This window comes from Corvus cornix, chromosome 1A, assembly GCF_000738735.6.
Source record: "Corvus cornix cornix isolate S_Up_H32 chromosome 1A, ASM73873v5, whole genome shotgun sequence".
Classification (NCBI taxonomy): Eukaryota; Metazoa; Chordata; class Aves; order Passeriformes; family Corvidae; genus Corvus; species Corvus cornix.
Window position 1 is genome coordinate 34,612,486 of NC_047057.1, and position 125,039 is coordinate 34,737,524.

The 125,039-nt window shown below is 40.0% G+C and overlaps 5 protein-coding genes across 10 annotated transcripts; 3 read left to right on the forward strand and 2 right to left on the reverse strand.

Moving 5' to 3' along the window:
* Positions 1 to 8,293: 8,293 nt before the first annotated feature.
* On the forward strand, positions 8,294 to 58,132 carry FRS2 (fibroblast growth factor receptor substrate 2). Of its 4 annotated transcripts, none has more exons than XM_039570760.1 (7): positions 8,294 to 8,408; positions 39,357 to 39,462; positions 41,804 to 41,895; positions 43,754 to 43,940; positions 46,963 to 47,121; positions 47,939 to 48,102; positions 50,446 to 58,132. In XM_039570760.1, exons 3-7 carry the CDS (start codon positions 41,830 to 41,832, stop codon positions 51,394 to 51,396), a joined length of 1,527 nt encoding a protein of 508 aa, XP_039426694.1. In that variant the 5' UTR covers positions 8,294 to 8,408; positions 39,357 to 39,462; positions 41,804 to 41,829; the 3' UTR covers positions 51,397 to 58,132. The 4 variants fall into 4 exon arrangements, with proteins under 4 accessions (XP_039426694.1, XP_010411973.2, XP_020440304.1 ...); XM_010413671.4 differs by lacking the exon at positions 8,294 to 8,408 and adding an exon at positions 20,934 to 21,005; XM_020584715.2 differs by lacking the exon at positions 8,294 to 8,408 and adding an exon at positions 28,152 to 28,217.
* Positions 58,133 to 59,777: 1,645 nt separating this feature from the next.
* CCT2 (chaperonin containing TCP1 subunit 2) lies at positions 59,778 to 70,473 on the forward strand. The gene is made up of 16 exons (XM_039571246.1): positions 59,778 to 59,887; positions 60,693 to 60,767; positions 61,233 to 61,298; positions 61,397 to 61,508; positions 62,336 to 62,412; positions 63,136 to 63,248; positions 63,790 to 63,992; positions 64,191 to 64,291; positions 64,372 to 64,499; positions 64,909 to 65,012; positions 66,537 to 66,656; positions 67,206 to 67,334; positions 67,420 to 67,523; positions 68,538 to 68,637; positions 69,352 to 69,493; positions 70,165 to 70,473. Exons 1-16 carry the CDS (start codon positions 59,885 to 59,887, stop codon positions 70,193 to 70,195), a joined length of 1,608 nt encoding a protein of 535 aa, XP_039427180.1. The 5' UTR covers positions 59,778 to 59,884; the 3' UTR covers positions 70,196 to 70,473.
* Positions 69,179 to 73,942, reverse strand: LRRC10 (leucine rich repeat containing 10). The gene has a single exon (XM_010413673.4). It carries the CDS (start codon positions 73,861 to 73,863, stop codon positions 73,027 to 73,029), a length of 837 nt encoding a protein of 278 aa, XP_010411975.1. The 5' UTR covers positions 73,864 to 73,942; the 3' UTR covers positions 69,179 to 73,026.
* Positions 73,943 to 77,616: 3,674 nt separating this feature from the next.
* Positions 77,617 to 87,537, forward strand: LOC104698380 (cathepsin E-like). Its single transcript, XM_010413674.4, has 9 exons — positions 77,617 to 78,519; positions 78,695 to 78,872; positions 80,886 to 81,003; positions 81,515 to 81,633; positions 82,138 to 82,337; positions 83,006 to 83,128; positions 84,044 to 84,188; positions 86,620 to 86,718; positions 86,811 to 87,537. The coding sequence occupies exons 1-9, from the start codon at positions 78,464 to 78,466 to the stop codon at positions 86,988 to 86,990; spliced, it is 1,218 nt and encodes a 405-aa protein (XP_010411976.1). The 5' UTR covers positions 77,617 to 78,463; the 3' UTR covers positions 86,991 to 87,537.
* A 1,866-nt stretch (positions 87,538 to 89,403) lies between these two features.
* BEST3 (bestrophin 3) lies at positions 89,404 to 114,572 on the reverse strand. 3 transcript variants are annotated; one of them, XM_010413675.4, is made up of 10 exons: positions 114,350 to 114,572; positions 110,469 to 110,638; positions 108,717 to 108,811; positions 107,921 to 108,154; positions 102,098 to 102,252; positions 101,330 to 101,407; positions 100,764 to 100,916; positions 97,413 to 97,493; positions 95,953 to 96,104; positions 89,404 to 93,597 (listed from the first exon to the last, which is right to left on the reverse strand). In XM_010413675.4, exons 2-10 carry the CDS (start codon positions 110,618 to 110,620, stop codon positions 92,691 to 92,693), a joined length of 2,007 nt encoding a protein of 668 aa, XP_010411977.1. In that variant the 5' UTR covers positions 110,621 to 110,638; positions 114,350 to 114,572; the 3' UTR covers positions 89,404 to 92,690. The 3 variants fall into 3 exon arrangements, with proteins under 3 accessions (XP_010411977.1, XP_019135320.1, XP_019135322.1); XM_019279775.3 differs by lacking the exon at positions 101,330 to 101,407; XM_019279777.3 differs by lacking the exon at positions 110,469 to 110,638 and having other exon boundaries at positions 114,350 to 114,415.
* Between the last annotated feature and the right edge of the window lie 10,467 nt (positions 114,573 to 125,039).

A 125,039-nucleotide genomic window follows, 5' to 3' on the forward strand; every position in this document is an offset into this window, starting at 1 on the left:
ATCAAGAAAGAGAAATAAATAAATCTCTGAATCTAAGCAGAACTTAGCAGGATGTGTCCATTCCCTCTCAGCTGCACGTCTCAGTGCACGTCTGAGAAGAATCTGGCACATTTTTCCATGTGGGCAACAGCAGTAAGATCTTCCTGTAGCTGTCTCCTTAAGGTTGAACAATATCAGTTCTCTCAGACTACTCCAATACACCATTTTCCCAGCCCCCGACCATCTTGGTGTCTCTGTCCTATACTAGCTGCCAAATGGCCATACTGCATCAGACTACACAAGTATCCCTAACTTGCTTCTGGACTTAATGACCAGAACTAAACCACCAAGGGTAGAAAGAACAGGTCAGGTACAGCACAATCCTTTTTGATATATATTCAGTTTTCTGTAAATCATTGGCTAGGTAAAACCAGAACCAAAGGCCACTGTCTTCCATTCAATTTACTAGCTGCTAATGCACTGCTTTGCTTTTATTTCCTTTATTGGTTTTGCCTGCATTACTTTACAGTTAGAGACTGAATTTCCACCTCTAGTCTAATACCCATGCTGTTCAGCAGAAGGAGATCCTTTTGAAACTCCTTGCTGTCAGCTTCATAGTGCACTACTGCACAGGATTTTGCATCAGCAGCAAACTGTGCTGCTGCTTTTACTCAAGTCTCTTTCCAAGACCACTTCTGAGTATGCTAACTAGTGCAGGTCCCAGCATGAATCCCTGTGGGAATCCAATCTAACCCTCCCACATTGTAAAAAATGACTATCTATTGCTACCTTGTTAACCCTCCTCTTTCAGCTAGTTACTAATTCACAAGAGAGGCTTCCTTCCTAACCTATGACAGCTGCTCCAACAGTGTTCTCTAGCAGCACTGCTGAAAGACTGTGCCAGAGGCTCTTTTGAAATCACTACTATGAATGTATCACCCTGGTTTATCAGTTTCTTGATTTTGTCAAAGAACTTCATAATGATGACAAAGCTTCTCTATCTACAAAAACCCATGTTGATTTTTCCACAGTCTGACGTATTTGTCTGTATGCTAAAGCCTCGCCCCACCACTCTGTCACTGGTTAGCTTGTGTGACCTGAGACAAGTCTTGGTGACTATTCCAATAAGAGGGCTCAGACACTGAAAATGAACATTTATATTCCTTAAATCCAAAATTACTGTCTTAAAAATTCTCATCCAGTTGTTTTCCAGCTGAGGAGGTGCTTACATTCCATAAATTCTTACTTCAGTGAGGTTCCCAAAACATCTCTGACCACTTTCACATGTACCTCCCAGCAAGATAGTTCTACTCCTAGAAGTCCAGCTCAGATGATCAATTAAACAATTCCAGCATATTGATTTCAGAGCTTAAGGAAGCGGTAATAACTGTATGATGGCTATAGCACACCCTGACTATGTGGAAAATATTAATTTATATCTTCACAGATTGAGGACAAAATGAAACCCACGTCCCCCACAAGTGAATGTCAGGCTTTCTAATCACTGAACTACAGGAAACGGACAGGATGGCTTCTCCTAGCCTTGAATATGCACATTCTGCATAAAAGGGCCCCCTTAGGTGTCTTGCAAAAAAAAGTTGACTGACATGAACTCCAAGTGGAGCAAGCAGCTCCTTCCAACTCTGTTATTTTGAGGATTCTGAGGGACACACTTTTAAGTTTTGCATCTGTACTTGTCTGCCTGTTCTGCCTCTGCAGTGAAACACTTCCCGCGTAGCTGTGTTGGTAAAACAGAGTATTTGTCAGTGTCCTGGTTCTGAACTCGCAGCGTGGACTTAACTGAACATTCCTGGATTAGCACTGTAGTGGCTGAGGCAAAGGTGCACATTCCGCCCGCAAGTTTTCCAATAGCAGTCATAATACTGACTCATGGGACACAACTGACACAAGCCCAGCATCTGTCAAGATTATTTAGCACTATTCCCCAGTCACTGTGACTTCAGTCACATAAATGTCATTTCACAGTGAAAAGTTTAGCCGGCATCTTTTCCAGAGTAGATCCCAGTGATCTTGTTGGTCCACTTGCTTCCACCACATACCATGTAGGAAACCTGGACAGAGAACTAGATGCAATTGAATTCACCCACCACCAAGGCAATGTTAACTGCCACAAATCCGAGCTGTGCAGTACCAAGACCTGCTGCAGACCTAACCCACACTTCTTTGTAAGCAAAATGAAATTATATTGCTTCTATTGCACAAGAAGCACAGAAATAATTCCACTAATGCTAATGAAGTACCAACTAACACAATGACAACTGCCCTAAGCATATCTAAGTATTTATTCACTAAATGAGTAAGGCAAAGGGCACTTGCTACATGCAGAGATTTAAAATAACCAGCTGTTTCCTCCTCTGAGAGGCCTCTATTCTGTCCCCCAAAGGCGCAAAATAGAAAAATGCTGTATGATAGGCAACGTAATTCCATCATACTTGGTGCCCACAAGGAAGTCAAAAACACAGCTGCACAAGTTGCCTAATTTTTAAAAGTCTGCCAGTGTGATGATGTTCTTTGGACACTGTTTTGTACACAGTACATAGTCAAGTGTACGCAGTTCTGAGGCCCTTAATTAGACATATCCCACTTCTTTATTACAGGCTTAATAACCTGGAAACAGACGTGTGTACATTCAACAAACTGGTGGTTCTCCAGGGAAACAATCACCAAGAAGTTACAGGAACTGCATATGACAGCCTTTTTAAGGAAATGAAACCAGTTCAATTTGGTTATACAGAACATTAACTTGTGAGAAGAACTGAAATAATATATATACTTGTGAGGCCCAAAAAGCAGCTTCATTTGCAATGATGTTTTTCAGGCTTTCAACATTCAAATGATAAAGAGGCAAACATCTAGCATGTCTAAGAATAAATGACATAGTACCTCAGCCAGCAAGCTCAGACTAAAATGAGATCAGAGGAAATACCTAAGTTTAAAAGTACCTTTTTGCAACTCATTGTATTATCTTTAAAAGTTTACCGACCAACTGTCACAATAAGTACCCTGTCCTTCACAGAGTATTACTTAGAACTCATGGATCCTTTAACCTTGTCAGTGGTTTATTTGTACAAGGACAAGACAATTTATACAACTGAGAAAAAACAAATTACAATATAAAGAGCCATCAGAAGAATTTCTGAATGACTAGGTCTGCTCCACTTTTTCCTGTAAGAGCAGAAAGTTTGTCATATTCCAGCAGTCATTTCAGGAAAAAAATCACTATGTGAATTAAAATGTCCAGCTGCAAGACACCTTTATTTACTATTGGATTTGAACTTTCTTTTTCACTTTTAAGTGAAATCACAGCTAATGACAATACTCAATGAAGCAACAAACTACTGGTTTAAACTAGCTCAATCTTGCACTTCCTTCTGAAAAACCAAATACTATGAACTGTACTGGGAGGGTGTGCTTTCATAAGAAGGGCAGGATCTGGCCATAAGTAGCTGCTGTATGGCCCCTACTATATGCAGGGGGTTTGTTTGGTTGTGAAAACAAAAACTTCCTGATGTGATATACAAAGGGTTATTCTATCAAACATGCCACACATGAGGGGATGCAGAATGTGACGTGACTGGCGTTATTCTTTTCAGCTAGTACATTAATTCCAGCTCTCTGTCTTTGTAAATCTGTTTTCCACCTCCTGAAATGTTGTCATAGTCTGAATGTGTGGGTTTTTATTTTTAAAAGGCAGGGTTTTTTAGTGTCAAATGAATTTTGGAAAATGTGGGTTAGAATACAATTACTCTAGGTAGCCTCCTATAGCAGAGAAAGCGCACAAGCTTCTGCACCGCATTTCAACCAGAAACATGCTTTCACTGCAGTCATAAACCAGAAAAGACAGTGTTTATAGTAGAGCCCTCACCTATAGCTGTGTTAGGTGGTGCCTACAGGAGTATCAAAGGCCTTCTGTATTACATAACAAAGTGACTGCAAAGTTCAGTGATTCGTCATGAGGCTGCTGCTATGATTCTATTTTTAAGCTAAACTGTTTACTCTCCTATGTTTTCTGCAAGAGTAGAAGTTATGGTTGAAACATTAAGGATCTGAGTCCATGTTCATCTCCAAAAACACATCCAGCCTTCATGCTGGTGTAGACATATCTCATACTGGTCAGAAAAGACTTCCCTGATGAGAAGACAAACTATACATGACATGTGAAAGGTTCCAAAATTCTTGAGAAAAAGAGATACAAGTCTTCACTTCATGCCCCTGAGAAGTTTGTTGCCATGAATCTCTGAACAGCATATGAAAGGAAACTGCAGACACACAATGCAGAATCTGGCATTCTACTCCCCAATAGTCCTGTCTTTGTCAGGTCCAGATATTAAGAAAGAATACAAAATAAATAAGAAAACACTGTTTTAATCAGATAAATCACAGACTCAATTAGGTTGGAAAAGACCTCTAAGATCATTGAGTCCAACCTGTGACCAATCACCACCTTCACTGGTGAGGCTGCCCCTTGAGTGCTGTGTCCAATTCTGGGCTCCTCAGTTCAGGAAGGATGTTGAGACGCTTGAACGTGTCCAGAGGAGGGCAACAAGGCTGGTGAGGGGCTTGGAACACAAGCCCTATGAGGAACGGCTGAGGGAGCTGGGGTTGTTTAGCCTGGAGAAAAGGAGACTCAGAGGTGACCTTATCACTCTCTACAACTACCTGAAAGGTGGTTGTAGTCAGGCGGGGGTTGGTCTCTTTTTCCAGGCAGCAACTGACAGAACAAGAGGACACCGTCTCAAGCTGTGCCAAGAGAAATTTAGGTTGGATGTTAGGAAGAGGTTTTTTTCTGAAAGAGAGATAAAGTTTTGGAATCGTCTGCCTGGGGAGGTGGTGGAGTCACCGTCTCTGGATGTGTTTAAAAAAAGACTGGATGTGGCACTCAGGGCCATGGTTTAGTTGAGGTGGTGTTAGGGCATAGGTTGGACTCAGTGATCTTGAAGGTCTCTTCCAGCCTGGTGATTCTGTGATTCTGTGATTCTTGTCAACTAGACCATAGTACAAAGTGCAGTCACTTCTTGAACACCTCCAGCAATGGTGACTCCACTATCATCCCCAGCCAGTCCATTCCAATGCTTAGCAACCCCTTCCATGAAGAAATTCTTCCTGATGTCCAACCTGAACCTCCCCTGGTGCAGCTTGAGGCCATTTCCTCTTGTCCTGTTGCTAGCTCCATGGGAAAAGAGGATGACCCCTACCTTACTCCAACCTCTTTTCAGATAGTTGTGGAGAGCTATAAAGTCTCCCCTGAGCCTCCTTTTTCCCAGGCTAAACAACCTCAGCTCCCTCAGCCCCTCCTCATATAACTTACCCTCTAGACCATTCCCCAGCTCTGTTGCCCTTCTCTGGACATGCTCCAGCACCTCAATGCCTTTCTTGTAGTGAAGGGCCCAGAAGTGACACAGGACTCGAGGTGTGGCCTCACCAGTGCTCTGTACAGGGGAAAAAATCTGCTGTTAAAATGTATGTGACTGCACTGCGCTCCTGCTTACAGAATTGAATGCTGCCTAAATCAACATAGGCCAAAGGCAAAAGCACTTGACCTGCAGAGTCCAAATTTCATTATAAAACCCACCAAAACATGTTGGTGTCATCTTGTAAGAATCCAGGAAGTGGAAAAGGAGTTCCTGGAATGAATCAACACGGGCAGTGCAATGAGAACTTCTGGAAATACAATCTACCACATATCTGATGCAGTTCAATTTTATTTCCTCCTAAAATACTGAGAATCTTTCCAAAATATCTATATGACCTCATTTTTAAATAAAAAGGTGTTAAACTCTGAAAATTTTCATTTGGAGTGAAAGTTTTTTAATAAAGGAAAAAATTTTAAATAGTACTAAAATTTAACACCTTTGAAATGACCATTTAATTGGGTAAACCATTTATGAATCAAGAGAATTATGAAATGTATGATTATGTCTGTTGCCTCAGAAAAGCCATGTATTTAGCACACCCAGCAGTGGTATAACACCACATAAAAATGCCAAAGCAAACAATTTGAAAAGTTTAGTTACTAAAATAATAATTTTACAAATTTTATCTATGAGTGAAACACTTAGGGAAAAGCTTTAAAGATGGTAGCAGCATCTAATTTTTAAAAAGAGAGAATGTGAGCTATAGTGAAATAACAGAGAAGGCTTTTGACTTCAAAGTTTACATAAAGAAAGTTTAGCAAGATCTAATAGAAATGAAGATGACATCAAAGGACTTAAAGCAATAGAAGTTCACAATTTACAAAAGTCTGTAGGCAGCTATGAAATCTTTGAAAGACTTGTAATTGATGCAGCATCTGGACAGAGCTGCAATAATCTCAGTTTGGGATGACAGAAATGATTGTAGATATGAGCAGCAACAAGTATGTCATGGATCCAAAACATCTATGAAGTGAGAAAGAGAAGGAACAACACAACAGAAATTCCCAGCAAGAATGCAACACAACAAGGTCTCAAGAAGCAAGAAAATCCCCCAGAGAAAGATCTATGATGGCCACAAAGTGCAGCAAAGTTCCATTATCTAAATACTGAATTGGTCTGTCAGTAAATCTGGGTGACCTGGATGAGGTAACACTCAGTTAGACAGTAAGGATGACCAATTTCACACATGAACAAAAACAGCACTTCACCTTTGATGAAGATGTTGAACTTGACTGTAAAAGAGATGCTCTGCTATCCTAATTTAATACAAATCCTGACATAATTTAAGTGCGACCGTTCACATGAACTGGTGAAGGCATGGTGAGAGCTAGAGGGAGGAGAAAATAAATAAATGACCCAGAAGAAGAGATACATCAAAACTTTGTTCCTTGCTCATCTAGACACTGCCAAAAAGACTAGGGAAAAATTGCAAGGCACAATACTTAGTTGAATGTGCACTCACAGATCGGGATCAACAACTGAACAGACTTTAAGGCCAGTCCTGTGACCTGAAGGTCACAAGGAATCCTGTAGATGTTTATCTTAAGAACAGCCTATTGCTTTGTAGCCCATTGGTATAGTATGTTTATGGCATATGAGCATATACTGTATGTTAGATGACAGCGTTTGCTACATGACTTCACCTATTACATGACTCAGATATAGGAGAATCCCATTTGCTCTGTGCATTAGTCCTCTGGTCTCACATGCACAGGAGCCAACAGCTGGGGTGGTGCAAATGCTAAACCACAGTTGTGCTCTCTCCATCCTTTTCCTTCTAGGTATTATCACCCTTCTAGCATGTCCATCTGAAGAAAATTTCTGCACGGACTTCAGCTTTTTCCGCTCTCACACAACATACAGATTAAATGAATGTTGGGATAGTGATCCATTACTTTTGACATTTCTGCTACAAAGCAGTAACTGTCCAGGGAAGGGAAGAAAGTGAGCAACTGTGAGAGCAAGATTTTCTATTCTCTTTATCATGAAGTAACTGAAACAGAGACAAAAGAGGAGTTGCACAACTCCTGAGAAAGTCACATAGACAGACCTGTTCTATGAAGCAACTTCGTGCAAGGCATTGTTTGGTGAAGCGTTCAGAAGTTAGATTATGGCCAAAGCAGGTGGATAACAAGAAGAGACAAAGCTGAATTTTATGCAGGCTGCTGGCTGCTCTGAGCAGTGTGTTTCTGTGTATGTTGGGACAAAACCTACACATTCAAGATTAATTGTAGATCACAATGTCTTCTGGCCCAAGACCTGTCACACGTATTGGTCTGTAAAGAGGGAACAGACACGGTGACGCGCAGGTAGCGAGAGCAGAACAAACGTGTGGGTTTTTTGCACTGGCTAACAGGAGTGTTAAGAGTTTCCACAAACGTGCACAGGTGTGGCACCTCCTCTGTTCTTGTTGTTTCCCACACTAATTGTGCTGTATCTTTGTTTACAACGTGCACAGCCCCTGCCTTTGCGTTCAGTCGCGTGTAATGCAACCTTACGAACGCAGCACAACTCCGACAGCCGTAGGTGAGAAGTCACCGCGGCAGCATCTAACGTAACACCGTGACATCGAGTGTTACAAAAGTTACAGCAAACCGAGCCAATCCTTCCCAGAGCTGTGCGCGCAATTACAGTTTTAATTTTTTTTTTTTTTTTTTAACCTGAGGAACCAGTAAGACACGCTTCGCGGCCGCCTCCCTCGCCGCCGGCCCCCGCACAGCTCCGGCGTCACCCCGCGGCCGCCCCGCCGCCCGGGCGGTGCCAGCGCCGGTGCCGGGTCCCCGCCGCCCCGCCCGCCCCGCTGCTCCCCGGGCGCTGCCCCGGAAGGCGATCGCGCCGCGCTCCGGAAGCGGAGCCGGGCAGGGTCCGTCCCAGAGCGCGGCCCTGTCGCTGCCGCGGTCGGAGGCGCAGCCGTGCCCCGGCCCGACGCGGGGCCGCCGTCTCGCCCGTCATAGGCGGCCCGGCCCGGCGGCCAGCGCGGGGCTCATGGCCCAGGTGGGTGCTGGTCCTCGCCCCCTCCCCCGGCTCTTTCCCGCGGGGTGCCTGGCCGGCTTCGCTGCCGCCCCCTCCCAGCGGAGCCTCCCGGGCCCCGGAGCAGCCCCCTTGTCTGGCCTCCTCCCGTGGGAGCCGGGCTGGGATGTGCCCCGCGATAGGACCTGCTTTTCCTTCCCCGTGGGTCCGGGCGCGGGAGCTCAGTGGCGGCTGCGCCCCCGCGGGCACGGGGGACTCCGGCCTGGGGCTGTTTCTGGACGGGGAAGGCCGGGGACGGAGAGGGGATCGCTGCCTTAGTCTAGGGCTGGGGCTGGGCCGGGAGCGGGGGTGGACGAGCGGAGTGCGAGTTTAAAAACAAAAGACGAGGCGATAAATTTGTCCGGGCTGTGGCTGTGCTGGAGGCAGGTCTGGCGCGGGGAGCGGTCCCGGCTGCCTTGACCGCCCGCCCGCCTCCTCGGTGCTCGGCGTGTCTGATGGTTGTGTCTCATCTCGTGTGGCCTGTCAAGCGCTTGCGCCTTCCTCCAGGTCAGCTGCGTCCGTCATATGCCTCCCAAGACAAGTGCGTTTGCTATTCCACGTCGCTGAGCAAACTCGGGGGGCTTTGAGGTGCGAGCCCTGAGACTAATTGGGAGCTCTGTCGGGTCAGTGGGTTGGGACCCGCAGACAGAGCCTGCCAGGGGAAGGGGGTCCTCCAGGCTCTTCAAAGGGGTGCTGTGTGTATGAATGAAAGCAGTCCCTAGCTCACTTCCTCCTCATTTTAAACTACTCTTCCTATGACATATCTCTAGACTTAAATGTCTTCTTAATGTGAAGACACACAGGCGTCAAAGGTTGTCTCAGTACTCATTTGGCTCGGGTGCTCATCTAAACTTGAAATCTTTTTGAAGAAGAATGCATGTTTTTGCATCTTCCTGGTCACTGCATCTTGTTCAAAGTCATTGCATAAGATGTCACAATCATGATTAGAAATCACTAGCAATGTTGTACTGTGAGTTGAAAGCAATACTGTTGTTGCACTGAAGACATAGTGCAGAAATCAGGATAGATTTTAGTAAGTATTGAAAAAGTTGCCAACTGTGGTTTGTTATCAATAATATTTTTAACAAGTGTTTTATTTGTGACTTTTAAATAGCCACTTTTAAATTTTTTTTTTTTTACTCTAAGGCCTAGTGACGAAGTGATATTTAGTGTAATGAGCAAAAAAGTTCTCTGAATAAGTCTTTAATGGTGTTAACGTTAGCAGTAATTCCATATAATGAACCTGTCGTTAAATCTGTTCTTCTAGTTCTACAGTATATTTGCATTTAGCAAAAAAACCCTAATTTTTAAAGATTTATTGCTCTGTTAAAAGTGGCTTGGTATTAAGATGTACAGGTTCAGATCCAATAAGCATCCTGATTTTTCTGTTGAGGTCAGCAGAACTGCCAGGGAAATCCATTGTCTGTTTTCCTTGGTTAGCAAGTGCATTTGAACAGCACACCTGTCTATGCCTGCTTGAAAAGAAACCTGTATCAGTATAAAGCACCAGTTCAGGTCCAAATACTGCTAACTCCACTCTAATAAAGGGAAAGAAATTAAGAACTTTATTCCTTGACTGAGATTCCCTGAGTTTATTTACTTCCATGTCAAGAATGCTTTGAAAATGCTTGTTGAAACAGTGTGCCAGCAGTTGTATGAATATATGGTTAAATGGCTTTTCAGGGTTTTGCTCACTTTCCAGTTCAGTGTTTTGTCTCAAGTGTTGATGGTGAATGTAGTCAAAATAAACTGTTCTCATTTCTGTGTAATTTTTACAGGCAGAGTACTTCGGAACACTTTTTTGTCATACAAGAAATTTCTGTTAAAGAGAAGATCAATTGTCTTAAAATGCTGCTGTAGGCAGGTGCTAGTCTGTGGAAGAATCTAGCTTTGTAAGAAAATGAGGGTTTCATTAACTGGAAAAATATAATACATGGCACTTGGGAAGACTGGTTTTCAGAAACGTGCATCTGATTCTGCACTTCAGTTCTTGAACTGTAATGTTGATACGTCTTACCTTTTGAATTGATATGATTATATTTCTTTTCTTTGTTAAGTGGATGAACATAAGCAGATACATTTACTTTGCGTGGAAATAGTTCTCTGCTAAATTTAGCAATCCAGTAATAAATCCCATTGTTTCTAAGTTAAAAAGATTATTGCTAACAGTCTGTACCTACTTACGAGAAAGTAGCTACATCCGCGTTTATTAGGCATCTGATTATGACCTCATTGAAATTAATTTTGTTCATTTCTGTGATCACTGGGATGCAGTTTAAGCAAAACAACTTTTTGAATAATGGATGAAATTCACTCCTGAGTAGAGAGGTTTGTTAGACGACTTTAATCACCAGAACCATTTAAATTCCTTGTAAGTACTAAACGATGGTTAAGATAATACTTAACATGGCTGCAATGGTTTTATTCCATGTATATTCTGCTTATGCAAATATCTGAGGTGATTTAATCAGTGATATTTAAAATAATTATCTGGTAAAACTATCATTGAGTTAGAGAAGCTAATGCTCTCTGTTATAGTGAATATGAAGGGTGAAAGTGGTTAATGTAGTGAACTGGCCTCACTTCTTGCTTCTTATGCCCAAGTAGACTATGGCTGCTTAGGTTCCTGCAAAGATTGGAATAAGGTTTAATCTTAGGAAAAAGTTGATTAAAATAGCTACTTTCAGCTGTGCAGGCAAGTTGAAATTTAAAATGTGGCAGTGTCTGAGTGTTTCCACAGCATCCCAAGCTGATCAAAATTGGACCTTCCACCTTCCCAGCATCCTTCCTTCTCTTCCTTCCTTGTGCTGGTATGGATTGCACTAGGAACTGGTTCAGGAACCTATACTGGCTGAAAATTAGCAACTTTTTTTTTTTTTTTTTTTCCTTGGTAGAAGTAGTTTTCAATTGACTCGGCACGCTGAACCAACTCACCTGGCAGTTGCATACCTGTCAGTAGTGTCTGTGTGAGCGAAGGGGTGGGATCCCAAAAAGGAAGGGTAAGAGTGGCACACCATAGGCCTGGATCTATGAGGTTGACGTTGCAGGACTCCAGCCTTCGACCTACTCTTGCTTTGCCTTGGCATACAGCTGGCATAGACCAGCTCCACCATTGAAAAACATGGTCCTGTTTGCTTCCACTCTGCTCTGCTGCTTCCTCCTTTGTGCAGGCAAATACTTGTATGGTTGTGTGGTGAGCCGGGCTGAGGACTGAACTAACCTGGGGGAGGGGCAGGCAGGGAAGGGTTCGCTTTGAGCTGGATCAGTTTGCTGCACAAACATTTGTGCTGGCTCAGAGATGGGGGTGGAAGCAAGCAGTAAGGGGAGCAGGGTGTGTCTGTTTCTTTTGGTGACAGTGACACATTATGCCAGCTTAGAGTATATTTGATACTGGCCTAATTCTGTGAAGGTAAGATGGTATGGCATTAAGGCTTTGAAAACATCGTTTGGTTATGGTTCATGGGGGTATTTACATCTAAGACCCCTCAAACCAGGGTGGTGTGTGTCTGATTTCATTCTGTGCTTTGAAGGGATTTTGAGGGAAGAATCTGGCCTTTCGTATAGTAACTAATAAAAAAAAATTATTTGGTACCTGTTGTTTCATACAACTGGTGTTCATCACATTACTGCAACAAATGAATTTGTTTGGCATGTATATTGAATTTTAAATTTAAATAAGGAAAGTTAGTGATCAGTGTGTCCACTAAGAAAATGGCAGGATATTTTGCAGTAATGAGTAGATAAAGAGACAGAACAAATCTATGAAAATTATGAGGCTGATGTAAGATACTATTATAACTTCAGACAGTTTCTGGGGAGGCAGTCTGTGACTTCTCTTCCTAAGTAACTGTAATGGTTAGTGGTTTTCAAAAATCTGTCTTACTCAGCCTATCACAGAGGTTGTAGGTAATGTCTCAGGATATGGATAGGCATTGATTTTTATCTTTTTTTTTCTCCCCTAAGATCTGTGAAAATTGTAGATACAGTGTCCCCCATCCATTTTTCTCTCCTCCTCTGCCATAGATTACCATGTGTAATAATCTTTTCCACCAGAGAAGCCGTATGCAGTGTTACATGCTTTAGACATAATCAGCCATTAAATGGACAGTATTAGCTCAGCCTACCTTTTCTGGTCAGTTACCTTGATTAATTTTTCCCATAGTGGCTTAGTGTGCTCTTACATGATTCACCCTGTTGCAAGTCTGTATGGGTGGTAGTCCCTCTTTGCTCGGTGGTGATGAGTAACTGGGCAGTAGCTACTGCTGGAAGAGATGACCTATCTGCAGCTCTTAAGTAACATTTTCTGTAAAAATGTAATGGGTTTTATTTTTGTCTGCTACTGTTTTTTTATCAGAACTGTTTGAGGAGCTGTTGGCTGAAAACTGTTGTCCAGAGATGTGTAATTTCGTGTAGGGCATGCAGATGGTATTTTTGTTGTGTATGAGTTGTAGAGCAGCAGTTCTAACAGACTTTCAGTTTTCTGCTCTTAAGGATCATCTTTTCTTGTTGGCCCTTCTGTGTAATCAGTGCTAGATGTGACGATTCTTTTTAAACTTGAGCTGGTGATAAACAGGTGTGTGGTGCTTTCTCATATAAGTATGTGTGCATACAAATGTCTGTGTATGTATGCCATGTATTCTCCAACTATAGTGTACTTTTCAAAGCTTCATCTTCACCGCATCTGGCAGGGTGGCAACAATCATGATGGCAAATTTAGTTCATTCTTTATTGAGTTCCCTCTTCCTGCAACCATGGGATTCTCCACAATTTCAGTTCTCCCCTCAAGCTTTAAATGACAACAGAAATAATTACCTCTTGGCTTAAATAAAAAGAACTAATAACTTATTTCTGATGTTTATACAATAAAAATTCATGCTTATTGCATGCTTGGGACTGACTGTATGCATTCTTTTCTAATTAGTGGAAATGGCATTGTGATTACTGACTGTTTCCTTCTCATGCCTTAGAGTACTTTAATTTCATGTTTTATTTTGTTCTTTTTCTAAAACGCTTTTACATCCATATGGGGGGTAGTGAGATGAGAAGCTCCTTGTCACAGGAGTGATATGTAATCTGTCACTGACTTCTCAGGCAGTCCAGGGTAATCCCTGACCTTTTTGCTTGAATCTCAGTCAACAAAGTAATACTAGTATCTGTATTAAGTGGTGTGTTCCTCTCAAATACTGCAAGTGTAAAATCATTGTGTTGCATGTCATTGCAATCATACCTGACCATGCTGGTTGAATTACTTACTTCAGTCTCTAGAATCAGCCAGTTACTAGACCTGCTGTTTCTTCTCACAGAACTGTTTTTATTTGTTTTATTATGTTGTTTGGTTTTGGTTTTGTTTTTGCAGCTGTTTGGGTTCTGTTTTGGCTGTTGATAGAAACACGTCTGTGTTGGTACATTTTTGGACCAGGATTTTAAAAAATACCCCAAATGTAGGTTTTAAGCTTATCCTTTTTCTTTTCCTTTATTTATGATAGATGTGTATCTTATGGAAAAGGCACTCAAGTATATCTTACTATTCAGCTTTTTCTTGTACATGTGTTTGTTACTTTTCTGTTGAGAAAAATCTAGTTCAGAAATACTGTATTAATTGTCTTGCTTGTAGCAAATATCAAGTACTGTAGGGCAGTTGGCATATTAGATAGTGATAGTTTTCCTGTATGTATGCCCAAGTCAGGATAGAGTGGAGACCTCATGTTTTAAGTCTGAAGAACTGACTCTTTTCCTTGGCTTTTCGTCATAGTGATTTTGGTCCTGGCAGGGTTGAGATGCCACTGCTGTCATCCACACAGTGGTGCTGGTTACTGTAAGCCCCTGATCCCTACTGGGTGCTGCTGACTCAATGATGAAAAGTTGCTTTAATTTCCTGCTTTTCCAAGGGTAAAAAAACTCTCTATCCCTTATGCCTGGATTCCCGTGTTTCTAATGCAAGATACAGATCTTTGATCTCTCATGAGAGAGGCAGTGTAAAATAGTGTGTTGATATTTTCACTGTTCTCCTGTCGCTGCTGCCAAAGAAGTTAATCTGCATAGTAGTTCTTATTTGCTGGGGTTGCACACCTTGATGCAGATGAAGCATTTGTCTTTCACAAAGATTTTCTTAAATGCTTTGCACAGGGATGTTACCTTGTGTTATAGTATGACACCTGGCACAATATGCAGGTGGGGGCATTTCATTCTTACTGTTATTTAGTGGGCAAACGTGATTGTAGTAATACTGCTTGCTGAATCATAAAATAACATGATTTGGAAGAGACACAATTGTGTGAACATTGGAAAGATATTCATCAGCACAGTACTAGGCGAATTTCTGAGATGAAATGTCTTTATTTCATTACTTGCAAGATGTTTGACAGGGGCAAGAGTTGACTGGTTTTGCCATGCTTTAGGACAGTGAGACATTTTTCCCTGATGGAGATGTTGAAGCAGTTAAAGAGGGAACTCTATTTCCTCTTTTTCTCCTGCAGAAATGCAAACTTTAGTTTAAATATAAACTTGCATTGAGAAATGAACGATCTAGTGCTGTGTTCGATCTTTGTAGCAATGTATCAATCTTATGCTGAGCTTTTCTGAACTGACAGCAGTAGCTTTTTGCTTAGCAGCACAGCAGAGCAAAACTGAGTTGACTATGCAGCCGTTATCCTTCAGACATGGCTAAATTTTTCAGTCTATTTATGAGCATCAACAAACACTTTGTGCATACTTTTGCCATGCGTTGAATGCTTCTATTTTCCTTTAATTTAGCTTAAAACTAGTAATGGAATTCCTGAGGTTTTGAAAGGAATAGCTCTTGGCAAGCCTACGGTTTTGAAACCAAAGGCAAATTAAGATACCAAGCAAACACAGGGAGGGCTACTTCTTCGGGGAAGTATGTTAAGATTCTTCTGACATCTTAGCATTTGTTGTAGGGCTTGTTCTTTTTTTTTAGTCTCTTTGAATAACTCCTTTAAAGCACAGTTGTTATTTTTCTTTTAGAAAAATCTTACTGAAACCCAAGGGGATTTTTCTTTCCCCTTGATGTCACTCAACAAGTTTAGCCTTTTCAGGCAGTCATTACAAGTAGAGGGTATTAGAATACTTTCTTTCTAGCTGTCTGTGTTTTTCAGTAACTCCACACTGATTGAATCATGTAGTTAGAATACAAATTTTAGTTTAAATAAAATATGCTCTTTTAAATTGCTGCAATAATTGTAATTGAAAGTATTTGCTGTTGTGCATCTGTCACAATACAATGGTGGTACAATAATACAATTAAAAATTATTTAAATTTTCAAAGTGTAGTTGGGCTTTTTATAAAACACATAACTAAACTGCTTTAGGTTTGTGGGAATGAGAGGATGTATGATGTAGGGAAACTTGCCTGGCTGTCACAGTCTTGACCCTCTCCTGCCTTTGTGGTACTACTTGCTGCAAGCATCTTCCCACTTCTGTACCCTCTTCCCGCTAATCCCAAGGTGTGCAACGTTCATAGAAATCTCTGCATGTCCTATATGTAGGTTGCCGTATTTCTTTGTAGAGTTTCATGGCTCTTTTTGTGCCTTTATTCAGTCTTGCAGTTCCTTTAATTTTTTTTTTATCATCAAAAACATTTGGAATGTTTCAGAGCACTTGGTCTTCTCTCTCAAACTTAACTCATTTGCTTGCCATTTGTAATGCTGCTGACAGTAGTATAATCCTCCCTCACCCAGGGAGGGCACTTGTTTGGGAGTAGCCCTTTCTTTTACTTCTTCTCCTTGAATCCACAGTCATGTTTTATTCATATACTCCTTCCTTGTCCAAATGACATTTTCAAGACCACTTTTTCTGGCTTTGCAAATGTAGTTTCTGTATCTGTCATCTGGAGTACTTCAAGTACCTTCTCCCTCTGCTGATATTCCTATCTCTGCAATCTGTTCAAAATACAGCTGCTACGATTTTTCAGTAGTCTGACTACTCTTTCCTCATCAAGTTAAAGCTCGCTTATTGTCTTTGAATTCAAAGACCGGTGTCTCATATTTCTGCATCATAGTCTGTTTTCCTTGCTACTTTTGGCACTTGAATTTGTCTTTTTTTCTCCCCCCCTTGTATGTCTTTACTTATGTTTCATGTCATATTCTTTACTTTGATTTACAAAACTTCTGAGAATAATTTTAGGTTATGTATGTTAATACTATTACAGGAGAAAATGACTGCACCTCTGACCTTTCTTCTTGGGTATTAGAGTATCCTGTTGTCTCTTTGCTTATACAGATAATTATGATTTAAACTACATAAGCAGACAGGGATACATGTTACCTTTGAATCTTTTCTTATAGGTACTTGTGAAATGTATGTTGCTGTATATCTTCGAAATCTGATTTATTTTTCCAGTGATTTACTTTGGAGTAAAGTGCGCCAATGGCATGCTTTAAAATCTGTTATGTGAATACAGTGTCATATTTTGCGGACTTTTAGTATCATATGTGATTTCAGTTAGTAAATACTGGTTTCTGCACTTGGCAGGTTTCTTTGGTGAGGCAGATGTAATCTGCAGCTTTTATTGAAATGATATAAGAATTGAATTAAACTAGCAATCAAAGTAGTATTAAGTGCTATGTCATAAAGTTGACTTATTGCAGAACTAATACTGATATTAACAGAGGTAATACTTTTTTTTTTGTTGTTATTAAGGAAAGCCAAGTGACTCTTAAATATTTTTTTTTTCATGTTTCATAAAGCTTTGGGTCCCAAGGTTTCTGTGGCTTGTGTTTTGCATTTTGTTTGTGATTTTTATGGGTTTTATTTTGGAGAAAGGTAAACTGCTGTGGTTACTTGTAATTTGAGTTTTTTTGGCTGGTAATATAATGAAAAAGTAAACTAGTTATAATAGATAAAATAATAGATTTTAACATATAGCTAGCTGTATGTGTCTTAGGCATGTTCTAGGATAGTATGGTTAAATCATTGTGAATCTCTTCTGTGTCATGGCAGCTGCCTTATGTTTTCTTCTCTTAAAATCTGCTGAGTAGACTTTCATAGCTTGAAATTGAGAATGCAGTGTTTGTGTTGCTCATCAATTTGTATTGCCATAAATGTAAAAGGACTAGAGCAGTGGTAGTTAGAGTATTAATTCTTGCAGTTGTACCAATGTTAATACTAAAGCAAGCTGGATGTTTCCTGTCAAATTATACAGTGTGCAGCTTATATATTTGTGCAGCTAGACTGGAGGTAGCCTTAAATTCTTAAATAATTGTCTCCTACTTTAGCGTTCCAAGAAGCATTTAATTGGCAAATATTCAGATCTCAGTGTGAGTGTGAATGCAAATGCTTGCCTTCTTTTCTCTCTGATAGCTATCTCTTTCTTCATTTGCTGTACAGGTTTTAGGTGATGGTATTCAGTTCCTGAAAGAGCTTCCTCTGCTCTTGCAAGTTTGGTAGGAAGCATACCATTATGTTAATCTTTGTTATTAAAAGGCATTTAGTTAAGACTTTTTAGATCTTAAAAAGTAATGAACAAGCTAATATTAAATCCAATCAAATCAATTGTTCTCTAAGCTTGAACTTTGTGGTATTTATTTAGTATTATATTAACAATATTATTGTCCGTATAGTTTGAGAAATTCTGAGTAATACCTGCCAGTTTATCAGTCCTGCTACTCCAGAGAGTGCTCCGTTCCTAAAAATTGCTGGAGTAGAAAAGAAGGTGTACTGGAAAGGAAAAAGGGAAGGTGCTACATAGACCTCAGACAAACTATTTTTTAAAATATTTTCTTCCCTCCTCCTTTTTTTTAGTAGAGTGGTGAACCTTTCTTATACAGTACTTATATCCTCCCTCCCTAAGTTCCAAAACTTTTCCTGATAACAGAGGTTGGGGAGAGTATTTCCAGCTTGTCCTGTGGCTCTTTAGTTCTAGAGAAACGTGTGTTGTCTCTCAGAGGTACAACATATACCAGAAACTTAGATAAGCTTGTAGTTTCTGTAGGACTCTTTGGGTTTAAGTGTACACTATGACTCTTATTTTAAGATACTTGTGGCCACTTAGGGTCTTGAAATATTTCTACCAGTAAAGTGCAACAAAGTGCTTTTTAAAATCTGAAGTTCAAGTTATTTGTCTTGGATTTTCTCTGCCTACAGTGTTATGTGAATCATCTGACTTTCACAAATGTGTTTTCTTTTATGATGATTTTAGTCCCTAAGTGTCAGTACATTTGCTTAATAAATATTTATTTCTTTCAGCTTCAGAGTTCCTTATTCTGTTAAGTCCCTATTAACTAGTCCTATAGAGCACAACTTCATTTATGTCTGCTAAATTTAAATTTACTTCTCTTGAAGAGTTTGTATTTCTTATGTCAGCTGTAATATAGAATTTTATTTGTTAAATGGGTGTAACTTACTAATTGTAAATGGTATGGTTTTAAAATAGTTTCATGTCAAAGTGAAAAGCAGTTTAACATTGTCAATAGTGTCAAATGAAAACTACTCTTCTGAAGTTTCGATTGTGCCGTTACCACATCACTTTAGCATTACTGGTTATAAGCTCTCCATAGCAAGGATGTTTTCTTTGAAGTTCAGAGTAGGATGATGTCCGAAGAGAAGAAACCTGTTCATGTGAGGCCTTGAGGACAGACTACAGTACTTAATGATAAGTGGTGTACTCTGGGGAAAGCTCTAAATAAATGATTAACTGTTGACTACCAGAAGATACTTTATGCTGGTAAGTAGAGATATTAATCAGTTGTTATGTGATATGTCAGAATGCTCTTGTATTGATTATGACTGGTTGCAGTGGTACTATTTCATTGATGCTGATGCTGACTTCTAAAGTGAGCAGTACATTAAGGAGGGTGCACTAGATTCTTATCAGTAGTGTCCTATCATACTGTATTGCTGAGCTTTTAAAGTAGTTACACTTTAGGTTTGTTCTGTATGAAATACTATTTCTTGAGTGTGCTGTACCAGGGAAATGTACCTTCTATAGTCTTGACTTCAAACCAAACAGGGAAGTATCACAGAAGAATACTTCTGCTGATGGAATAATAAAGTCTAGCAGTGGTGAACAGTAGAAATGTTTTACGTGGTACTTCGAACAGTAAGTAATTGTGGTCTGACAGTGGTTTGTGAGGGATCTTGGTTTACATTCATTGCAGAGGGTTTCTGTGAATTAATTCCAATACCAAACTCCCAGCGAAGTCATCAAAAGGTGTCATTGATTACGTTTCACTGTGAGTGAACTGTTTTGAAGTGGGAACTTGTAGGAAATTTTGTAACTACATAGGGACGTGTAAGAAGAATGTAAAACTAGAAAGAATAAGGGAGTGTTGTCTTTGAAGTACAAGTCTAGAGTTGTGACTAAAATGCAACTGAAATTGTCACCAAAAATTGTAACCAAAGTGTTCGATGTTAAATTTTGTATGTTAAAAGCTATTTGCCAAGTTACTGATAGGCTAATCCTAATAACAAGGATTTCTTTGGGCTTCAGATCTGTATTTGTGAATATATTATGCTTATGCTAGTGGTGAGAGTAAAACCATTATTAAATGGAAATTTGGCAAAAGTCTTAGAAATCTAGAAGCTGAATTTCCTTTTTTCTTTGCTAAATATTGTGTAATGTGGGACCAGGGACTTTTACTTTTTTAAAAAAAATATTTTTATAGAAACACTTTATTACCAACACTTGAAAGTTTTGTGCTGGTGCAGATGCACAGTGAGTAGATCATTCCCACTTCCTCTAACTTTATTTTTAGTATGTTTGAACAGCACAATTCGGCCCGGCTCCTGTACACTTGGGTGAAGTGTTAACAGTTAAACTGGATGTCAGTAGGTTTGGATTTTCTAAGTCAGAAATAGTGACGGCATATCTTGGGGCAGGTAGTGCACTTTTTTCTGTAGTTTGTTTTGCAATTGTCTTGTACATGCATAATTAAACTATCTGTGAATGGGTTTACAGTATGCCTTATGGTGTATTTTTGTTTGTTTGCTTCAAAAGGCCACGTACGATGCAGCAATTTAGCAGTTGATTTGTGAGTGGCTCAGTGTTTGTCCTCTGAATAAGGTGGAGATTTTTTTGGGGGCTGGCACCTAGTGAGTACATTGAATTTATCAGCTGGTTTCTTGGGGATGGTGGTTGCTGCTTCCCAGAATTTCGTTTTATTTCCAAGAAAACTGTAAATGCTTCTCTATGAAGTGTGTGCATTCACAGGCACACATTAGACCTGTGCCTGATGTACTGAATTGTACTAGTGGGTTTTGTGGTGCCTTGCAGCTTTTCATACAGATTTTAAGCATGATTTATAAATCTATTTTAGTACTTTTTTTAACAAAGCTACTAGATGTGCTTCAACTCAGATTAAACTTCACGACTGATGGCGTAAGTCTATAGTAGTGACTTGGCAGAGATTTTAAACACAAATGTCATGAGTCTTCTGAAAAGTGTCCACTTTAGAAGATTCCCTAGGGAAACTCTCAAATGTACGTGTCATGTACAGTACCACACAAGTAGCAGACTGAGTTCATAGGATTCTATGATTGCTTCTTGTTCCCTAGGCTATCTGATGACCATCAAGGAAGCCTAGGTGTGCTGGAGGTTAAAGAACTCAGCTCTTGCTTCAATACAGAGTAAGTTACAAAAATGGCCAAAATTAACATACCCATACAAATTAGTTCTATCCAGTTTGGTCATAGTTCAGTGAATATAATAGACAAAACGTATTGCCTCAGCTGTCAAGAATTAATGCAATTTAGGTTGAATAATATAAATACTACACCACTGGGGCTAATTGGTTCATGCTGCTGCTGTGTGGGGCTGTTGGAAAGGGCAAAGTTAACATGCTCATGGTCCTGTTCGAAGGTGTGATAGGGCTGCCTGTGAAAGTCTTTGCTGCAGTAGGAGAATTTGTATCAGCCTGCAGCACTGGCAGGTTTCAGAACTTGACAGCAGCCCTCCTTGCATCATACCACAGGCTTTTACTTGCTGGCACAGCAGAAGCAAGGTATGAATATAATCTTGCTGTGGTTCTATCATGTATTATTTAAAAGGTTTCTAACTGCTTGTTTTCCCTTCTGCACTACACTTTGCTTCCCTCTCACTTGAGATGTTAAAGGTGTATATAGGGTGACTGAAATAATGTTAAAAGTCCTCCTTGTTAAACAGTATTGACTTCCAATCAAACCCAGCAGTTTTCTCCTGCTGTAAAATTTAGGGGGTAACGTACAGAAATTGATCTGCATATTCAGATAGTCAACATAAATGGGTTGGAATTTATGAAGGAGTATAGGGATGTTAGTTTACTAATATTTTAAATGTTCAGAGTTAAATAATTTACTTGGAGTTGTACAACAGTATCAAAGCACGTGTTTACAAGCACACTAATAATTTGCTTATTTTAATGATCAGCTGTTAAAGAGAATTCGTCCAATTCAGATGTAGAACTGGACTTGTGAAAACTTGCAGTGTTTCACATAGTTGAGCAGCCTAAAGGTTGGTGGGTTAAAACAGAAGATGTAGGAGCTGGGCAAGATAAGGTAAGGCAGTGAATTAACACAGGGAATTGTATGGGAACTGATAAAGAAAGGGGACTTGGAATCAATTAGGAAGAAGCTTGATTTTGGGAATATTTTGAATTTTGTGTGCTTGACTGAATTTATCCTAATCTTGCGTATTACATATAGAGTTTGAATTATGGTGTTTTACTGTCTTAACATTAGCTAATTATCATGTTTCTTCGTTCTAAATTACTTTCAAAATATCTGCGATATTTTTAGGTAGGGATAAGTGGCTTCTGTGCTTTTGGGTGTCTTCAAGTATATACAAAGGGGTTGCAGTAAGTGGATAGTGTATCTGCGATTAAAGTGCCCTATAAGTAACATAATGATTATTTCACACTGCTTCTGTAACTGCATCTAAACTTTCGTCAGTTCCTTTCTAGTCCTGTTCTAGAAAATAATGTAACTTTTGCAGATTTTATTGTTGGGTTGCAGTTTCTGTAACATAGTCTTGTTGACTGATTTCATTATTTATTGATGGTAATATGTTGCTTTGACAGAAACTTTTGTTTGCTTGTGCAGTGTTAGACACACCATTTTCATTTGCTTTTGAATTTTTATATTAACTGAGAAGTACAGAGAGAAAGAATAGGAGTCATGGTTTATCTTGGATATCCAAACTTGCTTTGGGATATTACTGCCAAAGGCAATTACTCTTAGTGATTATTATGTTTATGAAGTTGTTGTATTTTCTCAAACCACAGTTCTTGTAAAAGAATAATTAAGTTAAAGCTTGGGCTATTCTTTGCAGATTCTGTGCCAGTGCCAAAATATTTTCAGACAATATGTACTTATCATTTCAAAGATATCCTTTTAACTTGAAAGTTAAAAGCTAAGTAGTGTAGTAAGTTTTTAAAATGGTATTCAGTAAACTAGGACAGTAAGTGTAAGGTGAAAGCAAGTAATTTATCTTGCACTGTCATTAGAAATCAGATGTGAAATGTGCTACTTAATGTGAAGGCTTAAAGTTTATGTTCTTGCTCTGAATTAATTTTTCTCCTATTTATCTTTTGCAGACGGGAGGACAAAAACCTTTCAGTTTGTAGCTGTACTTACTGAATACTTTAGTGATCGGGTTTAGCAAATGACAAACTTCCAAAAGTTTGATGCTGAGTGTTTATGTAAAGTATAATTTAAAACTGGGTTGGATAATGTTTGAGCTGGAGTTTGTAAGGATGCTTGGTATCTGTAGTTGACTTTTTGAAAAATGATGGGAATGACTTCTGTTAGTCAGCTGAAACAGCTTAACTGTCAGGAGCTTAATCTTACCTTGTACACTTAAATGAGGTTTTGTGTTCTTACTTTAAACAAAATGCAAAATTAAGTGCACTTCTGTAAGAAAACAAAATCTGTACCGGCTAAGTTGTCACTGATCCTGTTCCTAAATATTTAGGAATTTTTGAAGCTGTATTTGTGCAGAATTTTTAACACTGCAGTGGAAATGGAAGTTAGAAATAGCACTGTTGAAGTTGTAGAATGCCAAGAAGCTGCATGTATAAGTCTAGATTTAATAAGTCTTATCAATACAATTTTTGATGTTGCAACTTAAATACTGTACTTTGTATGTATAAAACTCTTCCCAACTTTTAAACAGATTTACACTTTGCACATAACTTCATCTTTATATTAACTTAGCTTTGCATAAAGTATGTTAAAAGAAAGCAGTTTCAGAGTCTACATATTGGTTTCTTTTCCATTAGATTTTCTATAGGGTTCTGTAGAAGTGATACACAGGTTAATTTATTTTAGCAAACTCCTGTAGTATCATCTTAGATATTAATGAAGCTTTATTTTCATGACAGCTTTAAGATCGTTGAAATGTGACCTGCTGTGAAAAAAGAAGGGTCTGATTTCTCCCAAGGCATCATGGTCCAGCTTTCCTTTTGTTGGCACTGATCATGGTGTGGTCATTTGATCTGCAAGACCAGTGCAGTAGTTGGGCTTGAAGCTTGTGTGGCTAATTAGAACATGGCCAGAGCAGGAAAGATCATGTCTTTCAGCTGCTGTCACCTTTAGATCAACTGAGGGGAACACAAAATAGCATTCTGAGAAAGAAAAGCAGTTAATTTAAAATATCCCACTTCACAATGACTCTTTAATTCACAAAAGGAAGGCTTCACACTACTTGATAAACATACAGCTGTTTTCTATACGTGTGAGGAAACAATACATCCTTGTTATATACTGATCTGGTATTATCTCAGAAACATAGGCTTGGTTTTGAAAGAGATGGCTTTTTTATTACCTCTTACCTCTTACTATGTCAGTTCTAGTAGACATAATTGCAGTAGAGAAAATGACAGTTTTTAAAAATAATTATTTTTGGCAATTTTGGGCTTCAATGTCAACATATAAAGAAGAACAAGTGGAGTAGGACATAGGTATGTACATATTAGTATTGAGTCATTTGGACTTCCCTGTGATTTCACAACAGTGGTAAGAAATTAGTTTCGGGTTTTTTTTCAGGCAAGCAAGCAGAGGTTGGAAGTGTAAAGATTTTTGGAGCAGCCCAACTTAATCTTTAGTGAGTTTTACATAACTGTTTTGATTACCAATATTCAATATTCTGTTTTGGCCTTTTTTTTTTTTTTTTTTTAAAGTTGTACAGTCATCTTAAGTTACTCCCTTTATGTAACTAAAATCAAACACTGTGGTTAAAGTACACAGGTACTTCTTATAAGGAAAATTATATTGAGTAGAATACAAGTGAATTTCTTCTGTTTATAGAATTTTTTTACATCCTTCTCCCTACCTCCCGTTCATTCCTGTATCACATGTACTTAAATATGCTTCTGGGACGCATTTAATGTCACATGGTTTTTTTAAAATTAGGAAAGAGAATATTTGAAAGAAACTCAAAGCTTTTAAAAGTTTAGCTTTAGTCTTGAGTATAAGGTCAAAAGAGCTTTCACAGTTTCAACTGTTTGAAAGCTGTCTGGCTATAATGTTCAAATCTCTGGCATAAAACATGGCCCTTACTAACATGAGCTTATGGGAGTAGAAAAGGCACCCATTTTCTTTTAACCTTTTTATTTCCTTTTCAGGTTAAATACTTGTTGCTGCCTACGAAAGAATTGAACTTTTGGGTACATTCTGCCTAGATTAGTGTTGTCCTAGGATGTGCAGAATATATTAAAATGCAAAATTATTTGGGATTTCTCCTCACTTTTAAATTCAGAATGATTGAAAGACTACTTCAAGAAAGTTAAATTTGTGTTCTGATAAGACACTACATCCCATTTATTGCAAGCTGTTAACTTTCTACCTAATTATGTATGCCAGAAAATTTTTTGACCTTGATCTTGGAGCTCTTCAAGACATCAAAGCTCCACCAGTGTTCTTGTAATGTTATTGCAGACATTAATTACCATGTATTTATTCTGTGTTTAATTATTTGGTAGTTTTTGTAATTAATGGATTTTCAAGGCTTTTTTCATTTTCAAACATTCTATCAACTTATCTCATCTTGAAGTGTAAACTTTTTTTTTCCATGCAGCCAATAATTTTTGTGTGTAAATATTTATTAACTGTAACTTCTAATCCTAGAACTTGTTTAGGATAAAACAGCTCAGGAATCTGGTAATATCCCATGTCTCTCATACACAAGAGAGCACCTCAAAAATAACTGCATTTCTTCACACAGTAAAACACATGGGTCTCAGCTGGCAGGGTGTTCAGCAGAAATTACTTCTAAATTACTATATTTTGTTATGGTAACTAGTAAAAGCCAGTCCTCTCTGTGGACAGTGGTAGTTCAGTTTAGCTCGTTTAGACTTTCTGTATATTGTTCCTTGGACTTTGCTGAACAGTTGAAATGTGCTATAGGGAGTGAGAAGATCCTGTAACTACTTTACGGGAGTTTGGTAAGAAGCAATTTCCCTTATTTCAAAAAAAGCTGGTAAAATATATAGTTCACTACAGGAATGCTAATAAGCTGGAGTAGAGAAATATAACAAGGGAAATCAGTACTTTATATATGTTACTGCTTTGAGTTTTCACCTAGAGAGTAAATCTAGAAGGGGCTTAGTAAGTCAGTTATCTGTTGGATTTGTTTTTTAACTTGAATTCCTCTGTACTTGAAGTCTAGTTTAAGATATTGAGTCATGTATAAATACTACATTTAAAATACAAATCTAGTTCTTAGAATTGAGCAAATTAGAACAGATTTTGTTTTCTTTCCACTCTTTTCTAAGTAAGTGCCAGCAAGCTTTATGGTCTTGTTATTTAAATGGGATTTGTGCCATATCATATTACATTTCATGTTTTTAAACAAGTGGTGCTGGTTTGCTAGAGACTGCAGAGTTTTTACCCACAAAGGGCTGTACTTCCAGCATTTGTAAATGACTGGGTTTTCTGTCCTTTTTGGGCAGACTTCTAATACTTTGAAGCAGCAAATTGGCTGATGGAACTATTTGACTAAACCTATCTGTACTCTTCTAGAAAATTGTTGTATTGGAGTGGTATCCATTTTGCTTGTTATAACTGCTTTAAAATTAAATCTAAAAAGTCCCATGGATGGGTCAGAATCATAAATTTCTTTTAATTGTTCTATTAGAAAGAACCTGCCTAAATCCAAATTCTTCTCTATTCTGTCCTTTCAGGTTTTCTGTGACTTTTCACTGAGAGTAAGATGTGACTGATAACTGGAACATGGAATAGAGTAACTACAAAGATGTATCTGTAGGCAGGGTTTCAAAGAGCATTTCTCTTTGTGGTGGTGTTGGTGTAAACAGTGCCAGCCCCTGGCTTGTGTTTGAGTGTTCATGTGGGGAACCTGATCAGGAAGCCGGTCTAGGTTAAAAAATAGCTGAGCAAGGAAAATAATGATTATTTTTAACCCAGAGCAAATATGAGTTACGAGTGACCTGCTGATGTTGGAAGTGATGGGTAACTGAAAAAATATTTCTAGAAAGGAAAACCTGAGATAGCTGAAATTCAGGTGTGTATGGGGTTTTATTATTATTTTTTGTTTGTATTTTGTTTCTCAGTAACAATAAATGCTATTTAAATACATTTAGGTAGAAATGCATTAGCTGGAAGAGGAACATAAGTCAGTTTATCCCCTTGCAATTCTCCATTGCCTTCTGCAGAGAGCTGTTTGAACAGCAGGGGAGAATAGGAAGGATGGGAAGATGAAATGAACCTTGAGCTTGCAGTCTTTGGTTTGAGGATTCCTGGTTTAGGACATGGTGGCTGACTTATGAATAGAGACTCTTCATAAAGGAGACAACTTGTCTGCTTCAGCCAATAATACCTCAGAATCAGCAGCTCACATGGGGGTCTGCAGGATTTTCAAAGCATCAGTATTCCATTTGTTTTGGTTTCTTCTTTGCAAGGCCTTTTTTAAGTTTAATAATAAAAAATTTAACAGAAGAGCTACTGTTTGGACCTTATAAGCTAATGGACTCTGCCAAGTGGTACTACTTCACTATCCACTGAATAGCACAGCTGGCACAGAGTAATGAGAGTGTGATCTGTTTGAGTAGTTATTTGTGAAAGAGAGTATCATATAAATATGAAGAATTAATGTAGTGTACTCTGTACTCTGCTGGCCTCCCTGGCTTCAATGTATATGTTTTCCACCGTGGAAGTTCAAACTGTGTATCTGCGGAGGGTAAATTTTGGAGACTTCAGTCCCAAGTAAACACAAGACCCTGTTGTGGAATTAATATCATTTTAAAAGAGTGCTATGGGTGCTGCCTTGAGGTAGTCATGGTTAGTAATGGTAGTAAAGTTTTGGCATCTTCAGCAGTTTCTAGAATTAATTCTTTATGAAAGAAAATGGGCATTCAATATAGCCATCAGATGCTAACAAAATGGATGGGCAAGGGTAAGCTTGCTCATGCTAGCTATAAATCACATCAGCTTATTTTCTATAGACAAAAGTATTTGGAGTTTGTGTGGTACTTTAAACTACGTTGTTGTAAGGTATTTTAACCTTGATAGTGTGCCCCAGTGAAATCATCTTTAGCTATTCTTATCAGAGCCCTCAGAGTGGGACCAGGCTGGAATTACCCTCACTGGCTTCACCTGGCCTTTCCACCTTCAGCTGCAGCACATCAGCCCCAAGAGGGTTTTTAAGCTCCAGTCTGAAGGCTCGACGGGAGAGGAGGGATAGATTTATATCTGCTTCCTGTTCTTTGCTGTCTTGTTGTTTGGATTTCCTGGACTAACTTGGCTGCTGATTGCTGGATGGGTTTTGTTGTTGTCATCATCTAGATTCTGCTTGCCTGGATCAGGAGTCCCACCTGTTAGAGCCCTCAGGAATTCATCAAGGACTGAAAGGTAAACTGTGCTAAATTGGAAAAGAATTGAGAAAGAAGAAGCTGAAAAACTAAATACCAAGACAGCAAGGAATAGATGAAAAGGACTGTGCTGCACTGGATTAAAACCAATTGTATTATCAGAAAAGTGCGTGCGGAGCTCATGGACAGAATAGAGAAATCAATCAAGCAGTGTGAAATCTCATGCACAGCAGTTGCAAAATGTATACATACTGTATTATGGATAAGTTGTAAAATGTGTAAGTAGAGTATCACGTAAAGGTTGTAAGATGTATAAGCAGGTAAAATGCATAAGTACTGTGTTATGCAGAAGTTGTAAAAAGTATAAGTAAGAAAGAAAATGTGTAAGTAGAGTGATATGTATATGTATAAGTAGTATAAGATAAGTAGGTAGAATGTATAACTAAGCAAAGTGTGTAAGTAGGGTATTACGTCAAAGTTGTGAGATGTGTGAGTAGAGGGTATTTTAAACAATAAGAAGCTTCTGCGAAATCATATTGATTCGTTGATCAGAAAGCATGAGTTCCTGCGCTACATCAACCTCTTTCTTATTATCTAGAAGTTAGAGAAGTTTGCAGCACAAAAGATTGAGTCACAAAATAATACAGAAACATGTAGCCAGTGTGAACTGATATGTAGAGATTACCACTGAATGCAGCTGTAGAGAAACAAAACATCTGTGTGGAGGCTTTGAGGGCTACAGCGTTTCAGGTGATATTTGACACTCTGCAGTGCTTGGAATTCCCCATGGCCAAGGAGAGGAGAAGGTGTGTGAGGTTTGTCTGAGGCTGGAACTTAAGGCTACTGTGCCTGCACCAGGAAAGTTCCAAATCTTGGATATGACTGCTTTGTGAGAGATTGTAGTGCACGTATTCAGGCATCATAGTTGTTGCTTAGAAAACATGCATCTGTTAGGAAAATGAAAATCTAGAAAGGTTGCTTTTTATCCTTAAATACCTGCCACTTATGACAATAGGAGATAATTTCAGTACAAGAAAGTGAATATGATTTTTTCTGTGTAGTTGAATGTACCAGTGCTTCTAAATGTCATGTGACACAGAAAGTTGACAGTTTAATCCTAAAAACCTCCCACAGGAATTATTTTCTAAATGACACCTATTCAGACTTGTTAACAGAAAGAATCTTATGGAAGGACTTGTTTAAACAGAAGTATACATATATCTATATACACACACACACACACACTTCTAATGTATTATTTTTTTTTCTGTCTGGTGAGGAAAGCTTAATTTCATTGTAAACTTCCTTTCTTCAAAAATGGGCACCTTCACTGTACAGACAGTCTTTCAATTTAAAAATTTGGGACAGTAAAGTGCCTGAAGATTAAGCTTCAGTAATGTATTGGGAAGAGTTAAATTTTACAAAAAGAAGGCAAAAATCAGATCTTCTTCCCCTTTTCCCACCATCTCAAATCTTGTTATCCCAGGCCATACTCTTCCAGGAAATAGAGTTGGAAATAGAGATTCAAAAAGGTGACTCAGGGAAAAAAAATTAATTTTGTAAATAGTAGCAAATAATGAGGTCCACAACTGATGGTATTGAGGAATTTTAAGTATTGGCTGGGTTTACAAGCCATATGTTCATTCTTACATTACAATTCATTATGTTGTAAAGTAGAAGAGAGCAAATGGTTACTCAGGCTAACTTTGTAATGAAAACAGTTGTTCTATGACAGTTCTTTTACAATAAGAATCAAAGATTTAGTTTTATTTCTGTCTTTTTAGGAAGAATGGTATAACAAAATTCAGTGCAAGATCCTATGGTAGGGCAAGGTGATATTTGTTTCTCTGATCTTCAAGTTACCCGAGATGCATTCTCTGACAGGTTTAATTTGCTTGCACTCTTGTGTCCACCTGCTCACCATGCAGCCGGACTTGTGGCCAAGTGGTTTAGCCAGGATCCCTTGTGAGTGACACAGGACAAGAAAAAAGGTGTAAAATCTTAATGACATATCTGGGATCCTTATTGACTGGTAATGTCAAAATGATTTTTGCATGATCTTTTAGGTGTTTTAATCATCATGAGATGATGTGATGCGTTTTTCTCAATCATCAGCTTCCATGAGTCATAGAAGGGGCATCTGTTAATTTTCTGCTTTATGTATTTATTTATTATGTCTTAAATGTGTGTCAGTAGTCTGTTTTGGGGATGCGGTAACAGGAAAAGGAACAATATACACACTAAGATGCAACTTTGTGTTAGGCTGCAGGCTGTTCTGCTGGCGAGTGTTCTGATCAGGCAGTACGGCTGGGAGCACTCCTGTGGGAATGGTGCTCTTCCTTATCAGGGCAAGCTAAGCTTTAATCTCTGTCCTGCTCCTTGTTCCGGTGTGTAGATATGGCACACACATGCACACACTGACATCCACATTTCTATTGATAGACATATAGTCTTCTAATAGTACTTTTATAGCTTTTTAAAATGCTAAAAGGAGAGTTATACAAAGCAGACAATATGGATTCTATAAAAAGGTATGTTTATTCTTTGCTAGAAGAAAATGGTGCCTGATGTTAACTTTGAACAGCAGTAGTCTAATGTGATGTAAATCATCCACAACAGAATAATGCTTTGTAAGGCTCTGTAGGCTTTGTAGGCTACTACAGACATTTCTGTACTGTTTCAGCAGTGATCAAGAAGGACACATTTTATAAGACCCTAAATGGAGCTTTTTTAAAACATGGGAGTATAAGGAAGTGGACCTTTTAGCTGCTTTAATTATAAAGGACTATGAATAAAGGATTTTTTGCTTAATGAAACTTTGCTCTCCATTGTACAGGTAGATCAAAGTAGTTTTTAGTAGCTTCCATCTGAAATTGGAAAATATTTTTTAGGGCATAGATCAACTAGACTAATGTGGAGGGTGTAAATCACTAGCAAAGTAGTACTCAAATCTAAAGAAGATGTAGTTTTTTAATTACATAAAGTTGACTGTAAGAGATTCAGCAATGAAAAGAAGAAAATAGTTGTTTGGATGCACAGATATGATTATAAATGGGTTTTACTTAAATCTGCTGCACACATCCTAATAATCAGAATTTTAATGAGCTGGTGTAGCCCAAAGCACAGACAGACATCTGTGCAGTCAGGTTACCACGATTTGGCAAATCAGACACATTAACTGAATGTTTTTATGCTCTTCTTCATTGTGAATACAAAGAAAATAATTTTAACCTAAACCTGCTTTTTGGCAGATGCAGTTCAGTAGTGACAAAAGATACCCTAAGACTGTGAATTTTACTTCAGTGACCAATCGGCATAGTTTTGATCTAGAGGTGTAACTAGCTATTGTTAATCTTTCCCTTTTATGTAGTGAATTGGGGCCACAGGGGTAGCTTAGTTTAAATGATTATTAGAGTTTCTCCTTGAAGTAGAAAGAAAAAAAGGTACAAGAAGCACATGAGGAGATACGTAAACAGGACCAAGAAAATTGTGACCCTTTCAAAAGTGGTAAAAAGAGTTTTGTGTGGAAAATGGAAAAATGGTAAATACAGAAGGCAAGCTATTTTTTAAAGAACACAGATTTAATGAGATCTTGGGAGGATTTGGTTTTCGGTTTCCAAGAAATAAAAACCATATATAAAAGCTTGATGTTCAGGTAAGGCCAGATTCCTTATATCAAAGTGCTAAGAACTTGCTGATAGTGGAACCAACGGATAGATGAAAAAGGGGACATATTGAGAATACATACTGAAATGATAGACATACTGTGTTTATTTATTTATTTTAATAAAACACAGTGGCATGGTCCCAGTTTTGATAATTTTTTACTCAATCCGCTTAACATTTCAGTAAGAAAGTCTTGTAGGCTTTCCAGAGTTGTTTCTATTAATGCATTAGAAGATTGTGTGTAAAATATGTCAAAAACATAAAAGCAGAACTTAACCCTTCCTGAAATGTTTGAACAGACAATATTACGAAGATTAAAATATTACAAAATATAAACTCAATGCCATTTACTTAATTACAAGATTTGGCACTTCACTGGCTTTGAAAACTTGGCAAGAGCTGCAGACCTCAAGTTTTAGGAGGCATTTGTGGTTAAATATTGGAGAACTGACTCACTATTCAAACAGTTTCAAGTCAAGCTTCCTTTTTAAGAATTAAGCTAGATACTTTTTTCTTCCTTGGCCCCATTACTTAATTATTGTAGCCTTCCACTTTATCTTCCCATCTCCTTGCCTTTCTCCTTTATCCTGAATCCAAAAAGCATTTCCATAGCACAGCTCTTAAAACTTCAGTCCCATTTCTGCTGTTTATTATTGTGTAAAAATGATGCTTGCAGTATATGCTATTCCTTATAGGATGTTTTAAAAGTGATTCAGATTGTCCAAGAATAAAACAATTTAGTAATGCTTGCTTGTTTAACCTAATGCCATGGTTTGGAGTTTGATGTTCTGGCTGTTTTCTTTTAAAAGGATGCAGTTAATCTGGCAGACATTCACAGAAAAGAATATGGTAGTGTGGATCTGGAGAAATTGTTTTACTAAGAAATTGAAAAATATTTGCATGTGTGTAAGTTGTTTTAAAAATGATACCAAGTAAAACATAAGTCTTGTTTCTCTGGAAGTTTAGAGTAAGAGGATCATTTTTTGGAGAGCGATTAAAGAGTAGAACAAGAAACAGCGTCCCACATCCTCAGAAGGATTAATGGGGATGGTGGAGCAAACAGCTTTTGTGCTTCTGTTCAAGATTCATGTTCATTAAAGATGTAGAGTTTTCAAAATGCACTGAGGTGAAAATTAGAAACTCTGTTTAATGCTGTATGTATGTGTGTGTATGTGCACTTGTTGAATAGAACAGTTGTACCAACCTACTACTTAAATGAAATGTGCCATTACTCTTTATATTGCATTGGGACAGGCCAAAGTATGGGGGTACCACATCTCAGGATAAGGGAATGCAGTTCTTATAATGTCATGCTAGAGCAAAGTGGAGAGGTGTAGGATTGGTGTTACATAAATTGGTCTCAAACATCCTGAAGTATTTAGTGTTGGCACAACATTGCTGCCTGCTGTAGTTCTCCCTCTGCTCATCTTAGCTCAGCTGTTTGACCTGGTCTTTAATCTTCAGTTCTACTGTAATTGTGGTGAATATAAGAGCTTTTCTGTCTGAATGAGCATGTTTTTTTAAGGAATTACTGTTGAACAGTGTTCCTGCAAATGTTTAACTATCTCGCCTAAATTTGAGCATTTTGTTGAAATGATCACTTTTAAGGAGAACAGTAGAGAATTAATTTAATAGTAGCATACCATTTCAAATTTTTGCATAATGACTCCTCAAGATCAGTTGCTAGTTCTGAATTTAAACAAACAACAAGGCTCCAAGTTTGCTTTTCCTCATGTTTCATTTTATTTCATTTTAATTTTATTAAATGGTATTGGCTATTTTTATATGGCACTAAAGTGGGATGAAATAAAAAGTTGCTGTTCATTTTGAATCCAAATATATGAAAACATATATAGCAAAACAGGTCGAGTTGTGAGGTGATCTGACTGTTAAAAAGCAGGAGTAAGAAAAAAAGAAAGCCTCCTGTGAGTTTGACGAGCAGACAGTTGGCAGCAGCAGAAGGTGCAGGCAAAGGAATGCTGCTGAGAGGGTGAGTTCTGGTGTGATCCTGCATCAGCCTCCTCCAGGCGTGTTCAAAGAGGCCTCTGAGGGCACTGCACTGAAATGGCAAGCTAGTGTGCTTTAGCTGGTAATGTGGTTGCAATAATTTTGTTTTCATTGGAGCCAGAAAGCTTTTACAGTTTAGCTTGGGTTTTGTCAGTTTTGTTGTTTTGTTTTTGTTTTTTTGCTTTGGAAAGGGCTAAAGAGAGAAAAGGAGTGTACATTTATTACTGCGTTTTAATCATAAGCCTGACAACATGCTCCTTTAATAAAAATCTTGAGGGAAAACTCCACCTGTTAGCATAAGCAAAGTCATTAACTAGATTCTGCAACTTCACCTCAACCATTCCTACTTTGTTTTCGCTAATGGCAGCCAGTGGCACCAAACTCTTTCTCAGCATGTTTAGTTTCTTTTTGGATCTCCTTTGTTGTAGTTTTTAACTCCATTATGGTATGTTAGTACTGCTTTTTTCATCCAAGGTACTTAGGCACCTTCAGTAGTAATTTTCTTAGTAAGTGTTGCCAAGTGGATGAAGGGCAAGGACTATGTCTGACCTTAGTTCAGTTTGCTTTACTATTAAAGTAAAGCAAACTTTCTTCCCAAAATGCATTTGCTTCTTGGGTGTGAATTGTTATGTTATTGTTTGTCAGACTGTGCAAGGCAAGATGCCTTCCAGGGCACCTGAAAGAAGATGAGTAGATTTGAGTGATGGCAGCAGGCGTGGGCAGGCAAGGAGAGCATTTTGTGCTTCTTTTGCTGTATTTTGCGTGGATTTCTTCCTGTTCTCTTGAACACTCATATCCCATTAAACCACTGTGTTTCCATGGGAGAACATTCCAGTTTTGGCACCTCTTTTGTCTGTTGTGTCTCCAAATGTTAAAGTCAGTCTTTGCTGATGTACAGATTTTTTTTTTTTCCTTTTGGTAATTATAAAGTGAAGAAGTCTTTTTTTTTGACCATTGGGGAAATAAGGTTCTTGGATTTTAAGGCCACACTCAATAATTACTAGCTTTATTTTGGTGCTTCGTCTCTTACGTGCATGTGAGGTCTGGTATGTGGGAGTCCCATGTACCAGAAACGTGAAGTTTTGTTTTCCAGTTGAAAAACTTGGCTTCATGGCAGTGAAGATACGCTAGCCAAAATAAACAGAAGGTCAAAGTATGGGTTATTTTTAAGTCCCAAGTAGGATACCAGGATTCTTAAATCATATAGAATTTGCCAGCATGGATTACATCATGACTCTAAAGACCTAGGATATACCACATTAGATACAGAGTTTATTTGTTTAATCCGTTGTATTAGCCAGTTGTGAGATGGGCAGTGTTTGGCTACCAGCAAAATTCAAAGGACTGACTGCAGTACCATTCAGCCTCCTTCGCCTATATTCTGAAATGAATAACATGCCAATAAAACAGGCCTTATATTACTCAATAATATTTTTCTTACATGGTAAATTGGCTTCTCTTATTTGTCTGTTTGCTGTCTTACGCTTTCATACAAAGTTTGTTTTGTTTGGAAAGCTGCTTTGCTGTAGTGACAGCTCTGGTTGGTGGGCAGAGGGTGTAATGAGTTACTTAGAAAATTTCTATGTATAACCTGAAATGTTCAGATTTATACTCATGTTTCAATTTAATCTCTGAGGTAACACTTTGCAGGTGAAATTATCCCCCTGCTGTAGAAGAACCATTGACATTAACAAGTGCTCTAAAACTGAGGTGAGAAAATTAGTTATAATGTATCTGTAGGGATTTGGCTGTGTTTTCCTCAAGTATGGCCAATTTGTGTGTGAGATTGCAGGATGTACTGGGCAGGTGTCCTGATGGTCATCGTAATACTAAATTGGGGATACTTCTCTGAATCCCTGTATATGTAAACATCCAAATTCTTGAGGGCCAGGGATTTTGGGAGGAAGTTATCCAAATTAGTTTTGTCTCCTTCAGTGTGTTCCGTTGTCTAGCACATTATCTGTGATACTTACTCCTAGTGTCTAGTTTAGATGCAGTTTAGACAACAACATTTGGACTCTGTTTCTTACACACTAAATGGAAAGACATAAGAGAGGACCTAGCACTGTGGCAGCTAGTGGTTTGGAAGGCCACTTTTTCATTTGAAAAGACTGTGCAAAAGATGGGTTTAGAGACATGACACTTTTGCTTCTCCCTACCTTTTCTGAGGTGTGCTATGGTTTGGGTTTTTTTCCTTTTCTGATTTTTAGGAGGTTTGTGAGAGGAATTTAGGTGTACAGAAAATATCTCCCAAAGTTAATGTTTGATTCTGTAACCAGAGCATGCAGAACTAAGTTAAAACCAGCTTTTAGATCAGCTTTGCAACCATGAGCTGACTTTAATGGGGTGACTACGAGCAAAATGAGGAGTACGATAGCAGTGTGTCCGTGTAGCCTTTCTTACAGAAGGGGAATGCACACCTCGTTCAGATCATTCCCCACCTGGGGAGACTGTAGAACTGCAAATGTTAGAATTTATACAAGCTTTTGACTGTGTTGTTCTTTTTAAAGTATCTGCTCTTGTTTACACTGATGCCTTGTGTTCCTTGACTTCTGAGAGATTAGCATAACTTGTTGGCCCTGCTTAGTCTGTGAGGGAAAGAGCTACGTTTTGCTTTACAAAGCCAAGTAATAAATCTTAGTGAAGTTACGGCAGTTCCTACCTTTCCCTCCCATTAACAAGGTTTAGATGAATGCTGGTCCTGGTTTGTCTTGCCTGGGATTTTTACCTTGCAATGCAGTAATGTTAGGGAGAAGCAGAAAATATTCTCCATCCCTTTCCCCCTCCTTGCATGACTGCACCCATCCACCACTGATGCTTTGTGAATGGGGAAATTACAGCTCCTAAATTTGACATTGTAGACATAACTTAGGGTTGTGACTGTGGAAATGTCTACTTCTTCTTGTATGTTTAAGTTTGGGTAAATATTTTGCAATCTGGGAAAATTTAAGAAAATCCCGAACTGAGTAAACAGCGAACTTGTAATTGGAAGCAACTGTTCGGAGAATTCTGTTATTGCTTTACATTTAAAAGAAGTTAGGTGCAGCAAGTTTGTATGCTTGCTTTAATCCATTATGAAACTGTTTAGATTGTTTAAGAATCATTCTTAGGTAACTGAAATAGGCTAGTCTGCTTTAGGTAGCCAAACCCTGTAAAAGCTTTAAAACTTTGCTAGAAAAATACCAAGGTAAAGACCAGTGCAAACATACCTGCATTAGGACAGCTTGCCTGTGAATATTTTTATTTTAATTATATTTCTAATGACTACCTCCTAAGTTTTCACCAGAGTGGGTGGGTCAGGTTTTCTGCTCCCTCTTTCCATTCTCCTGTTCTGAAAATTTTAGCAGGGAATTTGGTAAACTTCGATCCCAGTAGTTAGTGAGGTGGCTAGTTTTTCTGAAAACTGGGTAGAGGTAACTAAGGCTGTGATTCTGTCTGCAGCTGGCTCTGGCACTTGCTAGACTTTCTGCTGGCCGGTCTGGTATGCTAAGCCAGCAAAAATCTAACCTGACTGAAATCACAGTTTAATAATACCAACTAGATTGGGTAGGGCCATCACATAAACAAAGCTTGTGCTTGTTGCAGAGGGATAGGTCCTGCACACAACTATATGCAAAAGTACGTATCTGTCAAGCAGTTCAATAAGTTTACCTTTAGGTACCTTTGTGAAATCTAGGGTTTATTTTCAAGTTAAGTATAAGTTGTTAATTATTTCCTTTTTTTAATGTCTTACAGCAGAGCATTCACAAATTTATGCTGAGTAGATGTCGTCCATATACGTTAATTAGAATGGCTTTGTTGGGTCACACTTGAAGTATCAGTTTGTCCAGTATCCTGTTTCTTACAGTAAATAGTAAATTCTGACAGCCAGTAGTAAATATATAGGGAAGGGAATAGTAAGAAGGAACATTTTATGATCATTCCTTAAGACCCTTCTAAATATCTGCCCCGTAGGGGCTTTTTGAGCCAGATGTGACATCCTTGAGTTTAAAAGCTCTTCATGGAGCTTTCATTTGTCCAATTACTTTCTGAATCTTTAAATATTTGGAACTCATTCCCACAAGACATTGCAGATCACAAAGGTTAACTATGTACCATGTGCGAAAAAAGAACTTCTGTGTGTTTCTTTGAACCCCCTCTTAATAATGTCAACTGCTGTTCCCCAATGGTTGCGTTTGGAAAATAGTTGTGCTTTATTTATCTTCTCTTTGCCACCTGTAATTCTGTACTGATTTCTTCTGCTCTGTGTGCTCCCTTTTTTCAGGCTGAGCCATCTAAGTAGCATATTTCTGCTTTTAATCTGGTTTTTTTTGACAGGGAGGCCTGATGGCATGCATTACTAAATCTGTGGGTGCACTATGGATTCATACAATAGAAGAGTATTTTTGGTTTGGCACTTTTAGTTCTTTTCAAACAGTTTCGTTTCATTTGCTTTATGATATCTGTCCAGCTAGAGTTTCCATTGGACTGCATGACTATGTGACTGATCTTTCCTAACAGATAGAACTCCTTTGCTAGGTATGTTATTTTTGCATTTGCCAGTGTTGAATTTCTGGTGTTCTCTTGTACAATCCCTTCACAAGTGAGAGGGTTCTGCAACTGGTATAATGATGCCTAGGATGTGGGATGAAATTGGGACTACATTACTCTTGATACTATGCAAAAAAGCAGAGTGCTTTGGTTTCCCAAAATGATTTTAATCCAGGGGCAACACAGGGGACAGCTGATGAATACAAAGAATTGAAGCAAAAAATTTATGAGCAAAGCTGCAGTGGTCTCAAAGAAGTTTGCACAGACATCCTGAAAGACTGATAAGGAAGACTAATAATAAAGTATTATTTTGAGAAATTAGCCTTTCTGTTGAGTGTAGTAAGCAGCATCAAAGGAAACATCAAGTGCTTGTTTGGCAATTTTACAAGCAGAGAACAGAGACTGCCAGCTGTTAGTGTGATGGAAGCAGCAGTTAGTTTTCAGTGTTAAATGTGAGTGGATAGCTAGTGTGAGAATAGTCGGGGGGGTGGGGAAGTAAAAGCAAGCAATTTATGGTTAGTGTCATGGAGCAAGAATCATGAGGGAAGCAGAGAAAGGGTGATGTGTTAGCCATACAAGTCAGCATTTGTGTATGTGTTCAGTAGGATAAGCAAGAGGCAGTTCAGTAGAGTAAGTTATATGTGTTCTTCTGTTTGTCAGCTGTGGTTTGGTTTGGTATGCACTGAGGATAATGGGAGCTTCACATCTGTCATTTCCACACTGCACTGGGTACGCAGTGGAGAATGAATGGAGTCCCCAGTGTGACAGGCTACACTGCAGACAGGAATGCCAGATTATTTTCTTCCAAGGCACTGAAATGCCAGGGCAACTCAGAGATCAGTCTTATCTCAAACATTGTGAAGACCTTGCTTGACATAATACTCACAAAATATAAACAAAAGCATGTATTTTTGTTAGTTTACTAACTGGCATCTTAAAAAAAAGTCAATTTTTTTCTTGTTATTTACCCTTCTAGTTCTAGGTCCAATGATTAGTTCTGTGACAAGACAGCATGACACTTTGAGTATGACAGAAGCCCTGATGCTGCAGCAGAGGCTGGGAATATTAATGGCCAAATCTAGGTGAGTGATTTTTAATCCTGCCAGTTCCGTAGCTGTTTAATTTCTTCCTCATAGTCTTGGTTCACGTATCTCTTTTGAAGCAGCATTGCAGTTCTTGGTTTTCTGAAATATTAATATTAGAACATAATTGAGGCAAAATAACAAGCTTGTAAGATAATTGATTACATGCAGTTTCTTTGTTGTTCCTGAGATACAGAAGCTGTGTTTCAAACACATACTACAGCTTTCTTCTTGAAACTAGTGATTTTTTTTTTTTCCCCCCAAACTGCTTTGCATTTCAATTCTGGGGTTTTTAAAAAAGTTTGCAGGCAGCTGTCTTCAACAGACTTGGTCAGTTATTTCATGCTGAATGCATAGAAAGTATGATACTAACAGCATGCAGCTGTGTAGTTCTGTTTGCACTGCAAATCATTTGAGGAGGTCTAAGTCTAGGCTTTATTAAGTGCATGCATTGTCCCTGAAGGCAGCTAGAGGGAGATGCAACTGCATTGTATGGACCAGAGTATTCACTGTTAATCTGCATTGAGGCTGTTGTCACCTGTTGCCCTTCATAGCAGGGGATTCTCAGAGTGAATAGGGCACTGAGTAAGCTGACAAGAACAACATCTGAACATTACTGTACTGAGGCACTGTGGGGTGCCAGGGCAGGAAGCCAGGAACAGGGTGTTATTACCTGTATCTCCCTTGCTTAATGGAAGAGGAGGAACAACTACTACTACTACTACAAAAAAAAATTTAAAAACTTCACCATGCAAAAAAAAAAAAAAAAAAAAAAATTGTTGTGTGTAGCATAGCTTCTCTCTGCAGCAGTAGAAGCAAGCAAGCAACCCCCCAGTTTTATCTTGATTTGGGGAAAAAACTTTGTCAATATAATGCATGTTTTCATGTTATGGCCAGAAATGAATCCATGATTTTGATTATTTTGCCTCTTTATGACTGGATTAATTGGAGCCATGTCCCCTCTGCAGGGGATTCTTGGCTGATTTATACAGTCTCTAGAGCAGGAGTATCTCTTTTGAGTGGCTTTTCTGATCAAAAAGAGCAGAAGAGTTAGCTGTTCTTCATTGTATTCCTTGCACCTTATTCCTTAGCAGACTAAAGTGCTACATGGATACTACTGCTGCATGCTAATAGAAATGCCTGCCTAGAAAACAAGTCATAGTTTTCTCAAGATGATACTGGATTTTTTTTCCCCTCTAGTCAAGAAAACTTACCAACCCCTTCTGTCTTCTTTCTCCTTGATTTCTAATGTCATATCTCCTGTTGACCTAACAGCTCTCTTCCAGGATTTTGCCCCATTTTTCATTTGTGTAGTGGAAATTGTAGTTCTTATCCAATAAAAAGATGATGTAAATGGGTTAAGTATTTTCTTGTATTTAAGAAATACGAGACTTAACCCCCTCTTCATGGTGGTAGAGGGTGAAACAGCAAGCTGTGAGACTTCATTCTGTGAACATTTTATCATATTGTTTTGTGAAAGTTTTGCCATACACACAAAAATCTTTAAATGAAAATACCAAAAATACAAATTTTTTTTTTTGTTTCATTACTTTAGCCATGCTGTTCGGTGTTACTTGGGTATTCTGCTGTTTTATAACGAATGTGTAACACAATTTAATCCAAATGGAACTTAATAGAAATAAAAGAAACCCCAAGTTTTAAAATATTTGTGTTGAATGTGGGTTTTTTTCCTTCCCTTGACTTCAGTTACATAGTTTGATGCACACTGCAATATGGGAAGTATTCAAAATTGGAAGCACAGAGCCTCACTGCATGGCTGCCAGCACAGGGCTGCCTCCAGGCCTGGAATGCCTCCACTCTGGAGCTGCCAAAGCCGGGGCAGCCTTTCAGGATTGTCATACGGGCTCTGTGTTGCCTGTGCCTGGTAACCTGCTACAGCCCAGGGCTTCTAGGGGTGTCACTAGTGCTGTGCTCTGAGCCGGGAAGTGCTCAATCAGATGGAGCTGGAACCCAGATAGGAGCCTTGTGTAAAAGCCTGGTTTAGGAGATGAAAATCTCGCATGGTGTTTAGCTTTTGCTTTCCCCCAAGCTGCTACCATGGGAATTAAGGTGACAAATCAAATGAGTCTGTTTGGTAGTAACCTCGAGTTATTGGTAGGACTTTAACAGCTCAGTGTTGCCACTCTTTACTGTCAAATCTAAATTAACTATTATATTTCTAGTATCTATGTTGACTTTTTATTACATATGACTGGAAAATTCATTATGAAGAATTGTATGCCAGAGAGTAATTTGCATTGGGTTGTTTTGTTTATATTACTTTATTTTAACTTCAACTAAGTGATCATTTTGTTGCGTGGGGTTTTTTTTCCCACTTTAGAGATCAGATGGTCTTCTAAAGAAGTCATGGGTAGCTGTTGTAGCTGTCCAGATAAAGAAACTGTCCCAGATAACCACCGAAACAAGTTTAAGGTATGCAACTGGTGTGATGTGCTGTGAACTGTTTTGTTGCTTTCTTGCAGACTAGGCCTGTGATTTAAAAAAACCTTTTTTTAAAAAAAAATTTAAAAAAAATGAAAATAGAGTGCAAATTTCTGAACAGCTGACACATTGCAGAGTTGCAGGTCCCTGTGGCTACAGGTTTCTCTTGCACCTTTGTGAAACCCTCTCTTACCAGTGGTGACAGGAATTCCCTAGACAGGGTAGGCTTTTTAGGACAGTTCTGATCTTCAGGAAAGAGATGAAGCCCTGTGATTTTTATCAATCTCCATTTCAGTTGGTAGAGTCCAAGTAAGTGGTGTTGCCTCTGGAAGGCTATAGAAGGTCAAGTTAGGGAAGGAGTCGTTAGGATAAGGGAATAAATAGCTTTTGGAGAAGTGTGGTTATGAACCTGAATGTGGGATCAGAAATGGAAAATTTTAAGACCGCTGATTTTACTTGAAGGTCTCTACCGATTATACATTTTGAAAACTTTTGTCCTTTACATGGAGAAATTTTACTTCTAAGTGCCTTTTGTCCCATATATCTCTGGAATTTATAAGCATGTGAACACTCGTTCATGTGCTTAACCTGCTAAGCATAAAGCATCTGAAGTCAGTGACTGTAAGTAAACGTATCTTTGCATAGTCACACAAGTCAGATTTGCTTCTGTGCTCCAAACCGTATCTGTAAGTTGAGAAAGGAATGTAAGGCTTCCATAGTGAAAAATGATTCATGTATTGCTTGAAGGCAACAATGAAACGAGCTTTAAAGCCATGGGAATTTCTGGAAATGTTTAGTATTATAAGTTAAGAAAGCTGAAGGATAAAATATTTTTCTGTTTTCTTGCTCTTTATGTATCACTTTGTGTAACTAGTTCCTATTTTTCTCCATGTAGAAGTCTTCTGTTGTTTGTGTGGGTCACTGATTTAGCAGCAGGGGGAGAGAGATGAAAGATATAATTTGCAAAATGAGGAAAATGGGCATAAGCCTCAGGGGCAGATGAAACTATTCCTACTTCTTTTCAATTGACTAGATTTCAAGTTGAAAATGTTTCTTTAAAGAGTAACATTAATTCCATAGGGAATTTTTTTTGGCAGCTTTTTTGTTGATTAAGAAAGAATCCCACTAAAAGCAGCATTGTAAGGTAAAATAGGGAGGAAGTATATATTGTCCAAATTCTGTAAAGGATGCAGATGATCTCAAAACGGGCTTAAAAGCAAGAAGAACAAGAGTTTAGCTTTATATGCATCTTTTCACACAAGATAACTATAAGGTATTTGAATTATTTGTTGACTTTAAAAAGGCAGCAAAATATCTAAAACTGTCAGGTGATTCAGCACAGTGCAAGGCTGCACATGTATGTGAAGGAAACTTTATCTTGGAGCCACTTACTCTTTCTCATTCCTTTTCACAACTGTAAGTGGGGTTATATGACAAAGCAAATATTATTTTTTTTTTAGAAATGGGGTTTTGAAATATTCCATTATCTGAGGTATGCCTTATCCATGTGGGAATACTAGAATATGTACATAAAGCCAGTTTAAAAAAATACTTAGCTTACAAATCTCTTCTACTTTAAATTTCTCATCAGATTTTACGCTAATGTTAGGCAGTCTCATTTGTATTGTTTTTAAATAAGTATAACTTTAATTTTTTAAATTCTGGGTTAGGGTAGCAAAGAAACTAGTTTGTTGAGTTCTTTTTTTCTTTTTTTTAAATGTTGACTTCAAGGATTGTAACTAATATGACAGTGCAGATGGAGTCTACCAGTCAGGCATTAAGATTATTAAAAGTGGTGGTGTTTCTCAATAGAGTAATTACCTAATGCTTTTTAATTTCTTTTTTATAGGTTATTAATGTGGATGATGATGGTAATGAACTGGGTTCTGGCATAATGGAACTTACAGATACAGAACTAATTTTGTACACCCGTAAAAGGGACTCTGTAAAATGGCACTACCTCTGTCTCCGTCGCTATGGCTATGACTCAAATCTTTTCTCTTTTGAAAGTGGTCGAAGGTGTCAAACTGGACAAGGTATGTGCAAACGTTGTATATAAAGCTTTGTGGAAATTTATTTGATGTCGGAAGATATTTGCCAGTCCTTTGACAAGAGTTACAAAGGCTATAGTTCTATATGTGAATGTGGTTTCTGGAAAAAAATTACCTTATGAAGAATGGTCTTCTGAGGATTTGAGTTGCACATAGTTTTTGGCATTGTAGGTCTGGAGGACTTCAAGCTTCTATGTGAGTATTCTTTCGGTCAACTTAGGAGGTGGATTTGACAGGGAAATTCTCCGGCCTCAAAGGTTGACTTGACTTAGGGGGAGGCAGTAGAATCTAAAACTGTGGAGGAATCTCCTCAGAATTCAAAGAATCTCTATTTTTAAGATTTTAAAAGACAGGAGCATGAACTGGATATCCCCACCGTGTTATTGTCTCCAGTAATAAACTTCTGTGTCATCCTCTTCCTAAAGCAAATACTATTTTCATTAATATCAATGTCATAATTCTCAAATTTTGATATGTTTTTTTATGAAGTGTGTATACTTCAGTTATGCTCAGTTATTTTTTTGTATGGCTTTCACTGGAAAAAGATGGTTACCTTTCCAGTACCCAGACCATGCCTGCCTTGGCCAAGGTTGGCTCCACCTGAGAAGATTCAGGTGTTTCTCTCTTCCCTAGAGAAGTCCCCGAGGGAACAGCTGTTTCAGTTGAGCTCTCAGCCTGGTTTTGCATCTTCCTACCGTGAGATAGCCGTGTGTAGTTGGAATTCTTATGCATTCATATGTTGTGAAATTAAGTTCCAATGTTTTTCTGGATTTTTAGCATTTACTAGTGTTCTTATCAATAATTTTAGACACTGAGGAATTTCGGGTTTTGTTTTTTAATTTCACTGTTAAAAAATCAGAAAGATGGAAGAACTTGATCATAAATAAACCTAGTCAATATTCATTGTCCAAGCAGAGGTAAAGGAAGACAAGTTTTTTTTAATGAGAGTTTAAAAGGCATCAGTTCATCTCCTAATGAGAAATGTAGATATTTTCAAGCAATGAAGTATAGTCCATATTAAACGAAATCTTCATAACTCTTAAAGTAATAAACTTGGTTTTGAAGATAATCACTTTAATGGGTTTTGCAGGTTTAATTTACTGCTTCTTCTGAACATTGAAAACAGATACTAATAACATTTAATTGAAAATACTAATCTGAAGGTTCTTCTCTACAGTCTATTAGCAAGTCTGCAAAATCTTACACCAAGTCTAATTGACTTCTCTGCTTTCCTTCTAATTTTCTAATTTTTCTTTTTTTCTTTTTATAAACAAGATTAAGCAGGCTGTGTAAGCAGCAACCCTTTCTTCCCTCTTTTGTTTCTTGCCTTCCTTATGTAATACTAAAATACTGTGAATATTGAGAAAAAAGAAATGTGGCAGAAAATGTTCTCTCCTGCCCTTTTGCAATGGAACATTGTTCCTGAGACCTACAGTGGGTTTTGTGGGCACAGTTGCAAAACTTCACTTCATGGGATGACCAAGAAGTTTTTCATTTGAGAATTCCCTGAATACTGTCCAGCAACTTCTTACATTAGTCAGTATTCTTGTTTCTGTTTTTTTTCTTTAAAATTAAGTTATTTCTATTGATAAGTTGTGCGAAGCAATTATGGTGAAACATTGAGTTTGTGCTAGGCATTAAAGACCTTGAAGACATGTTTTGGGAGCACATCTAACAGATAATTCAGGATATGAAACCTGGAAAAGTTGGTATGTCACCAGTTGTGTGACAGATCACATTGTATTTAATATGAATGTATTTAAAGGTGGCTAAATTTCCCAGAAACCTACTGGGAACTTTTTAAAATTTGTGAACCTAGATTTTTTTAAAATTCTGGTTTTTGTCCGTTAAGATTTAAATATCCAGGCAAATGTTCAGAAATATACAAAATACTAAACATGGGCTATTGTACTTGGCTGGATTAGGGACATATAGTAGTAGAAGCACTGTAGCTGCAGTGTTGCAAACATGAAGTTTACTCAGTGCAGTAGCTGCATATTAATAGCTGAGCATCATTCCTCAAAGCCCATTCGGTGTATTCCCAGCTGGGGCTGTGTGAACTTCTGCCATGTGAAGCGTTTCTGGTCGTTCTGATCTATCACAGCTCTGCATCCCTAAATAAATACATGATGATAGTGAGTGCCAGCATATTCACGTGACTGCACTTACAGAAGCAGCTGTATAGGTAGGTAGTTTTCAGTAAAGAGTGTTTTTAGATTGTAATAGTCGCTTTAAAAAATGAGTACCTGCGCCCACGTTTAACAAGCGTGTCAACTTTAACTTCATGCTTTCAATGGAAGAATAATCCAAAGCTGCGACTTTGCTGGTGAGGGTAAGTTGGGACACTCCCTGCTGTTCAAAGGCAAAGTGGCACAATACACACACAAAATACATGGTATTGCTGCTAACTTTGTGTTCTGTGTCTATCCTTTAGCCTAAAACAATTAGTTTGTTACTGTCCGTTTCACACAGTTTGTCTTACTAGCTTTTCATTTTAGTCTTCTTAAAGAAACTAAACTTTTACCCAGTGTTTAAATCCTTTTCTGTTGTGCAGGTATCTTATTTTTATGGTAGTTTAATAGAAATCTGATTTAGGAAATATGACTTTGTAGCAGCACAATAGTTTCATTTAATGTTTTTTAAATACATATTTATTTAACAGGTATCGTTTTAATCAGCTTTAAAAAAAAAGAAAAAAAAAATCTTGCTGGTTTTTTCCCTCCTTATTTAGCACTCAAAACTTAGTTTTGCTCCTAACTGAATCAGTTTTCTGTTCTAATTTAACTTTTGGTGCATGGGAACCTTATTCTTCTATTAGATAACCACTCTAAAGGTTGTCACAGTAATTTTGTGTGTTTTGGTGCAACTAAAAATTTCATAACACTTTTGCTTCTTTAACAGGTATTCATTATGTGGATTCCAGTTCTATTTCTTGAAAGTTACATATATTGTAAGGCATATTTCTAAGTTCTAGGATTTTGATTTTTTTCTTTTGGTGTATTTATAGGAATCTTTGCCTTTAAGTGCGCCCGGGCAGAAGAGCTATTTAACATGTTACAAGAGATAATGCAGAATAATAGCATAAATGTGGTAGAAGAACCAGTAGTAGAAAGGAATAATCATCAAACTGAGTTGGAAGTACCAAGAACCCCTCGAACACCTACCAGTAAGTATAGTTCTACTGTCAGATGACATACCTGAATGTAATGTGGTACTTAGCTGAAAATAGCATTTGATTTGAATTTAATCTTTAAGTAGTTAAAAAGAAAGCTAATTTAAAGCTAAGAGGCTAATTACTAGTAATGCATTCTCTTGAGGTACTTGCTGAGGATTATCTTTAAGAAATAAGTTTTGGGACCTTATTTGTTGCATAAGAACACTTACGAATCCACCTATTGAATTGCACTATGATACATCAGCATGCTTTACCTGTAGTATTTCAGAGAAATGTTAATGTTGGGCAATGTTTCAAACTTTTTATTGGGGGGAAAAAAAGGTACTGCTAAAATCACACGTGCAGTGCCTTTGGAATCTTTCTTTTGCTCTGAGTAGATGGATGGGTGAGTGAAGTATTTAGCTAAAATCTTCTGGTATTTTTGAAATCTCAGATGGCTTGATATTTGAAAGTAGGAATTCCAGTTTATTGATGATTTCAGAGAAATGGAAGCTTACGTAAATGAGTCTCTGTTTGCTGGGGAGAGATGCTAATCGTAGAAGGAGAAGTTGCATAGGGAGTTTACTGGGTGTGTAATACACCTAGGTTTCAGTGGTTGCTTCAGAAATGTGTTCCAGTAAATACCGGGATGCTGTTCTGTTTTCCATTTCCTTCCTCCAAGCAAAATTGAGCTTTGTGAATATTTAATACTGTTTTACATATTTTACTTTCTCTTTTGAAACTTAAACTTAAGATATAAGGTGTCTTATTCATATACAGTAAAATGTTCTATTTTAATATGGTTTTGCTTGTTTTCTAATTGAATCAGCTCCTGGGTTCAATGCACAAAGTTTACCTAATGGCTATCCCAGATACCCATCTTTTGGAGATGCTTCATCACACCCTTCCAGCAGACATCCTTCTGTCGGCAGCGCACGCCTCCCCTCTGTCGGTGAAGAATCAACACATCCTTTACTTGTAGCAGAGGAGCAAGTGGGTGTTTTTTTCCCTTCATACAGCTTAGGTTCTACATTACTTCAGATTTTTCTAATGATTGTTCTGTAGGCTTTCACCTGTGTTTTTCAGTATCAGGTGTAATGTATTCCTACAATATTTTAACTACCTCGGAAAAGTGTTTGCCTTGCCTCTTTAAAATGATACTTTCTAGAATGGCTTGATGAGGAATTCATATTTATATACAAATAAAGATATAGAATGTGTGTGTTTGCATAATAATCTTTTCAAAAATTTCAGTAATTATTTTTAAACATGAGTAATTGTATGTTATAATGAGAGATCCTGGTCAAAAACCTTTTTTGTATGTAAGTCTTCTATTTGCCAAATAGAAATCATGGAATAATTTGGGTTAGAAGGGACCTCTAGTCCTCTAGATCAAAGTTCTAAATTAGAGAGTAGCACAGAGCCTTGTCCTGGTCATGTTTTGAATACTACAGTCAAGGAGATTCCACGATATCTGAGCCGTGTGTTCCAGTGTTTCACCGCCTTTGTTGTGAAATCATTTCTCCCTAATATGTAATCAGATTTTTGCCTGTTACAGCTGGTGTCAGCTGTCCCTTAGCCTTTTGCTGAACATCTCCACAAAGGGTCTGGCTCTGTCTTTGCTTTATCTGTTAGGTAGTAGTAAAACAGCTATTAGGTTGGATCCTCCTCCTTCTCTTAAAATGGAACAAGGATGGTGTCCTCAGCGTCTCCTTGTATGTCACATGCTCCAGCTCCTCTCTAGTCTTGGCCCTCCCCTGGACTTGCCTCAGTATGGTGATGTCTGTCTTGTACTGGGGAGCTCAGATTCAGGCTCATGAGAGCTGAAGTGATGATAACAGTAACTTTCCTTAATTTACTGGCTGTGCTATTGCTAACACAAACCAGTGCATGTTTGGTTTTCATTGCTGCAAGAGCACACTGCTCACTCATGTTCAACTTACCTGGACCCCTGAAGTTTTGCTGCAAAGCTGTTTTCAATCAGTTGGTGTCTAGCCTGTACTGTACATGCTGTTTCATACCAAGCACTGGACTTTGTATTTGCTGTGGCTGAACTTGGTAAGGTTTCTATGAGGTTGGTTCTCCAGGCCGCTGAGATCCCTCTCAGTGAAAACCCTACCAGTCTGGATAGACTGAAAGCTTTCAGGGTATGTTCTCTCATCATTCAGGTTGCTGATGAAAATGATAGTCAAGTTTAATAATGTAATGTGGTTTAAGAAGACTTTCATGTGTGACAAGAAACAGTGCTGGTAACCAGAGCAGACTGCAGTGAACTATCTTGTGGGAAAGGATTTGTTAGGAGCCCTCACAGAAGAGCTCAGGTGTTATTGTTGGAGTTACTGAATAGTAAATGAGTTTAAAAAAAAATCCGTGTAGGAGTCAAGTGATCTGGTAAATGACACTCCAGCTTGCAGAGCTTGACAGAGAGGTTGGCCAAGCTACATGACTGCTGCTGTAAAATACTACTTTTGCTGTTTGGGTATCCATACAGAGAATTAAAATTTAGAGAAGGAATACAGTCTTTCCTATTCAGCCTTGTATTGATCCACTGTGGAAATTGGAGGGATAACCTAGGAAAGTATTTCTGCCTTTCTTATATGGTGCCAAGGCCTGCTTCTTTTTAATTCTGAGTGCCACACTTCATATGGCATTGTATATTTTTCTACTTGAGTTCCTGTTTTTAGGAGTTCCTGTTGGCTCTTGAAGAAAGAATGGACAGTTCTTCCCATAGACCTAAACTCTCTTTTTGTTGCTGGAATAGTACACAAGGCAAGAGCCTGACGGTTGTCTTAGGTCTCTGTGGTTTTCTTTTTGGTTGAAGTTTTATTTTATTTCCCCTTTTATGAACAGTAGATTTCCTTTGCAGTGTGGAAGTTATGAACATAAACTTAGCCAAAGTAATTGCTGGTCACTGGTAAGGCACAGCAAAGTAGAGCTCTCACTGCTCTGCCCAGGTAAAGTAATGAGCTAAGTCGGAGAAGCCCAAGGTTGCCTTGATCAGAGCCAAGCTATAATAGACCCTGAAAAGCTAGAACTAGAGCACAACTGAGATAAAACATCAAATAAAAATAATTGTCAGTGTAAGATATAAATTCTGGTTTTTTGTTAGAGGAACATTAATGTGTAATAACAAAATTTCAGGAAAAAACCTAAAACTGACTACAGTTCAGCAAAATGCAAGAGGTGACTTTTGCTGTTAAACACCTGCCATCACAAGTTTTTCTTTTCAGGTATTTTGATTAGAAAAGTGGGGAGTTAAGAAGCTAATAAATATGGAAGGAGGGGAGGGAAGGACACAGCAGTGTTTGAATTTCCTCTTTTTTCTTTCCCTTTTAGGTGCACACTTACGTAAACACTACTGGAGTACAAGAGGAAAGAAAAAATCGATCAAGTGTGCATGTGCCACTGGAATCAAAGCTTTCAAACACTGAAACAACTAAAGTGAAAGAAGATCAGATGTGTACTGATGACAGAGATGCTCAGGTTCTCCTGGAGCCTGAAGGAGTGAAGTTTGTTTTAGGACCAACACCTGTTCAAAGGCAGTTAATGGAAAGAGAGAAACTGGAACAACTTGGGAGAGATCAAGTTAGCGGCAGCAGCACAAACAACACTGAATGGGACACTGGGTACGACAGTGATGAACGTAGAGAGACACCATCTGGTAACAAATTGGTGTATGAAAATATAAATAGGTTATCAATCCCTAGTGCCTCAGGGGTCAGGAGAGGTCGCTTGACATCAACCAGTACCTCAGACACCCAGAATATTAACAACTCTGCTCAGAGGAGAACTGCGCTGCTGAACTACGAGAACTTGCCATCCTTGCCTCCTGTTTGGGAAGCCCGCAAGCTGAGCAGAGATGAAGATGACAGTTTAGGACCAAAGACCCCGTCTCTGAATGGCTACCACAATAACCTAGATCTAATGCATAACTATGTCAATACAGAGAATGTAACAGTACCAGCAAGTGCTCATAAAGTAGAATTTCCACGACGTCGGGACTGTACCCCAACAGTCTTCAACTTTGACATTAGGCGTCCAAGTTTAGAACACAGGCAGCTCAATTATATACAGGTTGACTTGGAAGGTGGCAGTGACTCTGACAACCCTCAGACTCCAAAAACCCCCACCACTCCACTTCCGCAAACTCCAACCAGGCGCACAGAGCTGTATGCTGTGATAGACATTGAAAGAACTGCTGCTATGTCAAGCTTGCAAAAAGCACTGCCCCGAGATGATGGTACTTCTAGGAAAACTAGACATAACAGTACTGACCTGCCTATGTGAGCCTGGGGAGCATTGAATCATTTGCACCTTTTGTGAAGTTTCTAAAATTGAAGATGCGAGTACTTTGCATTTCTTAACACTAACGCCTTTTATAGACTAATAGAACTTTTTCTGCATACTTCATGTACTTGTCTAACTAAAGGGAATTAATGTAGAGCAAGTATTCATTTTAGGTAACACTATTTCATTCTACAGTAGAAGTAATTACTGCATAGCAGCATCACCACCTTTCACAGTGCCTCTTTAATTGATTAGAGTCTGAGTGACATGCCAGTTTTGAATTTATAAATATTCTGGTCTGGTGCCTATACTCATTAATGGCATTTATAACACTTTTTAAAGCCTCTTGATATGTGCATTATTAGCAGGTAAACCTAATCTTTCAATATACATATCTGACGTTCATTCCTCATTGAAGTGGTTCCTCCAGAATGAAATGTATGTAATGCGTTAATTCACTCAGTTTGACATACACAAGATGTATTGGTTCATCTCAAGGAATATAAACACCATACCTTTTTTGTCTGTGGGCAAGAAGGCCTCTAATTCCTGACAGTTTCCTTAACTTGTGTGATATTTGAGAGGTCACATTGTTGATCAGAGCTATAAACACATCAAAAACCAGCCGTAAGCTCCTTCCAATGGAATAGAATTCCAAGTGACCTATCAAATTCCCTCTGAAATCTGACAAAATTTTAATCTCATCAGAATTTTGGGGTTTTTGTGAAGGAATTCACAGGTGGGCTGTATGAATTAAGGCTCTCTTGTAATTTCTTAGTTCAGTGTGCCTTCCTTTCTTTGCATTTGTGTGTTTCCTTTTTATTTGTTCCATAATGTCTTGTTTAAAAGTCAAAATTTTGTACATAGCTTTAATTGTTCAGGGTCATCTATGTATTTGTCTTACTCTCTGCATTTGACAAAGAAAGACTCTTGAAGGTCAAATGGTTGTCTTTGTCCAGTGTTCTACTTTTTTATGCCTGACAGAAATATCCCAGCTCTCCAGCAGCATGCATTATTGCACAACTGGAAAGGTTTTTTATGCAGTTATTGTCTTCCTCTAAAGCATCAAACACAGGTTACACGGGAGGCAGGGTACTGGACTTGATAGTTCTTTATAGAAAGTTGTACGTTCTAGCAATGTGCATCCATAGGTGATAGTATACTTTAATTTAGAAAGATAGGTAGTAAATTATCTGAAGGTAGTATTATCTATGAGCATACTTGTTTTCCTTTTGCAGTTGGTGAATTTGGTTACAGTGATGGCTGCTCAGTGTAACAGGTACGTCCAGGTAGAATGTTGTTTATTGACTATGCCAGAGGCACCCTCAGAAGATTTTGTTCTGTTTTGTTTAATAATACTCTGAATAATCTTAGAATTCTGGCAGTATTGCAGGTGCACCTTGGTACTAGCAACAGAAGAGATTGCTCTTGAGCCTGTGATTGCAAAGGAACTGACACTTGTGTGAACTGGTATGATGTAAAATAAGCCTTGAACTGTGAGGAAAAACATACAAGAAAAGCCATTTGGAGATCTGAAAAAGCATTAAGGGTCTCTATGCAATATTTGAATTGAAGTTTTACAAAAGCCAAACTACAATTATTTTCTGTCTCTTGAATTGGTGTGTATTTCTGTTCCTCCAACTTTTTTCTTTGGTCTTCTCTCATTTAGTAGCGGCAGCAGTAGTAGCACCTGAAATATATGTCTCTTGCCATACCATTAGGTGGTATCAGGCAGCCTTTTCACTCTGGCTTTCATAATTCTTTACAGACTGGTACTGAAATACCAGATGGACAAAGAACATAATTCATACAAGTAAAAGATGGCAGTCATTGAGACCATTGTGAGGAACTTAAAAGAGATTTTTTTAAAAACCCCCTTATTAATAATTTCATGGTCAGCCTCTGCATACTCTTGTGATAGACTCGCTGACTTATGGGGAGACCTTGGTACTCAAGAAGGTAGAGACTACCTAGATGTAGGCATTTTAAAGGTCTGAAATCTCTACCTGACAGGAGGTTGTAGCCAGGTGGGGGTTGGTCTCTTCTCCCAGTCAACCAGTGACAGGACAAGAGGACATAGGCTTAAGCTGTGCCAGGTAGATGTTAGCAAGAAATTGCATTGGAATGGGCTGCCCAGGGAATTGGTAGTGTCACAAACTCCCTGGAAATGTTTAAGGAAAGACTGGTTGACAAGGTGATGTTCAGTCATAGGTTGAACTCAGTGATCTCAGAGGTCTCTTCCAAGCCTACTGATTCTGTAACTGCTCCCTCAGATCTCTGCCATTGCCTCACCTTATGCTTTGGACCTCCTGGTCTGTACTGAAGAGAAATTACCATGTATTGCAAAATACTTACTGGGTTAATAATATTGATGTGATTCTTCTTCTCAGCATATAGCTCACTTAAATTTGTGAGCTGAACTAATGCTTCAGCATGTGTTTTGAGGCAAATGTGTTTGATCTAGCTAGTTGCTTAGAAATATATGGTCCTCATCTGTATAGTTGGGACTAATTAACTGGACCCTTAAAACACATCTGTGAGGCAGGGATGTAATAATATTCTTAACTGCTAAATAGGGAAGCAGAGGCTTTGTGTAGATCATAAGTGACCTGGTGAAATTTCAGCAACCAGCCATATCCCTCCTTAGTTCCAGTGCACGTCCTATGCATTTATTCTGAATAGTCTCAGATAAAAAGAATGGTCTGAGCAATTTTTTTACATTGTTGCAAGTTTCACAGTGTTTTCTTAGCTCTGGTCCCCAAAGTTGAGAACATACTGAAATTTCAACTGTCTGTCGCCTTAATTATATTAACAAGTCTGACATATTTTCCAGGACTACTTTTTTAACCTGTTATGTTTTACAGGTGGGATAATGCTTTCTCGTTTTGTGTACGCTGCAAACATCCTGGATAGTCCCTGTCACTCACATGACTCATCTTTAGCATTCCTTATTTTCTGCCCCTTGAAGTAGATGCAGTTGCAATGCACTTTACCCTTTGAGACTTGGTAAATATTTTTTCAATTCAGTCTCTTTTAAAGGCTGTGATGTTAGATTTAGTGTCTGTAATCTGGGATTCAGTTTTCAGCTGAAATCTCTCCATGGTATTTAGATCATATTTATTTTGGGGCCACAGGTGTATAGACAGAGAAACTAGAAATATGTAACCATTTTCTTTAGTAAATGTGGCATGTTAAGTTTACATAAACTAGGTCCTGTAAAAATGGTAGCATCTCCATCAATTCTACTTTTCATCTGTACCGTGCAGTCAGTTGCTGCCCTTCAAACACATTTGACAAGGGGAAACCTTCAACTGTAGGTATTCCTTTAGTGCAATGATTTGGGAAAGACATACATTACCGTATTTTTTAAACAAGGAAACTGAGTTGTTAAAGGACACAAAAAAGTGACCAAAAGTACATAATAAAGATTGTGCTAGAATACAGGGAGTGAGAATTTATTCCATTGTTATATCAGGAAAAGAATCTTTTCCTCAAAATTATGTCAGAAGGAGGACCAATTGTTTTAAATTTTGTGGTGTTTTTTGCTGACTTCCTAAAACAATATTGATAAAGACCATTCTGAAAACCTTGATAGTCATTAGAACATGTTATTGTTTCCCCCAATAAGTATGTTTTGCATGTGACAGGGGTTGAATCTGGTGGTGTGCATTGAAGCACTATTCCTATTAAAGTCTTCAGAGTTCTTACAGAAAATATGTGTTGAAGTAGAAATTTCATATAAAGAATTGATAACATGTTCTCCCCCCTCCCTTCCCCTCTCAATGTTTGGATATTTTTGTGTGTTTGCACCCCTGACTAGGGCTTGGGTGTAAAAAGGATCATGGAAATGTGTAAACTGTAGAAAGTCCAAACCAATGTCAAAACAGGGCTGCTTTTTATAGGTGACAGACCAGCAGCTGATTTTGCTGGTTTTATAACACTGTGTATTGGCTCAAAATCTGGCTGTTCTTGTTTTTGTTTTATATTTAACCACTTCTCAATGAGAGAGATTCAGGAGAAAGCAGATTGTTCTTATTCGTTGTTGGTGAAGTAAAAATGGAAATTCTGATTAATGTCAGTTACTATTTTGAGCATATAATGATGTATCTGATTTGGACGTCTATTCCTAAGCAGTATTCCTCGCTTCATGTAAGGTGAGATCAATGGTGAAATTCCATTTCTGCACTGTACTAATTTATTTAATGGCTGCAAATAAGATGAAACTAATGGAATAGGAACTAGTAGTGGACTTAAAGCTGAAATTCTCCTATTTCCCCTAAAGGAGTTTGGTCCTTCATTGTGATAGATAGAGTTAGGTATTTTTGGAATTTAATGATATGATCTTTCCCATCTCTTCTTTGAGGTAGCAATTCAGGCATTTATATTTGACAGTATTTACTTAATATAAACCTAAGTTCATTTATTATATCTTTATTTTTAATTCATATACACTCCAAGAAAAAAAAAATCCAGAAGAAATTCCACCACAAAAAACTGCGTTAAGATGGAGTCAGGTTTGCTGATGTCCTTCTTACAAAGCATATGAAAAAGGAGGTCATATGGAGGTTCTTTCGCAATCTATAGGAATTACTTCCTCTTTTGGACAAGATAAGTGAATCAGAAGGAAAAAAGGAGCAACTTAGCATCTGCAACTCTGACCATGTCTACATTATTTCTTGTACTGTGCTGTAAGGTATGTGACTAAGTCTGTCAGATGTCTTATGAGGATATTTTCCTAACACGGTGTTTACTCCAGATTAACGCAGTATTTTGTTTGGAAGTATGTAGGTGTACAGATAGAAATAGAACATGAGAAATAAGGTTGATGAAACAAGTGTTGGACATTTCTATATTTTTATATATAATGAAGGGCATTTTTGAAATTTTTCTTGCAGTTTTAGTAATTCTTTAGTGTGGCGATATACATATATTGTGACAGTGTTTTCCACTATATCCATTTCTTCGGTGTAATGCTATTTTATGTTGCAAATATGTGTATATACAAAGGAAAAAATGTAAAAGCTACGATTAAAAAAATAGGCTCAAGCCCTTCAGAACAGGGACCGTCTTCCTCTGTGTCTGCAAAGTACTAAATGCCTTGAGGTCCCAGCCAGAGCTCCAGTCTGAGACCTGTAGTGACCGAATTGCCAAGTGAGGAGCGTGTGGGAAGCAGCTCCTCTGCTTTCCAAGAGAAGCCTTCGTATAAAAGGTGCCCTGAAGGTCACCCTGCCAATCCCTGGTGCTGGGGTTGTGCTGTGTACGGCTGTTCCCAACACCACCTGCTGAGCGACCCAGAGAGCCCAGAGTCCAGGTATCCTTTGCTCTGGTCCTTCCCTTTGGCAGTAGGAAAGGAAGTCTGACAAGGAGCTTTGATGTCATCAGGAAGTCTTCCTTGTTAGCAGGGTGACCCTTCCAGAGCTTGTTCGGTCTGCATGCAGTGTCCTTTGAAGCTGATCAAATGATTCATGTTGACTTCAAGGGCCACTGGATGAGCTCCTGCACGATAAGTTTTGCTGACGTAACAGCTCTGTTACACCAGAGGACCTGGTTGATCAAGTTCTTCAGGAATGGTCTAAAGAGATGTAAAAATATAAATATATTTAATTACATGTACTGAAAAATCCTATTTGTTGTGGTCAGAGTTCAGATAATTATGGGAATTTTGATTTCTTAGCCATACTTGCATATATATTGCTTTAACTATTGTGTATGAAAGAGGAAGTGATTCTAAAATGTGTGAAAGATCAGGATTACACCTGTTTTTTAATGGTCATGTTATTTAGGAATGGATGTCAGCGAATTTAACTCCATAATAATGCAGTTTTTTTGCATTGGAATATGTGTGTATATCATACACCCACATTTTATATATAATATATTATATATTTGGTACTAACGTTGTATTTTGAAACTTTGCCAAATTGCGAACACAGATGTTCTCACTTGTAAGACTTTGGTATTTAATAACTGAATGTATAAGAAATACTCTGGTATGAGAAGAAAGAGTGTTATATGGTGTCCCACAGTCCAGATGGCTCGACCAGCAGGCACGTTGCCTTTGTCACATCTCGCTTCATTGCAGCATCACCTTTGGTCTCCTGGAAGGCAGTGTGTGTCCAGCCAAACTGCAGGCCAGCTGCGCACCGCGCTAGTGTCAAAGCTGACTGGTAGTAGTGATAAAATAGTCACCAGTGTGCCACAAATGCATTTATTAAATGCAGAAATAGACATTTCTACAAAGGCCAAAATCTTATGTTGTATGTTCCTTTCTTGTCATTACATTGTATCATATTGTAAGATTATTGTATGTCCTAATTTGCATTATAAAATGTTTTTCCTACTTAAAGGCATAAATATAGCAACTTTGTATAAAGGTAGCTTTCTAGATTTTTATTTCTTTTATATAAAAAAAAGTCTAAACAGTTGGGAGTACCATTGCCAAATTGTTTATAAAATTTCAAGTAATTTTCCCTGTTCAGTGAATTTGTTTTTACAAACATTCCATATTTCTTATACTATGCAGAAAGAGTGTATTTTTATGCCATTCCACATTAATCTTAAAAAAATAATTTCACTTCTTTTAAGCTGTCATTATTGAGAAAGCTTACCAAATGTGCATTTAAAAAAAAAAATGTGTTATGTATTATGACAACATTTTTCCCCTTACCAGTGCCAACTTCATTTGGAAAAAAAAAAAAATGTAGCATGGCAATAAACTATTGATTTTACATTAAAAGTTGTCTGTGGATTACTTCAGTAGTTTGCAGTGTTAGTGTTGCTGTGTTGTGTTTTGTTCGTATAATCTTTTTTGCTTTCCTTTAACTCATTGCTCAACAGTAAAAAAACTCCCCCCAAACTGATCGTGGTGATCTGAAGTCTGTAAATTCATCTCCAAGATTTCGTTTCATTTCTGCTGGTTTTCTGTCACATCTTTGTCATGCATGTAGACTTGAGATTTTTTTTAAATGAGATTTTTTAAGTAAGGCACTTTTTCCCTTCACATACAGTGCAACAGAGGTGAGGGCACTGCACAGCTGAGAGAGGAGGGAGCCCAGAACCAGCCCTGCTTCTGCGTTCTTCCTACTCTGGTGTCACTACTTTTTACACATTATAAATCATAGCCTAGCAGTGGCCAAAAGCCCCTTAAACCAAATCGACTAATTTGCTGTAGTTTTGCTGTGGGCATTGGATCTTTCAAAGGCCATTAACTTGGATAAGTCTGAGGCACTTTAAAATCCTTTTTCTCCCAGCTCACCACAGTAGCAGCAAATGTGAATTAAAATGAATTATTACCTCAGTGCAAATCTTTATGAATGCTGTGATTCTGAAAGAGAAGCTGTTTATATTGTTTTAGTTGGATTATTTGCCCTAGACAAAACTTAGATAGTTTTCTGCATAACTATGAGGAAAACTAAAGATACTTAAATTAAATTAGTAGTCTAGTTTTTGGAACAGGGTTGTGGAAGGAAGTGTATCTAACTGTGAAGAAAATAGAACAAAAAGCCTAATGTACTCAAGAAATAATACACATAATTTTAAGTATTGAGATACTTAAAATTAGCAATACAGGTAGTTGGCAGAGTTTTAGTGATGTTCTTTTTTGCTGTCTCTATTGGAATGGATTTCTGTCTTTGGCCAGTTTAAATCTAGAACAAACAACTTTGCATATATCCCAAGAATTTAGTATCTGGCAGCAAGAAGAGGGATACCAGCTGGAATTAATTCTTGAGGATGAGTCATACAAAATAATACATGTTTTGGTTCTCTTTTCTTTATATATGACCAGGTAACAGGCTTTTTGTGTAGAGGAAAAGCTGTGACAGAGCAGGGTTTGGGTGTTGTCTCACACTGGCAAAGTTACCAGGGGCATAGTTACCAATTTTTCTGTATTGAAATGCAAAATGTACTGAGTAGTTTGTGCTCCTGTTCACTGCTTTTAACTGCAGACGTGGTCTATGACCAGCCATCGGGGATGGTCTGTCAAGCGCACTGGAGGCCAGAAGCAGTAACTAAAAATGCTTTTGACCTGTCTGAGAATTGACCTCCAGGCATATCACAGAACCGCAGAACCATAAAATAGTTTGAGTTGGAAGGGGCCTTAAAAATCACTTAGCTCCAAACCCCCTGCCATGGGCAGGGACACCTTCCACTAGACCGGGTTGCTCAGATCCCCATCCACGCTGGTCTTGGACACTGCCAGGAATGGGGCACCCACGCTTTCTTGGGGCAACCTGTTCCAGTGCTTCTGCACCGCCGTAAGGAATTTCTCCCCCGCAGGTCTCCAATTCACAGAACCCAGCCCGCAGCCGCGCAGCCGCTGAAGGCGCCGGGGGCGGGGGCCGGACTGCGGCTCCCAGAACGCCGGGGCGCCGCCGGAAGGGGCGGCCGCTCTGACGCCCGTTCCGGTGGAGCTCGTGGGGGCTGCGGCGCGGCGCTGTTTCTCTGCTGAAGGAGGCGGCGGACGGCGGGTCCCGGCGGTACCGGCACCATGGTGAGCGGCGGGGCGGTGGCGGCGGTGGCTTGGCGCAGGGCAGGGCCGGGGGTGCGGCGGGGCCGCGCTCCGCGCGGGCGCGCGTGCGAGGCGTGCAGGCCGCGCCCTTCCTTTCCCCGCGCTGTGCCGGGGGTGGGGGGGCGGCGCTCGCGACCCCGCGCGCGGGTGGCGGGGGGCCCCGAAGGTTCTGGAGCCGGGGCGGGGCCGGGCGCGCGCGGGGTGAGCCCTCCCAGCCCGCCTTGAGTGCCGGGAGCCGCGATACGGATGTTTGGCTATTTGATCCTTGTTCTTTAAGGCCTTGGATGCTTTGCAAATGTTGGTCCTTAAAGGCGTATATTGGTAACTGCTGTAATTAATTTGCCTTGATATGCAAAAAAAAAAAAAAAAAAAAAAAATCAGCATAGGTATTAAAATGCTAACGCTTCAGCATGGTCAGTAAATAGAGTTTTTTTAGTTCCTGCTGGTTGTGCCTGCCCTCGGGTCGCATGGAAGGCCGGTTCGTCGGGCAGAGCGGCAGTGCAGGCGCAGCCATGAGCGGTGTGCTGGTGGGGCCGGGGGCGTGTGCGCCGCCGTCTCTGCGCGCAGCTGCGCTCGGCCTCGTAACCCCTTCTCAGGACTATGAGACTGCCAGGCAGATTTTTAAGAACTGTGACTGTTTCTTAAATATATCTTTTATCACAACAAAATGGGGTATGGAAGTAATTTTATTAATAAAAACATTGTTGAGGTTGTTAGTGTCAGGGATTTTTAAAACACATAGTTTTATTGAAGCTAGAATAATATCCTTATGATATCTGTGTTTCAGGCATCCATTTCCCTTGCTCCTGTCAACATTTTCAAGGCAGGTGCAGATGAAGAGAAAGCAGAAACAGCTCGGTTGGTAAGTTTAATTCTCTAAGAAACTGGTAGTACCTGAGGTAATTAAACTTTTGTCTTTTCTACTACTAAAAATACTTTCACTTTATCATGATATGGAACTTCTGTCTCTAACTGGCTTTCCTTGTTGCACGTCTGCGAACAGAAGAGAGGAGGAGTGTTGTTCATACTGAAAATTAGAGAAACTCTTCATTGTCAAAATCGAAGTAACTACTGGCGCTCAGAAGATTGGTGTTTTATTGGGAGGCATTTTTTCTGGCTTTGAGACAGACTTAATGGTTTCTGTGAGAATTAAGTATATTTGTTCTGGTTATCAAAATATAGCAGTAAAGAAACTTGGACACGGCCTCCATTGAAAGAGGTGGAAGGGTTGGTTGAAATGTCCTCTTGAAAGCTACGTGATAGTGTATAATTCTTGTATTACAGTAGAAATAAACTGTTCCCTGAGGTATGTTTATTTTCATTTCAGTCGTCCTTTGTTGGTGCCATCGCCATTGGTGACCTAGTCAAGAGCACGCTGGGCCCTAAAGGCATGGTAAGACACCTGCAGGCTCTCAGTAGTCATACCTGTTAATGTGGCTTTAATAGTTACAGTGCGTTTTCAAGCAGTGTTTGAAATCTCACATCTTGTAGGACAAGATTCTTTTAAGTACTGGAAGAGACAGCTCTGTGACAGTTACCAACGATGGTGCAACCATCCTGAAAGCTATTGGAGTTGACAATCCAGCTGCCAAGGTCTTAGTTGGTGAGTTCTTAAAGGCTTGATATTTGTTAGTTTGTAACTCTGTTACAGAGTTTTTATTTGTTCTTAGAAAACTGTTCTTGAAATACTGTGAAAAATTGAAGGGGGGGAGCAGAAATCCTGAAGTAAGGAGGGCAGGGTACTGCAAGAGTTACGGAGTTTTGAAAAAGTAAAATTGAGGTGTATGCTGCTCTTCAGAACTGTTCTGATGTCTTCTTTCCCGCAACCATGGTTTGTCCCAGGAGTCAGAAGGGACAAAAGACAGCTGTGTGCCCCTCTTTTTTCAGTGGGAAAATTCAGAACAGAAATCTACGAGGCAACAGAGGTTCTCTGGTTCTCCCAGGTTTAAATCTCTGTCACTCAGTGAGCACTGTACTTCTGGACAGAGTTTACCTCTGTGATCAACTGTCTTACTGTTTCAGTGGTCCGGTTCTGGTGACAAGCAGGAGCCTGAAGAGTTGGGTGTCAGATTTCCTAATGATTTTATGTTTGCTGGGTCCCAGTTTATCAGCAGTTCATGCAGCAGACCTGGTTATTATAGTCTCTGATCCTGTATCTGTACCTTAGAGCTTCTATCCAGCTGTACTTCCTTTTGATAAGCATCTTTAGGACTGGGAACAGAGGGGAGCATCTTGACCATCACCAGGCTGAAACTGGTGTCTAGGTTGCAAATAAAGAGCAGGAATTTGAAGGATGCTGAATTTCATTTGCAGGTCGTGTTTTTCTGTGTTTGTTTTTTGGAGTTCCCTCTTTACGCAAAGAATAAGATCTGTTTCTCTCCTCCTAATGCATGAGAAAAATAGCATTAATACTATGTTTTCCTTCTTCAGATATGTCAAAGGTTCAAGATGATGAAGTTGGTGATGGAACTACGTCTGTCACAGTGTTGGCAGCTGAATTACTGAGGGTGATGTATTACATTTTTTCAGATGTTTGCTTGCCAGTGTAGTTGTCTGATACCACCAGTAGGAGGTGTGTTATCCTGCGCTTTTGAAAAGGGCTCCCATAGCATAGGAAGGAATAGCTTGCTCTTTTGCTGTTGAAATTGGTAGGGGGAAAAAACAACCCTTAGGTATTGCATCATCATTTTTTTGGTATTATTTTAGACTATTATTCCTTACATTATTTTTTATAAACTCTCAAGTATTTTAAGTTGACTCTAACAGGTCACTTCCTGGCTATTGCACTGGGCAGCATGCAGCACTGCTTAGTTGTGAGGCTAAGTCCTCTGAAATCCTTTTCCATAACATTAATGAGGAAATTACTGCTAAATTCTGTTCCTTGCTCAAGACCTGAATTCATGGTGTTCCTTTAAACTCTGTATGGGTTTTTTGTTTATGTAAAATTTTACATTGCCAAACTCTAAACCTGAAATTACTGTGAAAGGGACATGAGAAGTGAGTAATTCTTGCTAGCAGAGCTGTGTCAGAAAGTTTGATCATCTCAAGTCCAGGAACTGGGATCAAGAGCATCTTAAGGAATGATCCATCAGCTTGCCAGGTTCCCTCAGAAAAATGAAGATAGTCATTTTTCAAGTACACTTTAAGTTGCATTCATAAATGAACATGTCTTTTCTAGTTAGTGTAACTGTACGTTTGGGGGGGAAATAATATTGATTTCATTTGAATAGGAGGCAGAATTACTGATTGCGAGGAAGATTCATCCTCAGACCATCATTGCAGGCTGGAGGGCAGCCACAAAGGCTTCAAGAGAGGCACTTTTGAAAGCAGCTGTGGATCATGGGTTAGTAATGTCCATTTGCTCTTCACAAAAAACTACTCAAGATCAAAACATCAGTGCGAATTACAGTCCATTGGTAAAATCTTCGCTCGTATTAAAGTATAGTGAAGGCTGAGCTAATGATTTTTAACAGTTGAGAAAAAAATACTGGGGTTTATTTCAAGTGAATTACAGAAGCTTTTTGATACTCAGAATTACTTAGGATGTGCAGAAACGAAATACAAGCAGTAATTTGCTCCCTGGAACAAAAATTTGAAGTGTTATTTCAGATTTCACATTCACATTTAAAATGTAACAATTTCCCTTGCCTGGCACTTTGAGAGCACAAACTTTCTAAAGCTGAATGCGAAAATTCTCCTAACAAAACCTGTATTTCAAATAGAAGGTTGTGTTCCAGGACAGTGGAGGGATTCTGTGCAGCATTCCTCAAAACAGAATACGGTACATAAAGGCACAGGCTAGAGGAAGTGAACAAAGACTCATGGTGGTAGCTAGCGGTAGGGCTTTCAGACTTTCCACTTTAACTGAACTGTCTTTATTGTAGTAATGATGAAGTGAAGTTCCGTGAAGACTTGATGAACATTGCAGGAACAACTCTTTCATCAAAATTACTTACTCACCATAAGGATCACTTTGTCAAGCTAGCTGTAGAAGCTGTTCTTAGGTTGAAAGGTTCTGGTAACTTGGAGGCTATCCATGTCATTAAGAAACTTGGTGGAAGTTTGGCTGATTCCTACTTAGATGAAGGTAAGTCTTTTGAGTGTTGACCGTATATGCACTTGAGAAATAAAGCTTCTGAAAGTTACACATCTATGTAAATTTGTTATAGGAAACATTACTGTGTTATTATTAAATTGAATACTAAAGATGAGGGGATTTTGTTATAATTATGAATTGTACTCCTTTTTTAATTGGAAGTTTTACAAGACCTTTCTGTTACTATAGGCTTTTTACTTGACAAGAAGATTGGTGTAAATCAACCAAAAAGAATTGAAAATGCAAAGATTCTTATTGCAAATACTGGTATGGATACAGACAAGATTAAGGTATGTGGCAGAACTACTGTTGAGATACAGTGTTTCTGTAAATGGAGTGTTGAGAGTGATCTCTCTTTTCTTTCATTTAGATTTTTGGTTCTCGTGTTAGAGTGGACTCTACAGCAAAAGTGGCAGAAATAGAGCAGGCAGAAAAAGAAAAAATGAAGGAGAAAGTGGATCGTATTCTTAAACACGGAATTAATTGCTTTATTAACAGGTATGTATTTCTTGAGAAAAGGGGAGAGTTACGTTGCTTCCCATGTTGTTCTAGTTCACTCTGCTGGAATAGGCAGTTAAGTACCCAGCAGGCACTTAGGATCAAAGGACTTAAAGCATATGGCTGCCTGTGCTTAGTGTGATAGTGTTTCTTCAGAGGAAGGGTATTTCAAAAAGCATCATAGGTTGAATTGGTTTTTTTTCTTAGCATTTTATGTTTTCCTGTCACTGTGTTTGCTTCTGTGTTGTGTAACATTCCATGTGTGGCAGGTGCCTCATACATTGACTGCTTTAGTAGCTTTCAGAAATCTGTCCTGTGTCCATGCTACTGAGAATCTGGTGTCTTTTGTTACTCTGTTATTTTCAAAGGTTTGTTCTGTGTGTGATGGGGAGATGTGTTTTAATTTTAGGCAGCTGATCTACAACTACCCTGAACAGCTCTTTGGAGCTGCTGGTGTCATGGCTATTGAACATGCAGACTTTGCTGGTGTAGAACGTCTGGCTCTTGTCACAGGTGTGTAGAGTACCATCTTGTATGGAACTTGGAGGGGCACTTTATTTGTTTGATCGTTAGTAAACATTAAACTTACTTGAACATTGCTTCTTTTTCTCCAGCATCTTTGAATAAAGGATCATAATGGAAAACATGGGATATAATTTAGCAAGTTAGTGCCAGTTAGTAATTTTCTTCCATATTTTAAAAACATTTTTAGTTAAGTTCCCGACGGATAAGATTTTGAAATGTTTGTTTTCTAAGGAAAAGATGAAACTTAGCAATAAAAGAAGAACTCCACAAATTAATACTAATAGTTCTTGATTCTGTGATAATAACACTTTGTTCTACATGGCTGTTGTTCAGTTGTAATGATAGAAAAGACTAAAGAGCCATCCTTTGTTAAAAATGTGGGCTTGAGTTGTCGACTTGAGGTGGACCTCAAATGACATGAACAACCTGGATATTCTGATAGTGGTCAGCATAAATGTGATTCTAGTAACTAATGAAAATGAAATCTCTGGAATGCTACAGATAATTCTCGTTGCTGAAGTTAGAGATAGTTAACTGGAACATCATAGTTGATTCTGAAAGTGATCAGGAGGATGAAGTAGTTTTGCAGGAGAAAGGAAAAGACAATGACTTATTTATCTTAGCAAAACTGAAGTACCAATTGTATATAACTGTCAGTAGGCACACTGACAGAGGCAAATATGTGATTGAGAGGAGCATTGCTTTCTTTCTGAATTCAAAGCAAGCTTTCTAGGCAGAGCAAATGGGCCTTACCGGACCACACTGGCTTGAATAGTATAGCTGAAAAAAAGACAAGTTTTTAATATGCACAAACTCTCTGCTATGTATCTTGGTTTTCCTTATAGTGCTGCAACTACACAGTGCTGCAAGCTACTGTGGAATAACTGAGCATGCATTGGTAATGCAAAGAGTGTTCTAATAGGAAGAGGAAAGAACTAGAGCAGTGTTCTGTTCAAAGACATTTTGGTCTTTGTAGTACCTATTTTGTTGACAATATGGCAGTTTACAAATTGTGCACGGTATTGCTGCTACAGCATGGAATGAGACTTGTGATGCAGGAGAATGGTGGCCACTGGTTCTCAGCCATCATCAGGCAGGCAAAGTGAATACTGTCACAAGCTCAAGTTTTAAAGCATAAGAGACTTCATTTAGTATTTTCTAAATATTTAATTAGTAAATACTGTGAAAACTTGAAACATACTGACAATTTAATGCTAGCAAAGATGAATGTTTATTCTGCTATCAGACACAACTCGAAAGCATTGTAGTCCTTGTGATGTGAAACAAAACATAGGTGTTTTAGGGATTTATCAGCATTGGTTAAAGGTTTCTGGTGCCATATGCTGACATGAGAAAATCTTGGCTTATCAGTATTGTTAATTTAAATTTATTTTGGGGCAATTACAAAGATGATTTTTTTCACATCCCCTCCCTGTCCCCTCTTGGTAAGACATTGCCTGAAGGGATGCTTTCGTTGTGAGCTCTGATTGCTTTATGATCTTACACTTGTAGGTGGTGAAATTGCATCAACCTTTGATCACCCTGAGCTAGTAAAACTAGGAAGCTGCAAGCTTATTGAAGAAGTCATGATTGGAGAAGATAAACTCATTCATTTCTCTGGAGTAGCAATGGGTAAGTGTTTTGTCACTAATGGTGTATGGTAACGTTACTGTAACCCTCTGCTAATGCTGTTCAGTTTCCAGTGAGGCATAGGAATTTTGTAATGATTCATGTCACTGTTTTTATTAAAGTCTTGCTTTTCAGTAAAAATCCTGTGTATGTTTCATGTTGCATAAATGAACATGCAATCATTTTTAAAGATGGGAACCAAGACTTCTGCTTTGGGAGATTAAATTGACAAGAAAAGTAGCAATATATCATACATAAACAGCTTTGAGAGCTTGTTCTAGTAAATAGCAATACTCTCTTAAGTTTTCAAGGAGTTTTGAGGTGATATTAATTTTCTGTTAAATTAAATAAGGTGTTGTGGAACCAAAGCAATAGCACTGTGTACATAATTTCATCCTATCTTTGAAATGTCATCACGCTTGCTTTTGCTCCCAAAATTAAGTAATACAAAACTTGTCTGCAGTGATAGCAAAACCATTTAAAATGCTTTGTGATAGCCTATTTTTGTGTCCTGGATTCTCTTTTTAATCCTTTTGCATTTGTGCTTTCCAGGTGAAGCTTGCACCATAGTTTTGCGTGGAGCCACACAGCAGATTCTAGATGAAGCAGAGAGGTCTTTGCATGATGCTCTCTGTGTCCTGGCCCAGACTGTGAAGGACACAAGAACTGTGTATGGTGGAGGTGAATATCAGATTCTTTGTATATGACACACATTTTGTATTACTGTACATCAGATATATAACATCTGTGTGTCTTCAATGAATAGGTTGTTCAGAGATGCTGATGGCTAATGCTGTTGCAGAACTTGCTGTCAGAACACCTGGCAAAGAGTCTGTTGCAATGGAGTCCTTTGCTAAGGCTTTACGAATGGTAGGTATATTTAATCAGTTTGCTGGATTAAGAGACAAAGCTTCATGAAGTTTACTAACTTGTGACATCAGATAGTTGCTTCACTTTAAAAGTTTTGGTTTTCTGAAATAAAAAAGTGAAGTTTAGCAACACATCTTGGATAAACAAAGGGAGAATTTTGTTTTTTGTCTTAGGAAAAAGTACTGGTGTTTTAATAATTCTGCATGTTACAGAATTGTGCAGGTTTATATGCTAGCCCTCCTCTAATTGGTTCTTGTTCACCTTACCTGCTAGTTAAAAGTGCTGTAGAAATAGTACATAAAAATCTCATCTTACGTAGTTGATGACTGATTTAGAAAAGAGTGACCCTTCTGTTCCATTGATGCTCTAGAGCTCTTTGGGTGTATTCATACTCCAGTACTATCTACAAGTTTCTAGTCTTGGGTTGTAGATTGCATCTTAGTAGGAAGTAAGAGTGTTACAAGAAACATTAATAGAATTGTGCTAACAGGCTGTCAATTTGAGAAGAAATTTACTTTCTGCAATTTAAATTAGGCAAAACCTTTCTCCTAAGAAAATTAATTTCAAGAGCATAGTAACACGTGACCTCTTCAGTCAGCACATGCAAGTTTGCACTGCTGTCACGGAAACAGTGAACAGAATGATCAGGTGGTTAATGTGCTTACCAGCAGGCTTGTGCTGTTTAAATGGAAACATTTCTTTAGTTGTAGTCTGAAATGATAAACTACAAGATTCTTTTTTTTCTTCTGTCCATGTAAAATGAACTGATAAATCTGCTAACATACTTCTGTCCTCTTAGATACTTTCTTACACCAGGATCTTGAAATTCTTGGAAAAGTAGTTTGGATTTTTTACTTTTTCTATATCTTCTGAACACAGTAACAGATCATCTGCCATGTTTCTGAAGCATCTTTTTGAAATTCAGCTGTAAACTTAAAACATCGAAGTATGTTTCATGTTTACTAGGGATCAGTCCCTGTGTTAAGTAAAAACAACCTGTGTTTATCCCCTTAGATCCCAACAATAATAGCTGATAATGCTGGCTATGACAGTGCTGATTTGGTTGCTCAGCTCAGAGCTGCTCATAGTGAAGGGAAGACTACTTATGGACTGGGTAAGGGGTTCAGTTTTACTTCTGTGTTTGAATTTCTGTTTGGCAGGTCCATTAGGCTCATTAAAGTTGTTCACATATGTCTGTCACATATTATCAGCTGGGAGAACTGAGTATGTTGATTTGTTTGCTTTGCATAGAACTTGGGTGTACAGCACTATGTTCCTTTTCTGTTCAACCAGGCTTTTGACAGTGGAGTGAAAACCTTTATTTTTGAAGTGGATGGTTTACACCTCTAAAAACCACTTTCCTTACACTGAGTCTAGTTATAGGAAGCTTAAAAAGAAAACATTGTTTTAAAACCAGCAACCTGCTAAAAACCCAGCAGAACCGAACACGTCCTTCCCCTTGCTCCTTTCTTCCCCCTCCGCCCCCCGCCCCCAAAAAACAACCAAACAACAACCAGAGTTGTGGAGAAGAACCTTGAAGTTAATATATCTAAGCGAATAGTGTGGAGAGTCCTGTTGGGATCTTGTCTCCTTATCACAGTGTATAAAATTTTTATCATTAATTGTTTGTATGTAATTGCAACATTAGGCTTAAATCAGGAGTCTTGAGGTAAAAGACTTTATTTAATACTTCCCTTACTATCAGTGTAGTTCATCTGAGCATGTAAGTTACTATGCTCTCAGCTTCTTGTAATTTCCTTAAAAAAAAAGCCAAGTTAAAAAAAAACAAAACCGAAAAAAACACCTCTTAATGTATTTCTTCTTCCAGATATGAAAGAGGGTGTCATTGGAGACATGTCAGTTTTGGGAGTAACAGAAAGTTTCCAGGTCAAGAGACAAGTTTTGCTGAGTGCAGCTGAAGCAGCAGAAATGATTCTTCGTGTAGATGACATCATTAAAGCAGCACCAAGGTATGACCAGAGTATCTGCATGGTCGCTCACAGTGGTGTAGAGTAAACCTCCTGTGGAAGAGTAGTGGTGCAGAAAAGTCTTGTTCTAAAAATACTTCACTTGAAATGGAGCCTGACACCTGACATACTGATGTTCATATTAGATAATTTTACTGCATTAGCTAGCAGTATTGTCAGGCCTTTAGAGCCATGAGCAAACTTAAATTGCTGTGCCTGAGTAATGCCTAGTTAATCTTAGGTCACCAGCTGCTTGTGTTGTGTATAGCACTCAAGCATCTGCACAAGTGGCTGACCAAAATGTAAGGGATCATGCTTTCTTTTTTCTTTTGGCAAGAGTTGTAGTGAAATGTCCAGCTGCTTCTGAGATAGAGTCTGCAGCTGAAACAGGAACACGTTTGTTAAAAGGTTTGGGAAGATTTGCTACTGTTAGGCAGGTTATCCCATGGGTGCCTGCTACCAGGTAGTTTTCAGTGCTTTTTGAATCACAGGATTTTTTTTACCATGGTCATAGGTGGTGTGTTAGCTTTGAGGTGATACTGCTTTTTGTGCTGTGAGATAAAGATGTCACTGAATGCAAAATACCAACTAAAGATTAAAAATAAGGGTGGGTGGGGAGGGGCTGGTGGACATCAGCGTGGTGGGAATTTTCTGATTTTTCTTTTTCTCCCCAGAAAACGTGTACCAGACCATCGCCCCTGTTAAATTTTCTTCAGTTCCTGAGGATGTGTGGACCAGATCTCACCTAGTAAATTTTTTTAATGGTCTAGTTTTTGTGAGGTTATGGAACAGAAGCTTGAGATAAATGTCTCCATCAATGGCACTGTCTTCAGTTGGTTTTTACTTACTGGAGCTTTTATGTGTTGTGGGGAGGAATTCACTTTCAGGGGTGTATAAACCAGGGGTTTTATACAACCCTATTCATTCTGTTCCTTCCAGGTTCCACTTAAAATACACAGAAATAAAAAGCTAGAAATAAATAATTCAGATTCCCCAAAGTTGTATTTCTTTTCTGTACAACCAGGAAGGGCAGATCCATTAGGACTGCTGCGGTGCACATCCTCAGGCCTTGGATGCTTCAGGGAGTGACTAAGCCCTCGTTGCTCACTGGTTCATGTTGGCCTGCTGTGTTAGTGCAAGTGGTGTATTCCAGTCCTGGCTGCATAGGTTTTGAGTTGGGGTTTTAGAAATAGGCTCTGAAGTTAGATGATCTCTTTTTCTAGGGATACTGGAATATTACTCTTTTTTTTTTTTTTTTTTTTATGATGGAAGAGAGAGAGTGGAAGAGGAACCTCAGTCAATGCCCAGAACTACAACTAAGTGATTTTACAGCTTTTTACACCACAGATTCTACATTCTGCTGAGGGGAGTTGAGAGGAACATGGAGTTTGGGAGAGATAGCAACATTGTGGACCAAACAGTCTGAGTGTTGATCTCTAAAGTACTGCGCTGACTTTACGAACACTTACAGTAGAGGGCACTTAGCAGTAGCGGCCACTTAGCAGAAAACGTGCCAGGCTCCATAACATTGACTTCCTGCCCTTTCTGCCCTGCCCTTTTCATGTCGGTTGTAGCCTGTCTTTGTATTCACTTTCCCATTCTAGTAGTTACTGCAAAGGCAACATGTTTCTTAACTGGACTGGTTTCTTTGTGCTTAGGTTGTAAGGAAGCCTCTGATGCCTGCAGAAGTCTGCATGCAGATTTATGATGACTGTAAGCACAGACAAGCAGGGGCCCTGTCTGTGTGGGGGCCCAGAATGATGCCTGCAAGGCCTTGTGACCTTTCTGGCCCTTGCAAGTATAGTAAAGCACCTGGCAAACACCAGGGCAAGTCTGCCAAAGCAGAAAGATTAAATTGAAATAACCAAGTATATGTGCAAACATTTTTCTCCCTTAGATTTCATAAAATGAAGGGAATCTGCTTAGAGAATCCTCCCCTTAACTCTTGACAGAGACTCTTCAGCTCTCCAGAAGTGACAAGACTGGAGAGAGCTGAGTGCAACACAAACCACTGCTAAGCAAGTGGAAGTACACTCTTCCCCATCCCCTCAGCTGAAGACAGTACCAGCTCAGTTTTATGGGATATAAAACATTGACCTTGGATATTAAAAAAGCTTTGTTCTACTTTTCTTTTTGTAGGAAGAAATTGTTTGAACAAGACTAGATAAAGAATTTGCTGTTAATTCCAAAGAAGGATGGTTTAACTTGGCAAGATGCTAGTATACTTTAATTTGACTAGTAGCACACTACATGGGTGCCAGCCAGATCCAAATTTGGACTTCATTTAACAAGACAACACGTGCTAGCAGAGTCTATATATTCCCAGATAATTTTTCAAGCGTGTAGATGACTTTAAGCAGTCATGAACTGGCATGGAATCAAATCTTTTCTGGGAAGTCAACTGCTGCTTCTGCAGGCTGCACTGCTGAGACAGTTCTACTAGAAGAGCGTGCTGCCACGGCTCTCCACCCTTTTAAAACAGCTGTCTTTCATCTAATTCAACCATGCTATGGAGTCGTAAAGTTTAAAATGTCACTTTGAGACAGATTTCTGTTACTCAATTAAAGCAAAGCTTAAAAAAAAGGGCATTTTTAGGGGGATCTGGGCTGGTCCAAGCTGCAAGCTTGAGAAATACGCAGCTGAAATCAGTTGAGTAAAGTTTGCCTCACCTTCAGATTATGTGCAAGCCTGTAGTGACAGGCTTACAGCCCTGGATTTTATTCATGCAAGTTTACCTTTGCAATTCTTGTAGCTTTTCCTTTTCAGTTAGGCTTTCATTTTCTTCTTTGCTCCTGCATGAAAACTTGTCCTGTACAGCTGCCCTTAGAGGCAGTGTTGTCAGTAACAAAACCCAGCAGTAAAGCCTACAGCTCTCCTCACCATCGTTTGAAATGCTGTTTGGCAGTACTCAAACAGTACCAAGAACTATTGCAGGAAGAAGGCAGCAGCAAAGGAGGAGAGCCCCCTTTTCATACATGCTGTTTCCTTGGAAGTGCAGCCAGGACTCTGCTACCACTTCGCACGCGTCAGACAGGGGAACCTTCAAGGTGTTGCTGCATTTCAGATAAGTAATTTGAGACAAATGCTGTGGGTTGCTTTAGAGCTGTGGGTCTCAGCAGTGACCATCTTGAACAGTAGCTTCCAGCTGAGCTGGGACACCTCAGCAAGGTGGAAGGGAGAAGAGTGAGCCCACAGGTGAAGAGCAGCAAGTCCATATGTGCTCCATGCAATCTACCCATAGAAAACAGCTAGACTGAGTCTTCATCTCTGCTGTGAACTCTGAGTGGTCCCAGCATGGGGGGAGCGGGAAAGGGAAGAAGTCTGTTCTAGGAAGAGTGCTGGGTGGTGCACAAAGACAGGTACAAGATGGGTCTGTACAAGAGTTTTGCTGTCACATTATCTCCAAGCTGGTGCACATACTCCTGATGACTGCCAGGTGGTGTGGTGATCCCTGGACACCAGCAAGCAAGGGCGAGGTAGAGGTTGGGCAGTGGCGTGAGTGCACTGCCACCTTGGGCAAAAGGAGCAATTGAGCATCAGCAGGGCTCAGCTTCTGGCTCGGTCTTGGCGGCAGGAGGTAGCAATGGTTTCTCGTCGAGCGTGATTTCTATCACCGCCCCGGATCGCTTGCGGGGCTCAGGGGTCTCCTCTGACCATCTCCCCACCCTGCGCACCCCTTTGGCCACTTTGGGTGCGTTCCTGCAGGGGTTGTGATCGTAGATCACCAGCTTCAGGCCAGGGAGGTGAGCTAGGCTGGGGAAGAACCGGATGGAATTGCGATCCACGTCGATCACCTCCAGGAAGGGCATGTCCAGGAGCACGGGAGGGAACTCGGACAGCAGGTTTCCTGACAGCCAGATGGTGCGCAGCTCCTGCAGGCACTGCAGCTGGGGAGGGAGTGTGCGCAGGGCGTTGGAGCCGGCATGCAGGGTCTTGAGCAGTCTGAGCTCACACACCACTTCGGGCAGGTACTGCAGGCAGTTGGACTCGATCCAGAGGGTCTTGAGGTTCTGCAGGAGTCGGAGCTCGAGGGGCAGGCTGCAGAGCTTGTTGTTGCCCAGGTAGAGGATGCACAGCTGCTTCAGCGTGCACACAACTAGGGGCAGTGCTTTGAAGTTGTTGAAGTCCAGTGCCAAGATCTGCAGGTTTTGCAGCTGCTCCAGCTCCGGGGGCAGATGGTTAAGGTTGTTGTCACTCAGGTACAGCTTAACCAGTTCCCTAAAAGAGCAAATATGCACAGGCAGCTGCCTCATCTGCCTGCCACTCAGATCCACCATTTTATCCACTGGCATCTCTTCTAGGTCTTCTAGGAGGTACTTCTGGCACTTGTTAGAGGGCACAAAAGCAGCTATGGCTTTCAGACTGTTGCCCATCTCGGGATTTTGTTTTGGGATGGCCGGGACTGCGAGGGACGGAGAGGCCCGCCTTGTTCTTCTCCTGCTGCGCACTGGCCTGTTGGTAACTCATTCTTCCCAATATAAGGCTCTGTTTACATGGCAGCAGCCTTTAATCTCAAGGGCTCTGAAATGTTTCTGATAACTGAGTGTTTGGTGACGGGGATTATAGACAGGGCGACTCAGGGCCCAGGTCTCCCTCTCTCACTCATACTCCCACTTGCTCACCCCTCCCCAAAACATTCCTTCTTGCCTCTTTTTGCACACTGTAAATGTTCTCTGATTTTGCCCCAAACAAAATCAGGGTCACACCAGTGCCCCAGCCCCTCACCTCTTGCTTGCAGCCGCACTGTCTGTGTAGCCAATGCAGGCAGCAGGGATGGGCTTGGGAAACTAAACACTACAGCAGACCAAATTTTTAAGCTCAGATGTTTAACTTTCATGAAACTTTCAGCAGAAATGTCAGATATAATCAAATAGTGATTTAAAATAACTGTCAAGACTTGACTGACTTTCAAGATGAGTGGCACTTTCAGGATGTATTTTGAAAGGTGCCAAATACTTGGATTTCAGAGTGTAACTTGCCACCCAATACCTATTTTAAAGCTTTAACACAAATACTTGGCAAATTGCTATCTTGAGCCATTCTACTATTTATATTCCTAGTTTAATGGTATTTATTATAGCCTCTGGCACTCTTGACTGTGTAGGGCCTTTTTCATTACATTATGTTTTACTCCTTGTCTGAATCCCAATGTAATGTGCTATCACAAACTGCCAAGGCTGTTCTCCATTCACCTTCCAACTGTGCTACTGCAGTTCCCGTGTCTGTACCAAAACCTCTCAAGAAACTCCCATGGATTTAATTCCATCAAGATTCTCACTTGTTATGAGTGACATAAATCCAATGTTGCAAAGTTACGGCTATTTAGATGTGACAGTATAAACTGTTCTCCTCTCATCAAGACCCATTTTGCTATTCAGTTCTAATTTCCAGGAGCATTCCCATGTATAGGAACCTCTGCATAGTTTGACTTGTTGAGCTGCTGCTATTTCAAGCTTTCCTGGGGACTCATATGTATCCCTGCCCATGGCAGGGGGGTTGGAATTACATGATCTTTAGGATTCCTTCCAACCCAACCCATTCTCTGATTGTCCTGCCTGTGTGTTGGCCATGGCTCTACCATGAACTTTGGACGTTAAAGCTGGCAGAGTGTTTTAAGGTAAAAGAACCTTTTCATCACCTGGCTCTTTGCTTTGATATCTACAGCTCATTGCTGTCATTTTCCACACTCTACCATAATTTAGGGAGAATATTTTCTTCGAACAATCAGCAATTGGTTTAGGCGTATTAGGTTATATACTACCAAAATCCATGACTGCTGAGAGGCATATGCTCTTGAAAAACAAAAGGCTGAGCAAACAGAAGATTGAGGAAAAGGCACCACTTAAAGGGGCCTATAGATTTCTGGTCAAATCTGGTAATACAGAGCTCTCTACTATCACTAGCTATCAGTTTGGTATAGGATGTTTATGAGCCTTTTCCCCACAAGGTGAGTGGTTGTGCCATGCAGCAGTGATGCTATGAAATGTATGGAGGGCTTTCCTCTGGGAGGAGAACAACAGAGAGCACACCTGGGAACCAGTATTGCAGCAGGACGGAGAACGGTGAGTGCTGAGACCTGAGTGCCATAAAATAGGGTTTGGATGGAGAAGCTGGGCAGAGTATCAAGCCTGGAGAACAAAGATAATGTCACAGTCGTCTGTGGTGGTGCTGTGGAATAGAAGGCCTGAAAGTTTCCTCTCTGATGGCAGGATGTGCTGTGCATGGCACCCCAGCAGCAAGAGGCTGGTTTGCACTGCATGAGCATATCCCTCTAGACACTTCTTTCTGCTTTGACACTCTGTGTCCTGTCAGAGGACCACTGTGGGGAATGTGTCAGCAGGTTGTTGTATTTGTTTTTCATTTCTAAACAACCGTGGCACCTTCTGAAGGCAAGGGTCCCTCCCCTTAAGGCACTGTAGGCTACAGGTGTGGAAAACCAAATACATTTGACATGATCAATAATGAATGTACATCCACAGCAAAGCCTTGTCTTTTAGACAAATCTTTTCAGATAACCTACTAATCATAGCAACATAAGAGCATAGGTAAGAATATAGTAATGATTTAGTTTAGGCATATTTTTCCTCAATAATCCATATGTAGACAAATAACTTTGCAAAGTACCTTGTGTCTGCAGATACAGATATGGATATATTGTTTTTCTACTTGAATTATTTCTACTTAATGGAACTTTTAAGCTGCAGATAACTATTTCTTAGGGATGCTCTGCATTGTAGTTTAATCATTATTCCAGCTTATCAAAAAAAGTCACCATGACCTTTTGTTGCCGCATTTTGTACCTCTGTTAGCTAAATTAATGTCTGCTTGGAACATAGTGTGAGATCAGAGAATTTGGGAAAGAATAACCTTTGTGTGTGGATTAATAAAGGACTACACTTGCAATAAAATTAACAATCATGTTCTTTCTGAGAATCAGCCACTCAGTGGAGGCACCAAGGCAAAGGCAGTCCCCACAGTAGACCCAGGCAGTGTTTTGAAAGCCACTTCATGTCTTCAAAGTTATCGTGGTGCCCTCCAACACGAACATTAGCGACTTCCCAGAAACATTTGTAGCATTTGAGGAAAAGTTCAAGTGATAAAGGCACTCAGCACAGACATTGTCTTGTTCTTGTCAAAGTGACACTGCCTCACCCAAGGGCATGACATCTGCTCTGCTGTGCATCAGATGACAGGTGGAGGCTCCTTGAGAAATGCCTTTGCTTTCTAGAAGTTCGCATATGACCACATTTTGCTCACCATTCTCATTTCCAGCACCCAGCTCCTGCAGCTCAGTGGCTGGGATGACTCTGGGACAGAAAATGTGATCATTTGCTGATAACTTGTGTAAAATCTCTGAGTCCAGGAGAAATATGGAATATTACTCAGAGCTAGATAATTGAAAAAACTACTAATAATAAAATAGAAATCAATATAGAAGATGCATTTTGGAGATTGTATTATTTTTTGAAATAACATATTATAATAGAGATGCTGGTGCTTTTTCAGATCCAAAGCTCTGCCTGCAGCTGTGTGATGGCACCAGACTCAGTCTTTGCTGAGTTTTTTTAGCCCTTACAATTTTGGAGGTACGCTGGCAAAGCAAACTATGTATTTCAAAATCCCTGGAAACTAATAAATAGAGCTCAAACTTATTGATTTTAAGGCTCTCATGCCCCTCCTCAATCAGTTTGACATAGCAAGGGAAGTGACTGAAAGGAACAATTTTGGTTTGCTTTGCATTTATTTAAAGTCTGTGACAGGCGTTTAGACCCCTTCTTGGCTCACAAATGCTGTGTTTGGGTTTTTCAGCTGTTTTTTCTTGACCTTGCTACTAGGGCAGATGATGACAACTCCTGCCACCTCCATGTCCTTTGACATTCATTCCTTGCTGTGCTGTTGCACATCTGCTCTCTTTTGAGAGGATTACTTAGTTCCAGTTCACTTTTGCATAGTGAGCAGTTTATTTTAAACAAGTGGTGTGTTGCAAGGAAAGAAACGTGGTTGCTCTTTTCCCAGCATCCTACCATAGCCTTTTGAACAAAAATGGCTGATTATTCAAAGTTAGCTTTAATATATAGGCTGCAGTACGTGGTTGCTTCCTGCACTTTCTTGCGCAGAGGAAAGATTCAAAAAGTCTGGTAAGTAAATTGCAGGCTCAGTGCTCAGCTTCCTCCTAGGCAGCTGATGGTTTTGGGGTTGTGCTCTGCCAAATCAGCCTCTTTTTGACACCATTATTTCTCTGCAGACTTGACTTGAACCCAAGTGTTAGGCAGGGGTGGGAGCCACTAACCTCAGGAAATTTGCAGGAAAATAAATCCAAAAGAACTCTTCCAAATGTCTTGCTGAAATGTGTGCAAAATTATTGCTGTTTTTTACTGTGTGTTGCAGTATTGTACTGTTGTGTTTTTTACTTTGAAGATCCATTTTATGGGGTGGCAGTCACATTTATGTTCAGACTGGAGCTCTCCCATAAATAGGGAATTAAACTTCAGCTGTCAGGGGGTGACTTGTCACAAGCCCATCAAATGTCTGTCTGCTCAGCCCTGCTGAAATGTCTCCATGCAAAAGGGAAATGGTTATAATGTCCTCTTTCTCTGCGTTGAACACTTCTGAGCAACATCTCACTAAAGCAACTTGAAAAGCAGCAAGTCCTTGGACTGCTTCCTCTTCCTCATGCTAACAGGAGCCAAGCTCACCCCATGTATTGTATTTATGTAAAAGACATTTAGGATTGTTAGTGAAATGTCTGCTTGGTCTAGACTGTGCCCTGGTTATCTGTGCCTGAGTAGCTCCACCGGACACCACTATTTGCACAAACCAGCGGTTAGTCTGAGAGTAAATTAATCCCTTTTCTGCCAAAGCACTGACCTCCTGCGATTGATTGACCTGGCAAACGACCCTCAGCTGACAACGGGCCATAAAAAAGGGACTTCTGAGCAAAGGAGTGTCATTAGCTCTGAACCGCTTGGAGCCATGCGGGCGATACTGTTGGCTGTGGTTTACATCCCATTCATCGTGGCTGTGGAAAGGTAAGAAAACATGTCTGGCTTGGCTGGCACACATCTCAGCTGGCTTCATGGGGTGACCTGTGCTTGTTGCTACTCGAGGTCTCAAAAAAGAAGCCTTTTTAAAAAAAATTGAGTATATGACAGTTCTAGAAAGGACAGTCTGTTATTTTTTTGTGTGTTTATTTTATCTGCATAGAATCCCCTTGATTCGATTCAAATCTATCAAGAAACAGCTGAAGGAAAAGGGAGAATTAGAGGAATTTTGGAGGAATCACCACCCTGATGTTTTTGCCCGGAGGTATCTGCATTGTTTCCCTGCAGATATTGCTTTATCAGTAGGAACTGCTTCAGAAAGGCTGTATGATTACATGAATGTAAGTACAGTTTTGGTAATGCAATCATTAGGACTCATCGTTCTATTGAGGGCAGGTTTTTTTTCCCAGCACATTTCAAATCTATTCTGTCAATGAAATTATAGGGCTTGAGGTATCTCGTTGCTTTATGCTATAAATATTAGAGCATAAAAAACCAGGTTGAAATCTGCGAAATAGAGCATGTCTAGATCTAGGATAGCATGGGACCTGGGTAGAAAGCTGATGTAGAGTAGCAGTGGTAGTCCTGTGACAAGCTTTATTTTTATATAGGTCTGTGTTGGACTCCATTGGGTCCCCAAAGAAATATGGGAGTTTTGCCTGTATCAGTCTTGGGGAAGCATAGGGTTTTTCATAGCAGAATCTGATTACTTCATTTAGTCATATTCTATTTACCAGACACATGGATGCTTCTGTGTTATAAAAAAATCCTCCAAATCTCATTTATTTGATCAGGTGGAGCCATAAATCAGCGATAACAAAGACCTAAGTAGAGTTTTTTATTTTTCTGCTTTTATCTCTGGAGTTTTTTTATGTATTAAATATTGGAGACTGACCTGGGAGGATCTACCATCTAAACTGAAAAAGGAAAAATATTAATTTCACTGGATCTCAGACAGGCAAGTCAGCAGGTCTACCATTTTGTAAGGTGTCTTTCCTGGGTTTAGAATTTTGTCCATTTGGATGGTCTCTGATTTTTGTTTTATTTCGTTCTTCTGCTATGCTTATCTCAAGGAAAACTAAGCTGCAGAAATGTTGTGAAGTCTTCATCTGAACAGGGAACAGAATTGAAGGGAAGGCCAAATTCATTCAGCAAGAGCTTACTGACACTTGAGGGCCATGAAGAAATAAGTATGTGAAGAAGAACAAAGGACACTGAAGCATTTCAACCTGCTTTAAAGCTTATTTCAAAGAGGCATAAATCTCAGAACAACAAAGCAAAACCCACTTCCCCATCATATTCAGGTAGCACCAGGAATGGTTTCATTGCAGTGTCTGGAGGTTTTATTGCAGTGTGTATGTGGGTTTTCTGGTTGTATGTTTTTTGGAATTTTTTTTTTTTTAATGAACATCACTTAGGTTTATTTAATGCAGGAAGAAATACAATCCTACTGTACAATTGGATATTTTCTTAAATGGCATGCTTGCTTGCATTCTCAAGAGTATCTCAGACAGTAAATTCTGGGGTCAGAAATGTCAGTGTATTAATTAACAAGTATGCACTTGAAGGTACATATTCAAATACTTGTAGTGCTGAACAAAGTTTGGCACTAGCTATTGCTTCTTTATCTGTGGTTGAATTCCAGAAATGCCTCTTCCTAAAAATAGGCCTCTTAATGCTGAAGTGCTCTTCCAGGGCCAGATAGGAGCACTTAGACACTTGTATATGGGATGTGGATAAGCACTTCACTCCAGCATTCACGTGTTCACAGATTATCTCAGTATCCAGGGATGGTCAGTAGTTTCTTCATCTGCTGGATGAACTTTGTCCAGTACATCAGGAACAGTTTGTGCAACACAATACTTTTTGACTTGCTATAATACCTGATAATTACAAAGGAAAAAGGGCAGCCACATGTGACAGTGTTTGTGCCACTGGTTGGAACCCTCTGAAGCTGGCAGAGGCAGGTCATGCTGACTTTGCACTGATTTTTTATTGACATCAGTAAGGAACAGCCTGAAAGACTGTGTGGTCATGTGAGAGTTTCATCTTGGAGATGACCTTGCCACCTCTGAAGCCAGTGAAAGTGGGTTTGTTGACTCCATAGGGAGCCCAACTGAATGTTTGCTTAAAATGCTTTCAAAATGCCACACTGTTGTGCATTCAGCTGAAGTGAAACCTGCTGCCTGGAGCCACTGGAACCAGACACGCTTTGTGTGGTGTGCATTTACTTTTAAGTGGAATTGCACAGAACCCCCTGAGGAAGTGCTGTGTGATGCTCCCCAGCAGGCCTCTTCCTCAGGAATAGCTGGCTGGAGGCTGCCCCGGGGCTGAGCGGGTTGTTCCTCCCGCAGGCGCAGTACTACGGGGTTGTGAGCGTCGGGACACCGCCCCAGAGGTTCACCGTCGTGTTCGACACTGGCTCCTCCAACTTCTGGGTCCCTTCCGCTTATTGCATCAGCGAGGCCTGCAGTAAGAAATGTTATTCTCCCTGATGCTTCTCGTGTCTTGGGTCCAGAGACCTTGCCCACTTCTCCTTTCCCAAGAGGCTTGTCTGCAGCAGGGATCTGCAAGGCGAGGATTTGGAGCATCCCTTAGGGCCGCTCTCCTCTCCCCAGTTTGCTCCTCTGTCTCTGTCCCTCGTGTCACGCTGCAGCCAGGGCAGGCGCCGGCTGCAACTGCCCAGAGTCCCTCTGCACCATGAGGTAAAAGGCATGACAACAGACCTGGGAGACCTACCAACAGAGGTGGAAATTCCCATTTTTGTTCTAATTTTTCTTTAAAATGCAAAATTACCTCTCAGGTACAGAAAAACTGGTGTGCCTGCAGGGGAACTGAGGTACCTGCAGTACTTCTTCAACACTTTTCTCATGAGAGAAGCAAAAATCTGGCTCTCCTACATCTCATCTGGTTCCGCATTGAGGAGTGGGTGCAATGCCAGGACCTCCCCTCAGCGTAGAGATGTCATTTTTTTTTTGTGTAGGGGTGCATCAGAAATTTAAGTCCTTCAAGTCAGATTCATATGAGCACGGAGGGGAAGCCTTCTCCCTGCAGTACGGCTCAGGACAGCTTCTGGGCATTGCTGGCAAAGACACACTGCAGGTGAGTGCCCACCTAAAATGGGTGTCAGCCTCCACATCAGCTGTTTTCAGGGCAGTTCAGATACTGTCCTTGTCCTGGAAAACCTTGTTCATTTAGGCAAGGGCAGGGTGAGGTCCCGCCAAGCCAGGTTCTGAGAGGTGTGGGTGCTGCTCCAACACCCACACCTCTTTGGACTACCAACACAAATGCCTCAGATTTTATTTTTCATTTCTGCTTGTCTTCTTGGATCCTATCCTGGGTTTATGAACAAGCAGCCACGTAATTATGGCTACTAAATATAATTCTATAATAAATAATTTTAAGGAATCAGTGCAGCCTACCTGCCAAATGGGCACGTGCTATATTGATGCAAGTCGCACAAAGATACCGAGGCTTTTTAAACTGAATGAATCCATTGATATGGATCAGAAATATGGCTAATTTCTTGATATAGATGGTGTCATTACTTTCAGTTGTGGTTGTTCTTTGCTTGGTTGTTTTTTGCTTTGTTTTTTTACCAAACAGATAAGTAACATCTCCATCAAGGGACAGGACTTCGGCGAGTCAGTGTTTGAGCCAGGAGCAACTTTTATCCTTGCCCACTTTGATGGTATACTGGGCTTAGGCTACCCCTCCTTAGCAGTGGGCAATGCTCTGCCCGTGTTTGACAGCATCATGAACCAGAACCTGGTAGAGGAGCCGGTCTTCTCTTTCTATCTGAAAAGGTCTGTCTTTAAAATGACACTGCCAAAAAAGAAGTAAATCTCTTTCAACAGTTGATAGAAACAACTGTGCATCTCTATAAAGCTTCAACCCTAGAAAATGTCCCCCTTTTTAAAGATTCTTTGTGGTTTTTTTTTTTTTTTGTTTTCAATTTGACATTGAAGATTATGGCATGAAAAGAAAAAATGTTATGGGGAGGATCATGACTTTTCGGACAGAGATTTATTCTTTTTGGAGTTGGTCATAAAGAAAAGAAAAGTTCCCAGCTCAGACTCTCCATGTCTGTTGCCAGAGGTTTCCCTCTGGCCCATGGAGATGAACAGAAATGCTGTGTTACACCCAAATAGCCACAATTCAGAAAAATACTGTTCTCTAATCTGGACCTAGCTGCAACTCCACCTATTTCACTTGTGTTTATTCTTAGCTGAGAGTAGCAACTGTCTCAGCCTGCTCCTGATGCCCACCTTGGTGTCTACAGTAAGTCTTCTCAGAGGTTGTTTGGAGGGTCTGAGTTGGGGCATATACAGTTATAATTTAGAAACAATCCCTTTCAGCAACCCATATCTGAATTTAGAAAGGGCTGTGATTTGTCTTTTGCTTTTTAAGTGTAATCTCACTGGTGCCTGCTGGCACACTCCCATGCCTGTGTTAAACTGTTTTCTGCTTTCAGAGGAGACGACACCGAGAATGGTGGTGAGTTGATTCTGGGGGGAATAGACCATTCTCTCTACAAAGGTTCAATCCACTGGGTCCCAGTCACAGAGAAAAGCTACTGGCAAATACACATGAACAAGTATGTATGTATATATAAAAAACCTGGTGGAATTCACCTCCTTTGGTAAACTCCCAGAGACAGAAGCATCTGGTGACATGGGTGCAGGAGGACTCAGCTGCAGTGTTGTACCTCCATGCCTCTCAAAGAGGGGTTTCTCCAGGATGAGATTGGGGTTTGTTAGTTCTCTAAATCTGCTGTGATGTGGGTAGCTGGTTTCTGGGAGAGCACGTTAGTATGTTTTAATATGATGCACCAGTGGTCAAGTTGAGTCTTGGTGGGCTGTTCATTTAAGAGGTTAAGGCACCCAGGAATGGAATCCAGCTCTGGGTCCTGCTCTCATCGGTCCTGATAACTTTGGTCAAAGTAGCCAGTGTTCCTTTGTCCCACCTCTAGCACCCTGCCTAAATTCATGAGAACACATACCTGGGGATGAGGACAAATTCATAAGCAGGAAGCACATGATTAGAGCTGTAGGAGACCTGAGAGAGAACAGTGGGTCCACAGACATTCTTGTCTTAAGCAAAGCTTGGCAGCTAGTTTTAATCATAGAATTACAGAATCATTAGGGTTGGAAAAGATCTTTAAGATCATTGAGCACAACTGTAAACCCAGCACCACCACCAAGTACACCACTAAACCATGTCTTCAAGTGCCACATTCATACATCTTTTGGACCCTTCCAAAGATGGTGACCCTACCACTTTCCTGGGCAGCCTTTTCCAATGCTTTACAGCACTTTCTGTGAAGAAATTTTTCCTAATATCCAACCTAAATCTACCCTGGCGCAACTTGAGGCCATTTCCTCTTGTCCTGTCACTTGTTGTCTGGGTTTAACTTCGGTCAGTACTCTGGTACTTTAGCTAGCAATAATATGGTGTTTCAGTCACAGTGTATATGCTGTTTGCTTAAAGCTGCTTTTTTGTTTACTTACAGTATAAAGATCCAGGGCCGGGTGGCATTTTGCTCCCATGGCTGCGAAGCCATCGTTGACTCGGGCACTTCTCTTATCACCGGCCCCTCTTCACAAATCAGGCGATTGCAGGAATATATTGGGGCAAGTCCATCAAATACTGGAGAGGTAAAAACTGTGCAGCCAGAAAACAGCTAGAGAGGAAGAGAAACTGGTATTTGATGCAAAGAGTTGGAAAATAACCAAAATGATTGCTTAGACAGGTGCCAGTGAAAGCCTTGTTTCCAGGACAGCACTGAACTCTGAGCCAAGCTGCTTTTGACCTGTATGCCTCACCCCAGCTCTCCTCCCAAATGTTCACCTCCTCTTCTATACTGGTGTGTAAGGAAACAATGGGCACATCTGTTTGAGGAATCGATCTGTACTCTGCATGAGAGAGAATTTTCTTTTGGAAGCTCAGAGGATTTTCAAGACCCCCAGCTCTAGCTGTTGGCTCTCCCAGGCCAAGAGGGATTTGGTGCTGATGGCCAGCTATGTCAGCATCAAATGGAAAGGGAATGGTATTTTAATGATAACCCCACAGTGGCTTCACTGACAGGACCTCTCACTGTCAGCTTGCAGTGGAGCAGTTGGTGTCATGCCAGAGCTCCTGGGAGGGAGGCACATCAGTGTCACTCACAATTCTGTCTCCTTGCAGATGAGTCAGAGGGTACAGGACAAAGCTTGCTGTCTCTTACTCTTCCTCCTGAACCTTATTCCTCTGATCACTTGCTGGTTTTCCTTTCTTCCCTGCTGCTGTCTCCTGCATCTCCCTTGCAGACACTCCTCACCACTCTTTCCTGTCCCTGCCTCCAGGGAAAGAGCAGCTTATTTCTAGCATGCCTTATTGCTGGTCCTTGGCTGACTCCCACAGGTCACTAGCATGTTACACAGCTCCGGTGCCCAAGGAAAGCTGCTGTGTATGGCTTTTGTTAACTTTGCATTTCACAGAATATTCTGAATTGGAAGGGACCAACAAGGATCATCAAGTCCAGCTCTCAGGTGAATGGCTCGTACAGGGATCAAAACCACGACCTTGGTGTTATTAGCACCATATTCTAACTAATTCGTCTTTATCCTGACCCAAAACTGCTCTTGGAAGAAAATTAAGAGTATTACAAGTGCCCAGTGCACTGGACAAGGAGCAAAGACAAAAGTAGACTCTTGATCCACTTTCATTTGTAATGGGAGGGCTTGGAGTGACATCTGTAACTCCTTAGGCTCCTGATTCTTTCTCAATTAAACCTTTAATCTTGATTTTGTTCAAATTTTTAGATACATGCTGAAGAGTCTGCTTTGATAACAAGTTGATTTTATAACGGTTCATGCTAATGAATATAGATAAAATACGTATTTCCAATGTGCTTATACTAGCCTAATACAAACAAGGAATGGGTCATTGCTGTGTAAGTTCATATATGCTAGTGCTGACGGAAGAACACTCAGCTGGCATCTCAGATTCCGCAAGAAAGCAGCCTGAAAATAAGACTTTCTATGATTGATTTTTAGCAATCGAAGACAGACTGCACATATCAGCTCAAATTTATCCCAGTAAAAGTGACTGTATCCATCCAGGATTTTACCAGAATTTTCATCTCTTTTCAGCAAGGATTGATTTGTTCTGGATATACTATTCTGTAATAGCTATGTAAAAGAATTATATCTTGCTTCTTGTATCCTACAAATCCTTTTACTGGCTTTTTTTTACCCTTGTCCTCTGTATCCCATGGTTTGTTTTGTTCTAATGATATGACAGTTGGTAAGTGTACACAAGATGTAAGGTTATGTTTTCATAAAACAGATTGAAAAATAGCAAAAAGCAGATTCTTCCTTCTGGGAAGCCTCTACAACAATGGCTTTAAACACTACACAGTTTACAGCAGCTCTGGGACTTGGAGCATTCTGCAATGCCATTTCACACACCAGTTGTTTTATGAAATAACTAGAAAGGACAGGAAATTATCTTCTCTGTTACTGTAACTGAATGTATTATTTATGGAAATTAACGACCATGCCAGGGTTTAGTCCTTCTACTCTTTAAATCCCACTCCAAGGCAAAGTATAAGCATAAAGTGCTGTATTCCTCACTAGCTGTTTTTCCCCTAACGTGATGGTATTATGGGAGGACCTGGGGTGAACTGCAGCCATCGGGTGCTCCCTCTGTGGCTGGAGCAGCTCCCTCTACCCTGTCAAGGTCGGAGCACTGGAGGACTTTTGCTCAGCAGACCTTGCTGATGTAGGCTCGCTGGGGCTCTCACACTTAGTTTTGCCTTTGAGTTGCACAGGGAGGGTATCAGAGCCCACTTCACCTCCTTTCTTTTGGGACTTGCAAGGATTTTCATCAACCCTGGGTCCCTAGGGTGCTGTGGTGTGGGCTGCTGGGCTGGTTTGACCAAGTACAGGAACTGGAAAGCTGGGGGGCAGTGTTAGGCTGTTAGTCAGCCCGATGCTGTTTCTCTGTAGTAAATTCACTATTACCTACTCCAAAAGCCTTGAACTCAAAGGGCAATACTTAAAGAAAGACAAAGCGATCCCATCTCAGTCAGTGCATCGTGTCCAGTTTCTCGTAGACTGCAGAAGATTGTCGAGCTTGCCTCACATAAGCTTCGCGATCGGACACCGCGAGTACAAGCTGACTGCAGAGCAGTACATCATCAAGGTGCGTATCCGCAGCTTCCCCGCTCCCTGTTCCCTACTCCCTGAGCTGGGGAGGGAGCAGGCTGCTGCAGGGACAGGTGCTTTCTCTTCCAGGAGTCTATTGATGACCAAACCTTCTGCATGAGCGGCTTTCAGTCTCTCGACATCCCCACTCGCACTGGCTCGCTCTGGATTTTAGGAGATGTCTTCATGTCTGCATTTTATTGCATTTTTGACCGTGGGAATGACAGAGTGGGATTTGCAAAAGCTGTTCACAGGAAGGATTACCACTGAGCTATAATAGCATTTATTCTGTCTTTACTCAAATGTTAATGTAATGATCTTCAACACATGTGTGAAGAAGAGCTTTTACTGAAACTCTGGACCTAAATGCATATTGTGTTCTCTCCCTCCACGTTTTAAGGACTTTGCAGTGATCCTTGTCCCAGATTATATAGTTTGGTTAAATATCTATATGTTTACAACGGAGAAACAATTTTTCCTGAGTAACTCACGGACACTACAGCTCCCAGGATAAAGCAGCAGAACAGCTCAGCACTCAGATTTGCAAAAGATCAGGAAGAATAAAAATGCTGAACTGTGCCAGGCTAGCAAGATAGCAGCTATTACTGGGCAAAACTAATCCTAGTCCTGTCTGGTCTGGCTATCCTTTTTTTTTTTCTTCTTGCTTGCTAGTTTCCACCTCATTTCCTACAGATTTCCTTTTTGTCACTATTTTCCATGGTTTGGGTCTTGTTCAACTTTGTTTCCTGAGTGCCATGGAAATTCTCTTTAAATTAGCTTGCTCCAACCAGCTTATATAAAAGGGAATTTGACTGATGCCTGTGGGGTGACTAATTTCGACTACTGTTCCTTGCACAATTTCCTGCTCCTTACACCGTCTCTCAAACCTGCTCTTTCCCTTGGGCTCATTATCCCTTGATAATTCTCCTCTTTTGGGTCTCAGCAGTCTCTCAAACCTGCTTTTTCCCTTGGGCTCATTATCCCTTGATAATTCTCCTCTTTTGGGTCTCAGCATTTGATATCTGTGCCTTAGGTCACATGCTGCTATTAGCGCCTGACTCCTCTGCCCCCTGGCGCTGTGAGCAGCTGGAACAGCATCTATTCACATAAGAAAACCCAGACTGCAGCCCGTGCAGAGATACCACAGTGTTCCTCCTCAGAGGAGGAGTTGTGGGACCCATGCACCAGCACTACACATCTACTGCCTCTTGCTCAGCCAGTTCTTGTCAGCAGTGGCAGCAGTTTCAAACAAAACAGCCACAGGTAGCTGTGCTGATTCGGCAAAAGTTTCACTGAAATTATGCCCATTGGAGTATTTGTTTGGATTGCTAAACATACTGCCCCCATACACATGAATAAAAATTAACCAAACAAAATCTGCTTTGATCTTAGCACTGTTTCAGTTACATTTTATGGTTTTTTACAGTGGTTTCAGCGCTGGAGAGGAAGGGGAGTTGGGGGTGGAAAACCACTTGGAAATTCAGGTTGCTCTGTGTCCGGGAGGGAAGAAAATGTGATGTGTTGGTGTGTTTGGGTTGCTTGTATCTTCCTAAAGCCAAAAAAGTCTGCAGTCCCAGCCCTGTGCACTGGGCACCTTCCCAGCACGGCAGAGCCATGGGGAGACAGAGACTGGCCCCATGGTGGCATCGCTGGGACAGGGGTTGGTGGCCCTCAGGGACTTGCTGCTGCCGTCTGTCTGGATGCACCTGGCACAGACCAAAGGCAACATTCATTGCTGGCCTTGGCGGTATCACAATCACAGCCCCTTAGATTTTAAGTTGTCAGTTTTAAGACTCAGTAAGTATTACAAAACCAGGATGGTTTACTGTAGGTATCTCTGAAATACTGCTCTTGCCTTCCAGTATGAAATACTCCTTCTCTCTGGTGCCTGTTCTCATGATTCTGTTTGCAGCCACATTGTGTTACACATTTGGCATCCAGTCTATCAACCTCTAGCAAAGGAGACTTTGCTGCCAGCTGTCTCTTTCTGCAGACAAGACTGAACTGTGTGAAGTTACTGTGTATTTCAGGCCAATCTTGCCTTGATTGCCCTTTGTCCATGTCACTCCTAAAGAATGGATTGACCATGAGCTAACTTATTTGTCTAGAAAATGCCATTCATTTGGTTAGGAACCAAGACAAGCAAACATCTATAAAGCCCCATCCCTCATTTAACAGCAGCAGGGTATTTTTGTTTTCTCTACTATGCAGCAGACTTAACACTCCGGTACATTTTCATTATGTATAAAATATGCATATATTCCTCAAATATGAGTTTGCAGTCAGAGGTAGAGATCCGTTATTTACGACAGAAGATTTTAAGGGTGTTGGGACATGTCCCCGCAGCCAGTTGGTCCCAGAACCAACATCTTGGCTCTATGAATTCCAGCACAGAGTATGAACACATCCTAGAAACAGGTGGAAAGTCAGGCAGCATGCAGAAGAACTAGCCCTCTCTTTGTTCTGATATATCTGATCCTGCTCAAGATTAACACCATCTGATGGGAGCAAATTGCTGCTCTGACCTACTTGTCTATCCTGGCCCTGTTCTATCCTTTTCCAGCTTTGCCAGTTTCCGTAAGTCTGCCTTGCTGTTCCTGGTAGACATCAAGTTGATTTGCACGACCTTTGCCAGAAGTGTTTCTTGAGAGTTCAGTACAACCAGGACGATGGTGTTTCTCAATGTGCCTTTATTGAACATTGCTTATACCCGTGAACATGACTTGTAGATTGTTGGGTTTGCTAAAATAACCCATTTACCATGCTATGGCAAATAGTTTACTGAGAGAAGTGCCCAAGAGAACCCATAATCCCAAAAGATAATTTAATACAAATCAGAGTCCACAGATGTTTGCAAAAAGTGAGATAACAGAGTAAATAAGGAGAGCAAATTTTTCTGGTAACTCATCCCAGCACTAGCTTCTTCACAAGCAATTAACAGATTACTGTAGCTAATGTGGAGCTGGCCCACTGTGTGAAATGTTGGTTGTGTATTACAGATTGCATTGTGTGGCTTCAGAGCTGTAACTCCTAACTTAGCATGCATCTACATGTCTAATAGACACCTCTGTGGGGCTTAACTGAAGCTCTTACCTACCTAATGGCTGCTGTGTGGCCACCTTCACCTCCATCAAATAATGAGCACAGTTTCAGGGCCAGGGAGTGCTGGCAGAGTGAGTGGGAGAGGTAGCAAAATCATTGCTGATCAGATGTCTAATGTCCTGGTGGAAAGCAGCAGCGTGCATCCTAGGCAGCGGCCAGGCTGAGAGGAAGATGAGCAGAGCTGGATGATGACAAGCTGGGATGCTTAGCAGTGCTGGAATGAAACAAACTGGTGTCTGGGTTGTGGACACAGAGCACTTTGGTCCAATACCTTAAGCCCTGGTGGAAGCTGTGTGGGGTAGAATGAGGAGGTATGGTGGAACTGGACTCTCAGTGCAGATTTGTGGTGGCCACTTGAGAGTCATCTCTTATTTCTGGCTTAAATTCCCTTACAGTGTGAAGCACAGCTCCTCAAGCTTATGTACTGTGAGAAGAGAGCTAAATAATGGGCCAGGCTTCCTTCACAGCTGCTGAAAGCTCTTCCTATACATGCACGGCTGGAAGGAGTATGGCCAAACTCCCCAGGAATTTGTATTGCTCTCCTGACTTTAAAAAAGTGCTATAGAGGGGAGCAGCAGTTACTTTTACTTTGTTTCTAGCTGTGTGACTGGAGCTGTCTGGCTATCCTTAAAAACGTGTTGTTGATACTTAAAATTTGCCATTTATTTAAGTTAAGCTCATTGGCAAATTAAGTTCCTTGACAATTGCAGATACAATTAGATTGAGAAAACATTTAATTGGAAACTGTGGCTTCAGCTACAAGAAGAAAGAAGGAATTGGGAGAAAAAAGGGAATGCTTCCTGAAGTTGGGTAAGGGGCATTCAGAAAATTGGACTCCTAGGCTGAGGTGCTGTTTACTTCAGTATAATTTCACTCCATAGAGTTTCTCATTTTGTTGGTCAAACCTGAACATAGCAACCTGAATTGCCTGAAGACTTGTGGAGTGGCAAGGGTGAGGTTGCACCAGAACACTGGACTCCAAGCTGTGATCAAATTTCAATAAGCTGCTGTCAGACACCAGTGTCAGCTCATCTCATGGTGTGAAGAAGTCTGTCCATTGGTGCCTGACAAATCTGTGCTTGGCTTTTCTGCATATCTGGAATTCCCATAATGTGGGTTTAAATGGTGCTTCCTTGGGCTAAGTGTCCTGTGCTTCCTAAACCAATGAGATACATGTGCTTTTGTCTAGTGTCTTTGGAGGATTTGAGAGTGTGGCTCTGCTCAGACCTTGCCTAATATACAGCAGCAGGAGCCAATTCCCAGACTGAAATAAAGCTGGAAGAAGTAGAAGTGAGGAGAGTGGTTGATTTTGTTCAAAGCCTACTCAGATGACATGGAGTCCTGCTGTATGTGACAGCCTGCTAGAAGGGCTTCTCACCTAAGTTATTGGCCATAGGAGCAGGAGCAGGCAGGTCTGTTCATCCCCTTCCCAGTTTCAGGGAGTCCTAAAGTCTCCCAGGAACCACTGGTGTTGCCAGTTACCCATGCAGAGAGGCCGGTTTGTTTTCTGAAGTGCACCCTTCTGAGCAAGAGGGCTGGGTGGACTTGCTGTCCATGCAGCCATACTGCCTTTGCTGGCTGTAGCAGACTCATAACTTTTGGTCTCCCCCTCTCTCTGTTCGTTCCAGTCCCTGAGCTTCCTTGTCTCTCCCTTGTCTGGGGAGACCCTCTACTTGGATACTCACTCATGGGAGAATGCTGGCAACATGCTCCAGGCTGCACTTCGGTAAATGTGGGTGAGAGCAAAACCAAGGAGCTGTGGCAGCTTTCCTGGCCTGCTTTGAGACATCTTGCAGGAGTCATAGCTGAAAGGCCAGGTCACTCCCAGGAGGTTTAGGGAGGTGGCTTGGTCACCCCTGGAGTAGCAGGAGCCACCTAATGCTGACTCTGGTTTGTATGTATGCGGTACATCTGGGAAGCATGGGAATGGGGGAGAGGTTTAGGAAGTGGAGAACAATTTTGCTAGCAGCCATGGACCACTTTGTTTTCTGCCTGGGATGACTACAGCCCGTGCGCTTCCAGCTGGAGATCTCCACAAGACTGGAGCCCTAAGCTTAGTAGCACCTGCAGCTCTATCAGCTCTTGATAGAGTGCTGAAGCCCTGTCATCACTAGGGAGGCTGCCTGAGAGCCTCCTTTTACAATAGACTGTCACTGGGTATGCCACATATGTGCTCCAAGGCTCAGACATCCCATGCCCAGCTCATCAGCTGTTTTGCACCTTCCATTTTTAAAAATGAAATTAAATATTTAATAATTTTAATTTTTCTTCTCTTTAGTGGCATAGCCTCATCAGGAGCAGGGCAGGATACTGTCCTACACAAATGAGGGGCCTGATTTTTCAAGTGTCCCTTCAGGCAGTGAGAGATGGTGGGCTGAATCTCTTCAGGCTGAGAAGGGAATTGAGCCCACCATCTTGCCTTTGAGCCACATAAGCAGAAACCAAAACTGTTGGTGGATCTTACAGGGATGTCATGGACTTCAAGCTGATGGAGCAGACAAAGGCAGCAGAGTTCAGTGTGTATCCAAAGTGGACAGAACCACCCCCACTCTTCTGATAACCTTAGTGTTTCCTCTAGCTGAGCCTACACAGCTTGCTGCCATATACACCAGCTGAGTGGATTTGCACCCACTCCTGAGGCTCCCAGTTCTCTGTGTAAATGTATTTCCCACAGGGTCACAGATTTCAAGCCAGTGACCAAGTGGCTTAAAGTATGTCACCTCCTATTTAGGTGCCCAAATCCTCTGTTGGTTCTTGTTCGTGACTTGTCTGAGTATTGAGTCTGCCCTTCTGCACTTTCAGCAAATTTGTGTGAGAACCATGTACAAGAGAAGACAAGAAGTTCAGTCAAACCCAGAGGAAGAATGGTCAAAGTTTTCTTTCACTTTCCTCATGAGAAAATTCTACTATGGCTGTTTCTTTACTGTCCAGGTTTTCCCATAAGTCCTGCATCTCAAATGTTTGCACAGCAGAAGCAGAAGTAACATTTTTTTCATCACTGAATGTCCTTTGTTGTGAAGTTGTCCCAGAATTTGTTGAAGGCGGTGCAGCACCAGCATTTGATGCTGTACTAGGACTATGGAAGCTTGGTAAACTCCATCTCTGAAGGCTTCTCTCATGATCTGTTATGAGACCAGCTATGTTACTAACCTGGGGCTCATGTTTGGGCTCTCCTATCACACTAGGAAGTGACTGATGCACATCTGAACTTGAGACGTATGGAGTCATTTCTGGGGGGAAAAAGTGTTGGTTCAGAAGGGCCACATTTGCCTCAGATAGGATCCTTTGGAGCTTCTCTTCTGGCATGCTTGCAGAGCGCTCTGTGGGCAGGTCTGGTTTGTCCAGCATATCAGGTGCAATCTCCTTGGCTTCAGAGATGATAACCTCAGGAACTGGCCTGTTTGTCTCAGATGAGGTGTCACTGTCACCAAACTGTGCCTCGTTCCTTGAGGTTTCTGTTATGGGTCCAAGCTCTCGGCTACCATGAAGTCTGCTACTTCTGTTAACTCCTTCATGTTTCTTCTTGAAGCTTGAGGTAGAGCGCCTCCCTCTTGTGTGCATTTCCTGCAGCCGTCTGATGTGCCCCTTTTCATCTGCTGGGAAAAAGACCGAATTCTCACTTGTCTGCCGACTGTAGCGGTGGTGAGTTGGGTACGAAGGACCTTCATGGACGCTGAGAAACCTCTTGACTCTTCTCAAAACAGAATATTGTCTCTGATGCTTCTCCTCTTCCCAAGGCCACTCCTCCCCATAGAGGAATTCTGTATCAGCCAGCCTGCCAAATAAAGCCAGGTAGTAGATGTCACTTAAATATAGGAACCACTGGGTTTCTGTGCCCATATATATCCCTCTGTTTCAGAGAGAGGAACCAAGACACAGGAACCAAGGCCCTAGTGTGTCCCTAAAGAAAAGCAGGAAAAGGATGAGGGTGCCAGGAAAGAGTGTCAGTGCCTTTGATGCAGCCAGATCACACAGGGAACTCTCTACATCCAGGTGTCTCTTCTCCTAAGGACCAGGCTGGGAGGGCGTCCAGCCAGGCATCTAGCACCATTTCATATTTGAGCTGCAGCCTTCTGAGGCAGCTCCACATCATTAAGCTTGTGCTAAGGGTGAGGGAAAGGGGAGAAAGGAGTAGGAACTCGGTGCTGTAGTTACTTTTTCAGGAGAATCCTACAGGCAAAATAACAACAGTGGAAAAGCAACTGCTGGAAACAGAGGACAACAGTTTCAAAAAATGTTGAAATTACTCAGATGGCCAAATCTCACTTACTTCTGGGGCACGACAGTGTGTCTGGAGGTCTCACCTGTACTCGGTACTCTTCTCCTGCACAGCCTTGGTGCTTCATGAGAACAACTACTGCTGCACGTGCCAGTCAATTCAGTACATGTCACTGACTCAGTGCAGGCCGGACAAGCCAAACGGGCCCAGTTACCTGTCCTAAGGACAAGAACAGCAAAGGGGCTTGGGCCAAATCTGAGGCAAGGAGCACAGGCAGGCAACACTAACCTGGAGGGACAGAGGATCTTCATCCAGCATTTGTGAAGATCATGGAATAGTTTGTGTTGGAAGGGACCTTTAGAGGCATCTAATTCAACCCCCTGCAATGAGTGGGGACATCTTCAACTAGATCAGGTTGCTCATTGCCCCATCCAACCTGGCCTTGAATGTTCCCAGGAATGGGACATCTACCACTTCTTTGGGCAACCTGTTCCAGATGTTAGCTTGAGGTGACTGGAGAAGACTTTGGTTTTGGGCTCAAGCTTTATATATTTGCTTTGGACTTGGAAGAATTTTTAGAGCTTGTTTTTGACGTTTGATAAGATCTACCCATTATTTTTAGAGATACAAACAGAGAAGTGGTTCAGATGAGAAGATAATTAATAAAAAAATCAACACATCAGAGCTGTTTGCATTCCACAGGGGCTATCAGGGAGCTACTTTTCATTCACTCCTTCCTTAATTTTTTTGTGTGAAGTACTTCTTATTAAAAAATTGTTTGCTGACTTAATGATGTTTCTTCTTTGCCACCTTTTCCCCCTAGAAATTGCCTTAAAATGAATTACATTCTATGAATTTTTCTTCTTTACTTTTTTACTTTCTTCTTTACTTTTCTTTTTGCCATTTTATGGTTATTCCACAAGGAAATAACTTCTGAAAAGGCGGTATGTGATAAAAGGAACTCATATAAACCATTGTCCTTTGTAGTAGAATGCATGCAAAAATGAAAAAATAAGAGGAACAAAAATGAGAAAACCACAATTTTGAGGCCAAATGAAACAAAAAATTAAAGACATTTTATTTTGATAATGGTGGGAAATGATGGGAAAATTGTAAATATCTTGAGATAATTTTTAAAGTTAAAAAAATGGCTTCTGTAAAGTTTTAAAAAAGATTTTCAGATGAGAACATCTACTTGCCTGGTATTTTTTCAGGCGTGATATTTTTATACTTATTGACCCGCCTATATTACAGCATGTCACAAGTATTTAAACTAACAGCTTCTAAGCTAACTTGCCTATCCCTGATTTCTCATATAGATCCTGACAACAGGGGGCAATCCTATACCCTCTATGTTTCTTTCTAACCATTGTTCTTTGCTGATCTCTGCAAATAAATCCTCTTCATACCCTCACAAAATCTGACCATTTCAACTTCCATGCCTAGATTATTAGCAGATGAAAAGTCATACAACATTTAAGATGACTTCTTGTTGATCTTCACAAAAATCTGAACTGATTTTAACTGTCAAAGAAATAGCTATTTTACTAACTGGGGATGCATGAAGAAGCTGTAGTAAAGAAAGCACTATTAAGAGAAATCAGTCACTGTCTTCAGGTATCATCCTGTGCTCAGAGGCTATCAACAAACCCTCCCTGCAAACACGCTCTATTTATTGGTTATACAATTTAAGATATGCATGCACAATTTGGATGAACACATGGACCGCTGGAGACATCATCCCACCAATACCAGCCTGTCCACTCCCTCCTAATTTCTTTTTCCATTTCCATCTTGCCCTCTTGCAGTACTGTCAGAGCCCGCATCCCTGCACTGACTGTCTGCCAATCAGCGTGGGCTGTCGGGGTGGTGATCTTTCTGATGGCATTAAGGACCCTTAGTGCCACTCACCCCATTTCAATAGTTGATCCAAGAAATGAAGGAATACAGTAATCAGCAGCTGCTTTTGTGTAGGGTGGCCGGGCAGAGGTATCATTCCAGTAAATATCTTTCTCCATCCTCGGCAAGTTCATGTGCATCTCATCCACCGCCAGAAGTGAAACCTTAGATTTTTTTTGTATAAATCATGTCACTTTCAACATAGAGCAGTATAAGAAATAGTCTGCTTTATACTCCCTGGGTCAACATTTCTTTCAGAAACCCTTTAACATAAGCTGTGTATGATGGCCTGGGCATTAGGAAGAGACTCAGTATGATAAAATAATCCCCCTATATCTGCCTATACTCATGAAAGCATAAATTTTATCATAACTTGAGTCTTCTGTACTGCAAAGATATTTATGCCAGATTGAAGTCCTTCCCACATATATAATGAGTTAAATGTGATCCTTCACGTGCTATGGAAAGTCTGTGTAAAGTATTACATGTGTTCCTTAAATGTCCAGAGGTCAAGAATCTTTCTGATAGGTTTCATTGCCATTTTAAGACATTTTGAATCAAGTATGTGAATATTCTTCTAATGAGTTTTACACAACAGGCTCTAAGGCACAGTAGCATGAATACCCTGAAGTGGTGCTAAGCCAGAGGGCATCTTTGTCAGTGTGAAGTCCTTTCCCACTCTTGCACGTACCTGCACTGATTACTTTGGTTATTTTGCTTAATTTGGTGGTTTGTTTGGCCCTTGCTCCCCCTAACTCCTGGGCTCTGCTTTGCTGAAGTGGAGTCCGACAGCAGCTCAGCCAGCCCTATGCTTGGCTCTATGCAAGGGGAACAGCAGGTGCTGTGAGACCTCCTCATGTCTCTGAGCTCCTTCACAGCACAACAGACAGGGCTCTTTGGGAATCAGGGGTACCTGCAATAAACACGTGCCCTTGTCATCTCAAAGCTCCTGCCACTGGGGACACTGGCTCCTGTGCTGACCATGGATACTGCCGTGCCTGGCAGCATCAGAACATGAATCATGGTACTGGCCCTGCTTATTAGTTCAGGGCCCTGCTTGGTCTTTTTTAGTATTTTTGATGCCTTTCTTTTTAAAGGAAGGTTCATGTGCAATATTTTAATCTCAAGACATTCAGATTAGCAAAACATGTTCTTATCTATGTGGGAATGGCTTCTGGATTTTGCAGGATTGACCTACATTACAAGTTTTTCCAGGCATAGAGTGATCTTATAATTTAAGGTCAGCTGTTTGCATGCTTATTCAGGCATTTTAAATGCCAAATACCAAAATCAAGACGAATTAGCTTGTAAAAACAAACTCTGTGGATCACAGCCATAGGTAAACCTTCAGGGAAAGAGTATGTTTTGCTGACACTTGTTGCCCTAATTTGTTCCTCTATATATGACATTGTATTAGATGTAATGATAACGTATGGTAGAGTAGAGCTGGAAGTAGAAATAACAACAGCAACCTGTAAATTTCTATCGATGCACCAGTTTGTTTCAAAATCATCATCATCTTCTCCAAACGGATTAATGAGTTGTTCAGCGACCTGGAAAGAAAATGAGACAGTGAAGAGAGGTTGGAATGTCATGTCAGAACTACTGCTGCAGAGAAAGTAGGATTGGATTTTTCCCTCTCTCCCTGCCTGTCACTTGCAATCATAGCTTGAGCTCTGTGTGATGGTTCTGCCAGCCTAGCAAAGGAACAGCTTGCTTTCACTATAGATTCATATCTCTGTGCCTCGCTGGTGCTGTCAATCATAATCATCAGCACTGGCCTACTGGGAACTGAGGTATGTCTGGACCAAGGTAATTGTCACATACAATAGTCATTACCTTTCCTTAATGTTGTCTTTGGCTCATTAAAATGAATGGTTTAGCAGCTAGAGGCTGTTATTGCACTATTGTCTGCAATAGTCCACCAGCCCGTGGGGTCAGTATTCCCAAGCCTTGCAGTTGGACTCTGCTGGAGGGAGTAGAGCTCATCTCTCCACCTCAGCCCTCAGCCCCTGCTTCGTTATCGGGGTTAACCCTGATGGCAACCTTCCAAGGCTTTTGAGAAAAAGCAGCCTACAAAAGAACTTTACTCAAGTCAACTCTGTGCATCATGCTAGCCAAATCCAAGAGACAGAATCCGAGTCTGTTCTTTAATTCAGCCTGCTGGTTTGGGTTTCTGTACCTGAAGTGGTTGAAACTGCAGGGCAGAAGTTCATCCTGTGGAGGACACAATCAAACAGTGAGCTGAGACACCTTCATGGTGAGGCACCTTTGTCTGGGAACTAGTCTGTAAAGGCAACCCTCTCTGGCTGCCCGCATCCAGTGGAAAAAACCCAAAGACTGCCCCCCATCCCACAATCACTAAAGTACATTGCAGGGAGTAAGCACATAGCTGCTGTGGGAGGAAAAAAATATTAAATAGAAAAAAGAAGTTTTAGGAAATTCAGACTGCTTCTCTATTTCCTTTCTCCTCCATGCTTTTCTCCTTCTGTTTATATTTTTAGTCCCTGGTTTTGAAGCTGATCACATTCTTGATAACCCTTCCAAACCTTCCTAGTTGTCATCAGGGCCATGCACAGGAGCAGGAGTCAGGTCCTTGGTTTAATGTGCATATGGGTAAAGCGACTGTATGATTAAACACTCCTGTTCATTAACCTCACTGTGGACAGCTATGATCTAAATAACTTACAGCTGTAAGGTGGTTGCTTCCTGGATATTTTTCCTACATGCCTCTAGGTTGTATCTGTGGATAAGCACTTGCTGACTGTCCGAGGCCACCACTTCCCAGGCCAGCACTGACACACAACAAAAGAATGGCTGAGTAGGTTAACACTACAAAAACACCTGTAAGGTGGGAGGAGTGAAAGGAGACATGGGTCACCTCTGCTCACATTCATTGACATGGTATTAAATGTTGGGTACAGCTGCAATAGGAAGGAACCAGAACACAGTCTGTGTTGTGGCTTTCCAGGGAAGACATGAATTAGCTTCATGTAAACCAGCAGATCACCACCCAAAAATCCACCATAAAACCTATCACATCAGCTTAAAAATGTGAACAGGACTGGGACAGAGTAAACAACAATGGTGGCCTTTTTTTGGCTGACCTGGTCCTGGCATGTGAGACATGACTTTATTCTCCAGAAAGGAATATAGTGCTGGACAGCTAAACTCTGTATTTGGACAGTCCATCTGCCCCTGTAATGAAAATGGGGATTTAGAAATGTCTCATGTAATGGGAAACTTTGGCCCTGTATTATAGGAATAACAGACCAGGCTTGAGGCCAAGGAATGAGCTCAGTTTACCCATTATTTCTGAGGAATTGCCAAGTTACTGGAACTCAATATCTCAGGGCCCTTTTTGCTGCCTGGCAGCCAAAGTCCAACACAGTCAGCCGGAAACTGGCTGTAACCTTCAAGACAAAAATTTCCTGACTTGGGGCACTGAAGGTTTGGACAAACATTCAGTCTGAGGAAACACTGCTGATATTAAATTAGCTTTTTAAAACTTCTTCTCCTCCCTTTCATTTCCTTATGCAGAAGATTTTTCAGTTACAATGGCACCTCATACCTGCCACAGGCAGGAGTTGGCTGAAAGCTCTGAGCCTAACTGGAAGAGATGCTATTAACATCCTTGGGTGCTGAAGAAGGAAAACCCATTTCCTCTCAGGAGCACCAGCAGGGCAGTCAAGAGGAACAGCTTACAGTTTTTAACCATCTAGTATAACCCTGGAAGACACTGCCTAGAGATAAAGCCTCACTTTTCTCCAGGAGAAGTTGCTACCTTCACTGTACCAGCCTCCCTTCCTCTCTCTTCTGCTCCCATTCAGGCTGGTCCCTATGCAGCAAAATCCCTTTCCCCCGATTTCCTAGGACACAGGACTAGAGGGGCTTGTCCTGCAGGTGCTTCACTTTTCCTCACAATCTGCCAGCTCGGTGTGCTGCCTTCTCTACTCTGCCCTTTGGAGCTGGCTGCAGGAAGGTGTCTCTAAAACTGGCCAACTTTGTTCAATTTATATTCTAACAGACAAGATAGCTGTATGTTTTCAGCCATGATTAATAAACACAAAAGGAAATCTTAATGTGCATAGACCCCAGTGTAACAATTTGCTTTTTATTTGAAACTGTTTTCCAGTTAGTTTATTGCAGAGGAGAGAACCACCTTGAGGTATGTGGCTTAATAACTCCACTATCAGATTGATTGTGATATGTTAGCCTAGCAGTCATCAATGGGCTGATGGACAGCATCCAATTCCTCTATAACTCTTCTTTTTAATGAACATTTTTATGCAGCGGAGTTCTAGCCAATATTGTCTGTCACTCTTTCATAGCCCTCTGGAACTGAGGACCGTTAATTACCTGCATCTGATGAGGCTAACAGCAGATACTACTGGCTTTGATCATAAGAGGAAAGTATCATTCAGTCCCTTTCAGCTGATGCCAGGTCTGCAGCCATATTTTCTCATTGCAGGATGGAGTGGGAGAAAGTTTTTTTTTAATCTCTTTTCTGTCACTTTATAGTTCAAGTCCTGAGACCTGATTTTTGTGGGAGTAATACTCCCTTGGGGAGTTGTGGCTGCATTGGTACTACTAAAATGGGTTCTTTCATATTCACGGCCATTTCCTACCATACAGTCTCTCAGGTGGAATTAAAAATGCATTGCATGATATTTCTACATGACTACAGAATACTTCAGGCTGAATTCACCTCTGGTGTAACTTCAGTATTCACTGGTGATTTTCCATGTGTGTCATATATCTTGACACCTTGACCAGACCCCCAGGGAGGGTTCCCCCATCACCTGTCCAGAAAGCTAATTTACCTTGAGCCATCCTGCGTAGAAGAAGAACTGCAGCAGTGTGAAGATTGGAATGTAAATATCTAAGTCATGTCCCTGATACCCTTGGTCAGTATCCAAAAATTGGCGCCCTATCAGGCAGGCAAAGAAAAAAGTATAGACTGCGAGAGTAACAACCTGCAAAGAACAGAACTTCATTGAAATAATGGAATAATACAGTCTTATGCATAAGGCAACACATACCCGAAGGCCTTTGACTGCCTTTTGCCATATAATTTATAAATCTGTAGGAGGTATTGCACATACAGAGGCCACAGGAATAATTATGACCAGGAAGAACACTCAGCAAACATAAAAACATTTCAGTGCTTCCCTCTTCCAAATTATGCAAGATCTTCCGAACATCTCTGCATTAAATATGCCTTCAGTAGTTAGCCAGGCCTCCACAATCCTGCATGAGTGAACCCATGCTCAATATCTCAGAGATTCTGGTTAAGACTATGAATGTTTTATACCATGAATGTTTTGTACCAACCCCCCCTTTTATGGAAATTGTGTTTTGAATTTTTTACAGAATAATAGCTCAGTACCTGGGTATAGACCAGTGGAATTCCAACCCAGTCATAACCAAACAAAAGACTACACCAAGACCGGTACTTATTCATCTCCTAAGAGGGGGAAAAAAGCCACAAACAGCAAGAAACCACAACAAAATATAATTGTGTGGGGTACAATTCTGAATTATAAATATTTTGTTACAGTTCATTTTTGCACATATAAAAAGACAGGGAGAAAAGAAAGTATAGTTTATATAAATTGATACTATAACTGTACCCAGCACCCCATTTGAATATTGACTTGGTTTATGGAGTTGGAGTGCTTAGTATACTTTGTATTTCTTCACAATTCATCTTCTGTTTCCATCTTATCCGTAGTCTAGTGATACATGAAAGAGAATATATTATATCATAAAAAGGATGTTTTACCACTTAATGAAATATTCAGGGAGATTATTGTCTCTGAAACTGATAATAAAATCTTCAAAATGCCAAATTATTCTCATTTCTCATATTCTCAGCAATGGAACAAGTATGAATTTACAGTGATGTTACAACAATTTTTTACCCATCAATTTGTTGCTTCTTTCAATACCTTCTTAGTCATATTAAAAAAAAATCCCAGGGAACGCTGCTTTGTGTGTACATTGGTACAGAAAGAAAAGTGGGATAAATCCTGAGTAAGGTCATTTAGATGACACAGGAGACTTGTGCACACTAAATAGAATCAATTATGTAAGTGAAAAGCTACCACATAGCAATTTTGGATTAGTTTTTTGTAGATTTACTTTTGCTACTTACGTTCATCAGTGTCTGCAGATCCACACTGTCTCGAATTCTTCCCTCTTTTCGTGCCTTCGATGCCAAATTTCCAAACCAGACAAATGGGACCCAGTATTTCAGGTGTGGAGACTTAAGGTCATCAAAAAGTTTTCTTTCATATCTTGTCATAAAACCTGTTTACCAAAAAATGGAAACAACCTTCATTTATTCTGTGCCTTCAGTGCTATTGATACTATAAATTTGGAATATGTTTCTATCTGTTGATGTAATGTTTGCATAGAATCCTGCTAAACACAACTTATAATTCTAACTAGTAACCTCCTCTTTTTGTTTTTTTTTTTTTCCAGGACAGGTCTCTCTTGAAACAACTTCTTTTTGCATTAATTACCTATGTTAAATTCCTCTTTACCAATACAGGCAATAATTTGCTATCACTGTGTTCTCATATGTAACTGCTGACATATGGTAGATGCATAGAATACTGAGAATTGTACAAATTACTCTCTAGTTTCCTATTCTACTTTCAGAAAAATAAGGAACTGGATATATCAGTCAAGATACAATCACTTTTCAGCAATGATGGCTTTCAGAAGCATTTCGACATACATTGTAAGGGCAATTACATGACCTGAATCTGATAATTTTCTGTTAAATCTGCAAAGCAGTGAGCAAGCAACAGAGGATACAAAAGTGCACGCATGAAACAGAGCCCAACAGAGAGTGTGCCTTCTGCCAGTGAAATACTTTCCTGACAGATTGTTTCATGTTTTCGTTTGGGTTATGAAGGCGTGCAAAGAGATGAAGAGGGAATCATGCACAGAAATCCCGCTGCTAAGTGGACACTGGGCCAGGTGACATGCTGTGGGGCTGCAGGCTGAAGCTGCTCTCCGCCTGGCAACTTGTCTTGCTGGGGTGCTGGGAAGGTATTAGGTTTCCTGAAGAGTTCCCCTGCCTCGTGAAGCCCTGCTTCCCCCTGCTGCAAGCAAGTCCAAGGTCACATAACACAGGAGCCAGGGCTGCGTGTGACAAATCCTGCACCAGAGCCAATCACTGCCTGGGACTGGCATGGGAGCAGCTGGCTTTTGAAGCAACACCTCCTCCCCCTTGGGGAAGAAAACTATGCTCTGCTGTACTCCTTCCACCCAGGCTTTGACAAAAACAACCTCAGAAAATTCACATTTTCCTTTTTCCAAGTCCTGGATTTTTTGATATTGGAGCAATCATCAGGTTTGGAGGATCTTAGTTTTTGCTCACGTTTGTGACATCTATCAGGGTGGGTATAAAGCTTCTTTTGTTGTGTTGACATAGCTCTGAAACAGGACAAAGTTAGTAACATGACAGCCTCAAAATAGAGAGCTCAGCCAATCAATTACAAGTTTGAATGCTGAAAATCCAGTAAGGGAATTGACAGTAGACTCCAACTAGTAACTAAGGATATGTCCATTATTGCTAACATTGCTAAAGATACATGAGGCAGCAGACAAATAAATATATAGAAACTCAGTTGTGTTGCATAGAAATGTGAATAAAGTTAAAGGAGATTTGCTAAACACAGTGATCTTAAATATTTTGTTGTTGAGGGAAATGTCATTATTGTACAGTTGGAACAACACTACACAGGAGGTATGAAATACTGTAACTACTGAGAAGGAAGGCAAGGACTGGCCAGAAAATACTGTGGAAGAGGAAATATTCAGCAGCAAGACACAGTACTCATGCAGCATCATAGAATTTGAGAACAGAATAACATAAAGCTTTTAAAAGTTTCCTGGGCATTTTACAGCCATCTCTCATAATCAACTTCACAGAAATAATCAGGCAACCAGACAAATTAACCTGCTAGTCATGACTCCTGACTCCTGAAAGTTAGTCTTTCAGGCTGCCTTTAGTTTTTGTCTGGCCAGCCTGCTCATTACAGGACAGGAAAAGATGTTTCTGTCAGGCTGAAACAACAGGTAGAAAAACAAAAAATTGAATCTGGAGTAAACACTGGATGCAAGTCACTTGGAGGCTCTGGAAAGACACAGCCTGAGTGGGTGACAAAGAACAGCAAGGATCAGTTCAACTTTCCACTGAAACGGAGCACTTTTTGTTCAGGAAAGCCCAACAAAGTATGGTGCTTTTAATTATAAAGTTCAAATTGACATTAAAGTCTTTGTGTTAATATTGATTAAATATTCTCTTTGATGAATATTAATAATGCCTAGTATTCTTATTGCAGAAAATACTAATTCTGGATTGCTCTTACTGCTGGCAATACAGACAACATACAGTTGAGAATATCTCGCTGTTATTGCAGTGGTAAAGAAACACCTTATATTCCATCAAATACAGGGGAGGATTTCAAACCTCAGCTATTAAAATTACATGGTTTCTTAATATGGTCATGCTATTTTTATTTAGGAGTATTCAAAGAATGAATCAAGAAACTCTATAAACAAGTACACTGGTTTTGACAAGCACTGGAAGACTGGAGCAGCTCCAGAAAACAGGAAATATTTGTCAAATATTGTGCCAAGATCTTGAAAAGGATGATCTAAGGAATGACAGGGCACTGAATCCTTGTGAAAGGATGAGAAGAGTGACATGGAGTGCAATCAATAAATAATCAAAGGACACTAATGTGAACAGTGTCAGCCAAAGAGATCTTACAGGAAAATTATTGATGAGAACACAAGCCTGGCTGGAAAAAAATCACTCATGCTCTCCCTTAAGTGATTCAAAGAATATTCAGTTCTCCTGTTGAAACTCAGTGGTTTGAGACAAGACTGGTTCAGGTTATTCACACTAAATATTTTGGTATAGTGATAAGAGAAGAAGGAAAATGATCAAGTAGATAGACGTTTCATTTTCTGGTTCTGTGTTATGTGGGAAAGGGTTAATTTAGGTGCCTCCTTCCAGTAGAGGATTTGGGACTGCAGACTTCAGCCATCCGTAGGTATTCATGTTGCTGAGCTCACACCTCATGTTTCTCTTCAGCACTTCCCATCAGCTCTTTTGGGCTGCTCTCTGCTCAGCTGCTCGCTCTTTACTCTGTTTTTTAAGAGATGTGTTCTTCAGCATCCAACTTCCCTCTTGCACATTGCAGCCAACAGGATTGCTAGGCTCAGAACGGCTGCTGGACATTTGACACTCATGGCATATGTGCCCCAGCACTCAGCATCATAAAGGAGTGAATCTACATGCATCTACTGTCTACAGTTCCATAAAAAGTGTTAAAACATGAAAAAGAGTCAGAAGGAAGGTCCAGCACTCAAGACTACAGTCTTGACTACAGTTGGTGAAGCTCCTGAGTTTCATTCAAGCCTTTATGAAGTCTGCTAACAGGCAACTATTGAGAGAAAAGTTATGTTTCCTTCTAATTAAAAAAATAACTCAAACCTATTACAAAATCCAGTGAATACAAAATAACACTGTGCAAGTTCAGACTGAGAATAAAATGTCACTCTTCAACAGCAAGTTCACTGTTGTGAATGTCTGTTCACCTAGGATGCAGTGTAGCCTCCAGTATATCCATCTGAATTTTAAATCTGGGCTGATTATATTCCTAGAAGGTATTATAGCTCAGTCAGAAATTGCAGCGTGATAGAGGATGCTGCTAGCAACCTTTTGTGCCTTGTGTTACAGATGAGTCAGACTAGATTATCATGGCACTGTTCTTAAATTTAAGATCTTTGAATTTAAGCAGTTCGTTTGCTGAAAAAAGAAGTATGTAGCAATAGTTATGTTGTGGCAGTTCTCAGTTTGACAGAAAAATGCAAGATTGTCACAAGTTGTTTCAATGGTGACTGTCCTGCATCAGATTTGTGCTGTTCATGTTCATATTAAATGCTTCCCTCCCATGCAGTCTGATATGCAATGCCACAGGGAGCTAGGGAGGGAATGATTTCAGAGTATTGTCTAAGTCACTGGATGTTAATAGGAGCAAAATATACCCTCAAACACCCAGTACTGCATCAATAAAAATTCTGCAGCACAATATGCATTAAAAGTTACAAATTATGTCCTGAAATACAGAGCTGACTACACTATCAATACTTATATACACAGTTTTTTATAGTAGAAGATTTTTCACTGTTAAAAAAACCAACAATCAAAACTTGCTTTCCAGTCTACAATTTTGGTACAACACTGTGACATTCTGTATCTTTGGAACAGATTGTCTTTAGCAATGGGGAGGCAGAGCTGGATTAGCTGCCTGGAAATGTTGTAATTTTCCAGTGTGCAGAAGAAGCAGATTGCTGGGGAGAGTGACAGAAGCTTCCTTGACCTCTCACAGGCTCAGGTAAACAGTTTTGTTGAACAGCACAAGGAAGAGAGCTTTAAAATTCAATGAATCCAACAAAAATGGTTTGGTTTTTTCTTTTTTCAGTAAGATCGGTGCATTCTGCCTGCAATTTTTTTTTTAATATCCAAAGCTTCTCACACATATTTGAAATGTGTATATGTATATACACACTGCATATTTTAACTTGCTACAACTTTGCTTACTAATTTCTGCCAAAGGAATAATTGTAAGAAATTCAAGACATTCAGTAGAAAACATGACTTCTATTTGGAACAGATCCCCATTATCTTTGCATTGGTATTCTACTTCTGACACTGACCATGCCAGTCAGAAGGCACAGTGTCACACCTTGCCTTTAAATACTGAGCAGCCAGTCTTTGATAGACAATCAAAGTGTTACATGACTGAACTCTCTTCACCATCATCACACTCACTGTGTTATTGAAAGAAACAGAAAACAAAGACATACTTAATACTTAGTATATTTATCCTTGAAAAACTAAGTTTAAGGTAAGGTGTTCAATTTAAATAAAAAAACCCTTAGGGTTGAAGGTTTTTTTGAGTAAATCACAACACTTAAAATGTACAATCTATTTAAAATACAGTCTACTTAAAAAAATTGAGATAAAGCTGTACTTGTGAAGTGCCTTCAGAGATCAGTCTCTGATACACCAGACCAGGTTATAGCCCAGACATTGAGACAGAGCCATATAACAAGTCACCTTTCCTACTGCATCATGCTATATCGCAACTTTGTTATTTTTTGTGCTTTAGAGAATGTTGTACCTGCTCCATACACCTGAGTGTTTGGGGCAGGCCTATTGCCTCCATGATGTCTGAAAGCAGATTCATGTAAGAGTGCCAAACTTGTTTGATTTCTATGGTGTTGTATTGGAATTGAAAAAAGGCCCGGTGGCTCCGGCGGAGGGAGAAAATTGCAGTCCAAAACCAATGTGGCTGATAAGAGCAAACTCCGTTTATTAGCAATCCAGAGGCACTTATATAGCATACCAGCTTGTTAACTCTTAAGTGGCCCAAAACTTACCAAAGCGCATTTCTGGGTCTACATAATTGGACTTACACTGGCAAGCTTCTACAGTTATGTTATGATTAAAAGAATTCAGAGTTCACCTCCCTTCTCTCCCGGTCTTATCTACACAGCTGTACCTTCTCAAGACTCCCTTCTTGTTCCCAGCTTGGTTCTCACAGGGATTTTTCTCATGCAGAGTTTTTCTCACACACAGGCCTTTTGCTTGCAGGCCTATTGCTTGTATAGTTCTTTTATTGATCCCGTAATTCTATCAATGATCCATGCCCCTGATCCCTCAATAATTCTGCAACAGTGTTGCTAGATGAAGACTTTAAGAACAGTAGAGATGCACTCTTAAGGTTACGTCATTTAAGTCACTAACTAAAAGATGATTGCTTTGACGTGGGTTAGTATGAGGCACACATGGGGCCACAGGAAAGAAAAATGAGGCTGGCTCCTTCCCTCCCTGAGCCCCTACCTCTGAGGGAAAGGAAAGCAATTGTGGGGAGGCAAACTCCAGTACCTGCTCCTACCACATGGTCCATGGTAGGGAACCTTTTGTACACAGCTGTGCTCACAGAGCGAAAGATCAGCAGAGATGTTAAATTCACATAACGCATGAGAGTCCTCCTTAGCAAGCGCCCATACTCATCTCTGCCCTGGACACAGCTGGAGATGAGGAACATCAGACGATCCGGCCATGGCAAGTTCACAAACTGGTTCCACCAGCGATTCACCACCAAAGTAACGTAGAAACCTGAGAGTTAGAAGGAAAAAACGTCCAGTGCCTATCAGGATTTCAGTTACTTTAATTTTAGTTTGCAGACTATTGTTCACACAGCTAAGCTGCTACATTTCCCAGAATAAATGCAATAAGCAATGCCAAAACCCAGGATACAATAAATACTAATTATTTAATAGACATTGCAGTGTAACAGTACATTCCAGCTGAGTATCTCATACCCACGAACTTCCAAATTTCCTCTTCTGTAGTAAAACTTAGGGTGGATTTAGTTCATCGAAAGATCAGGTACAAGGTATCGGTGTTAGTGGGCACGATCTAGATCTAGATATATGTGTCTAGATCTAAATATAGGGAAATCTATTTCGCTATATAAGAATATATATTAAGAACATGAGCATAAATGTTGATGTGACAAAAGCAACTTGAACTTGAGGAGACCTGTTGGAAGCGGATGATTTATTGTGAACCTCTAACCTCCCACATGCCCCTCAGCTCTGAAACACTTCCATGCACCAACATTCACAAAATGCCTGAACAGAGTTGGAGAATAATTTCACATTTAACTGGTACTTACCAAGCACAAAAGTTACTGGGATTTGTTCAGCATATTTGTCACAGTAAATTGATAATTTTTCAAAGAACCGTTTTTGGCTACCTGTAAGAAAAAATCTGCAGCAAAAATAAAATGTTATCTGTCCTTGCATAATATTCTGGCACTAGCTACTAAGTGCAAACGTATAAATAATCAGATATGTGCACTGGGGAGCAACTTTGGCTAATGTCTTCAAGCAAATTCTTAAAGGTAAAGGCTGAACACTTTAGCATGTATTAAGGAGCCTGGAGGAGACAACAGTATTTTTCCCTAGTCTTTTTAGTTCTCTCAGGACTAATTTGACTGGCACTACTAATTGGATCAATATGCCTGGAGAATCAGTTTGCTGTCCCATACAGACCAAAGAGGTCTAAGTCTTCAAGTAGAGCTTACTCTCCTTTTTCAGAGTGGTACTTAATGGAAATGTTCAGGTCTGCTTGAATTGCAAAAAGTTACCAATATAATTCCTCCGATTTGAAAATGCTACATTGCTGCAACAGTTTTTTTTATTCTTACTCTGAAATTTTTCTTTTGCACAAGATTAAAATACAACTGTATTTATTTTGCAAGGAGGAAAATTGTCACCAAATGATAGCAAATGGACCATGGCAGCTTCTGCCCGTGGGAAAAGATACCTAGTGAAATACAAGCTTCAATATAATTTTTTTTTCATTTGTGTAGGTATTACAGTTATTCTTTCATTTCTTATAAAAGGAACATATAACAAGTACTTGGTGGGTTTTGCTTACAATTGTGCAATAAGAACTGGAGCACATATAGAAAGCTTTCTGTGGTGTATTTACCATGGTCTTCTATTGCCTGACATTTCAGTAAAACTAGATTAATTTAAATAACCGTGAGATTCTGTTATTTCTTTATATATTAATGCCATAATTTTCTTTCTTTGTTTACAGGTATAGATTACTGAACAAAAAATAGTGATTAATCAGAGACAAACTGAAGCTCATTTCCTCCTTGCTTCCAATAAAAAGCAGAGATCTAATTACAGATCATGGTAAGAATGGAACCATAATTTTGATACTTCTATGTAATGTACTTCATCCATTAAAAGTTTCACTGTACTAATTGATGCATTGCATCTGTCATACAGGTGTTTAATTCACACCTTGGTGGAAAAAGCAATTCTTCTTCTATTGTGTTCCTCCTGCGTGCTGGATGACACACAGATAATAACCACGTCCGGCTTCCAGGCAGTTTTCCTTGGTTCTCTGCAAGCTTAAAAATCAAGTTTGCATGCCTTCCTTGCTTTAAGCAAAACTTTGCTTTTTCTGGCTATATAACTTCACTCTAAAATTATTACCTCTCAAGGTTGTTATATTCCCACCAAGCAACCAAAACAGAGTTCTGCAGGGAGAACAAAAGGTCTATACCTATGACCTAAAGCAGGGAGGCATGCTCATGTCACAATGTCAGAATGACAAAAGCTGTATAACCTAGGCTAGCTTTGAGTTTTTATTTAGTCTAACTTCAGTGGGACGGTTGCTCAATGCTAGGCTAAAAGTGCAATCAGCTGAATATGATAAACAGTATTGACACCTTAGGTACTTCCTCTGGAACCTTAAAGTAAACATGGAAAGGTAAGCACGTTAGAAAATGTTCAAGGAAAAGACAATAAGTAAATAGTAACCTCCCCCCATCATTCATCAGCCTAACACAAGGAGGTCTGAAATTTCAGTATAACATTTAATGAGATGTGAATTGGAAAGAGTGTACCTGTATAATACACTTATCGCTGTGTAAAGAGTAGCAAAAACAATAAATTCTCTGTACAGCAATTTGTAGATGCTGCCTTTCCACCTTAGGAGTAATCTGTGAAATCCAAAGAAAGTGGCATTTGCTACTTTGCTGGAATAAGTGACTGTCATCGTCTTGGTAGGCTGGGCCTAGAAACGGTAGAAGAGAAGCAGGACACCAACAACATTTTAGACAGCATATCCTAACCTGAATGTACCCTTGTATAGATAGATACATGGATATACATGTAAATTTAAATATATAATTGAATGTGTACACAAATACATGGTGTTTGTATTCATATATATATAGAAAGGGGGGGAAAAAATGAAAATCTTGCAAGCCCTGTTGAGATCGACTGATGCAAGGCTGTATTTGGGCTTTGCATCAATGACCACCCAAACCCAGCAGTTAGCACTGAATGTGGCCACCTTCCTGGGTGGCAGTGGCAGGGACATGTTACACCTCTGAAATCTCTGCTTACTCTCAGTTTGCTCCACTTTAGCGTGAATGAAGAATGGGAAGCAAATTTGTTTAAAATTTTTTTTCAAAACTTTTCAGCTTCTTGGTAAGAGAAGTAAAGCTAAATTCCACAAATGCATGTACATCTCCAGCCAGTATTTTTAGCTGGCTATAGTAATTATAATCATTTCAAAACCAAATGAGATTTGGAGACTGCCTCTTTCATTAACAGTTACGACAGCAGCTGAAATCAGCTGAGGAATGCTGTTATTTCTCTCCTTGGCAGCTAGACTTACTCGTCAAGACTTCAGCATTGCATGGCCATGCAAAACAAGCCATAGGGCTTCTTGGGTAGGTAGGGTGAGACACAGTGTAATTAAAGTACTACTGAAAATACACAGGTAAATTGTGCTGGGTTTGGTACTTGCTTACCCAGCGTAGGGAAATGCTACAGGAAATTCTGTGTGTTTACAACACAAATCCTAACTCCAAATGTGGATGGAAGAAGTTTTATACAGCATGCAAGAAAGAGAGTAATTAAGACAAGCTCAAAATCTCAAGAAAGTTACTGTGTATCACAAATATGATTCTTGTCTATATTTTTGTGATGCCACTGTAGCAAATTTATTGGAGGGAGGGAGGAGAAAAATCTGAACTCCTAGTTAATAGATAACTTGGTAGTATTTTGTGCATCTTGGCTGTGTCTCTGATGCAGAGCATAAAGTAAGCCATTAAAATTCAGCTGTAAAAGTGCCACTTCTTATTGTAGTCACCAAGGAAATCAGCAGGGAAAAGACACCATAAGCCTTGTACTGCTGACATACTGTCTCTTTTCCTCTGCAGAATGACTACTCAATATTTGCCAGCATGGGCCTGAAGATTATTTTAGGTTTGTTTTTTTTTAAAGAAGTATGGGTTTTGGTGTTTAGAATCCAAATGATAGTTTTTCTTTTCCTGAGCCTTGGCACAGACCTTTAAATTTTTTGTTGTCATTGTTGTACTCCAAGAAGTTCAATGCAAGAGCCAACCTGTCAGACTGGCATGGAAATGCAGTCCTGTCTGCTAAAAAGCTTGTGGTCAGGACGCAGTGCTTAAGAAAATGGAGGCAAAGATTCCGTTCTCCAGCAGAGTGGGGCTTTATAAACGATGAAAGAAATCTGTGGGTAGGCTATAGGGGAGGAATGGGGTAAAAAAAATGCTTAAAAATACACTGTGCTTCCTGGAATTGCTGTAGGAGCCTTTAGACTTTGCACATTGATGCTGTGGAGTATGTGTTTAAGCCATATCACCAACAAGTGTGTCTCTATCTCCCCATTAATATCCACTTTGTAATGGAAATCTCCAGTAGGAATGACTGAATGTAGGGACTTAGATCTAGAAAAGATGTCTGATAATGGGAGGGTTTATAGCCTGGCAAGAACCCGGACCCTCAGCACAACACAGGGCCACAAACGAGAGGGTGAAGTTAGACAAATGCAGGATGAAACAAAACATACATTGCTAACTGTGGGGGCAGCCAAATATCAGAACAGGGGACTGGATAGTCACCCTCTTGTTTAGGATCTTTAAGCTGAGGGCAAATTGTAGGACAGAAGATGACCTTCAGGAAAAATTCACATAACTGAGACATACAGGGGCTGAGGGGCTCTGCTGGTCTTCCCTGGTATCTGGGCATCTGTTAAACTTTCTATGAGGTCTCTTGTGTTGTGGGCCATAGATGAAAAAAGATTGCTTGCAGCACCTTCGCAGAATCTGCAGCGCTGCAGGAAGGCAGTGATTAGTGTCAAAACCATGACCCTTGGTTTCTGCATAGGAGGTTCAGGAAGGATTCATTCCTCCCAGGTATCTGAGACTGCAAAGAGCCAGAAACTAAGTAGCCAGTAGTTAAGCTGGACAAAATGGGTCTACCTTCTCTACAGACCTGAAGCAAATCCTGTCTTGCAAGGCCTAGTGGACGGGCTTTGGCCACAAATGGAGAGCTGTGGTGATAACAGGAATCAGGATTAAGAATATTTCCCCATACATTAGACTGGGAGAAGAGAGTTTTATCCATGAAATGCAATTTGTCTGCTTGATTCTAGCAATTATATTTCACTTAATCACACTCCAGCCATCCCTTAGGACTTAATGCCCTTGACTCTGAACAGAAACTCTTGGAAGATACTGGCTGCCCCTGCTTTTTTCTTTCTGCCTCTGAAATGGGGCAAAGAAAAGTGGGACTGTTACAGCAATTTTAGGTTTTGGTGCCTTCGTTTCTTTGCCTTGCCTTGCCTGTGGTACACTCTGTTTTATCTTCCTGCTAAGCAAATGCTTTCCCTAACATTTACCATTGGGTTCATATAGGGACTTCAGGATAATGTAATTCAATGTCTTAAAATATACATTAGGTCAGATTAGGTGATTATAGAACAATTTAGCCTATACAAAGCTATGAAAGACAGCTATGTGTTTGTCTGGTTAGATTTCTCAAGACAACAAACACAAATTTATATCTGCATTTGTGGTTTTTTTCTCTGAGAACAACTACAACCATTTAGGTATGGCCTCCCTTTGCAACGACAAGTTTTGGTGTAAAGCCTTGCACTGACTCTGGCTGTTGCACGGTGGGTCCCAAGCCCTTGGTTCACGGGGAGCATGTTGGCAGAGAGTCCTTCCTACATTACTTATGGCTACAGGAAATTAAAAAGCTAAAATTGAGACAGACAGGAAGAGCAAAGCATAATGATGCCCCCCAGCACATTCCTTCCTGAGCACTCTTTTGGCCAGGGCAGAAGAAGGACAGAGTACATTAGATCAGATACTACAGGCACCGGTGTCATGAAAAACGTTCCTATTAATCACATTGCCCTTAAATTCATCAGCAGATATAGGGCTAGGCTTTTTGCTGGTATGGATTTGTGAGTTTTGAGGACATAAGTTATGCCCATTTGATGCCTGTAGAGACCTTGACTCATATCTACGATGCTGCTTTTTTTTTACTCAGTGTTTATTTCCTTTCTGAAACTTTCTCAAGCACAGACTGAAATCTGAGTTATATATTACTCCACTTTTGCTAAGATCATCAAAAGACTTAAGGCATAAACAGCTAAAATATAAGTGTGTCCTCTCCATTAATATCGAACCCAACTGTAAATGGGATTTTTGCCTGGCTGAGAATTTCAGGATGCATTAGGATTCAGAGAGAAACCACAGTAAAAAATAACAGCTATCAGTGTTTCCTAACTGACCACGAAAGGCACATTACAGAATGTATAAATAAATAGTACCTCAAGGCAGACCTACCCCTTATCATTGTTTACCTTATTTTTTAGTTTATGGCATAGAAGAGAAAGTGAGTGAGAGAGATTTGAGTTAAGCCAGCTATAAAAATATATTAAGCTTATGTTGTATTCACTGACCTGCTATTTTGATTCAGCAATCCAAGCCCGAAGGCAAATCCTGGACCCTTCCTCTTTCTCAGACGTCCTAAACCAAGTCCCCTTCAGATCCGCAATAATCACCTTGCTCTTCCCTTAACCTGAAGCAAGGGGTTGCTGCTGCTGAGCCCTAAGAGGAGTGGACTGACAAGAACAGGGGTTAAAATGTCTTTCCACTTCTGGAAGTCTGTTTTTGCCAAGTACTCTGTCCTGTCAGTTACACAGGGAACAAACGCAAGCAGCAGCAGCAGCAGCAGCTGCTGATCTTGCTCTTTTCTAGTCTATAATTATAACGCCACTTGCCATCGGAAGGACCTCTTTCATTTGAATGAAGAATCTTGCAATGGTTTTGGCTGGCACATACAGTTTTTTGCATTTTATTTCCTCCAAAATGGGATGGACAAGAAGAGAGCATTTTGTTCTGCAACTTCTCTTGAAAAGTGTTATGTCTCTAGCACGGTCCTGTGAAGACACACCAGTGAATAGCACTGAATAAATACATCTAAATAGGAAGACCAGAGACAACCCCACCAAACCTGAATATGTGCTCCATCTGCACCTTGATCCCACCCTGGAGCACAGATGCTGCTGCATTTCTGCTTTGCTAATTTGATTTGGGAAATCAGGTCTCTGGGGTATGCTGTAGAAATCACTCATGCCTCAAAACAGGCAGAGCTGCTGCTACCAAAAGTCTCAGTGGACCTATTCACAATTGTATATTTCAGCATGTGAAAACCCTTTGCAACTGGAGTTTTTACATAGGACTTCTTTCCCTCTTCCCCTTTGTAAAATGAGATGCACTCTGTCGTTTATGACACAGGGCATTAAGAGTGAGCTGTAAAAGGTGATAGACTGTGAAAGCCCAGGAGATATCACATAATGTTGTCATAAACTTCAACAGAGAATGAAATAATGTGACTGTGAAATAAATTCAAAAAAATGCAGGGTAAGAGAATAAGCAAGATTTATAGATTTAATTCATTTTATGATGAAAGGTTTTCCCCCCTGCCTTAGTCCCATTAAACTATTTGAGGCCACTTATTCAATTAAAACTCTCTCAGAAAGAATGGAAGTTTCTGCCATTGTCTGCCTTTCTTCTTGTTGTTAATGGCCGAAGGAAGACACTTTGATGTCAAAGCAGGCGAGATATTAGACTTTGGCATGTGTGTGTCAGGCAGTGGCCTGTGGCAAAAGATGACAAATCATTTTAGCATTCAGTGACTTGGCATGAAGAAACATACTGCCTGATCCTATTACAGAGACTGCCCTGTGAAGGGAAAATTCTTAACAACAGGGATATTTTAAGGTCATTGGTAAAATAATTACTTAGAGCTAAAACATTTTTCTTTGCTGAGAATAATCGTTTACTGGTCTCACTGAGCAGTAAATAATAGCACCTCTGTGTGTCAGTGGGTATCAGGTGGTTTTCCTGGTGGCTCTTCAGTTTTCCTGCAGATTGGAGTGGCTGAGATTGTTCTACTGGCTCTGAGCTGTTTTGCAGAAGACATGAGATTTAGAGCTCCTATGTTTTCAGAAGCAGAAATAAATACAGGTTTCCAGCTGTGTAGCTCCATTGTGACTGGTTCTGTAGGAAGTACTCCTTTTTTTATTACTAAGGTGTCCCTAATTCCTTGTCAGATATTTCCAAAGATAGGCAATGTTTTTACCTCTCTTCCTCTGTTTCCTTCTAGGGAAATGTGGTTTCATCTACAAAAACAGTTTTCAGAAGTTCCTTTCTATATGCAGTTCTACTAATGATCACCAATAATGGTGTATTTTGCATTCATTTTCTCTTGATGTACTTTGAACACACATGAGAGACAAAACCAGAGCATGATGTAACAAGACAGGTTTCTGCTAGTGTCATCCATGGGTGTTTAACAAGACAGCTCAGTGCAACAGATAGTAGAAATCCATCAAATAAAAGTTATTTAATATATTTATGCTTCCAGCTTCTCTTTCCTCTGGATTTTTGGGCCCATTTATACTGGGAGATTTCTGGAAGAGACATTAATACATATTGTGTGCTATTGAAGCTTCAAACAAGCACTTCAGTATCTGTAACAACAACACATAATGCCAATATCCAAAGAAATGCCATAAAATACGTTAAAATGTGGTCTGAACAACATGAAAGAACTTTCTTATTGGAAGGAAGTGAATAATTTAAGTGTTGGGAAGAGAGCAGTATTAAAGAACCTGCTGTCAGATTTTCTCAGATGAGAATAAATTGAGTTTTGTTATACTTTCCTACTTACTGTCACTTGCTGCTGGAATTCCTGTCTCAAATAAATCAGTAAATTAACATAAAATGTCCTCTGCCCATAGAATGAATGTGTAGAGACTTGCTGTGCTATCTAGCAGTCTCTTTCATGAGAGAAATTGCAATAATTAAAAGTTAATCTAGTGGGAGAGATACCACTGTACTTAGCATCACTCAATGTGGGTTATGGAAATATACTTTAAAGGAGGCTCTTTTATCTCCTGAAGTCACATGGTAGAATACTTGAGAGGATTACAAATGAATTTGTCTGCAGGATAAAGCCTGCTGTCCTGACAGATTAATTCTCTGAGTACTGTAAAACTGCAATCAGAAACACTATGCTTTGCAACTTCCTTGTAATGAAATAAACATCATTTGTTATGCAGTAGTGCTGAGTTTGCTATTAGAACTATTATTACTGTGACTCTTATCAGCCTCAACAATGCTTTTTATTGGCAAAAGGCACAGACACACAATGTCACCATGGGGCTTATCAGACAGATGATCAGATCAACAGTGCATCCAGGAATAAGGTGTCCAGGAACTAGATTCAAAAGCCAGTGCCTAGATTGACTGGGAGAGCTTTCTCATGACTTATGTCTCCAAAGTGCTCCTTATCATGCTCATCTGAAACAGTCTGGGTAGGTTATTCAATATATGCTATCTAGCTTAAGTGAAAGCTAAATGCTTAAAAGGCAATCACAGGAGTGGTGCGTGATTTTGCTCTATGGACTGGCTTTTCTGAAGTCAGTATCATTCTGCTTTGCAATATGACCAGAGTTTCAAAACTTCTTGCACATTATCAAATGTTAGATATTAGATCATTTCCTTACTTACCTAAAAATGCAGCTGATTGCACAACCATTTGCATTATAATTCTCTTTTTTTACATGCAGATGCTGCAAAACTGTAATTTCTTTCCTTTTTAAAGAATAAGTCATACTAACAAAATTTTGTATTGTTCTTGACATTGAAGAATATTGATAGTCTGTGCTTCATAATATATACTAATGTCTCCTGCACTTCTTAGGGAGTTAAATTAGAGAAAGACAAATATTTTCTCCCATTTAAATGTTTATTTTACACCAAAAAATATTCATCTGTATTAGAGTTAATAATGCATCTTTGCTTGCACAACAGGCATGTTTGTGCTCTCAGTCAAGATTTTTGAGGTATCACTGGAAGCCTCATAAATTCATGCTCTTTATAGCTTAATGTCCTAGGTTTTCAGTGAGGGATGTTACATCTCAGAATAGCAAATGATGACCCCTGTGCCCTGTATGGAAATATAATAACAACAACAACAACAATAAAAATAGTGTGTAAAAATGGACAGTACACATAACACTACAACTGAGCCATTCTGTTTCTCCCACTTTACAATTTATAAGGACAGCTTTGCTTATTTGGAGAAATTCTTCATTTGATTATATTTTGGTTTGTGTCTATGAAAATCCACCTACAAGAATGATGATCCAGATTAGTGCACTACTTTAGATAATAACACCATGCAGTGATGAGTGATACAAAACTGTGGAGCAATTCACCATATATAACACTGCTAGAGGCATGATTAAACCATGCTGCAACTGGTGGGAGAAAGTACACCCTTCATTATCTCTATTCAAATTAAGGGGGACCTCAACCCAAAATTTAGACTCATGGTACCAGCAAATGCAAACAGGACTGTAAGGATGGAGGATTTTCTTGAGTTGTCTCTTGGGCAGAGAGGTTTGTTGGAGTCTCTACTTGTATGAGAGACAAAGGGAAAGATAAGACAGAAGAGATTCCAAGAAAAAGATAGCAACTAAGAACAGAAGAGCATTTCCAGGGAAATATGTCTAGAAAAGGTGAGTTCTTTTGAGTTAGTTATTGTCTGGAAAGAATTTGGAATAGTTGTTCTTGCTGTATTTGTGAGAATAGGATTATTGGTATTTGTGCTAAAAAAGGATTACATTGAATTGGCTAACCACCATTAATTTCCTTTTTTTAAAGGGAACAACTCACATGAGTTTTTTCTTATTTAACTAGTTTTAACTCAAAGAACCCTAATAATACATTCTGGTATTCAAAGTAGCAGTAATACACACGCGAAAAGGATAAAACTGAGGACTTTACTCCATCAGCCAGGTGGTCCTACCAGTCCTGTATTAAAGCTAACTCTGGCTTTATTCTCTTGCATACTTCAATGCTATACATTTCCCTTAGAACTTCATTTGTCCACTTTTCAGATATTGCTTAAGAGGAGAAAAAACAAAAGGAGTGTGAAAAGAGCAAGTAGCATGCAGGAAAAAGAGCACTGAGTTTGGTGAACCGACAGAGATAAACAACAAACCTTTTCTATGAATAACGAGCCTGGTAATTTCCACCTGAATTTCAACAAACCCTCTCATTCTCTGCTCTCTGCAACTTTTCACTTAGAAAAAAATGCCTGAACAGCATGTAAAGTCTCATTGTTCCCCCAGACATGAGGTTCAATCTGTTAGCCAAGAGCAGATGAAACAAACCTTCTGCTTGCTGTGCTGCTGCTGAGACAGTGCGTGGCCCAGAACATGCCCAGGCATTGAATGATGCTAGCTGGGGAATTTATCCTTCACTCTCCTCTGGGTAAATCCATGCTTTGACTATTTTAATGAGGTGACAGAAAATGTTTCCTACCACGGTGAGTGTGAGAGAACATTTCCAATCAAGGTAACAGAGATGTATATGATACTGGAGACTAGACTCCTGGGAGGCCTAGCACTTTTAAGGTCACTTTGGGAAGCATAACAGTAATCCCTCTCTTTTGTGCAACTGAAACTGCTCTGGTTTCAATACTACTTAAGCATTTTTTACCATCTATGCAACTGAGTAAAGAATTCAGATTACTTTTCAGAAATGCCTCTCTGCTGCGCTGAACTTGCCATCATGAGTGTGCTGATCTGGAGAAGACAGAAGAAGACAAGAAGAAAAGGCCACTCTAAACTGGGAGGCATTCCTATGCCCAGTGGAGTGATGCCTGTAGCAACTAGGTAACGCTAAACAGAAGGTGAACAAAACGGTATTTCTATCACACAGGGAAATGCCTGGTACCTGTAAAAACTTCTCCGTAAGATCAGCTTAACCTTATAGGGCAGAACTCAGCAATAACTGGTAGGCTTGACTGAAGTCTGATTTTGAATCTCTGCATCACTGAGCAAAAATAAAGAAAAAATAGCCCATTAAAGCCATACATTCCATTTTCATAGCAACTTCAGTCTGAAAGAATGAAGACCTTTGAAAAATTATTTATTTAAACTTCATCATTTTTGTACATGTTATGGGGAAGGAGGAAGAAGTTTCATGGATTTCATTTAGAGATGGAAAAATTAGGGTACAGGGAAGGTACCCAGGTCCAAAGCAGGCTTGTGAATAAAACCCAGGATTCCTGAATTCTCACGTGATGCCTTTCACTGGTTTTATTTTTGGTATTTGGTGGAGCTGTTTTTGGAGTCTCATCAAGTAAAAGAATTCTTGAGTTTCAACAACAGATTTGTCAGGGCTACAAAGTTTGTTTGGATTTTTGGAGAGTTAACTTTCATGTGAAAATGTATTTTGTATTTTTATTTTCTGTTTTCTGAGTTCAGGTTTGGTATCTCTGCTGTTTTCCAGCTAGGGATGAACATGTTGTACTATTTTTAATCGCACTCTGGATCCATTCCTGGCTTGCTTCTAAAGATAAACGAAGCCACATGTCAGTCCTTACATAAGTTGGTAAGGCCGTTTCAGTTTTTATGTTTCTTCCACTTGGTATTGTTACATTTATAAGTACCTCCAAAACAATCTAGAGGCATTATTTATTTCATATTCAACAGTAGAATCGGTCTAGTTGGGCAGCTTGTTTGCAGAATCAATCTTACGGTCAAAGCAAACAATTGTAATCTATCACGCTTGAAGGGAAAATTTCTTTTTAATGCTTGTCATTTTAATAGTTAACAAAGAATTCATATTCTTCATTAATTTGTATCTTCCCTGGTTAGGCTGTGTTCTGTGTATTTATGAAATAGTGTTGTTTTCATTTTTTTTAAATCAGTAAAGAGTGTACCATTTTTTTAATATTGTGCCAGTAAGTTCTACAGGTTGTGTATAGATATATGCTGTGCATAAAAGGAATTTATTTGCCAAGTTTATATTTTTTAGTATTCAAGCCTTGACTTTCAATTAATGAATACAGGACTTCAATGAGCATTCTCTTTTTTGGAAATAATTTAAAGCTCGTTTCTCACATTGATTTAGTGCATGGACAACAGAGGTAATAACATTGATAACAGAGGTGAAGACTATGAAACAGTTTGAGGTTTTGATGCTGCAATGTATTTGTTTCGTGATTTGAGCATATCTTTTGAAGACAAATAGGAAAGAATTAATATATGCAATACAGACAGAGCGTGGTAAGGCTTTTGAAATTCCCTCCTGTGACATCTCATAAGAAAGGGAGGGGCATGCTGTCCAGCATAAGCTATTGTAAAAACAATACAAGATGGGTATGAAAACCCCACTCAAACCATGGTTTTAGAAGGTAAATTTTTCAACAAGAGCATCTCAGGTCAGAGGATCATTCTGGATCTGATGACATACAGTACTTTAATTAATGACTTGGCTGATGGAATAGACAATGCTCTTACCAAATCTGCAAGATATCAAGGGTCTTAAACATTTTTTTTTCAGAACAAGATTAGAATTCAGTAAGAATAAATGGACACAGAAGAAAATTCACAAGTGAGGTCGTACACAAGCTGAAGAAGGACTGGTGAAGCAGCATTCTGCTCCCATAAGAGAAAAAGCAAAGGATCTTTGGTGGGATGTATAAGCAGATGTGTGATATTTTAAAGTCAGTGCTGGTCAGACCTCATCTGGAGTGAAGTGCCTGGAACTGAGCACTGTTCTGATAAAGACTCACAAGAAGAAACCCAGAGAGAACAATAAAAACAATTGGGGATCTAAAAAACATCACCTATGAGGAAAGTTTAAAATAATTGTTTATTCTTTGACAAAATTGAGTGTATAGATGATGCTATCAAATGCCCTGAAGATTGCTGCTTCCAGTATCCACTAAGATAAGCTCATTACCTCTTCTACACTGCAGCAAGGGAGATGAGGTTAGACTTTGGAAGACATTTGTAACTCCAAGGTTAGTTCAGCGCTGGAATGCGCTGTTTAGGGCGGCTGTTCTGTCTTTCACAGTTGGAAGTTTTGAGAAAGAGCTTCAGGAGCAGTTAATATCAATCCTGCTTATCTTCTGTTATTCTGGGCCTTTTTTTAGTGTGTAGATTTGAAAAATAACACAGACCTCACCGGTTTTAACATTCTATTAGTTGAAGAAGGAGGGCAGCATAGAGATTGGTTTTAGGGCTCCAATAAGCTGGAAGCTTATTTATGCCAATTTACTGATTGGATTTGCTTTCCTGAACATTTGCTTAGCTGAACATTGAAGAAATATGCCTGCATGGGGAAATACAGTTCCCAATATTGCTAGCACTGGTTCAACTGAGCTAGTAGAAGGGAGAGGAAACTTCTAAAATAGATAAAATTTATAGTCTCTCTAACTTTTTTTGTATATAGCGGATCATTATTTGGTTTTTTTCACTGTACTCTGGGGTTTCAACGCATGTGTGACTACTATTAATAGATTCATCCCTTGGTTTTCTTGAGTTTATTGTTTTATAATATCTTCACAAAAAGGCAGGTAATAATTACAGTTTATTCAATATAAAAAAAATTATTAAAATAAACAAGTAAGAAGTACCACAGGCAAGTAGAAAATGAGATTTCAAAGTTTATTTGCTTTATTTATCCATGAAATTGTTGGGACATCCTCCCCTACCAAACACTTGAACATCTTCTTCAAAGAAAACAACCATCTCATTCTTTTATTCCTCCCAACCTGTAGGGGGGAAAATTACATTAGCTGGTATTCATGCTTCTGTGTAGAAATGAGAAACTTTAACTAAATTCAGATCAAAGAAAAATTATGCACTTGATTTTTTTAAAGTCCAGCAGCCATTCTTGCCTTCAACAGAGAGGCCTGCCATGGCCTGGTACTACCTTCTGTGAAACAGCCTTGTCTCTTCTGTTTTCTCCTCCCTGAAACAGGTTTCTTAGGTTGAGTGAACTATTAGGAAAGCAACCAACCACATTTGAAGATACAGTCTCTCAGACAGATGGTTCAAATGTGACAGAAGACATTGACAGACAGAGCTGCAGCTCAGGGGGGCTCTGTGCAGTGCAGGTACTGTTTGCAAGGATTTTTATCACACCTTGCATCAGTATGACTGGAGAGAAGCTATGCAAGTGAGACTCAGTTTTTAGTATACAGATTGCTCCAGCCAGGTCTGTGCCAAGGTACTATTCAGTGTTCTATCTAGCTGGAGAACGGGAATTTCTGATCTGGGCCATTTAACCACACTAGGGAGCTCCGAGCAAACAGACAAACTGTACTTTGTCTTGTGTGAGTCTGTGTTGGACGATCCTTCCTCGCATGAGCCTCAGACCTACATTACAGGTGTAGGTCTGCACATAGGTCATACATGTATGTCTCCAGTACTGCCTCTTGCTCTTCCTGACAAGACTCCCTGAATGGATCCTGGACTTGATTTGACATCTCACCTTGAGTGATGGTCACTGGTATATGACAAAGCTGGTTGCTATTGCCACCAGGCCCTGCTCTTGACTGTGCCCTCATTGGTGACCTTGGCTCTCAGTTCATGATGCCTGGAGGAGTAGCTCTGCCCTTACACTGATGTGCAGCTCAGGAAGGAGCAAAGGCCTTTTAAAGGAGCAAATATATTTTTCTTCTCCCCCTGCCCCTCGCAAAATATTCCTTTCTCTTATTTATTACTCTAGATTCAATTCAATTTATTGATTCAATTTATTTTAGCTTTTAATTTTAACCATGTAAATGATGCTTTCTGTGGTTTGTTGCTGCCTGACTCTTTAAAGTATTACACACAGCAAAATACAGGAGTACTTTGACAAAATAAATCTGTTGGTGATTAATTTTAGCACAGTCAAATGTCTTTGGAACTGTATTGCTTTTATTTCTTGAAATGCAAGATGTCTAATCTGGTTAAGACAGCAGATTGTCATGCCAAGCACAGTCATTGTACAGGATTAAGAACTATAGGATTACAGATCCTAATTATAGACTCTTGTTGGTTTACTATGTCTTAATAGGTTGTTTTCAACTTCTGATTCCACTTGTCATGTCTCTTTTGCAACCCTGTTTTTAATAAACTTTCTGATGCATCTTCTAATTTGTCAAACCTGTATTCTGATAGCACCATCTGGATTCTATTTCATGTCAATATTAGCAAATTAAATAATTTAAAGTTTGAGCTCCTTGAACTGAACATCTCTGCTCTTTTGGGTTTTTTACAACCAATTTCAAGTTATACTGCTGTTTGAATATTCCATTTTTTGCACTTTGGTTTCCTGGTTTTCAGATTGCTTCCAGAAAAGCTATTGATGATGATGTTCTGTAGCCATTTTTTCTGCCTAAACCCCATTGTAGTCAGCGTAGATTTACATACTGGAAAGTAATTTAGAAGATATTAGTATTTATAGGTACTGTATTTACTTTATGACGAACGGCATTGATACATTTGCCTTCTGACATCGTCTTTGTCGTATTATTTTGCTCTCAATTAACTTCTCGCTTGGTGGATGCCATGGGGAATGTGCCACAAAGAACATTATTTGTCTGTGGCTACGTCCTGCAGGACTGGCCAAACAGGATTCTTTCACATTCAGTGGAAAGCTGTCAGGATAATTAAAGTTTCAATTATTGACTGGAATGCGGCCTAGATTCCTTAACTGATGAATGGGACAAGGTCTTGTTTACCTTAGTTTTTTGCTCATGTTTCTCACCGTGCAGCACACGGCTCAGTTCAGCTGCAGTAACAGCAAGGAAAGTACATGGTCCAGCCAATACTGCTGTCATTTGAAGCATATTCTTTGGCACTGTAATCAGACCAGCGGTGAAATGGAGTCTTATTTATAGCAGCTTTATAACACTTTGCCTATTGCCTTTAAAGACATAGGACTCACAGAACAGTACAGACCAGGACTTCAAGTGCATTAAGTACCGTGCTTGTGTCAGGGTGGCAGTGGGGATGCCTTAGGGCAAGCCCAGATGAGACATAGTAGTAATCACTCTTTATCAAACTACTGGGGCTGGAAAAACACCTCTTCTTAGCAAGTGAGTCCTTTTATAGCTCTATACATGGCCTCGTTTTAGAAATCTAGTGTGTAGAGTTCAGTCTTTGATTATGATATACATTAGGGAGGTTCACAATTTGGAGCAGTGCATGCCCCATGAATGAAAATTGCTGGATAATCATCTGGCATATCTTTCATTTTCTCATTTTCAATTGTGCAATCCGGTGCCTTTGT

Excerpts from the sequence above, each read along its gene's own strand:
- FRS2 (XM_039570760.1), top strand. The coding sequence starts at position 41,830 with ATGGGTAGCTGTTGTAGCTGTCCAGATAAAGAAACTGTCCCAGATAAC. Across the intron at positions 41,896-43,753 it reads ACCACCGAAACAAGTTTAAG|GTTATTAATGTGGATGATGA; the intron begins GTATGCAACTGG and ends TCTTTTTTATAG. Across the intron at positions 43,941-46,962 it reads AAGGTGTCAAACTGGACAAG|GAATCTTTGCCTTTAAGTGC; the intron begins GTATGTGCAAAC and ends GTGTATTTATAG.
- CCT2 (XM_039571246.1), top strand. Across the intron at positions 61,299-61,396 it reads CGCTGGGCCCTAAAGGCATG|GACAAGATTCTTTTAAGTAC; the intron begins GTAAGACACCTG and ends CACATCTTGTAG. Across the intron at positions 64,292-64,371 it reads TGGATACAGACAAGATTAAG|ATTTTTGGTTCTCGTGTTAG; the intron begins GTATGTGGCAGA and ends TCTTTCATTTAG.
- LRRC10 (XM_010413673.4), bottom strand. The coding sequence starts at position 73,863 with ATGGGCAACAGTCTGAAAGCCATAGCTGCTTTTGTGCCCTCTAACAAG.
- LOC104698380 (XM_010413674.4), top strand. The coding sequence starts at position 78,464 with ATGCGGGCGATACTGTTGGCTGTGGTTTACATCCCATTCATCGTGGCT. Across the intron at positions 78,520-78,694 it reads TTCATCGTGGCTGTGGAAAG|AATCCCCTTGATTCGATTCA; the intron begins GTAAGAAAACAT and ends TTATCTGCATAG. Across the intron at positions 86,719-86,810 it reads CAGAGCAGTACATCATCAAG|GAGTCTATTGATGACCAAAC; the intron begins GTGCGTATCCGC and ends TTTCTCTTCCAG.
- BEST3 (XM_010413675.4), bottom strand. The coding sequence starts at position 110,620 with ATGACAGTCACTTATTCCAGCAAAGTAGCAAATGCCACTTTCTTTGGA. Across the intron at positions 108,812-110,468 it reads GCGATAAGTGTATTATACAG|ATTTTTTCTTACAGGTAGCC; the intron begins GTACACTCTTTC and ends TTTTTGCTGCAG. Across the intron at positions 93,598-95,952 it reads GGATCAACTATTGAAATGGG|GCTGGCTGATACAGAATTCC; the intron begins GTGAGTGGCACT and ends TTTATTTGGCAG.